At 43.8% G+C, this 132556-nt stretch overlaps 1 protein-coding gene across 1 annotated transcript; it reads left to right on the top strand.

Annotated features, from left to right (window-relative positions):
• The first annotated feature begins 18048 nt into the window (after positions 1-18048).
• Positions 18049-124574, top strand: BMERB1 (bMERB domain containing 1). Its single transcript, XM_036280128.1, has 6 exons — positions 18049-18270; positions 76870-76993; positions 112785-112858; positions 119883-119997; positions 121282-121364; positions 123860-124574. Exons 1-6 carry the CDS (start codon positions 18165-18167, stop codon positions 123970-123972), a joined length of 615 nt encoding a protein of 204 aa, XP_036136021.1. The 5' UTR covers positions 18049-18164; the 3' UTR covers positions 123973-124574.
• Positions 124575-132556: the final 7982 nt, after the last annotated feature.

Raw genomic sequence — 132556 nt, 5'->3', positions numbered from 1 at the left:
ATGATATTATACATAGAAAACCCTAAAGACTCCATCAAAAATCTACTAGATTTAATAAATGAATTTGACAAAGTAGCAGGATACAAAATTAATGTCAAGAAATCCATGGCATTCTTATACACCAATGATGAACTCACAGAAAGAGAAACTAAAAAAACAATCCCATTTACCATCATGGCAAAAAAATTAAGATACCTAGAAAAAAACTTTTTTTTTTTTTATCCTCACCCGAGGATATTTTTCCATTTTTTGTACAGATAGAGTGGGAGGGAGAGAGAGGAAGGGAGAGAGAGAGAGAAACATCGACGTGAAGGGACACATCGAGTGGCTGCCACCCGCACGACCAACCAGGGCCGGGGACAAACTGCAACCGAGGTACATGCCCTTAGCGGGAACCGAACCCGGGTCTCTCCGGACCGCAGGCCGACGCTCTAACCGCTGAGCCAAACTGGCCAGGGCTAGAAAAAAACTTAACCGAAGAAGTAAAGGACCTATTTGCAGATAACTACAGGACATTGAAAAAAAAGAAATAGAGAAAGATATAAAAAAGTGGAAGCACATACCTTGTTCTGGATTGGAAGAATTAACATAATTAAAATGTCCATATTACCCAAAGCAATCTATAAATTCAAAGCAATCCCCATAAAAATACTGAAAACATATTTCACAGAGCTAGAACAAATACTTCAAAAGTTCATATGGGACCAAAAAAGACTCTGAATAGTCATAGCAATCTTGAAAAAGAAGGAAAAAGTAGGTCGGATCACAATACTGGATATCAGGTTATACTACAAAGCTACTGTAATCAAAACAGCCTGGTACTGGCACAAGAACAGGCATATAGACCAGTGGAACAGAACAGAGAACCCAGAAATGGACGCAAGACATTATGCTCAATTAATATTTGACTAAGGAGGCAAAAGCATACAATGGAGTAAAGACAGCCTCTTTAATAAATGATGTTGGGAAAATTGGACAGCTACATAGAAAAAAATGAAACTAAACCATCAACTTACATCATACACAAAAATAAACTCAAAATGGACAAAAGACTTAACTGTGACCCGTGAATCCATAAAAATCCTAGAAGAAAATGTAGGCAGCAAAATTTTGGACATCATATGCAGCAGAATTTTCACTGATACATCATCTACGGCAACAGAAACAAAGGAAAAAAATGAACACATGGGACTACATCAAACTTAAAAAGCTTCTGCACAGCAAAAGATACAACCATCAAAATGGAAAGGCAACCCACTGTATGGGAGAGCATCATTGCCAATGATACATCAGATAAGGGGTTAATATCCAAAATATATAGAGTACTCATACAACTCAACAAAAGGAAGACAAAGAACCCAAATAAAAAATGGGGAGAGGAACTAAGTACACACCTCTCCAAAAAGGACATACAAATGGCCAAGAGACATATAAAGAAATGCTCAACATCACTAATCATCAGAGAGATGCAAATTAGAACAACAATGAGGTATCACGCCATTCTGATGGCGGTCTGAATGGCCGCCATCAACAAATCATCAAACAAGTGTTGGCAAGGGTGTGGAGAAAAGGGGACTCTAGTACACTGCTGGTGGGAATGCAGACTGGTGTAGCCACTATGGAAAACACTATGGTGTTACCTCAAAAAATTAAGAATTGAATTGCCATTTGACCCAGTGATTCCACTTCTAGGAACCTAAGAAGCCTGAAACACCAATCAGAAAGAATATATGTACCCCCCATGTTCATAGCAGCACTATTTACAATAGCTAAGATCTGGAAACGGTCCAAGTGTTCATCAGTAGAGAATGGATAAAAAAGCTGTGGTACATGTGCTATGCAGCTGTAAGAAAGAAAGATCTCTTATCCTTTGAGACGACATGGAGAGACCTGGAAAGTATTATCCTAAGTGAAATAAGCCAAGCAGAAAAAGACAAATACCACATGATCTCACTTATTTGTGGAATATAATCAACATAACATTCTGAGGAATACGGTAGACCCAGAAACATGGAAATAGGGTACAGACTGACAACCCTTGGAAGAGGGAGTGGTGGGGGGAGCGAGCAGATAAACCACAGAACTTATATGCATGTACACATAACCAATGGACATGGACAACAAAACTGGGGACGGGTGGGGGTAATGGGGAGGAGGGTGTCAATGGGGTAAAAAAGGAGAAATATCTGTAACAACAACAACAACAACAAATTCTGATGTCTCAAATAGACAACTATTGCATATATCAGAGACTCTTAACTGAAAAATAAAACTGGAGCCTAAGCAAGTTCAGTCTTCCACTGGATAGAAGAAGATACACAGAAATGACAGATAAGCCAGAAGTCTTTAATAGACGAATACAAATAAGAATGTGATGAGATTAATATACACTGCTGATATTCTGAAGTTTCCAGGCCCTTAGGGGGTTTAGAAAATAGTCATGCTAGATCTGGCATGTTTTCAGCATTTCATAGTAAACTTTTATTTATAACATGACCATACAAGCTTTGAGCTGGAGCCGTAGAAACTCAGTAATTCTTGTCTTAGTTTGATTAAAAGTAAATATTACTTAACACATGCAGCTTGGAAGACAAATCTTTCAAAATAGACCTTTTGTTGGGAGAAAAGGGCAAAAATAGTGCAAGCAGTAGGGACTCTTGGAGTAAGTAGATGCTGTTCAGATTAACTTGACATTTTTTAAGACTTCAATTTTGTTTTATTCCATATAGACCCAAGAAGCAGGTGCTATTTAGAAAGTGTTTTTCTGGCCTTGGCCAGTTTGGCTCAGCAGTTGAGCATTGGCCTGCGGACCAGGGGGTCCTGGGTTCGGTTCCTGCTAGGGGCATGTACCAGGATAAAATAAATAAATAAATAAATAAATAAATAAATAAATAAATAAATAAATAAATAATGTTTTTCTGACTTACAACAATATAGAGAGAAAAATAAATCATGTTTATTTGGTAGTGTGAAAATTAAATAAATAAATAAATAAATAAATAATAAAGTGGTTTTTTGTCCTGGCCGGTTTGGCTCAGTGCTGTTGGCCCTGGTCAGGGTTGTTTGGGAGGCAGCTAGTCAGTAAGTCTCTCTTACATCAATGTTTCTCTCTCTCTCTCAGCCCTACACACACTCTATCTGAAAATCAGTGAAAAATATCTTTGGGTGAGGATTAAAATAAATAAATAAATAAATAAATAAATAAAAAGTGTTTTTCTCTGCTATGCTAGGTGTGAGGCTATAAGCAGCGTGAGGATAAACACTTTCATAAAGCCCAATGTCGTTCTCTATGTAATTTTAGATGCTTGTGAGGATGAAGATCTCAGTATCCAGAAGAAGTCAACAGTTGCTTATTCAATAATAAACTAGTGTGATTGCTTGTTTTTTTTTTTTTTTTTTTTAATCACATCTTTTTTTTCCCCTCCACAATGGCTAAAATAAAATTTCTTTGACATTCTGGATTGGCATTTGCAAACTAATGGCCAAATCTAGCCCACAGAGTGCTTTTGAATGCACCCACAAGGTTTGAAGGTCTAGAAAGCTTCATGGTAAAAAATCTGGATTTAAACACTATGCTGTACACCTGAAACTAATACAAAAATAATATTGAATGTAAACTATAATTGAAAAAAAAATTTTTTTTAATTTAAATCTGGGTTTCTAGCATCTCTTGAAAAGGTGGATGATCTGCTCTGGCTGGTTTGGTTGAGTGGTTAGAGCATTGGTCCTTGGACTGAAGGGTTGTGTGTCAAGGGTGTGTACCTGAGTTGTTGGTTCATCCCTGACCCCGGGGTCTCATGGGAGGCAACCAGTTGATGTTTCTCTCTCACACTGATGTCTCTCTCTCTTTCTCCCTCCCTCCTTTCCATTCTTTCTAAAACATCAGTGGAAAAATATCCTCGGGTGAAGATTTACCAAAAAAAAAAAGAAAAGAAATAAAAGGTGGACGATCCGGTCACATGGTTGCTATGGTCCTCCACTAAGTCTTACAAACTGCCCAGTGTACTTATTTCCTTACCTACTTGGCCCTGTAGGCATTTGAGTTTGCAACCATTGTTTTCAATGGTATACTGTGATGGTGATATTGACCAGATGACCGCATGTTAATTATAAGCTTAGTTGATAATGAACATAATACAGTGAAGTGACATAATACTGTAACAATATTTCTTGCATTTGTCTGTTGATGTAATGATGAACCTGTTGGTTAGAGACAGTCTAATTACATCTTGCTCACTATGTAGCACATTATATTAATAGTGGTAACATTTGATGTGGTACAGTGTGATTCAGCTTTTCTATTCCACTCCTCATGGCAACAACAAATGTTTTCCTTCTGAGTCAGCATTACCTAGATGCTGGCCAAAATTAGACCATATATTTTCAACTACATAACTGTGAACAGTTAAGAATTTACTTAATATTGATTGCATATGTAGGTCATGTAATTAGCCTATGTTTTTAGTTCTGCGATCTGTGTATGGCTGCTACAGCCAGAGGGGGAAATACAACAGCATGTTCTTTGTCATGCAAGAATCATTACATTGTAATGAATAGGTAATATTATATTGAGCTGGTGAGTCATATTACAGTAATCCAATATTTCCCTGTAAAGTCTCTGAGGCTTATGCAAGGAAATCTTTTCTACTAACAAGAAGAGTGATCCTGAGGCATGTGCCTGAGCACTTCAGTTTTTATTTACTAGTTGTGTAATCCTGGGTAAGGGACTCAATTTATTCAGGATTAAATGAGATCACATATATGAGAGCTTGACAGTGCCTGGCACAATCAATGTTAGCATCTTTTTAATGAAGGTTGATTCCTTTTTAAAGACTTTTAAAGTGAGAGGAAGGTAGAGGGAGAGAGAGAGAGAAACATCAATATCAATGTGAAAGAGAAACATTGATCAGCTGCCTCCTGCATGCCTCCTACCAGGGATGGTCCCGAAACCCTGGCATGTGCCCTGACTAATTGAACTGGCAACCTTTAGGTGCCAGAGAGATGCCCAACCAACTGAGCCACAATATCCAAGGAGGAGCTGATTCTTAAATAGACTAGATCAGTGTTTCTCTTGAAATTTACTTTACCATGTAATATGGGATCACATATTGTACACATAGGGGATACTTCTTGAATGTATTTAAGGGGAAATTCTACTCTTCTACTCTGAGGCCAAGCAAAGCAGACCATAACACTTTATTTGACATTTATTTTCTGAATTGACCAAAAAGTATAGCAGATCCTTAAAATATGTCCTGGAATACATCCTAATTTTAACCCCAGTCTATAATTCGGCTATTTCCAGCTCGTTTATCTTATTAATGCTGTGAACCAGCAATAGTTTGTTTTTATATTCCCTGATGTCATGCAATCCTATTTTTCCTTGTTGAAATAATTTCTGTAACTGTATCACTTTGTATTTTTCATCCTGATCATCAACATTAAGTCAACAAATATTTTAGCTGTCTATGTCCCAGGTGCTATGTTGGCATGAGGGATGGACCCTGCTCTCAGTTTGCTTATGGTCTAGTAGACAGACCAACAGACTTATAAGCAAACTACAGCTACTCTGCATTGTGCTGCCCAGACAAGATTCTGTGCTATGCCCTCTACATAGTATGCTAATGGGCATGGTGTAGTGAATAGGTAGGTGTTAGATGAGCCTCCAGCCCGCATTCCACCTTTCTTCCCTACAGCTCTCAGTTTCTGTTTTGGGGTCCTCAGGGCAAGGATTTCACTCCTGGCTCAAGGGGAGGAGCAGGAGCATATTATTGAGGTTAAGCCAATCAGTACATTTTCTGCCCCTGGCTACAGTGATTGGTTCAGAGATGGCCATGTGACCTACATAGTAGTCCAATTAGAGAGAATCTCCTAACTTTTTGTTGGGAAAACCAGGACAAAGGCAAGGCATTCTCTCATTTTCAGTTTGGGGTGTTAATACAGATATGAGCCCCGGAACTGCTGTAACCATTTTTATTAGCTTGAAGGCACAGAAAGAGGAGGTATCACTGAAAGTCTGAAAGAAACCTTGATGACTTCATACCCTCTGGACAAGCCTGTGCCTGAAGCCTGCCTTCCCACTGGACTTTTCTGTTACTACAGCTGGTAGGTTCTCTTTATTGTTTAAACTACTGTGAATTTGGTTTCCTGTTACCTGAAGCAAAGCATCTTAAAGGATACACTTGACCTCACAGTAGCTATCACTCCCATTTTTATACCTGAGGAAACAAAAGGTACTTCTTGCCTTTTATCATCAAGCCAATACATGGCAGAGCTATGGTTTGAACCAAAAGTTCAATTTGATTCCAAAACCTATACTCTTCTATGATTGTGCTTCCGGCTCTTCCAGTGCAGTATGGTAAGAGGTATATGAAAGATATATTGCCCTGGCCGGTTTGGCTCAGCGGTTAGAGCGTCTGCCTGCGGTCCGGAGAGACCCGGGTTCGGTTCCCGCTAAGGGCATGTACCTCGGTTGCAGTTTGTCCCCGGTCCTGGTTGGTCGTGCGGGTGGCAGCCACTCGATGTGTCCCTTTCACATCGATGTTTCCCTCTCTCTCTCTTCCTCTCTCTCCCTCCCACTCTGTACAAAAAATGGAAAAATGTCCTCAGGTGAGGATAAAAAAAAAATAATAAAAAAATAAATAAATAAAGATATATTAATGACACAAAGGAAGGAGTGTGTGTGTGTGGTGTGTGGGAGTGGAGATACTTCAAGACAAGGAATAAGATGTACAGAGGCATGGAGTGGCAGGCCCATGGTATATGCCAAATAAAAGTTTTCTATTTCACTTTACTTTATGCTTCTGAAAAATTTACATTGCCACAGAATCGTGACTAGAGGCTTCCAATAACTCTCCGGGTTCTTGAACATAGGGGACTGAGAGTTACTTTCAAAAAGCTATAATTCTTTTTTATTCTGCTCTATTCCAACAGTCGTTTGCTTTGCCTTTCTTTTCTTTCTTTTTTGTTAATTGAGGTATAGTTGACATATAATATTATACTGGTTTTGATACTGGACACAACAGGTCCATTACTGCCTGTTGCTACTAAGCCAATAAGCAGAGACAAGGCTGAATCTTTTATGAGTGTTTATTTGAATTGCCGGCAGTAGGAGAGAGCAGCAGGTAAGGCACATTGAAAAACTGCTCTAATATCTCCCACGAGTTGGCTGATTATATAGGTAGAGGGAAGAAAGGCTATGTGCAGCGGGGAGGATATGGCAGGATAGGGGCTGTAGGGTATATGGTCAGCATGTCTGCTCCCAGCATCCCGAAGTCTGATAACAAGGTAGTTAATCTTTTAGTGATGTCAAACAGTTCAGCCCACTTCTGAATTGGAGAAAGGACAGCATCTCTGGGGGCAAACTCCTGGAGGGGGTCAGTGTCCAGACTCTGCAACCAGGTCAGAGTAGACCTTCTTGGATTAAAACAGACATGCCCTGACGGGTGTGGCTCAGTGGTTGGAGTCTTGGCCTGCACACCAAAAGATCACGGATTCAATTCCTGGTTAAGGGCACGTACCTGTACCTGGGTTGCAGGTTCAATCCCTGGCCCTGGTCAGGGAGCATGCTGGAGACAACCAATCATTGTGTCTCTCACATTCTCTCTCTCTCTTCCCCCCTCCTGCCCTCCCTTCCATTCTCTCTGAAAATCAGTGGGAAAAATATCTTCAGGTGAGGATTAACAACAACAACAAAAGGCAGAAAGACATGATTTATTTATCTATGAACATTGCTAGTGCCCCACCATTCCCTCCCTGCCCCTCTGTTTCAGGTGTACAACATAATGATTTGATACTTGCATATACTGTGAAATGATCACCACAATAAGTCTTGTTAATATCTATCACCACACATAGTTATTTTTTCTTGTGCGTTTTTAAGATCTATTCTTGCCCTAACCCGTTTGGCTCAGTGGTTAGAGTGTCAGCCCATGGACCAGAGAGTCCCTGGTTCGGTTCCTGCTAAGGGCATGTACCTTGGTTGCAGTTTGTCCCCGGCCCAGGTTGGGGTCATGTGGGTGGCAACCACTCCGTGTTTCTCTGTCTTTCTTCCTCCCTCTCTCCCTCTCGCTCTATCTGAAGATAAATGCAAAAATGTCCTCAGGTGAGGATAAAAAAAGAAATTTAAAAGATCTATTCTCTTAGCAACTTTTAAATATGCAATATAGTATTATTAACTATAGTCACCATTATATCCCCAGCACTTATTTTATAACTGGATGTTTGTACCTTTTGACCCTCTTTACTCATTTCCTCATCCCCTATCCCTTGCCTCTGCCAACCGCCAATCTGTTCTCTGTACCTAGGAGAAAAAGCTGTCATTCTAAAGCAGAGTTGCAGAGATTACTCCACCTTGACCATCCGCAGGAGCTATGTTGAGTCAGTGTGGCCATATTGTGCTGCATGATCAAAAGTCCTGTTTCTTTAATATCTCTTTAGTCTTTTAATATCTCTTTAGTCTGTCCCCTCCTTTTCTTTCTTTCTTCTTTTTTTAATCCTCATCCAAGGACATTTTTGCATTTATCTTCAGGTAGAGCGGGAGGGAGAGAGGAAGAGAGAGAGAGAAATATCGACGTGAGAGAGACACATTGACTGGCTGCCACCTGCACAACCCCAACCGGGGCCGGAGACAAACGGCAACCGAGGTACGTGCCCTTAGCAGGAACCAAACCCAGGACTCTCTGGTCCGCGGGCCGATGCTCTAATGGCTGAGCCAAACAGGCCAGGCCAGGGCTGTCCCCTCCTTTCGACTGCACTGTCATTGCCTGTTTCAAGCCCCCGTTTCTTATGTAAAAGCCTTGCTACTCTAAGTGTAGTCCAGGGACCAGCAGCTTTGACATCACTTGGGAACATCTAAGAATCTCAGACCCTCCCCTGAGATCATCAGGATCATGTTAACACGTTAAACTTTAAGAAACTCTTATGTATTTTACCACTAGAGTTTCCCAACGTGTGTCCCTGCCTCTAGTTTTATGTCATTTCCACCCCCTCACCCCAATTCTCTCCAGTCCTTCACATGATCTTTTCAGAAGTACCGACTGTATCTCTACTCTGCTGCAAACCAATGATTCAAGTCAATGGCTCCTTCAGTGGTTCCCTGTGGACTTCTGAATAATGTCCAAATTCCTTTGACCTAAAAGGCAACTGTGAGTCTTTTCCGCCTGGCTATTGACTTGCACCTATATTACTGCTTAATTGCAGGATAGTTCAGTGGTGAGCGCATGGACCTTAGATCCTGTAGACTTGGGTTCGATATATAGCACCAGTGTGACTTTAGGAATCTCACTTAACCTCACTGAGGTTGTGTCTTGATTTGTTTTTCTTAAGGTTCATGTGTGGGGAGGTAGCTAATAGAAGCTGTCTCATAGGTGTCTATCTAATAAGCTCTTAGCACAGAGCCGAGCATAGAGCAAACTCTCAGGGTAATAGCTGTTTTTGTTGGAATTTTTCTATTCATTAGACTCACACCTGCTGTTGTGCCTTTGCACCTGCTATTCCAGCTGCCTGGAAACCTTTTGCCCTTCACCTGATTAACTCCTATTTATCCCTCAAAACTTAGCTCAGATGTCACCTCTTCCAGGAAGCCTTATTTGTCACCCTCTTCAACTAAGTCAGTGCTCCTTAGCATTTGTTATTTTCCCCTGCCTCAGCACTCTTCACAGATACAAAGTTACATGCACATTTGATGAACAAAATGGGGAAATCATATTTTAACAAACATGGCTTGTTTTTAGACAGAATCTAGCAAAACAGGATATCCCTGGGGAAATAGAACAAATCTTTGGTTGAAAGCTTTATATTCCTTCTCATGAGAATTTTCCAGCCTGTACTTTTGTGGGGTATGGTTTTGAGAACCTAGTAGCTGTTATCTGACAAGAGGGTTCTTTGTTCAAAGAAATGTGGGAAACATAGGGTTACATAAAACTGAACGGTTCTCAGAGTGTTTAAGATGCTAATGTTCAAAATGAATTTCCAAGAGGGTGATACATTATACCATGGCCACCTGCATCAACCCATAGTTTCTGCCAGCTAATGAACATGCTTCTTCATAGCAGAACTCTGGCATCTAGCAGAGATAAACCATATTTACCTGGCACAGCACAGGTGCTAAGAAAATTCGTTGAAAGAGTAATTGTTAAATGAGTATTGCACTGTCCAGGAGAAAGATCATTTGAACCCAAATTAGTTCAATGGTAGTATAAGCAGAGAGAAAGGGATAGAATTTAGGTTAATAAATTTACATTTACCTAGGTGATATCAGCAAGATATGCAGATCAACATACAAGTTTTCTGGCTTGACTGGCTGGCTGGAACAAAAGTGTCCCTAGTATGGTAGGGAAAGCAGAGATAGGTTTTAGAGAGCAGATATTGAATTCGAGGTACTTCTGAGATATTTATTCTAATGGAGCTGTCCAACAGAGAGTTGTTTATACACATCTGGAAATACAGATCTATGAACATTCAGCACCTCTTTGCTCATTTAACTATCTAGTTTATGTTAGCCCTCTTCCAGAGAGGACCTGACCTATATAGGTAATGATGGAAAATTGAAGAGTTTAAGGTTGAGTCTGGATGTACATAGTAAATATGGATAAGATGCAAAGGGTTCGCTCCCTGGATGGAGCAGTATTGTAGAGTATCTGGAAATACCAGCCCTGGGTGCAAAGGATGCTATTAAACCAATTCCACATGAAATAGTCGGGTGATATAGATATAACATATAATAATTGTGTTATATGATTATTAAGCTAGATGCAAATTAGAGAGCCTTTAGTGGACTTCTGTTTACTCAGTTCATTAATTTATTTATTCATTTTTTCATTCATTTATTCAATAAACATTTACCTCTACCATGTGCCATTCAAAAGTGTACCGAACACATTTCTACTCCATGGGCATACTCATGTCAACATGTAAATTATAGTAAATTGTGCACACGTCTAGTGAGTATAAGTTGGCATGACATTTCTGGAGGATGGATTAATAATAGGCACCAAATGCCTTTGACAATGTGCATATCTTCTGGTTTGGCACTTCAAGAAATTTATCCTCAGGAAATAAAGGATAGCTCCAAAGATTTAACTGCAAGACTCCTCACAGTTTTGTTGATAATTTCAAGAAGTTGTGAATAATCTGATTGTCTCCAAAACCAAGGATATTACATATAGAAATTATTCTGCAGGTAGCAGGAAGCCAGTGGAGGGATTTTTTGTTTGTTTATTTGTTAGCACAAGAGTGGCATTGGATGTGTGTGTGTGTGTGTGTGTGTGTGTATGTGTGTGTGTGTATTTAAAAGGTAGCTTTAGAAGCAGTGTGGAGAATGGTTTCTAGTAGGGAGAAAAACTAGAAAAGGAGGTTTTTGCAGTAGCCTGGGACAAAGATGATGCAGAATTGAGCTAGAGCAAGGGAGTGTGAATGGAGAGGACAGTTGAGTTTGGGAGAGCTCTCTAAGGTAGATCAATAGAATTTGTTGACTGGCCTTAAGTAGGGGAGAGTGTGAAATATTGGGGGATCAGGTAGTGAGGATAAATCTGATATTTTGAATTTAGGAGAAGCAGGTCTGCGGGGAATACAAGTATGCTTTTGAGCATGTTCAGGCTGAGGTTACAAATCCTTCTCCCGGCTCCTGTTATTGTGATCCCTTGAGAAGAAAGGAAGGCTTTGAGAGGAGATGTGGATTTTGGTTAAGTGTTTGGGCTCTAGGACTGGCTGGTTGAGACTGAATGCAGGCTCTGCCACTTAGGAGCAAGAATTTACTCAACCTATAAGCCCCGATCTCATAGGATATTCTTTGGAGTAAAGCAGGGTAAGTCTTGCAAAGTGCTTGGTACATAGTAACCCCTCAATACATGTCAGCTTAAAAAAGGAAGCACCACCCGGCCATTGTGGCTCAGTGGTTGAGCATCCACCCATGCACCAAGAGGTCACCAGTTTGATTCCTGGTCAGGGCACATGCCCAGGTTGTGGGCCCAATCCCCAGTGGGGGCATGCAGGAGGTGGCCAATCAATGTTCTCTCTCATCGATGTTTCCATCTCTCTCTCCCTCTCCCTTCCTCTATCTCTCTAAAATCAGTAAAGAAAAAAAAAGAACAAAAACAACTTCTAAAAAAAAAAAAAGAACGAAAGCGTCACAATAGAGGGAGAGTCCCTACACACCTTGGGGTTGTTTCTTAGATTCTCTCTTCTCCCTATGCAGTCACGTTGCCTTGGCTCCATTCATAGTAACTTCTCCAGCACAGCCAAAACACCCAGTCCCATTCACTGAGCACTTCGTGCAGAAGTACCAGCTTCTTACCCTCTTACAGATGCAGGATTTCAGGTCCTAAGGCTTAAACATATATTTCCTTAGCTTCTTTTCTCTCCCCTAAGCCTTCTTCAAGAGCAATAAACAGTATGCTTTCTGGAACTCTCCTTAACTTTATTTTCTCTCCCAAATCCTCTTCCTTCTTTTGTCAAAATTCCCAAGGTTGGATATTCCCAAGAGGTAAGTGAAAATGCACAGGAGAGGGACTGGGGCTGGAGATGGCGCTTGCAAGCCATTGGTGTTGAGACCACAACAACAGAGGTTTCACTAGGAAGGTGTGAAGAATGAGAAGATGAGAAGGTATCAACGGAAACCATAACTGAAGTGAGTGAGCAATGGAGAGAGAGCTTGTGAAGGAGATGGAGAAGGGAGGGCTGAAACAGTAGGGGTAGAAACCAGGAGACCCAGGAATGACGAGTGTCCTGGAAGCCAGGTGGAGTGAAAGTTTAGAGTAGGGTCTGGCCCATAATGTCGCATTTTGGGGGGAGAGATTAAATAGGATGATGACAGAAAAGAAACCGTATGCCCTGGCTGGTTTTGCTCAATGGTTAGAACATTGGCCCACAGTCCAGAGAGACCCAGGTTTGGTTCCCGTTAAGGGCATGTACCTTGGCTGCGGTTTGTCCCTGGCTATGGTTGGGGTCATGCGGGAGGCAGCCACTCAATGTGTCCCTTTCACGTCGATGTTTCTCTCTCTCTCTGTCTCTCTCTCCTCCTCTCTCACTCTCCCACTCTATCTGAACAAAAATGGAAGAATGTTCTCGGGTGAGGATAAAAAAAAAAAAAAGAAAAGAAACACTAGGTAATGACAATAAATAGGCCATCAAGAATCTGAGAGCAGTTTCAGTAGAACAAAGGGGAAATGACTTGCCCAAGGTCGTGCAACTAATAAGTAGTGGAGCTAGGACCTAGGTGGTCTGTCTCCAGAGCCCATGTTCTCCATCACTCTGCTCTATAAGTAATATTTTTTGTATGCCCACTAAAATGTTAGTAATATGTCTTGTGTGTTTATGTGTGTTGGAAACTAATGATATGTTATTTCATTGTCATAGGAATGAAACACTAAAACCCAAGCTCGTACATACATGCTGAATTTCATGTTCTCTTTTCCCTAAGTCAGGAGAGGAGGTTTATTGACACGTTTGATCTGCATTTACTTCAGATGCCTAAGAAACATCCATATTTGTTTTACAAAGACTATGCCCTCCTAAGACATTGATCACAAGCTCTATAGACAAGAACAAACCAACAAAATACTCCAGTTTTGATGAGAGAAGAAAGCTATGGTAAACCCAACTGTGCAAGTTGAAATTTGTGGTTCTGCTTGGGTGTCTGTCTTGCATGTATAAATATGAGCTGCCTTGCAGAACAGTTGACATGGGGTAGGCTCCTGGACAGTGTCTGAGACATGCAACCTGGTTGAATATTTGAGTTTTCTAGTCCTTCTTTGTGAGTATCTTTCACTGCTTCCTGAAACTCCTCATCTATAAAACTACAAGATATCTGCTAACCCTCAGTCTAGGAAAGTGTGGACACCACCGGTCACCACTGAAGGAGTCCGCAAAATTAGGAATATTACTATGACAAATGTCATGACAACACCAAGTTAAATATTCTAGAGTTTGTGTAAAGATGATCTTGATATTTTGATGCTTACACTTAAGCCACCTTTTAAGTTCAAGTTATGATAATAATCATATTAATAATAAATGCTATTTATTGAATATTCTGTGCACTATGCTAAGCATGTTACATCGATAACCCCATTTGATAGGAAAGAAAACTGCTCCTTGGAGAGCTTCAGCAGTTGATTCAAGGTGCTATAGCTAACAAGCATGGAGTCAGAATCTTCACTGAGGCAACCCGGCTTCAGAGCTCTGGACTTATCCTCTAGAACTTTTCTCTTCCAAATCTTAAAATTAATATTTCTTCTCATGTAAATCATGATTTCTAGAATTCTCACTTTCTAGCAGCAACACTTCTTATATCTCTTTGAGTCACTGGAAGACGCCCCCCCCCCCCCCCCCCCCGCCCCGCATTAGGCGTTCCACTGAAACAGACAAATTCCTCTCTGGTTGCTCCACTGTTTCTATAATCACCGAGCATAACTGACAGGCTGTGATTCAGCCGGAATACAAGGCATAGCACTGCACCGAACGAGGGGTGGGGTGGCAGCCCATTTAAATGGCTAGTGACTTCTTTCCTTTATATACTTCTGAGTTTCTAAATGTTTTCCAGGAATCAAAGAGAGACAAAAGTAATAAATGATGTGTCTTCATAAAAGAACGATCTATTATGAGAAATCGGGGATGTTAGGGAAGGAGCGCATTTTGTGAGGATAAAAAGAGTTCGAGGAATATGAATGCATATCCACACCTACTTTTTTCCACCTTTCTCTGTGATTTAAAACAGACCAAAAGACACATCATGGGAACAGGAAATGATCTTTCTAATGTTTTTTCATTTGTATATTTGTACAATTTAAACTTTTATGATTACTGACAGATATAGAAGTATAAATATAGTATTGCTAACAGACAGCCTGTTTGCTAGTTGCAAAATGGCGAATTCAGTAGAACCTCCTGATAATGCTAGACTAAATACATCTTCAGTGGGAGACAGAAGGGTGGGTGGGATAGGATGTGGATGGAAGGTGTTTTCACAGCCTACTTTTTTTCTGAATTGGGCCAATGCAATGGAGTAACTAACTAGGAATTACTGTCACCGTTCTGCAAATTCCAGTCAGCTACAGGACCTCAGGTAACCCCCATGAACACACAAGCTGGGATGGACAATCGCTGTCAGGTGATGCCAGACCCCAGCCAGGACCAGGACAGGTTTGGAGTGTGTAGTCAGACCCCTGGAATTCCCTGCTGGCTGGCTGCTCAGGCTGGTCCCAGTCATTTAGTTAACCTGATGATGATGCATTGTGATTTAAATGTTTAAACCTCACTTAGTGTTTGCTTTTTTTTTTTGGTCGTACTTAGTTTTATTGAGATATAATTCACATAACACAAAAATCAACCCTATAAAGGATACATTTCAATGCCTTTTAATATATTCCTAGAGCTATTTAACTATTCTTGCAATCAATTTTAGAACATTTTCACCATCCCCAAAAGAAACCCTGAACTCTTTAGCAGAATCCTTTTCTACCACCTCCCCTCACCCCCAGCCCTGGGCAATCACTAACCTGTCTTTCTCTATAGATTTGCTATAGATATGCTTTCTCTATAGATACAGTTCTAGACATTTCATATAAATGGAATCATACCCTCTGTCATCTATTATGATAGACATCCTTCACTTACAGTATTTTCAATATTATCCGTGTTGTAGCATGTATCAGTACTTCATTACTTTTTGTTATCAAACAATATTCCTTTATAAGGATTGCCATATGTCACTTATTCATTTGTCAGTTAATGGACATATGAGTTGTTTGTACCTTTTTGGCTATTGTGAATAATGCTGCTATGAACAATCATGGACAAGTTTTTGTGTGGATGTATCTGTCATTTCTCTTGGGTATACACCCAGGAGTGGAATTGCTGGATGATGTGGGAACTATGTTACTCTTTTGAGAATCTGTCAAACTGTCTTCCAAAATGGCTGCTCCATTATACATTCCCACCAGCAATGTATGATGGGTCCTGTTTCTCTTCTCAATGTCATTTCAATAGGTTTCTGGTTTTGGTTTGGAGTCTTCAACTGGTATATTCCCAAAAAGTCAGGACTCAAAACATCAGCCAGTACAATGTAATAATAATGGTGATAATATTTTGTATACTTGTATTGAGGCCTTTTATAGGGGCATTATCTCACTTAATCGTCATGGCAGTCCTTTGGTATAGGTAGTGCCATTTGAATTTTAAAGATAAAGAAAGTGAAGCTTAGAGAGATTGTGACATGTCACACAGGGTTACACAGCTGGTAGGTGGCAGAGTCAGAACTCGAACTCAGGTCCTCCAGATTTCAAAGCCTGTATTTTTAAAAACCATGCTATTCTGATAAGCTCAGTGTCATGTATATCTGAAAGTGTCTACATGCTGGATAAAGTATCAAATTACCAAGGTGATATTGCATTATTTTCCTTTTCAATCAACCAAAATGACAGTTATAAATGTGTCTTGCACCGGCCCTGCTGCCCTGGCCCTTTGCAATCCTCCGGCATCCCTCCGAGTCCTTGGCATTCCCAGCAGAGCGAGGCACTGAGCCAGGATGAGAAGCCAGGGCTAAGAGAACCACTTACTAATTCCACACAGACAGTTGCTTCAGCCAGTTATTGAACTTGAAGCATTATTACCCTCAACTAATGCAAACAGACAGAGTTCTGGGCACTGCTGTGGCAGGGATGGTTTTGTCATCTAGGATTACAGAATTGTATTACTCATACTTATTAGAAACAAAACCTATTCATTTTTGAATGATAAAGCAACATGCACTCAGTATAGATGTTGGAAAATTCAGAAAACTAAAAAAGGAATATTTTTCTTAAATCTCAACTCTTAGAAACAACCACTGTTAATATTTTTGTGTAATTACTCCTAGTCTTTTTATTCTTTATGAGTTAAAGACATTATTGATTTTTTTCCTGATTATAAAAGTAATACATGTACCTTGTAGGAACATTGGAGAATCCAAATAAAACATTTATTATCTCAACGTTTACAGGTAGCCACTATCAACATTTTGGTGTATGTCATTTCGGTGTTTTCCTTTATTGAATATGTATACATATGTGAACATATAACAAGTTTGGGATCACTGTATTTTTTATTTAACTTTTACCATTGTTCTATGAAGTAATTAATATGAATGAGGTTACAGTGTACACTTGATTTTAACCAAAAGTGCTGACCAGGCCACTTGGTAAGTGTGGGACTTTGGGCAAATAACAATCTTTTTTACATCTCAGTTTCATCCTCTGTAAAACAAGGCCAACCACAGTGTGTTTGCAGAGTTATTGGAATGTGTTTAGCACCTAACTGTCATTTAATAAAGATTACTAATTTTTATCATCGAGCTTCTGGTTTTTACTTAGCACCTTTAATTCTGCTGCACTTTGTTAGTAAAATGAACCCCCGGGTTTCTGGGCAGTAAGGCCTATGTTCTAAACACCTTATTATACTTGTGTCTCAGATATTTTTGTTTCTCTCAAGTCCATTCAAACACATACAGAGTTACACAGGCACCCGCATGCAAGACTATCTTGTTTCATATTCAAATTATACACACAGATGCAAAAGTCAGAGATTTACACACACACACACACACACACACACACACACACACACACACACAGCCAAGCACAGAACCCACAGATTCAGGTCCACATTCATGCTTCCACACACTCCCCACAAAGATGGATCCATCGCCCACAGATAGAGATGCGCTCACAAATCCCACTCAAAACCTAGCAGCCCGCTGACATATTTCAATCTACACAAAGTGCCAGCTCCATGCAAAACATCGCCACAGGCTCCAGTATGGGCCACAGGCTCCAGTATGGGCCACAGGCTCCAGTATGGGCCACAGGCTCCAGTATGGGCAGGGGCCTTGTTCTTACTTCCTTTGGGTTGGTTCTATTTTAGTTGTTGTTTTTGTTGTTCTCCTCAGAGTTATCTCCCCCTTTTCTCTCTACCCAGCCCCCCAAACCTCCATTGCGCATGCGCTCTGCATCCCTTCCCCTCCTGGGTACCAGTCAGCGCTCCCGGGCCCTGGCGGCGGAAGAGATGGATCAGCGTCACGAGCGCCCGGCCCCTTAAAAGGCTGCTGGCTGGAGCCGCTTCCCTCCCAGCAGCCCGTGGCGGGGATGGAGTAAGGGGAGACCCATCGACCTGCCCGCGGGGGGAAAGCGATGGAGTTAAAGCAATCTTTATCTACCCACCTGGAAGCCGAGAAGCCTCTGAGGCGCTATGGGGCGGTGGAGCAGACGGCGTGGAAAGCGGAGGGACTGGGGAGAAGTGAGTACTCCCGACGAAGGAGGGTACAATTGGGGATCCGTGCGCTGTAGCCGGTGGTCACCGGACGCGGGGACCGCAGGGAGCGGGCCAAGGGATGCGCCCGCGCAGCGGGGCTTTCAGCACAGGGAGGGACGTGCAGCTCTGCGACGCCTCTCCCATGAACAAAAGGGGACTCCCTGGGCTGGGCTGCACCTGGAGGCTGGGAAATCGCAAGGCAGCTAGCGGAGAGCCTGGGGTGGACTCCGGAGTCCCGGATCCGTGAGCTCTCAGCTGGTCCTAGAAAGTAGGGTTTTTCCAGCGGCCAGAGCGGAGGGTCTGTTCTCCGTCTGGGATGGGCTAGGACACTGGGGTCGTTGGACCATCCTGGGAAGCACCCATGTCCCAGATAGGGGGGAGTGTCCGCTGGGTTTCCGGTGCGCCTTTCCCACTGCACGAGGTTCAGGGCACACCTGAAATGCCCAGCGTTTCTTCCCCACCTTCTCCTGGGTTGCGGGTGGGAAGGAAAAGGTTAGGGGAAGGTTAACCCTGTGCACGCTCTCTTCCTGGACTCAGTCAAAGTCTTTGGTTTGGGTATAATCCTAGAAGGTAGTTCTGAAACCGACCTACTGTGTTTGCTCGTTCTCTCTACGTATTTTGGGGTCAACATTTCCAAATAAACCAAGGATTTTTGTTTCTAATTAATAGGACACAATATTGAATGAAACTCCTGCCTTCAAAATATAGAGGTAGCCCCAGGGTCCCCAGGGCCACCGGCCCTCCCTGCAAACCCAGGGCGCTTCCCAATGTCCCTGCCCTTGCATTGATTGCTCTGAATGATGCCTCCTGCTGGGATGGGAAAAGCCGTCTCGTCCTTCTCAAGGACCCTCAGCTTCCTGCCTTGGCGCTGACTAACCGAGCTCAGCGCCGATCTCAGAGCTCTGTAGGACCAAACTATTGTGAATATGCTCTTTTCCTGCTTCACCTGGTAGACGTGTGTGTGTGTGTGTGTGTGTGTGTGTGTGCGTGTGCGCGCTTTCTTCATGCCCCTAATTACAAATTCAGAAAATCTTCCTAGAATGCCTCAGCTGTATTCTGGTTCTAATGGGTTCGAGTTGAAATAACAATAAACTGTCTTAGTTTTGCACCTGGTACCCATAGTGCTCCCAACCTTTCTTCCGCCCCCCCTTCCCCCCTTTTTACCATATTGGTCTTTCTTCCCTCCTGTTTCATCTTTCAAAAGTCTTTGGTTTTGGTACTTTGGCGTGGCAGCAGGGCTGAGGGTCTCTGCTTCCTACTAGCTCAAAATAATATGAACAATAGCTGTCGTTTATTGATACATTGCCATGTACCAGATCCTGTGTAAGAACTTTATTATTTAAAAAAAAATTTTTTTTCTTTACTGATTTTAGAGAGGAAGAGAGAGGGAGAGATAGAAACATCGTTAAGAGAGAACATCGATTGGCTGCTCCTGCATGCCCCCCACTGGGGATCTGGCCCACAACCTGGGCATGTGCCCTGACCGGGAATCGAATTGGCGACCTCCTGGTCAATGCTCAACCACCGAGCCACACCGGCTGGGCCTGTGTAAGAACTTTAAATGCACCGCCTCATTCTAGCTCCACAACAACCTCCCGAAGAGAAAACTGTGACTCCCTTACTTAGATGGGAAAACTAGGGTTTGCTGGGTGATATGACTTAAGTGGTAGAGACAGGATTTGAACCCCAGTTTGTTGGACCCCAGAGCCCCTTTCTGCTTTTAACATGAAGGTTTAGTACTTTCATATTTTCAGGAAGCTTTCTAAATCGTTGAGAGAGTCCCAGAACAGTCAGTCATTTTATAAGTATGTGGTAGCCCTGTTGTCTCTGGAGCTCACAGTGGCCTTGAGAGAATGTGCAGAGTAGGAGCTATATTCAAATAAGCCCTGGGTTTGAATCCTGGCTCTTTCCCTTGCTGGTTATGTGATGACTTTGGCACATTTTTAAGCCTCACTCTGCCTCCATTCTCTGAAATAGAGATAATAATAGTTACCTACCTTATGGTTTAATTGTGAATATTTAATAAGACAGTGTGTACAGAGCTCAAGGTAAGTGCTAACTACATATTGGCTGCTTCGATTATTTTATTACTGCATCTGTAGAAGGAACCTGCTTTTATACTTTGCAAGGAATTACATAAAGAAACACCTGGACTAAAATTCCAATAATCTCCCTTTTATTTTCTCCCTTTTATTTTCTCACCATTATATTAGAAAAGTTTTACAAACATATGGAAAAATTGCAGTGAACATCCAATTTATAGCATTTGAGTTCCTCAAATTTTTGTATTTCTAAGTCTTAGACTGCCAACTGTTAAAGAACCTAGTAGAAAGGCTTTCTCGTCCTCTCGGTTCCAAACCATGAAAGACTCGGACTCTTGCTTTCTATTCAAATGCAAAGTTTCTGATCTACTTTTTTTGTGGCTCCCAAAATCTGCCTTTTTTTTTTTTTCCCCTTGTTTTCTATTCAACTTGAAATCTTCTTAAAGCTCTGACCTAGAGTCCCACTTTTGAATGTTAAATCTGGGATTGTTACCTCTAGTGTGTTTTGATCTCTAAACTCTTGGCCTTTTTTTTTTTTTAATTAAAGTGGATTTATTGGAACTCCCTCTCAATTCCTGGGGGAATCCATGGATCCACCCCATAACATCTGGGGCCTCCATTTATTTATTAATGAAGTGTGAAAATTATTACTGTTGATTCTATGATGTAATAATTGTCACGTCAATGTTGCAATGCATGGATGCTGGAGGAAAGGAGGCTCATTAAAAAGAAGACAGGCTCTGTTCAACTTCTACACATATTTAAATATTTTATGTTGAACATTGAATTTATGTTACTTAAAAGGAATTGAAAAGGGAGAAATATTCTAGAACTGGTAATTTTTAGTTAAGATTGTATTAACTGCTATCTTTAATGTTAACTACAGTTTTTAGGTAGAAGAAAAGTAGAGTAACAAAGAATGATGGGAGTTTTGAAATCAGGCAAAATGGCTCCAAACCAGCTCTAACACTTGGTTGCTTTGTCACCCTGGGAAAATTGCTGAACTTCTCTGTGCTTCAGTTACCTCATCTGTAAAATAGGAATATGTTAGTTTGAAACCTTGGGAGCTTCCTGGGTGAAATCTGAAACTGGCCCCGGTATACAGAGGGCAAGGAGAAACTGAAGACAAAGGCAGATCATTCCGGATGAATAGGTGCCAGGGTTAATAAGCCAGACAACTTATCTACATGGCTTGTCTTGGGTGCCACAAGAAGATTAGATCTTCGTATCTGCCCACCAGAATCTTAAAGTTTATATAGAGGCATTAATAGGATTAACTCACATATATTGTCCAGATGGTCTCAACAATCCCTTACTCTCTGAAGGCTACATCCTTGGAATAGCTCCCACTATGGGAACCAGGGGCAGAGTGCACATTCCAAGGACAGGGGAGGGTGTGATGAGCCTCTAGTTGCCCCTGTCCAGCTGAAGGGTCTACAGGCAGTCACATCCTCTCAATGACCTCTTTCAATAGGATAATAATAAAAATGACCACTTTGGGTTGTTGGCACACTCTAAGCACTCAATGTTGAATTTTTCTTGTAACAAGACATAAATGGATGGTGCCCAATAGAATTGGGGGAGGGGGATTACTTCATGCTTGCCAGTCAGTTTTTTCTTGCATTCATTTTTTCATAAAATTCAGGCAATGATTGTGTATATACTGTCTTCCTCCTCATGGGAATGTGTGGGAAATGACCTTTGAACTCTTGAAAACCACCTGGCATTTTCTAATTTTCTCACTTGAGAAAGATTCTAAGCAATTGTTCCCATCTACCTTTGACCACATTTTTCTGCTAGCAGTGTTTTTTTTTTTTTTTTTGTTTTTACTTAGTTGGAAAATATATAGTGACATTTCAGTGTGGTTAGATATATAAAAATATTGCTTTCAACCAACTGTAATTAATTGAGGAAGACACAAAGACAAGATGCCTTTTGACAAAGCACGGAGCTTTTTAGCAGCACAGTTGGTTGGTTATGGCCATTTTTTGAATGTGCCTTAAAGGATGTTAAAGATTTTGGACAGGGGAAGTGGGAGGTAGGACATTCCATGAGAGGTTGCAGCATTGTCAAAAGCAGAGAGGTAGAAATAAACGTGTTGTGAGTAGGAGATTGGAATAAAGCGGAAAGCTCAATCTTACTATGAACCCAGGATGGATGACTGTCATTTAAAAGTCCTGTGTTGTATCCTGATTTGCAAGCAGATCATTAAATTGACCAATGTTTTGGGTTTAATAACAGCATGAATATGAATTGCTGGCAATCTATATAATAGATTCTTGGAAAAGGTTTTGTGTTACTTTCATCTGTTTTATTAAATATGCTAATTTTATTATTTCAATTTCATTTCGCTTTGGCATTATTTTCTTATTGCCAAAGTAGTACATACACTTTATACAAAAATTCAAATTCATCTGAAATTTAAAAATAAAAAGCGAAAAATGACTGTAATCTGCTCCCCAACTCCCATTTATTCATCCTGTAAATGGTGTTGAATGCTTTGTAAGTGCTAGGCAGTGTTCTAAGGGTGGAGCAAGACAGACAAGGGTCCTGTCCCCATGGAGCTTCTTCAACTCAGGGCTGGAAGTGAAGGTGTCCGTCAATACCTAAGCAAACAAATAATGTGATTTAGCTAATAAGTGTTACATGGAAATTAATAAGGGAGGAATATTACTCATCCAGTGGTCAGGAAATGCTTCTCTAAGGAGGTGACATTTTGCTAAGTTAATGTCAGGGATCCAGGCCCTTGATGTGTTAGAGGAAGGGACAGATGGCCAGGGTGGCTGGAACTGAGAGTCAGGGGAGAGAGTGGAGATGAACCAGAGAAGAGCCATACTAGGTAGTGCCTTGTAGGTTGTGATAAAAATAAAATATACATTTTATTCTCATTGCAAGAGAAGCTGCTGACAGTTGTTAACTTGAGACTAACACGAGCTGGGTTTTTTTTTTTCTTTTCTTTTCTTAAATCCTCACCCAAAGATATGTTTTTATTGATTTTAGAGAGAAGAAGGGAGAGGGAGAGAGAGAAACATCAATGTGAAAGAGGAACATTAATCAGCTGCCTCCAATAGACACCCCGACTTGGGATCAAACCCGCAACCTAGGCATGTACCCTGACTGAGAATTGAACCTGAGACCTTTAGGTGCATGGGATGAAGTTCCAACCATCTGAGCGCCTGGCCAAGGCGAGCTGTTTTTGTTTTTAAAAGGTCACATGGCTACTAAATGGAGAATACACTGTAGGGGGCAAATGGTGATTAATATACTAATCTTTCTCTGTAGTCCCTGGTTTTTACTAATCAATCCCATTTTGGATAAGTCATAGGCATTTCCTTGAGTGTGAATGCTGTGATAAGGGGTAAAGGCAGGATGGGCTGTCTTCTGGGAGACCGAGACTGGGTTAAGATTTAGGAGGTGTGTAGTCTCTCCACTATAGACAACTGACTGTGTGACTTATTATAGGAACTATAATAGCAGGGATGTAAAGATTATGAATATGGTAGAATCTAGTATGTACTTTGAACAAACCCAATCATTTACTTTTCTGTGCTCGATCACAACTTTAAGTCTCATTTTTGCAAGCATTTCCTTCTTATATGTTAATTGAAGGAAAAATCCATTGTGCCTGTTCTTGGTCTCTGATTAATCATTAAACACTTATTAATAATAATTGAAGTTAATGAGTTTCATGTATGAGTTTGAGCTTATTAAATTCTCATAACAAGTCTATCAGGTCAACGGACTTCTCATTCTCCTTTTACATTTGGGGTAAGTGAGGCCTAGGGAGGTTAAGAAACTTGGCGAAGGTCACAAAGCTGGTAAGTGGCAGTGCTGGAGCCTGACCCCAGCCCTCCCTGACTCTGAATGTTCCTAGCCGATGTCCATTATTCCTGGCACAGTGCTAGGCACTGCAGAGATTAGAGCTGAAACGAGACAGCCACCACTCTTAAGGAGCTTACAGATTTGGGGAGTGGGGGACACAGATGTAAAGAACACCATAGTTTCCAATACCAGTGAAATGAAACACACCCTAAACGAAGGTACAAGTGGGAAACAAGAAGAAGAGATTGGCTCTTTATGGTGGACTCCAGCATGCCAGCAGGAAAAGTGTTTGCACTGGTCCTGAAGGATAAGCAGGGTTTCAGTAGGTGAGGAGGGGAGAGAAGGGCATTTCAGGTAAGCTGCCAGCCCCCAGGTTGGTAGGCAAAGATCCTGAAGGCCAGGCCCCGCAGGCCAAGCCCCGCACTAGCTCCTCCCTACCCCCCCCCCCCCGTTTATTTCCCCTTAGCTTTTTGTCAGGGGACTTAGGGTCTGTCTGGATCCCTCATGTGCATCACCTATTACCTGGATGAGCCTGCAGTTTAGAAAGCAGCACAGGTGGAGGCTATTTTAGTGTTGCTTTTTAGAACGCCCTCAGAAAGCTCCCCCAAGGATGCTAACCCTGCTGTCCATTCGTTCCTTCATTATTCACTTATTTAACATGCTTGAGCCTCATGTGCTAGCCTCAGAGGTACAGAGATGAAGATTCAGACCCCACTCTTAAGGAGCCTCTGGTTGCCTGTGTTCCAATCCTTTCTGCTGCTTCCTGGCCAGTCGCCTAACATCCCTAGATCTCAGTTTCCTCATCTAAAAAATAGAAATATACTTAATACCGCTGAGCTATACACTTAGAAATGGTTAAGATGACAAACTTTATGCTATATGTCCACAATAAAAATGTTATTAAATTATTTTTTAAAAATGGAATAAAGAAGACATCTTTAATGTACAGGCATAATTCATATAGTAACACAAACCTATACTAGGTCCAGGTGGTAGTGCTGAGGGGTGGTTCCAGGGGCTGGGAGAGGAAGTGACCCTTGAAGTAGCCTGAAAAGGTGGAACATATTTCATCATCGATTGGGGGGAACAACATTCCAGGCAGAGGGAACACACCTGTGAAGACAGGTATGAAACTGCACATTTGACCTGGGAACTGCACATGGCTCAGAAATGCTTGCTAGGTTCTGAAAAAGTCAGAGAGATGATGATACCAGACAGGAGACCTGGCCCTGAGCAGGTCTGCCTAGGGCCAGTGGGTGGTGTGTGGGTTCTTGACTTGGAGCAGGCAAGATTTCACAATACGAGTCCAGGGGACATTGAGGGCACATTTATTAAAGCTGAGGACAGTGAAACAAGGAAGAGCTTAGCATAGAAGAAGCAACAGGAGAGCCAGGCTGGGCTGCTTTAGCTTATTGGGAAATAGGAAAAAAGAGGGCCTTGGAGACAGGTTCAGGGGTTCTGCCCGGGATGAGCTGCCACTGCCCATTGCTCCCCTGGTTGCAAGCCTTGAAGGGTCCCTTAGAGTTTAGGAGATGTGTGCCTGTGGGGGAAGAAGGGGAAGGGAATGTCTCAGGCATGCTCCTCAGAGCCCACGCTGGGCCCTTGGTCTTGAGGGTTGTATCTCTCTTGCAGGTGGGAATCTTAGGGGAGGTCTCAGGGGAAGGTTTCAGAAGAATATTCATCAGTTTTCTCAGTGTGCTCTTTTAGGGTCATGCTCTCCATTAATTGGTCAGTGCCAGGGCAGGGGGGTCATTAGTTCTTGCAGCTGGTCCTGGCATTGCCCACCTGGTTTTGCTGCTTTTCTGGGCCAGATACATGCCTTCTGTACCTCTGAAATATGACTGAGGCCTAGAGATTATCTCTAGGGAGGTGACTTTTTGTATCTGGCTGTAAATTGCTCAGCCAGTTTGTTCATCTGTCCCAGTTTCTCCATTCTACTTGCCAAGGAATTTTTCTACCTTCTTACTATCCTGCCTCAACAAGACCAAAGCAGGAGATGACTGTGTTTAGCAGCCCAGGGTGAGTTCATAGGAGGCTGGACATAAGAAGGCTCAACTGCTCATTTCCTGCAGGGTCCAAGAGGGGCAGCTAAGGACCAGATTCCTAGAATAGAGTCAGACTTGTTAATAATTATTTTTTAGTTAAATATCAATTTATACAGGAACTACTAAGGAGCAAAAACAACGATTCTACAGGAAGTAGAAGAGAATGAATAACATGCAGTGAGCACCTCTTTGTGCCTGTTCTGTGCATGTGTTTACATAGTCCTCTAATTTACTCCTTACAAAATACCCTGTGAGCTCTCTCCCCACTCCCTCCCTTCCATTCTCTTTAGGAATCAATGGACAAAGTATCCTTGGGTGAGGATTAACCAAAAAAAAAAAGGCAAAATCACCCTATGATGTGAGGTGCAATGGAGCTATTTCTTGCTCTATTTTATATTTTGTTAATCCTCACCCAAGGATATTTTTTCCTTTTTTTTTTTTTTTTTTTTTTTTTTTTTTTTTTAGAGAGTGAGGAAGGGGGAGAAAAAAAAAACATTGATGTGAGAGAGACACATCAACTGGTTGCCCTCTGCATGCACGCTGACTGGGGCCGGAGATCGAACCTGCAACCCAGGTACCTGCCCTTGACAGGGAATTGAACCCGTGACCCTTCAGTGCTCAGGCCGATACTCTAACCATTAAGCAACACGGGCCTGAGCTATTGCTCTATTTTACAGATGAGGAAACGGAGGCTCAGATAGAATAAGTCAATGTTACTCTGCCAATAAGTGATAGAGCCAGAACTTGAACCCAGCATAGATGACTTAATCCTTTCTTATTTTCTGGGATTCGTTGAGGCTGCCATTGATAGAGACAGGCACAGTCACTTAGACACTTTTTATGTTTCTCAGTACTGATTCTGTTCTCTGGCTCATTACTTTCCTTTTCCATTACAAACATGTCCCTTGTAAACTTGAGGACTACATCCTACAACTTCAAAGTACCTTCAGGGTGAAACTAGAAAGGAGCTTGAAGACATTCATAGAAATGCACCAGGAAGACCCTTTCTGTTTTGAAGACTTGTGGCTTCATAGAGAGAGGCTTCCCTTGGATGACCAAAAAAGACTTCATGGACAACAGAGGGGCAGAATAGTCTAGTTTTTCGAGTGGGAGCTCTGCCTGCATTTGAACCCTGGCTTTACCATGCATTAGCTGTGTTACCTTGGGCCGGTTGGTTACTTAATCTCTCTGAACTCCAGTCATCTTACTTATAGAGACAATAATAAGACCTGCTTCATAGGGTAATGATGAAGATTCAGTGAGATAATGTGTGAAAGCCCTTTCACAGAACCTGGTGTTCTCAGTAAATGCTGGTAATGGTGTTGATGGTGATGCTGATGGAACAAGACATAAAGGGGGTAGTACTGAAACACATACAGACAAGGAAAAGAGGGAAGTCCAAGTGGGTGGTCCAGCCTCAGGAGAAGAACGGAGGTGACGAGTGCTTGTGCAGGTTGCCGGAGGCATGCATGAACTTGGCTGCATTGGAGGAGTGTGCAAATATAAGGTTGGTTGTGCAGGGCCACTAGACTTGGCAGATTAAAAATGACAGGCTGTAAGGGGCCATTGCAGGACAAGGGACAGAAAATAGTATTTTTAGGACAAATTATCTGATGGTGTTTGCAAACCGGGTGGAAGGACAGGGGCCCTGGGGTAAGACCAACAACCAGGAGGGTTTCGAAATCATCTGATCATGAGTTCGCATGGGTTGGGGTCTATATCAGTGGCAGTGGGTTTGGGAGGAGAGAGCTAATCAGATATTTGGAAGGGATAAAACATTAGTAGTTGATTGCAGATAGGAAAGAAAGAGGGTCTTCTAAGTCAGGGCAATGTCCTAGGTGGGAAATAACAGTGTTGTTAGCCTGAGGCCTTAGGAATGTAAATATATCAGCATCAGTTCTGCCCATTGTCACTTTCAATAAGATTTAAAGAGGTGCAGGGAGGCCCTGGCCAGGTAGAGTGTCATCCTGATATGCCAAGGTTACTGGTTCGATCCCTGGTCAGGGCACATACAAGAAACAACCAATGAATGCAGAAATAAGTGGAACAACAAATTGATGTTTCTCTCTCTCTCTCTTTCTCCCTTTCTCTTTCTCTCCCTAAAATCAATCAATAAATTTAAAAAAAAGAGGTACAGGGATTATGGGGTTGGGAGAAGTAATAATAATGACTCTTCATGTTAGTATAGCACTCTCCAGTTTATTCTTCTCCTGTGTTTTCTAATGTACTCTTTATAAGAAAGGGCAAAAAGCAGTTGTCATGCCCCTTTGGAAGTGGGAAAACAGGTTAAGAACTCACCCCAGGGTAGGGGTAGAACTGAGAAGGACTGAGTAAGGACACTAACGTCCAGGATGCACCAGACGAGGGCTTCCAGGGGCATGTTTATATGAATAACACATGAACAACAACTGCATTACAAATGTTAACAAGTATGTCTGGATTCCCTAAAATCCAAATTGGAAAATGACCACCAGGCATGATACCAATTATTGTGTTCCTTTAAAATTCACAAACAGGTAAATCATTCATTTACTGGTCCATCCATCCATTCATTCACTCATCTTAGTCAACACATTATTTGCTGATGGGCTCTTATATGCCAGGTATTGTGCTAAGCTCTTGAGAGAACAGTAGCACTTTGAGTAAGATGTATCTAGCCGGTGCCTTCAGGTGATTTAAAGTCTACTGGTAAAAACAGAATTACCATATGATGCAGCAATCCTACTTCTAGGTATACATGCAAAGGAAATAAAGACATATCTTCTTCACTGTCCCGTTCATTGCAACATTATTCATAATAGCCAAGATACAGAAACAACCTAAGTGTCCATCAACAAATGGTGGATAAAGATGTGGTTTGTATATACAATGTAATATTATCAGCCATGAGAAAGAAGGAAATTCTGCCATTTGTCATTTGCAGCGACATAGACTTGAAGGCATTATGCTAAGTGAGATAAGTCAGAGAGTAGAAAAGTGGTTGCCAGGGTCTGGAGAATAAGGAAAATAGGGAGAGGTTAGTAAACAAACAAACAAACAAAAACCAACAGGGTACAAACTATCAGTTATAAGATGAGAAGTTCGTGAGTATATAGTAGATAATACTGCGTTTTGTAATTGAGATTTGCTAAGAGATTAGAGCTTAAATGTTCTCATACACAAAATGGTAAATATATGAGGTGACAGGTGTGTTAATTAACTAGATAGGGGAAACCTTTCACAATACATATGTCAAATCACCACAGTGTACACTTTAAATATCTTGTGATTTTATTTGTCAGTTACAATTCATTAAAGCGGTGGGGGGTGGTCTGCTGGGAACAGTTCCTATTTCCAGTGATATAAAACCAGAGGACCAAGAGAGGATGCTGTTCCTCCCAGTCCTTCAGAAACAAATTGCAGGTCAGTTTGCTGACCCTAATGCCCTGTTAGTTAAATGTTGTCCAGAGATTAATTAATTTGTTTTGTTACGTTTTTGCAGACCCTTGAGAACATGAGTCCTAATAGGGTCAAACCAAGTGTTTTGGGCTAACCCAAGTGCAGTGATTTGATTCTGTCTTTCTGTGAGTGCCGTGACTGCAGAAACCGTGTGTGTCAAATTTGCTCCTGAATGCTGGATGCACGATGTCTTCCACACTGCCCAGCACTTAGAAACCTCTCATTCAATCAATACTTGCAGAACAGGGTGGCTGTTAATCCACAAAGACTGAGGCGCAAATGATTTATTCGTGTTTTGTAAACCTTCGAAGTCATCTAACTGTAAACGAAATGTAGTTCGTTGGAGTCTTGGTCTCCATCACCTGCCCGTCTCCTGGTTTAGGTGGTTTGTTTCTAATGCTACAGTCGATTAGCATTCTTGCTTTCCTGCTTTGTGGGAAGGGATTGAGAATTTCAGATCAGATACAAATCAATACAAAGGTGCCATTGTTGCGAACTGGCAGTGCACTAAGAATGCTGTGGTAGGTGTAGGCTGGGCTAGGTGCTTTCCCTGTACCATAGCTCTTTGATTCTTAGATATCAGCAAAGGTGGGGCACACCGTTCACAGTCAGTCACAACTTTCTGGAACAACACAAACAAAAACAGCATGGCAATATAAAATGCACTTGTCCATTAAAAGGCCTTTTAATTTGTGCAGAGAACAGAGTCATCTCAGATGCTGCTGCTGGTGGAACTGCTGAGTATTCCAGCTTGTTGGGAAAGCAATTAGATAACATCTATTAAAATTTAAAATACTCATATGCTTTGTAGCAGTCTGACTCCTGGGACTCTATCCAATAGAAATAAAAGACACCAGCATACGAAGACATATGTGGGGGTGGGGGGGTGGGGGGGGAGAGAGAGAGAGAGAGAGAGAGAGAGAGAGAGAGAGAGAGAGAAAGAGAGAGAGAGAGAGAAAAGAAAAAGAAAAAAAAAAAACTAGACACAAAGTGAAGGCCTATCAGTAGAAGAATGGTTGAATAAATTACTGTTCATCCACTGTGAAGTGTATGGACTCATTAAAAAGGAATAAATTAGAATAATAACAGTTGTCTAGAGGTATTACTGAAGGGGCAGATGAGATACAGGAAAATGTAACACAATTTCATTTTTGTTAAAAAAAAAAATTCTCTCTGTCTTTCTCTAGCATGTATAATATAGATGCATCTATGTGTGTGTGTATGTGTACGTGTTCGTGCTCACATGTGTATATAAATCCAGGATCAGAAAGATGAAAATCTTGCCCTATTAATCAATAGAGAAGGGATTTGAATCTAGACTGTTTGGTTAAAAAGTCCATTTCCTTCCCTCCACAGTTATTTGTAAGCTTCCAACTATACTCTAGTCCACTGGTATTCTGTATCTTCAAAAAAATTTTATTTTTCTCTATTGATTTTAAGAGAGAGGAAGGGAGAGGGAGAGAGAGAGAAACATCAATGAGAGAGAATATTGATTGGCCCCCTCCTGCATGCCCCCCGCTGGGAATTTGGCCCACAACCTGGGCATGTGCCCGGACTGGGAATAGAACCGGTGACTTCTTGGTGCATGGGTCAACACTCACCACTGAGCCACACTGGCCGGGTAGGTATTCCATATCTTTAAAAGTGAGAGGCACCCTGGCCAGTTTGCCTAAGCAGTTAGAGCACTGGCCCATGAACCAATGAGTTGCGGGTTCGATTCTGGTCAAGGGCATGTACCTTGGTTGCAATTCATCCCCAGCCCTTGTTGGGCTGTGTGGCAGGCAGCCACTTGATGTGTCCCTTTCACAATAATGTGTTTCTTTCTCTCTCTCTCTCTCTCTCTCTCTCTCTCTCTCTCTCTCTCTGTTCCTGTCTCCCTCCCACTCTATCTGAATAAAAGTGGAAAAATGTCCTTGGGTGAAGATTTAAAAAAAAAAAAGAGAGGCATCACCAGCTGGTGTGGCTCAGTGGTGAGCATTGACCCATGCACCAAGAAGTCATTGGTTCGATTCCTCTCCCTTCCTCTCTCTCTAAAATCAATAAAGAAAAAAAAAAAAGTGAGAGGCATCTGAAATAGTTCATGGGGCCCTGTTGTAAAGATCTGAGTTGTCACAGTGCTGACCATTCTCATCTAGAGCTGCCGTCATTGTACTCCCCACCTGCCAGCTCTCTCCTGGTGGTCCCCAGGCTGAGGAATGAAACAGTTGTCTCTCAATAATCCTGGTCTCAGAGGTAAATCTGGGAAGTAGGCAATAGTGATCAGAGAAAGGAACAAATCAGTTTTTCCTTGACTCAGTGTTTTTCTGCCTGTGTTTATACCGCTTTGTCTCTGTCTGTCTTTCCTGGCTGCTATAACAGAAGAGCGCAGAAGGGGTGGCTTATAAAATAACAGGAATTTATTTCTCACAGTTCTGGAGGCTGGGAATCCAAGATTAAAGTGCCAGCAGATTCTGTGTCTGGTGAAGGCTTCCTGGCTCATGGACTGTCTTGTATCTATGTGCTCACATGATGGAAGAGGTGAGGGAGCTCTCTGGGATCTTTAATAAGGGCACTAATCCCATTGATGAGGACTCCAACCACATGACCTAATCACCTCCCAGAGGCTCCACCTCCTAGTACCATTACATTGTGGATTAGATTTTAACGTTTGAATTTGGGGATGGGGAATTAAGAGAGCTGAAAGCTGGAGATTTGCCCAGTCCCTATGCCACGGGTGAAGTGCTTTTAGCAGGTGGCTATTTATTTATTTATTTATTTATATTATTTATTTACCTATTTTTTTTATCCTTACCCAAGGACATTTTTCCTTTTTTTTTTGTTCAGAGAGAGTAGGAGGGAGAGAGAGGGAGGGGGAGAGAGAGAGAGAGAGAGAGAGAGAGAGAGAGAGAGAGAGAGAGAAGCATCGATGTGAAAGGGACACATCGAGTGGCTGCCATCCGCATGACCAAACTGCAACCGAGGTACATGCCCTTAATGGGAACCGAACCCGGGTTTCTCTGGACCACAGGTCAACGCTATAACCGCTGAGCCAAACTGGCCAGGGCCAGCAGGTGGCTCTTAAATGTGGCTATCATTTTGATAAGGAACCAAAGTGCTTAACTTATTTTCATTTTGGTTCCATTTGGTTCTTCCAAACCCAGCAGGCCAGGTGAGACCATTTCCCCCACCCTGTGTTTGCAGTGCTGTGTTAATGCCAGAGACCTGCCATCCATAGCTCCAGGATCCATCCATCTTCATCCTATTCAAATAGACACGGGGCGGGCATCCCCAGAGCACATCTTGGTGGTTACAACCAGTGCAAATGACATCCAACATCCAGAATAGCAGCCCAGCAGGGGCCCAGTGGTTCAGCTGGGTTGCAGGAGCTAAAGTCCGCTTTCCTAGGGATTGGTTCTGTTGTATAGCAGCGGTTTATTTCTCAAATGCTATCCAAAGCCAGGAGTAGGTTAGCTTTATGTTTTTCTTCTCTGCTGAGATATTTTTATTGAGGTAAAATTCAAGACCATAAAATTAACCCTTAACCATTGTAAAGTATGCAATTCAGTGGCATTCAGTAACTTCACAGTGTGCAACCATCACCTCTATCTAGTTCCATGACATTTCTTCACCCCCAAAGGAAACCCCATACCCTTTAAGCAGCTCTTCCCCATGCACCCCTTCCCCAGGTCCTGGCAGCTACTGCTTTTGTCTCGATGGATTTACCTGTTCTCAATGTTTCATATAAATGAAATCATATAATAGGTGACCTTTTGTGTCTGGCTGCTTTCACTTCGCCTAATGTTTTTGTTTTTATGTTTATTTTTTTATTGTTGAAAGCATTACAGATGTCCTCCTTTTGTGCTCGTTGACCCCCTCCTGCCTTCCCCAGCCTTGTGTCCCTGTGGATTCGTTGTGCATATATGCATGTAGGTTCTTTCATTTATCTCTTCCCTCCCCTCCCACCCCTCTTATTCCTTATCCTAATGTTTTTGAGGTTCATATACATTGTAGCAGGTATCAGTACTTCATTCCTTTTATTTATTTATTTATCCTCACCCGAGGACATTTTTTCATTTTTTTTGTTCAGATAGAGTGGGAGGGTGGGGTAGAGTGGGGGTGGGGAGAGAGAGAGAGAGAAACATTGTCGTGAAAGGGACACATCGAGTGGTTGCCACTTGCAAGACCCAACCAGGGCCGGGGACAAACTGCAACCGAGGTACGTGCACCTTAGTGGGAACCGAACCTGGGTCTCTCTGGACCGCAGGCCGATGCTCTAATTGCTAAGCCAAACCGACCAGGGCAGTACTTCATTCTTCTTAATGGCTGAAAAATATTTCCTTGATGAATAGACCACATTTTGTTTTGTTCATTCATCAGTTGATGGACATTTGGGTTGTTTCTACCTTTTGACTATTATGAATAGTGCTGCTATAAACATGGGCAAACACATATTTGTTTGAGTGCCTGTTTTCCATTCTTTTGGGTCTATACCTAGGAGTGGAATTTCCTAGGTATATTTTATGTGGTAATTTTATGTTTGACTTTTTGAGGAAGATACAGGGACCTTCGACTTTCACATTCTCTGGCAATTTCACCCAGCCCTAATCCTTCCCTTAAAGTTTATAATTTCAAGGAGACAGTTTCAGAAGGTGGTATTTTGTGGTAATTACATAAATTCTTAACTAGGGGTCAGGCTGCTTAGGTTCAAAGCTCACCTCTCCCACTCACTAACTGGTTGAGTTTAGGCTAGTTACATGATCTCTCTTCCATTCCTCTGTAGGGCATGTTGAGGAGTAAGTGTGATCAGGCATAGTAAACACATACGACTGTGTGAGCAATAGCGATTACTGCAAATAGCTGTATTAGTCTGCTCAAACAGCCACATTATAATACCATAGTCTGGGTGACTCAAGCAACAGAAGTTTATTTCTCACAGTTCTGGAGGCTGGGAGTGCAAGATCAAGGCACTGGTGAGGGTGGTTTTATTCTGAGCCTCTTCTCTTGGCTTGTAGGAGGCTGCCTTCTCTCTGTGTGCTCATGTGACCTCTTGTTCAAGAACATGATGAAAGAGAGGGAGAAAGAGAAAGGAAGGGAAGGAGGGGGAGAGAGAGAGAGAGAGAGAGAGAGAGAAGAGAGAGCCCCCTGATGTTTCTTCTTATAAGGACACTAATTCTATTTATTAGTGCCCTGTCTTTTTTTTTTATTTTTATTTTTTTATCTTCACCCGAGGACACCTTTGCATTTCTCTTCAGATAGAGTGGGAAGGAGAGAGGGAGGAAGAAAGAGAGCAAAACATCGATGTGAGAGAGACACATTTAGTGGTTGCCACCCACACGACCCCAACAGGGGCCAGGGACAAACTGCAACCAAGGCATGTGCCCTCAGCAGGAACCAAACCCGGGACTCTCTGGTTCACAGGCCAGTACTCTAACTGCTGAGCCAAACTGGCCAGGGCTTAGTGCCCTGTCTTGATGACCTCAGTTAACCTCAATTACCTCCTTATAGGTCCTGTCTCCAAGTAGAGTCACATTAAGGGTTACAGCTTTAACATATGGATTTTGGGGGACACAATTCAGTTCATAGCAACAGACTTCTTATTTGGGACTGGAAGTTTTGTTTTAGCATCTCGATGTTTTAGAGCTGGAAGGACATTGGGAGTGCACCTCAATCTTGGCATTATTGACATGGACATTTGGGGCTGAATAATTCTGATGTGGGGGCCTGTCCTTTGCCTTATAGGATGTTTAGCAGCATCTACCCACTAGATGCCAATAGCTCCACAACAACCCCTGCCCCCGCCCAGTTGTGACAACCAAAAATGTCTGCAGGCATTGCCAAATTTGCCCTAGAGGGGCAAAATTGCCCCCAGTTGAGAACCACAGATGAGGTCTAATCTTGCTTTGATACAGATACTCTAGTTTTATGATGCAGACGGGTCCAAAGAATTTTCCTATTTCATCTTTTCATTTTGGTCCCTAGGTTTCTGCCCTCTTTTTCTCCAGATCTCTCTTCACAGTTTTCTGTACACACACACACACACACACACACACACACACACACACGGCACTGTGTTGGATGTGTTCAGGATTAAGCCAAGAGAAACACCATTATGAGTTTCTTGAAGCATAAAGAAATCTCCCCATGCAAAATGGATTTGATTTTCTTCAAGGCATTCCTGCCCGGGAAGATACAAATTGAAGTGAAGAAGAAATTGTCACTTTCACTTACAACAAAGAAAATGCTTCAGGTGAATGTATAGAAATAACCTTCAAACAATAGCCCTTAGCATTTTTACCAAAATGAGAGGGATTTATGTTGGCCCAGAGAATGTTGTCTCTAAGTTTTCTCTGAAACATTATCTGTGTCCAAGAAGTAATCATTTCTTCTTTATTACTACTTCAAAGAGTATACAGACAATAATGAAAGGGACCGAGAAAGTAGAATACACCAAGTGACAGATGACATCTCAATGTTTGCAAACTGACTTGAGCTTCTTTTTTTTTTTTTTTTGTGGAGTGGGGAGAAAGAATAGGTATTTTAAAAATATTCTTAGATGAATTTTTTTAGTATAGATGTATATGTATACATCTGTCTATGTTTATGTTCATTGTATCTATAGGGCATAGGATAAAAATTATTGCTGGGGATAGTCTACTCTTGTGTAGTTCCAAACTCTGTTTGCACATTAGAATCCCTTAAATAGCTTGTAACACAATTAGCCCATTCCCCCATCTCCCTTCTGAATGAATTAGAAATCCATTGTCCTCAGGGAAATTGATTTCCCCAAGTGCTCAAGCTAGGTAGTAGCAATAACTTGAAGCCATTTACCCTGTATATTCAAAAGCAACTGAGTAAATAAGAGCTCCCTTCCTAATAAAGGACTTTCTCTATGAGACCATGATGGCCAATACCGGAAAGCTCTCAGCAGAAGAAATGATTAAATCTTCAATTATAAGCCTGTCATTGCTCTTGGGAAAACTATTCAACCCACGGGTCCTGTTGCCCTAGATCAGTCATCCATTTCTGAATACAAAAGATACTATTGCTATTATTATTAGCAACCATTATTCAAAAATTTGTCATGGATGGAAAGATGCATAACCTGTATTTGGTGGGCCAGCTGCTCCATTAATTTAGCTCCTTTTCTGAAGAAAGGAAACACAATAGACTATATTTAGATAAAATAATTATCCATTAGCTAATGCATTTTTCAAAGAAACAGCCTACTACTACTTGACAATGCATCAGTTGCTGTAGAAATTCATCCATAATTCTAATGGGGCAGAGTGAAGGAGACAAAGGGCATATTTGAGGGAATATGGGAAAAGAATTAATGTATCTTTTTATGTTGCTATTAAAAGATACTTTCAGAAAAAAAAGGCAAAATCACAAGTCACAAAGATATAACAACGAATGCGTGTTAAAGACTTTATCCTACTAAATCAATGCAGGAACTGGGTAGATGCTATAACCAATTCAAAATAATTTAAATAGACTGATTTATAGATAAGGAATACTGAAAGAAGGGGCAAATGGAAGTAAAACTGAGTTTTCCATGAAGAAGAGGGAAATCAATAGGATCTCTATTAGATGGGAGAGGATTTACATGGGTATAAGAATTATGTTTGTGTTTTCAGTTATCTACCACGAACAGAGTTGTAAAACACAATGAAAACAATGAAAGACCAGAATCCAATAACCTGGAGAGGTGACCTCTAGACTATGCAGTTTTCCACGGAGGCAGTTTCCCTGCCTACATTACCTATGAAGAGGCAGCAATGAGAATTCAAGTTCTTAATCAGCCACAGTTTTCAAACACAAAGAACACAACTGAGGTTTCAAGAGTTACAGTTAAGAAAATTATCCTTTAGAGAAGAAAATGACTTCAAATGAAATCTGGTCCTGTCTGGCCGGTGTGGCTCAGTGGTTGAGAGTCGACCCATGCGCTGAGAGGTTGCCGGTTTGATTCCCAGTCAGGACACATGCCCCGGTTGTGGGCCCAATCCCCAGTGGGGGGCATGTAGGAGGTGGCCAGTTGATGTTCTCTCATTGATGTTTCTATCTCTCCCTCTCTCTCTAAAATCAATTTAAAAAAAGAAGAAGAAATCTGGTCCTTTGAAAGGCTGAGCTTGAAAACATGGTGTCCAGAGAAGACTGAAAAATGATGAAAAATTCAGCCCATTAATTATCCAGATGTTCATCTCTTGATGTCAAATGCTGGATGGATACTTGATTGACTTTTAAAAGTATCGTCCAGATGTTGAAGTTGACAGTGGCTAAATCCAGCACTTGCTGGTTACCCATTTAGCTGCTCTGAAAACTAAAATCATATATATACACACACATATATCTCTCACATATTTATATATTGTACTTTTGTTGTACACACACACACACACACACACATATTTTTTAAGTTCAGGGTCACTACCATATTATCCTGTGGTTGATAGCTACCAACTCTGCCTGGTAAACGGATCTGCCTTTCAAAGAGGAAGCTGGTTGTTAACACCAGGAGTGGCATACACTAGGAATTCAACACACATTTGTAAATTGCATCGAGGTATTTGATTCCCAAGCAACTGAAGAAAGTTGCTTCACTTCCTGGGGAGGTAGGGATACTGAGCAAACAGCTAACAAGCTTCTAAAAATGGTCTTGAAAGAGAAATTACTTTGGCCTCTGTGGAACTGGAATCAGGTATCTTGATTTTACAGTATTTACTCAGCTGCCATTTCTATTATCTAAAAATAAAGCAAAGCAGCTTGAAGCTGACTGTAAGTCTAAACCCCTCTGTGTTTGATTACTTGCTAGCTGCTCGGTGTAAAGAAAGATCTGGTGACTCCACAAAAGAACACATCAGAGGCAGGATTTAAAGATAGAAATCCATGTAGCTATTTGCCTTTCTGCTGCATTTATAAAACCAGCCATCTGGATGCTCGTTGTCCAATAAAATGATCTCTCGTATGACTGTAGGCCTTTTCCTGAAGGCAGCATTTACTAAACCTTGTTCTGAGGAATAGCAGCTGTTAATGGGTTTTCTAAGAAAAAGGGAGGACTGTTGTAAGTTTGGAAATTGCTGGGTGAAATTTAGCGTTGTAGGTTTCTTGACCGGAGGAGTCTTGAATTGGCTGGTGTGTGCTGGGAACCTCCCAGGGTACATGCATCCTGCCTCCTGCCCTCAGTTCTGCCCCCTCTGCTGTTGACCAATGTTTGTTTTCACTCTCCCTTTCGCAAAAACTTCCCTTACCTCCAACGCCAATTACAAACTCCTCTGTTACATTATGTTGGTTGGTTGTTTTTACATTTTAATTAGAGTATAATACACTCAGTCTGGTCTTCCCCACCCTCCATAATCCATACCTTCTCTCCCTCCCAGCTAAGCCTCTCCCTAATATTGACCTCTGCAAGTGTTCTTGGGCAGTAGGCCCTCCTGGTCACAGGACAGGCTCTGAACAAAATGTTCTGAATGGTGATTGGGGGCAGCCAAAACAAGGTCAAAGCCAAACATAGACAGAATGTAGAAAGTGTATGTTGGCCCAGCCAGATCAGCACCCAACCCTTGTACTCTCCCATGGAAATACCAGAGACAGGACAATGGATGCTTGCAGAGCGAAATTCCTCTACAGATGACCATGAGGGAGTGAAAATGCTTTTCCTTTCAGTAAAAATAACTAGTGCTTTTATTCTGATAATAAGAGGGCTGGTGCTCATAATTTTTAACATTGAAGATGATAAAAGAGAGCAAATGTGATTGAAAAGAATCCTGCCGCCTTGGCCGGTTTGGCTCAACGGTTAGAGCGTCGACCTGCGGTCCAGAGAGACCCGGGTTCGGTTCCCGCTAAGGGCACGTACCTCGGTTGCAAAGTTTGTCCCTGGCCCTGGTTGGTTATGAGGGTGGCAGCCACTCGATGTGTCCCTTTCACATCGATGTTTCTCTCTCTCTCTTCCTCTCTCTCCCTCCCACTCTATCTGCACAAAAAATGGAAAAATGTCCTCAAGTGAGGATTAAAAAAAAAAAAAGAAGAATCCCACCAACCTCAGATAACCACTGAGAGCATCATTTCAGATCCTCCTCTGTCCTCCCTCTCCTCTACCCCTCGCCCCCTCTCCCGCCCCTTCTCCTCCTCTGATTCATGCTTCTAAAAGAGAGACATATCACATTTTGGAATCTGGTCCCTTTTCTCACATCTCTGCCGTTTTAGGGTATACCCCCCTCCCTATGGATTGAAGAGAGAGTTCTTTAGAGTGTGACTGGAAGAAGCTTTCAGGCAGAGCTGTCCGCGGCTCAGAGCTGGTAAGGGAAAATAATGCTTGACAAATGAGATGGAACTTGTATAATTTGGAGCTACAGTAACAAGAATAGGATGTAACAGAAATTCTAATCTGATTCAACAAACACACGTTTTGTTCATTTTGTGCCAATGGCTCTGCTAGCTGCTGAGGAAAGGGAGGAACGGAGCTGAAGAAGGCCGAGTTGTTTCCTTCAAGGAGTTGGCTGTCTGGTGGGGGACAGGGCTAACGAGATAGTAGCACACATCAGCTGTGGCAAGTGCATGAACCACGCACAATGGAGACACAGAGGAAAAAGCAATTAATATGCAATTTAATTAGTTTATTCTGATACATTGTTATTTCATAAATGAAAGGGCATGCAGTCTCTCTTATATTTCAGCCTCACCTGGGTCCTCTCCCACCTGCTTGTTTTGCTTTGCGTTCCTAGGGCGGGAAGCAGTTCTTCTCCTGGGAGCTTTTGTTGGATTTTTCTCCTTGCTCACCTGGTGAACTCCTCCTTCTCACACTTTTAGGTCTCAAATATCAGTGCCTGAAAAAGGCTTCCCCCAGGCACACTGTTTTCTTTTCCGTCACATCATCACTGTCTGTTTCCCTTCAATTCATGCCTGTTTTATTTGCCCAGCACTTGACAAGTGCTCAATTAATATCTGTTGAATGAATGACAAAATAAATAAATGTGTTCAATGAGAGAATATACTTGTTAAAAAACACAATTCAACTGAGTAAATTTTAAAACTGGCTTCATTTAACGATTCATGAATCGGGAGTCACCCAACCTAGGAGATAGAAAAAGCCCCGGATTGCTGCACAAGACAAGAGATTTTATAGGCAGAAGGGAGGGAGAACAGAAAAGTGGGTCGGTTATTGCAAGGTTACTTTCCTTATAGGGATGGCAGGCGTTTATGAGGCAGATGGACTAACTAATACTGATAAGGTGATTCCTGATGGACTGGGTTAAAGTTCTGTTTCTGGGAAAGTGGAAATCGTGATTAAGTGAAGTCTGGGCTTGGGGATGTGGAGTTTAGCATAAGTGACCCCATTCTGGGCCTGTTGTCTTGTATTTAACATACTCTAATGAGAAGAGGGGGCTGAGGCTGGTTATTCTGATTAAGATTGCATAGGTACTGACTACTTAACAAAGGGAGATGCTAACAGCCATGTGACCAGTTGAAGGTTTCCTGGAACCTATTGTGTAGAGATTGCAAGGGTAGAGATTGCAAGGGTTGAGAGGCATTGTGTAGAGATTGCAAGGGTTGAGAGATTGCCTATTGTGTAGAGATTGCAAGGGTTGAGAGGCATTTGCTACCCAGTGGTGAACAGTACAACTGGTCACCCCCCTCCTTATCCATGGCCAGGTACTCTGATGCTGAGAGTGACTACTGCCCCAGAAAAGAAAAATAGTAAGAATGAGTTGGTATATTGTATTCATGTTAACCATAGCAACAAAGCAATGCTAATGTTAACTAGATGTTAAGACAGAAAACAGCCCTGTGTTAAGGAATACACCTTTGACATGGTTTTAACCAACAAGGCATTTAACCTCTGGCCTGACTCTGCCATCATGTTCTCTGAAAGGGCTGTAGTGAATGTCTGACTATTCTTTGTAGCAATTCTAGCTAATCAAGTTGGCATTTTCCGTTCTCTTTAGGTGGCTGAGACTTAAGAGACCAAAGTAATTTAGTGACATTTATTGCATAGATGCTGTCAGTAATCTTTTAAAAAAGTCTTTATAAAGTCATACTCATTATAAATCTCAAACAATACAGAAGTGTAAAAAGTGGAAAGTAAAAGCCATTTCCCAGCCTCAAACTGCCATCAGATTCTGTGTATATCTTTCCAGTCTGTTATTGAAAATATATTAACATGTATTTTTAAAAATATTTTTTTATTGATTTTTTAGAGAGAGAGGAAGGGAGAGAGAGAGAGAAACATCAGTGTTGGAGAGAAACATCAATCAGCTGCCTCCTGCACACCTCCTACTGGGGATCGAGCCCACAACTTGGGCATGTGCCCTGACTGGGGATCAAACTGGGACCTCTCAGTTCATGGGATGATGCTCAATCCACTGAGCCACACTGGCTGGGCAACATATATTTTTTAATAAAGAGGATTATATTATGTATGCTAAACATAGCTTATTTTTTCCACTCAAATAATGTATCATCGCCATTTTCTGCCAATAATACAGAGCTATGTCATCCTTTTTGATGGTTGTATAATTTTCTAATATCTGGGTATACCCAACCAATTCCTTGTTGATGGCATTTAGGCCATTTAACATACTTGCTCTTACGAATAGTGCTACAATAATATCTTTCTTATTTTTACACATCTGTCCTATTATTTCCTCTGGTAAATTCTTAAAAGTAGAATTGCTGAGTTAAAGGCATTCAGCTAGGTTTGGAATATGAGAACCACATGGGAATTCATTTTATGGGGTTCAGTTTGAGACTAAATGAAAACTTCTTAACTTGAGACAGAAAGAGAACATCATTTGAAGACAACATGATGGAGTGGGAAAAGGAGTAGCAGATCAGGAGTCAGAATACCTTGCCCAGTCCTTGTTCATCCCTAAATTAAGTATTTGACCTCAACAATCCTCTTAACCTTCCTGATTCTTTTTTTTTTTTTTAATCCTCACCCAAGGACATTTTTCCATTTTTTGTACAGATAGAGTGGGAGGGAGAGAGAGGAAGAGAGAGAGAGAAACATCGATGTGAAAGGGACACATCGAGTGGCTGCCACCCGCACGACCATCCAGGGCCGGGGACAAACTGCAACCGAGGTACAAGCCCCTAGCGGGAACCGAACCCGGGCCTCTCTGGACCGCAGGCCGACGCTCTAACCGCTGAGCCAAACCGGCCAGGGCACTTCCTGATTCTTTATTCCAGTTGTATCTTGTCTCCTGGGTCTTCCAAATAATTGACAGAGTTATTTTCCACAGTGAAATTATGACCCCCTGCTTAAATCCATGAGGAGTTCACCATTGCCTTTAGGATGAAGCTACGTTCCTTAGGTGAACTTAGCAGCCTGTCCCTCTAGCTTCCTCTCCCTTCACATGCCCAATAGGACTTTTGACCCAGCTGTCCTCACCTCCTTGCATCAGGGCTCAGAGTTTGTCATGCCTCCAGGCTTTGGTTCAGTTTGTTCATTTTCTGGCACACTGGTTCCCACTTCTGTGACCAGCTAACTCCTACTCATTCTTCAATAAATAGCTCAGGCTTCTAGCTATCTTGGAAGCATTTCCTGACCACTACAGGTTGAACAGATATCTTTCCTGTGACTCCTGTGGACATAACATATTACCCCATGCTTCCTTTGTAATGTAGCACTAACCACACTGTATGATAACGGCCGACCTTCTTGTCTGGGCCACTTCCCTCTTCTGAGGGCAGAAGACATGACCTGTTTCTCTTTGAGTCCTCAGTCCCTACCACAGGGTCTGACACATGGAGATGTTTAAGTCTTTGTGGAACAAAACAATTGATCTGTCAAATAAGAGATTAGATTCAGTGATACAAAATTCTGCTAGTATAAATACCACGAATCTTCCCTCCTTCTTTCTCACACTCATCTATCAGAATTTATTCCCTGCCCTTTGTGTCCAAAACTTAGTGCTACGAGCCAGGAATAAAACAGGCAAGAAACAAACCCATTCATTGTCCTCATGGGGCTAATCACGAAAATAAGAATATAATTGCCATCTGCGGCAACTATTCTGAAGGAGAAGTCCAGGTAGGGTTGCAGGATAAAAATGCCCAGTTAACTTTGAATTTCAGATAAACAATAAATATTTTAAGTATAAGTATTTCCCATGCAATATTTGGGACATATACTAACATTTTTGTTTGTTTGAAATCAGAGTTAACTAGGCATTCTGCATTTTTTCCCCCTCAACTTGGCAACTGTAAGTCCAAGATGCCATGAGATCACATAGCTGGATGGCCCAGTCTGGGGTGGGGGAAGGTGGTCAGAGAAACTCTGAGGTTTATAGAACAGAAGACTTTACCTGGGAGAGGAGTCGGGGAGGAGAGTGACCCTGGAGGAGGAGGAGGAAACAGAGTGAATAGAAGCAGAAAGTAGCCTGTACAGAGCATATGAGAGAAGTCCCCAGGGATTTGAGCACAGACATTTAATTCACTGGGATATGGAGAGAGGAGAAGCAATTGGAAAATGAATAAATATAGCATGTTTTTAAGGAGGATGCTGTACAAGAAAATGTCGGGTGCAGTGACTCAGGTTATTGATTCTAAAAGATTAGTCAGGGGAGATGTGTGCTGGACTCAGTCCTTCTGTTGCCAAATGTCAAATAATTCAGCCGTGGAGGCTGGAATGCGGGCAGCACATGATTCTTAAACCATGCAGAACCATTCTGAGGCCGATTTTTGCCTGTAAACATGCAACCCCAGGGAGTTTGAAAACTGGAAAGGGTTCTGGGAGGCCAGTTTGTTTCCACTTAAACATAAAGTGCAGAATAACTGATCTGTCGGAGAGACACCATTGGGGAAATCTTACAGTGAACTATGAGGGCTTTATTTGAGACATGGGTGGAAGGGCAAAGCGAAGAAGATGTGTGAACATCCTGGACACCACCTACTGCTGAAACCAAAGGGTGTCAGGCTACCTGCACTGAAACCTCAGTGACTGTGCATCATGCCTATCTCCTGGAGCAGTGGTTCTCAACCAGAGACGATTGGGCTCCCAGGGGACATTTGGCAAGTCTGGAGACATTCTTAACTGTCACAACTGGGTTTGTGGAGTTGCTACCGACTACTAATGGATACAGGCCAGGGATGATGCTAAACTTCCTACAATATATAGGACAGCCACCCTCGTCTCCGACAAACATTTTTTGGCCCCAAGTGTCAATAGTGCTGAGGGCAAGAAATCCTGGGGTGGAGGGGAGACGTCATTCTGAATCCAGTGACAGAACTGAGGTCCTAGCTTCCAATAGTACTATGGGTGACAGGGCCTGTGAAATACCTTTGAATGCGTCCATCATGCCCCTGTTGACAGCAGAAGTGTAGCTGGGTCACAGCGGGAAGAGTGAATGAGCCTGGCAGCCTGGCAGGAGGGTGTGTGAGGTGAGGGAGGGGGCATAGAAAGGTGCCCCCTTCCACCACCGTTCCTTGCCCCATGGAACCACGGAACAGCCTGACCTTGGCTTTCACACAGCCTCCTCTCATGCGTTTCCATCGTAGCCTCAACTAAGATCATAGCAACTTCTTCTCTTAAGTAGTTCCCCAAAGATGCCGCTTCCAGAGTCTATACAGCAGACCCTCCTTATCCAAGGGTTTCACTTCTGGAGTTTCAGTTACTCCTGGCCCACTGTGGCCCGAAAATATTACACGGAAAATTCTGGAAATAAGCAGTTGGTAAGTTTTAAGTTGCAGGCTGTTCTCTGTAACATGACGAACTCCCGCGCTGTCTTGCCCCCACGTGACTCTTGTTGCCACACTGCGCATGCGGCTTCCGGACGTTGGTCACGTGGCAGCCATCTTGGTTAGGAAACCCGTCGTGGTGTCGCGGTGTGTGTGTTCAAGTCACCTTTTTTTCCATAAATTTTATTTTGTTTTGTTTTTATTTATCATCAGATAGAGTGGGATGGAGGGAGGGAGGAAGAGAGAAACATTGATGTGATAGAGCCACATAGACCGGTTGCCTCCCACACAACCCCGATGGGGTAGGGGACGAACCGCAACCAAGGCACATGCCCTTGCCCGGAACTGAACCTGTGACTCATTGGTCCATGGGCCACGCTCTAACCGCTGAGCCAAACCAGCCAGGGCATTAAGTCACTTTTATGTTACTTAATAACGGCCCAAAGCACAAGAGTAGTGATGCTGGCAATTGGTCGAAACGAAGAGAAGCTGGAAAGTGCTTCCGTTAAGTGAAAAGGTGAGTGTGGTTCAATAAGACGCTTTGAGAGAGACAGAGAGACAGACTGCATTCACATAGTTTTTTATTGCAGCATAGTGTGATAATTGTTCTATTTTATTATTAGGTATTTTGGTTAATCTCTTACTGTGCCTAATTTATAAATTAAACTTTATTATAGGTATAGGAAAAAACATAATAATCACTATGTTTTGGTACTATCCGTTGTTTCAGGCATCTACTGGGGTCTTAGAACATATCCCCTGCTGTTGGGGAGCGGTCTGCTACATGCAGGGAAAGCCAACCCCCTTACTCCCTCCCCCAACCCCACTCCAACTGCTGCTTCTAGTGATACAACTGCCTTAGCAGTGAGACTTTTTTTTCTTTATTGATTTTAGAAAGAGAGGAAGGGAGAAGGAGAGGGAGATAGAAACATTGTTGAGAGAGAACATCAATTGGCCACCTCCTGCATGCCCCGCACTGGGGATTGGGACCACAATCTGGGCATGTGCCCTGACTGGGAATCGAACTAGCAACCTCTTGATGCATGGGTCAATGCTTAGCCACTGAGCCACACCGGCTGGGTGCCAGTGAGGTTATTTCATCCTAGAGCTGAATCTTCCAAATGTGGGTTGCCCCAGCCTCATGAAGCAAACTTGTGGTTCTTCCTGTGTATGCCTTTTGTAAAAAAAAATTAAGGCATAAAGCTAGTATAGATAAAAACCTAACACTCTTGTATATACTGTCCAGATTTGGCCAGTGCTAAAGATCTTTACTTCGAATCATTAAAAAAAATAACCTTAGCCCTGGACAATTTGGCTCAGGGGTTGGAGCGTCGGCCTGCGGTCCATAGAGACCTGGGTTCGGTTCCCGCTAAGGGTGTGTACCTCAGTTGCAGTTTGTCCCCGGCCCTGGTTGGTCGTGTGGGTGGCGGCCACTTGATGTGTCCCTTTCACGTCTCCTCCTCTTCCTCTCTCTCCCTCCCACTCTATCTGAAGAAAAAATGGAAAGGTGTCCTCGGGTGAGGATTAAAAAAAAACAAAAAAAACCCTAAAGATGTAGCAAAAGATCCCTCTTTAGTCCTCTTCCTTTCCAGAAGTGACCTCTATCATGAAGTTAATATGTATCCTCCTTATCCATGTGTTTATGTGTTTTTACTGCATTATATATACATCCATAAATAATACATGATATCATGCATATACTTTTACCACTTATTTGTGCCGCTAAACATTATGTTTTCAGGGTTTATGCATGTTGATTCAGGTAGATCAATTTTTTTAACTGCTCAAAGTATTTATATGAATATACCACAAATTCTTCAAGCAATGTCCATTAATAATATGTAAGTTATTTTCAAATTTTCTCTATTACCAACCACTGCTGCCATGGTCATCTTATGTGTCTTTTTGAGCCTAGAAGCAAGAGTTTCGGCCAGTATTTATCTGGAAGTGGAAGTGGGTTGGCAGTAGGCACACCTTCGATTTTAATGAACCTGCAAAGTGGTTATGAACATGGTTTTTAGTCAGACGATCTGAATTCACATCACAGTCCCATTTTTTTTTTTTCTAACTCTGTGACCTTGGTAATTGCTTAACTTCTTACAGCCTTACTTACATCTGTAACATCACACTAAAAATAGTCAGGAACTTACAGTGTTGTTGTGCAGATTATATGAAACAGACATTAACTTTTGTTTTGAGACTGTCTACTTTGGAGAGGGCGACTGAACTATTAGCGGCTTCGGACCTGGGCGGGGTGGGCTTTGTCACCTGGGCGGGGTGGGCTTTGTCAAGCCCACACTGCACGTCACTGCTCTTTCCTCAGGTCCGTCACATAGTTGTCTCTTCTGTCTTATGTTGAAGTTCAAGGTAGTGAGTGCCTGCTCCATAAATATTCACCTCTCTGTAGAGGCCCCTCAAATGGAAGAAAAATATTAGGAAAAAGCAAACATAAAATACTTTTTTTCCAAACACACACACTGTAGTTGTTTGTTCAATCTTGAGAAGTCAGCAGACTTGAAAATACTGGACTTGGACATTTGTTTGACCTTTTGGAAAGGCACTTTGGCAATATTTAACAATATTTATTTATTTATAAATATGTTTTTATTGAATTTTTAGAGAGAGAGGAAGGGAGAGAGAAATAGAAACATTGATGTGAGTGAGAAACATTGATCGGCTGCCTCCTGCATGCCCCTTACTAGGAATCGAGGCCGCAACTTGGGCATGTGCCCTGACTGGGAATTGAACTGGGATCTCTCAGTCCATGGGATGATGTTCAATCCACTGAGCCACACCAGCCAGGCTAACAATATTTTAAATGAACCTATTCTCTGACCCAGGAATTTCACTTTTAGGACTCTGTGTTACACACATATTTGAACAAATACACGAAGATCTCTATAATGGAATTTCATTAGAGCATTGTGTCTAGTAGTGAAAAATTGGAAACAACCCAAGTGTCCATCAATAGGGAAGTGGTTAAACTATGGTAAATCCTTGGAGAGAAATACTGTGTGGCTATATGGAAAAGAATGCAGTAGGTCTATATAGATGGTCATGGAAAGGTCTTCAAGAAATGTCATTAAGTAAAAAACAAGTCACAGAATTTGTAGAGTATGTTACTATTTCTGTAAAAAAAAAAGAAACAATGCAAAAACCTATCAAAAATCCCCTGCATGTGTGCATATAAGTATGCATACCCAGCTCTTACCAGTGGTGGGCTACATCCAGGGAAGAGAGTGGGACTGAAGGAGAGGTGTCAAGGGAACTCTTTCCTTTTAATGTACTTCTACATGGTTCGAAGTTTTTACAATGAGAATTAATTAATGTGTTGCATGTGTAATTGTAAAACATCATCGGGACCCTGAACCAGACCTTCTGTGAAAGACAGAGACGTTTCCTTGCAGGACAGAACTAATCAACATTGATACTGACAAGATGCTTGCAGCTCCCCAGCCTGCCCCAAATGGCAGAGTGACCTTGAGCAAGAATCAGCCTTGAGAAAAGAGGAAAAGAGGTCCAGGTCCTCATTATGGGGACTGCCCAGAGGTGTGGGATGATGATGAGGCAGTATCTTCTCTATTTCTAAGGGGAAGAGTCTCTGCCCAGCATGTGGACGGCAGTAGGTGCCTTGATGTGAGCACCCAAATAGGAATCCATGATGTGAGCAGAGATGCTGTCCCTGCTGCCAAAGGCTGGAAGAAGGGAGTGAAAACATTGCAGTGGCCACCAGCACCATCCAGTGGGTGGCTTTGAACCTAGTTATCCTCTGTCTACTTTGTCTACTTGTTGGTGGCCTCTGGAGCAGCCCACTGAGGAGGGCTGAGCCTAGAAGAAGCTAGTTACTTTCCATGCAGAGAAGCATGGAGCCAAGTCAAGCTCATATTTCAAGGGCACTTGTGAAAGCATCCCATGACTCACAGCCACCTCCAGCTTCACACCTGGAGGAGGATATCACTGCCAGGAGCAAAGGGAGCTGATTTCCGGAGGCTGTGATGTAGGAGTCTCCTATATTAAAAACAACAACAGCTCTGGCCAGTTTGGTTCAGCTGTTAGAGTGTCAGCCCTCAGATGGAAGGGTCTTGGGTTCGATTCCCAGTCAAGGGCCCGTACCTGTGTTGCAGGTTTGATCCCCAGCCCCAGTCAGGATTGTGCGGGAGGCAATCAACTGATGTGTCTCTCTTACACTGATGTTTCTCTCTCTCTCCCTCCCTCCCACTCTATCTAAAAAAGTCAATGGAGGAATATCCTTGGGTGAGGATTAACCAAACAACAACAACTAAACACATAAAAAAGGTTCTAGAGGATTTAAAAATAGCATTTATTGTCTGTATTCCTAGTTACAAAATTAATGCATTTGCAGCCCTGGCCTGTTTGGTTCAGTGGTTAGAGCGTCGGCCCACGAACCAGAGAGTCCCTGGTTTGGTTCCTGCTAAGGGCACGCACCTCGGTTGCAGTTCATCCCTGGCCCCTGTTGGGGTCGTGTGGGTGGCAACCAGTCGATGTCTCTCTCCCTCCCTCTCTATCTGAAGATAAATGCAAAAATGTCCTCGGGTGAAGATTAATAAAAAAAATACATGTGCATAATACTAATTGTAGTTACATGTATTATTTTTTGTCTTTAAAGAATGCATTTTTTGCCTGACCAGTGTGGCTCAGTGGTTGAACATTAACCCATGCACCAAGACGTTGCCAGTTTGATTCCCAGTCAGGGCACATGCCCAGGTTGTGGACCAAATCCCAGTGGGGGGCATGCAGGAGGCAGCCAGCCAACATTCTCTCTCATCGATGTTTCTGTCTCTCTCTCTCAAATCAATAAAGGAAAAATAAGAAGAATGAATTTTTCTAAGTTTGCTGTTAACTAAGTAGTGGTATAAAGAAGCGGGGGGGGGGGGATAAACAATAGTGAGAGAGAGAAACATCAACTGGTTGCCTCCTGCATGCACCCTGATCGTGGACTTAACCCGAAACCTGGGCATGTGCCCTGACTGGGAATCCAAGCAGCGACACTTTGGTGCATGGGATAAGGCTCAACAAACTGAGCCACACCAGCTGGGACTGTAGTTACAGTTATTTTATTGATCATTTATCCTGTGTCAGGCTGTGTGCTTTAAGCTTGACATGCATGATCTCACTTGGTCTTTATAACAGTTTGATGATAGAGGTCCTATTATCTCAACTACACAGACATGAAAACTGAGGCAAAAACAAAACAAAACACACATACTCATTAAAAATATCACCTACAATGCCACCCTCCAAAGTTAACCCACATCCTGCTGCATGTTTTTCCAGGAATTTTTTCACATGCAACTAATATCCATCATTTTACTTTTCCATATTCATTCTTTTTTACTTACCACTGTAGCACAAAAATGATCTCAATGGTAGGCAAAGTAGAGACCCTTGTCCTAAGAGGAGCACGCCCCTTCCCTGGTCATGTCCTTTCAGTGGCTCCCTGTTCTCCCCACCCTGGCTGCTGCGTGAAGAACGAATCGTGGGGGTGAAACCGTGGCAGCTCTAGCAGTTGTTCAGATGATGGACCTGGAAACAGGCAATGAGATGGCATTAAGTGGAAGGATTCAGGATATGCTTTTGCAGTAGTTAACAAATCTCCTGATGAGAAAAAGAGAGGAACCTATAGCTTTGTCTCTTGCCAGTTTCTGTCTCAAATATTCCGCTGTAGCCATCTCTGGCTGTCCTCCCTGCTTCTCGCTGCTGGGCCTCTGCATGATCCCCCTCCACCTCGTCTACTCTTTTTCTCTTCTCCTTGTGTCCTTTTTTCTGTGTCTGCAATACTGAGCCCCGTGCCTGGCACATAGTAGGCACTCAATAAACAGTGTTTGTAGGAATGGTCATTGTCACATTCAGTCTGCTGATAAGTCCCCGGTATTTGGAACATGAAGCCCTGAAGGCTACGAGACAACAGTTGCACTACTCAGGGTTCTCAGGTTCAGGCAACGAAGCTGATTCAACTGGCTCTAGCTAAAAAAAGAAGTTATTGGCTTATGTCCCTGAATAGACTGACCTAACTTTAGGCATGGCTGGATCGAGGGGCTTAAATACAGATCAGTTCAGTTCTGGATCAACAGGACTCAGTTTCTCCTTCTTCTTCTTTTTAATCCTCACCCAAGGACATATTTTTGCATTTATCTTCAGATAGAGCAGGAGGGAGTGGGGTAGGAAGAGAGAGAGAGAGAGAAACATCCATACGAGAGTGACACATCGACTGGTTGCCACTCGCACGACCCCAACCGGGGCCGGAGACGAACTGCAACTGAGGTACATGCCCTTAGTGGGAACCAAACCCAGGACTCTCTGGTCCGCGGGCCGAAGCCCCAACTGCTGAGCCAAACTGGCCAGGGCTTCTCCATCTTCTTATCTGTGCTCGGCATCCAATCTTATCTGTATTTGCTTCACTCTGAGACAGGTGCTTTTTGTGTGATGACCTCAACTGCACCAAGCTTCCATTAGCCCTCAGCTAGCAATCCCAGCAGAGAGCACTCTCCTGCAAGTCTTGGGAGTGCCTCTCATTGCTCCAACTTGGGTAATTTGCCCAGACCTGAACCAGTTACTATGACAGGAGAGAAGGGAAGAGGTGGTAGTGAAATATCTTCATCGGCCAGATTCTCAATGATATGCCCAGTGTCCCAAAGGAACATGAAGAAATGGACACAGACTGGGGCAAAAGAACAGACATTATTCAAAGGTCACCGGGCTTGCGGAGCTGGACTTCGAGGCCAGAAGCCTGATCCTGACCTTGTCATCAGTTAGTAAATCTTCTAGCCACTCAGGCCTTGGCACTGCTTGCCTATAAGTGAGACCATCACACACGTTTAAATCCCAGTTACTCCCAACCCTGGGAAGTCATCGCTTGCTTTCTTTCATCCCAGTTACTTGATTTTTTCAGAGAAGCATTTGCATGGTCTCTGATTCATTTCCACCTTGAGCAGTGTGACTTATGAGGAAATTATGCAACTGCATTTTATATCCATTTTGGTCATTTTAGTAATTGTTTCTGAGACACTGTTTATCTCCCCCAATCCCATCCCAGGTATAAACTGCCATTTCTAGCTGTTTCATCAGAGAGAAATGGGAATGTTTGTTTTCTTCACATGGAAAGGAAGTAAACAAACAACAATAAAAACTGAACTGAAGCCTAACACCAATTCGATGACACCCTGATTGTCCTATGTACCATTTTAGTTATATTCAACTAGGCCTTCCCCCTGCAAACCAGTAATTCTTGGGAGCTGGCCTCGTTAGTGCACAACTAAGGGAATAATTATAAATCTGGCAAATCCATTATTTGAGAATCCCATGCTGATGATCTAGAGACTATGAAAACTGGAAGATTGTTTTGCCCTTAAGTCTACCTTTAAGGATTGTTTTGGTTGTAGATAACTGAAACCCATTTGGTTTAGCCACAAGGGGATAGTGTTTAAGGATTCTGGGGCTGTATTGGTTAGAATTCTCCAGAGAAAACCAGTGGAAAATAAATATAGTCCTGGCTGGTTTGGCTCAGCGGTTAGAGCGTTGGCCTGCAGTCCGGAGAGACCCGGGTTCGGTTCCTGCTAAGGTCATGTACCTCGGCTGCAGTTTGTCCCCGGCCCTGGTTGGGTCATGCAGGTGGCAGCCACTCGATGTGTCCCTTTCACATCGATGTTTCTCTCTCTCTCTCTCTCCCTCCCACTCTATCTGAATAAAAAATGGAAAAATGGCCCTGGCCAGTTTGGCTCAGCGGTCAGAGTGTCAGCCTGCGGTCCAGAGAGACCGGGGTTCGGTTCCTGCTAAGGGCAACGTACCTTGGTTACAGTTTGTACACGGCCCTGGTTGGGTCGTACAGGTGGCAGCCACTCAATGTGTCCCTTTCACGTTGATGTTTCTCTCTCTCTCTCTTCCTCCCACTCTATCTGAACAAAAAATGGAAAAAATGTCCTTGGGTGAGGATAAAAAAAAAAAAATCAATAAAAACGTATTTAAAAAAAAAAAAAAGAAAAGAAAAGAGATATAAAGAATATTTATTATGCCATGGCCAGTTTGGCTCAGTGGTTGGAGTGTTGGCCTGTGGACCAGAGAGTCCCGGGTTCGGTTCCTGCTAGGAGCACATACCAAAAAAAAAAAAATTTATTATGAAGGATTGGCTCATGTTATTATGGAGGCTGAGAATTCTCACGATCTGCCAGGGTAATTCAGTCTGAGTCTGGAGGAAGGCCTGAGAACCAGGGGAGCCGATGATATAAATACCAGTCTGAGGGCAGGAGAAAATGAGATGAGATGTCCCAGTTCAATAAGTGAGATAGGAAGAAAAGAGATGAAGTCCTCCTTCTTATGCCTCTTGTTCTATTCAGGCCCTCAACAGATTGGAGGCTGCCCACCCATATTGGGGAGGGTGATTACTTTACAAAGTGTCCACCCATTCAAATGCTAATCTCATCTGGAAACACCCTCACAGACACACCTAGAAACAATGTTCAATCTGTGAAACACAGAACTGACCATCACAGAGGTGTCTCACACATCCAGGGGTGGAGTTCCATCGGAATTCAGGGAGGGGTTAGAGCAAGTTGTGAGCCAAGGAGGTCCCTTCCTCTATCTCCATTTCTCTCTGTGCTTTTCAATTTCTGTCGCCTTTATTCTGGTCTCACAGAAGAGTGGCTTTCTCTGGTTGCGACTTGTGGCAAACAGCCACCAGGTTTATGTTTTAAAATAGCAGTTAGATTAAGGCTGGAATCTTAGTCTCAGTACCAAAGTCTCAGGGAAGAAGCCTATTGGTTCACTGGGGTCAGATGTCTATACCCAGTCTAATCAGATGTGAGAGACTGGAGAAGGGTGGGAGTATTGTATGAACATGACCATGTGGATGATCAGAGAAAAGACATTTCTCAGAAAAGGTGGCATTCTAAAATTTTAAAAAGTGCATGTTGCAAAAAAAAAAAAAAAGTGCATGTTGCATTGTGCTACTAATTAAATGTCAAACTACAGTGAAATCATGTTACTCTTACTTCTTTTAAATAAAGAGAGATGATCTACTCCAGAACATAGTCCAGTTCATGGGGGCAGATCACTGAGGTTTAAATCCTGGCCCCAGTATTTGCTGGCTGCATGACTTTAGGCAAATTACTTCACATGCCTCTCTGCTGGTGGTTGAGACCATTGAATGGGTTGATATTAATAAAAATGTTCAGAACTCTACCTGGCAAATAGGAAAGGGTTAGTAAATAATACCTATTATTATTCTTACTATAAAGTTCATTTCAATTATGGCTTAGATTATTTCTCAGATTCTACAAAAAAATTAAAATAAAAGATGCTTGAAAGGGAAGTTTTGTGAGTATGGGAAATAGGGCTAAATAACCACTACTAAAACTAACTATATAGTTGCTGTTTTCTTTGAGATTATTCCTTAATTTCTAGATGGCATTTTTGGTTTATAACCTTAAAAGCTTAAATAGGGCTTTCATCTAAACAAGCTTATGTAAATAATGAGCAATTCTGCTAATTACCTGGCAAGAAAAATCAATTATTTTATTAGGTGTATCAGTATAATAAGTTTAGAACTTAAAGCCCTAGTTTATAAAGGGCAAGTCACAGAATCTCTTTTCTTGGATGTCTAAAGGATCCTTAACTACAGGAGTCTGAAAACCTTTTCTTAAAGAACTAATAGTAAATATTTTTGTCCTTGAGGCCATATGGTTTCTGTCCCAACTATTCAACTCTGCTGTAGTATGAAAGCAGCCCCAGGCAATACATAGACAAATGGGCATGGCTGTGTTCCAATACAGCTTTATTTATAGACACTGAAACTGGAATTTTGTATAATTTTTACATCATGATCTATTATTTTTCTTTTGATTATTTCCCCGAACCATTTAAAAATGTAAAAACAGCCCTGGCCGGTTTAGCTCAGTGGTTAGAACGTCAGCCTGCGGTCCAGAGAGACCTGGGTTCGGTTCCCGCTAGGGGTGCGTACCTCGGTTGCGGTTTGTCCCCGGTCTTGGTTGGGTTGTGCGGGTGGCAGCCACTCGATGTGTCCCTTTCACGTAGATGTTTCTCCCTCTCCCTCCCACTCTATCTGAACAAAAAATGGAAAAATGTCCTCGGGTGAGGATAAAAAAAATGTAAAAACAATTCTTAGCTCATAGGCTATACAAAAGCAGACAGTGAGCTGGATTTTGCCCTCAGGTTGTAGGTTGAAGACCCTGCATTAGGAGGTGGTTGTGCTGGCATTCCGACTGTGCACAGGGGAGAGACAAGGGGACTGCCCTGGATCCACAGTCCTGTTTTCTTAGAGGCATTTTCACCCCTCCTTCTCCTCCTTACACATTTCTCTTAGAAGATGTAAAGTATCTGTGTGACTCTCTTGGTTGTATGTTACAGAAAACTCAAGAAGAGAATATCTGGAATATCTCACTCTAGGGGTGGTTGATTCAGGGGCTCAAAGTATCTCATCTGTTTCTCTTCATCTCTTGGCTCTTACCCCCTCCAGGAGGTTTGCTTTTAGAATTGTGATGGCAGGTTCAAGTTTAGCTGAAAACCAGGAAGTGTTTCTGTTCCCCTAAGAGTTCACACAGAAGTTGTAGACCTGACTACATGTGTTTTGTTATTGTTGGGCCTCATGCCTACCTGTTCTAGCCCCAGTGGCAAAACAGAACTCCACACGTCAGTGGGGTCAGCCCCACAAACTCCAAGACCTGGGAGTGGTGCCCAAGTTTGGTAATAGGAGTCCTGTTACCAAAGAAAGGTGAACGGATGCCAGCAGGCAGAAGCAACAAATGTCCCCTCCACATGGAGGACATCACACTACGACATTTAGAATCTAAATGCTCTGAACAGAATGAGTGGTTTGCTGCCAGGAGCAGGAAATTGTCACTCACACCCTCTCTCTGGAAGGAATTGCTTGTCTTCCCTTTGGCAAAATTCTTTTTGCAGGTTCCAGTTTCTCTTGGAGCAGACCTGAGCTTGGCAAACCTGGAGCCACAGAAAGATCTATTTTTCATTCTCTGTGCAATTGGGTGGCTTAGACTCACCGCACTCAGTCGATTCAAATTCTGTTTCGGGAAAACAGTGACTTAAATAGCTAACGGCCTGGCTCAGCCACTCACCTCCTCAGTAAAGGCCGACACAGCCCAACCTTCTAGCTGGGCTCAAAATAGCTGTTTTCTGATGTGGGCTTTCCGTGATTTCTATTGGAGTTTTCCAAGCTCAGTGGGTATTGTTGACAGTTTACCCTGCTCCTCCCTACACCACAGAGTGTTTTTCTATCTTTCCCCAAGTATAATTTATCACCTCAAATTTATCCCATGGTAGGCTTTACTCTGACCCTGTTTTGCTTTTACTCTTAGTGACCCATTTGATATTCAGTATCTTTCTCTCTCATCCTTTACCAAATCAATACTGTGGCTCTCGGTTAACTGTGCCCACCGCCTTTAGAGGTGCCAAGTAGGTGTCAGGAAGGAAAAAAGATCATTTTCTTCTACCTCCCTCCCCATAGGATCTCTGGGTAGGATCTTATAAATTGGACAAAAGATAAATTAACAAAAGAAAAACAAACAGAAGTTTATTAACATGTGCCTTGCACATATATGTGGAAGCACTCAGCAATGAGTACTTACTTTTAAAGTTAGAACTTGGGCTTACATAGCATCTTAACAGAAGAACAATACATTTATAGAGAAGTAACAAGACAAAGGAAAAGGACTTTGATTTTCTTATGGGAAGGAAAATATAAGGGAGGAACTAATGCAGGATAAGGACTAGTTGCTAAGTTTGTTGTGTAGATTCCTCTAGTGCCATCTGCAGGCCAAGAATTTATAGTTATTAAGTGATTAACTGCTTTCCCAGTATAGAGGGAGGGGGACAGATTTACAAATTTGTGTCCTGCTTTTAGGCAAATAGGGGGAGGTCAGAGAGTTTTTCTTGTATCTTTTTTTTTCCTCCCTCAACTGCTTTCAACTCAAAATAATTCTTATGCCAAAGTGGCATAATTTGGGGTGGCATATTCTGTTACCCTTGACAGGGAACCCTCAGGACTCACTCCAGGGTTAAATGAGGCCTGGGCTGGTGTTTCAGACCCCACTTTATGTGCCTTGGGCACATGTGCCCCAAATCACTGCCTCCTTGCAACTTGTCTGTCACACCTTCAGCCAGTCAGCCCTGTCTGTGGGAATAGGTTGTCCAGCAACCTCGGGGCTTCCCCGCCCTGTGCAAAGATCCATGGAGAGTGGGAGCTGCCGAGACAGTTGTGGCTGCACTGGAAGGAGTGGCCAGCGTCTGCATCACTGCAGTAGTGTGTTTATTGATTGCATTCACTTTATTGCATTTATCGATCGCTTGCTATGACCATGCCCTGGACTCATAAGCACTTTGCACACATTATCATGCATTTAATCCTTCAACAACTTTCTGAAGCACTAGCAAGAGGCTGGTCTTCCTATTTCTATGCTTGCTCCCAGTGACTTTTAAAAACACCATTGGTCTTATCACTCCCCTGCTTAAAATTTTGTTTGTCAACTACTGGGAATAAAATCCAAAAGTTTTACCACAGCTATAGTCCCGGCATCATCTGGTCCCTTCCTGTCTCTCCATCCTATAACATTCCTCCCCATTTTCAGTTTGCTCCATGCACATTGACCTTCTCTCTGTTCTTGAACAGGAAATTTGTTCCATCTCAGGGCTTCTGCATTTGCAAGTCCACCTGCCTATAGCATTCTCTTTTTCCTTCTTCCTAAGCTGGCTCCTTTTGGTCATTCGGTGTCAGCTCAAATGTCATAGTTTCAGAGAAGTCTACCCTGACACCACTTTCTGAAGGAGTCACCTGTTGATCGCTTTCTAGTCCATAACGACATTTTATTCTTTGCATAGTTCTATTAACTTAAAGGATATTGCTTATCTTTTTACCTGCTACCCACCTTCTCCACTAGGATGGACATTTCATTTCTGTATGCCCAGCTCCTAGAACACTGTCTGGAGTATGGTAATTATGTTGAATAAATGAAAAGAGCCCTGGAATGACGTATGAGGCCATGTCATTTGCCCAAGGTCCCACAGAGGAAGGACCACCCAGTGGTCAGAGCCCTGAGCTTTCAGAAGGGATGCGGAGAGAATAAAAATCAGTGCCTAGGAAAATTGTCCCTGCTAGCTGGACTTTTGCCTTGCTTTTGTGCCCAGTTTTTTGTTTTTCACCATCTTTCTTTTTTGAAGCTAGGCTGACCCTTGGACTTGAACACTCAGATTGTGCATCTCTTGCAGGATTGTTGGGGAGCTGGTCTTTGCCACAACTATAATTCTAACTGGGACACACATGTTCTGGGTTTCTGCTCCACTGGCATGTGATCCTCTTCATCTTTTAATGAGGGTTTATTTTTTCTAATTCTAAAATAATAGCATGCTCTGCCCTTACAGGAGTGCGTATAATTCCCCACCTTCTACGTGTAGGCTGTGCTTAGTGACTTGCTTCCAAAGACGACAAAGTGGGAAGGCGTAGGGGAGAGAATGACTGTGGCATGGAGAAACCTGACAAGCACTACTGAGCCAAGTGATCAGGTCAACATCAACAGTGACAAGTCATCTTCACAGTTGATGCCCTTGAGAGAAAATGATGAGAATGGCAATTTCCCTCTGTGGTCTTTCTCCCACAAACCTATAACCCCAGTCTCATCTTCAGAAAAACATCAGACAAACAATTGAGGGACATTCAATAAAATATCTGAGGAGTACTCCTCAAAACTGTCAAGGTCATCAAAAATAAGTGACAGTCTGCGAAGCTCACAGCCAAGATCAGTGGAGGAGACGTGACGACTAAATGTCATGTGGAATCCTGGATGGGATCCTGGAACAGAAAAATTATGTTAGGTAAAAACCAAGGAAATCTGAGCAAAGTATTGACTTGAGTTAATTTAAAAAAAAAAAAAAAAGCCTTAGTATTTCTAGCTCTGATACTTTTGCCTGTGTGACTGATCTCTCTGTTTAGGGCCTCATCTCCCTTCCTTCCTTCCTTCCTTCCTTCCTTCCTTCCTTCCTTCCTTCCTTCCTTCCTTCCTTCCTTCCTTCCATTTCTTTATTGATTTTAGAGAGAGAGGAAGGGAGAGGGACAGAGATTGAAACGTCGATTAGAGAAAACATTGATTGACCACCTCCTGCATGCCCCACACTGGGAATTTGGCCCACAACCTGGACATGTGCACTGACCGGGAATCGAATTGGCAACCCCTTAGTGCATGGGTTGATGCTCAACCACTGAGCCACACCGGCTGGACACATGCCACACTTTCAGTCCAGCATTTCCATCTACACATTTGCCTTCTTCTTCTGCCATGACCTGACTTTCCCTCTGGCTTCCCAGCTTGCTGTCTGTGTTGGTGAACACTGAACTTGGCCCATCCATGCATGCACGTAGCCCATACACAGGCCTCGCTGACTGGTTTCTTTGATCCTCAAGCATCCCAAGGCACATCCCAAACCACCCCATTTATCCTACACTATTCCTCAGTCTCAGACTTTCTGACTGAAAATAATGTTCTCCAAGCAGTTCATCTCCCCAGTTAAGTTTCCAGCTGGTCAGGGATAAAATGAACCACATGAGTTCCAGGCTAAGCAATTTTTAAAAACTGAAATATTACTTTAGACAGTCCCAATTTATTTTCCTTTAGATTCCAATCACTTTAGCCCCACCAAGCATGGTTTAAAGCAGCAGCAGCTGATTCTCTGTTCATCCTTGCGTGACCCAGGCCCTTTGCTTACTTCTGAATTGGTTCATAAATTGGAAGCATTAGGGAGTCTTAGTAAAGATCGTGAATAACAGCTCAGGATAGATTCATAATTGTCCATATTCATGAAGCCTGAGAGTGCAGGGCCAGAGGGTAGTTTCTAAAAAATGAAATCTGAATAATAGGATGAAACTGCAGAAGGGCCAAAAAAACATTAGTTGTTTATGCAATTTTAATTGGACAGTTATCGTATTGTTATTTCAGGGTTATCAATTTCCATAGTTTTTTCTTTCTTTCTTTTTTTAGAGAGGGAGGGAGAGAAAGAGAGAGAGAGAGAGAAACACTGATGTGACTCACATTGATTGGTTGCCTCCCACACAACTCCAACCGGGACCGGGGATCAAATTGCAACCCAGGTACGTGCCCTTGACCTGAATCGAACCCGAGACTCTTTGGTCCACGGGCCGATGCTCTAACCACTGAGCAAAACCAGCCAGGGCAATTTCCACACTTTTAATTTAGCATCTCTAACAGTTCCCTCTGAATTAGGAAGAATACTTTATTCTTTTGTATGGTCTCAAAGGACCTCAGACATATGACAGCAGTTTGGTGACTCATTGAAGGTCATTTAGAAGTGTTGGGTTGAGGATGCCAAGTAATAAAAAAATGATATTATAGATTGTTAAATAAATTGCCAGAACTCATGTGTCATCTCCTTCAAAGCCCCACCCTGGAGGTAACACACAGATTATTCTAATAAAAGCTTTCTGCAATTCCTCCTGGGAATGCAGTCTGTCTGTGTTGAAGTCTTGGGAATATCATCTATGGTGATGAACCTTTGGTGGAGAGGGAGCTTAATTTTTTTTAAACTACCAAAGGTCATTCTGAGCCAAGATGTGCACATAAAGTGGGTAATCAGATCATGTGACTATAAATGTTTTAAACTGCTTTGCCTGAGTGGCTCGTCAATGGATTTGAAAGCAGTTGTCAAAGAAGAGTTTGTTTATTAACTCCTCTCCTTATTTGAGATAGGATTTAATAGTCATATAGGAGTCTCAGAAAAGTTTTAAAAGGCTTGAGAAATGGTATTGTTAGAAGTATAAAACATTCTAAGAGGATTCCTTAAAGAATAATATTCTAGAATATTTGTTTAAAAGTTTATTTCCATGACCTTAATATACCCCCCTTCTCACCCCCTTACCCCCTCACCCCTCCCATGATGGTTTTGTGGATGATGCAGTGGGACACATGACTTTTGGTGCTTCTCATTCTCCTTAAGAAGGCTTGGTATGGGGTGGTGTATGAGGTTGGGTATTCTCAGTGAAGGGAGTTCTAGGAAGGGAGGTAAGGTTAGGGCCGGGGCTCCCAAGGGACCGAGCTCCTCTTTCCTTTTTTACCCCTAGCTCCAGCTATGGTAGAAGTCTGAGGTTGGCTGCTTTCTCGTTTGATGGTCATGATGATGATGGTTGTAATGGTGATGATGATTTTGACAACTGACTTTCACCAGAACATCATTCTGTCCTTATGATACACTTTACAAGTGAGAAAGGGGAAACTCAGAGAATTTAAATAACTTTTCCAGGGGCACAAGCCAGTAAGGGGCAGAGCCCTCATTCTGACTTGAGTCATGCTGTCAAGCCCAGTGGTGCCGTTTTGTGGCTGCTGGCACTGAGCTGGGTGGTGTGGACAACACCCAGTGAGCGGGGTGGCAGTCTCACTGCTTGGCTGTCCCACCTCCTTCAGTGAGTCCACATCCCTCCCTACAGACCACTGTTTCTATCCTTGAGGATGATAGTGCCCCCATCCTGGGACCCTCCACAGCAGGTTTCCTTCTGGCCTTCTCTATTATGTAGAGCGTAGTAGGCTGAATAAAGATGTCTGCACCCCACGTCACAGGACCTGTGGATATGTTGTTTTATATGGCCAATAAGAATTAAGGTGTTCCCAGGAGAACTACTGAAAAAGTAGGTATAACCATTAATTCTCAACCAGGGACAGTTTTTTCCCCCTGTGATACTTACAGATGTTTAAAGACGTTATGGGTTGGTGGGAGGGTGCTACCAGCATCTAGTGGGTAGAGGCCCAAAGTGCTGCTAAACATCCTGCACAGGACGACCCCACAGTGAAGAATGACCCGGCCCTGAATGTCAGTGTGCCGAGGATGAAAAACTGAGGTTGGAACAAAGTGCTCAGAGGTCACTGAACAGAGGTGAGATAAAACTCTTGCCTGAGCTTTCAGAATGAGCCTTCAGATGGTCTCACATTCTACTTCCTTACCCCCAATGTACAGATAAGGAAACCGAGGCTGGGAAAATCAAGTCATTTGCCCAAGGTCAGCAGTTAGAAAGAAGCAGAGCCAGGATTTAAACCAAGTCGGCTTGACTTCAGCACCCGTTTCTTAACCCTACTGCTGATTGTGCATTCTCTTAATTACTTTTGTGACCTTGGGCAAGTGAGATGTAGCTGAGAGAATAGAAACTTGGAGAAGCTAAAAAACACCCTCCAAGTCACATTACAGCATAATAACCACCATCAAGATTCAGAGGCAAGTCAGTTTTCTCAGTTGCAAAACCTTCCTTGCAGGGTTGATTGTGAAAATAAAGAGACATTATGTATGGGACGCACTGGGCAATGGGAGGTATGTGTGATTGCTAGCAGGACCCAGTGGCATTCTCCTTCACAAGGCAGGCCGGGGGAATGGGGCAGTCAGGAACATCTGAATTACAAGCAGTTACTTCATCTTCTTGCGAAACAGTGACTCATTAAAAGCAACCAGCATTTCCCATTATATTAATGCTATAGCAAGAAGGCAGGATGCTTGGTACATCCCATAATATGTTTGGGAGTTGAAATGAGTTTCTTCCCTACACGAATGATTGATGACAATAAAAGGCTAGGGTGTCACCAGGAGCCTTTGGAATGCATCAGGATATCCGTTTCCCAGTAATTGGGGCTCAGATATATTCCCTGGTGTTTAGACTCTGTTGGGTTGATGCCAGGAAGACGTGCCTGTGCATACAGACTCAAGGTGGTGAGCCAAAGGACTGAGTCCTTGAAAGAGGGTTGGTGAGGTTCCCTCTGGACCCTCCTTTCAGAGCAGGCATGGGTCTGTCAGAGCAGGAGGACTGCAGTCTTACCTACAGGGTCAGAGGAACGGCCCAAATGACCCGAAAGAAGTCTGTTGTTCTCCAGATCTGATGATCCTGGTTTTGTCTCACCCACCCCACCTCCACCCCCACATTAGTTTGGCTTCTTCCAGGGAAAGAAAATGTGATGGTAGTAAGTGATACTGACCACTCTGTATCATGCCCAGGGGTCTCGCTGAGCACTTGATACATTATTTCATCTCCATGGCAGCAAGTCCATGAGGTAGGAGTTATTGTCCCATTTTACAGAAGAGGAAAGTGAGACTTGGGAATATTAAGTAAGTGTCCAGATTATGCAGTTGGTGGTAGAGCCAGGACTTGAACCAGAATCTGTCCAAATCTACTGTCAGGAGTTAGTTGTTGGTGAGCCAATGACCAATACAGAGCACCGAAGAAAATTTACCCTCTGGCATGTAAGCGCTGTACTAGAAGTTCAGCTCCACAAGGGCACAGATTTTGTCTGTTTTGTTTCATTCCTGTTGCTTAGAGCAGTATCTGGCATGAAACACGTTTCCTTCCTCCCTCCCTCCCTTCCATCCTTTTACTTTTATTAGTATTTATTTTATGCTGAATTTACTCTCGGGCCATAAGTTTTTGTTTCTTCAGTTTCTTCTGGGATATCTTTTCTGTGCAACCTCCTCTTCTGGTTTAGGAACAGCTCTTTCTCAGTAGGACCATCTCAGTGAGGCCGGGAGAGCTCGGGTGTGGGTTACTCCGCCCGCGAGCTCTGAGCTCTGCCCTGCGTCTCGGGAGCTTTGGATGTGCTCAGTGACCAGAGGATTTACGTCTAAACCCTTCAGCTCAGCATCGCTCTCTGCATTTGAAGCACGTGCAGCAGAGGTTCAGTGCTCTTTTTGGGCCACCGACCCTGAGTCCAGCCCCACTGTTTGGCCTGGGCACACCTACCCACTCCTCCGTGTAACGATGGGATGGCACACATTGCTTCTGTAAAGTGACAGCCTTCAGATGCTTGGTGGCTTTACAGATATGCACACCCCTGACGGCCTGGGCAGTGTCAGGAGTGTTCTTAAAGTGAAACTGACGATTTGACCCTCTTGATTTGCGTGATTTTGTGGAGTTTTCTGGGTCAAGTGAATAGTGAATTTTCAGAGCTCACCTCTGGCCACTGAAGCAGGTTTTCAATGCATATTTATTAAGTGAATAATAAGAGTAAATATTACAGAGAGACAGAGTTATAGAGAGAACTATCTGTGTGCCTGACACTTATATAAATTACCTAAGAGATGTGTGTGATTTTCCTGCTGTTGCAATTGGAGAAACCGAGGCCAGAGTCTCAACTGATGGGGCCAAGGTCAGCATGAGAGCTGGCCCTGAGACCCCAAAGTCCATGCTTATAACTGCCCCCTTCACTTGCCCTCTTCAAGGGCTTATTTGGTTCCCACAGTGCCTGCACATAGCAACTCTTTTTCTTTTTTCTTCTCTTTTATTTTAAATCAGTGTTAAATAGGTAATGCCTACCTTGGTAACATTTCAAGCAATACAGCTGGCAGTAATGCACCAACATCAGTGTCTTGGTGATGTTAACAGTGCTGGGAACCAAGGGAAGGGTATATGAGGAAACTCTGTAGTATCTTTGCAATTTTCCTACCTAATCTAAAAACTTTCCAAAATAAAATGTTTATTTAAAAAATTCAAACAGTAGAAAAGGATGTATTAGGTAGAAGGTGATTCTCTCCAACACTGACCCCCGGATCCCCACATCCTCCAAGGCGGCCACTGTGGCCCTTCCCTCATGTGTCCTTCTGAAGATGTTTTAAGGATGCCGGACACCTAATATAAGTGTTGTGGGACTGAAATGAATAAGTCCACCTTCATTTGATCACCTCAATGATATGACCTGGTTTGAAATGACTCAGAATGGCTGATTCATCTTTGGATGAAAAACTTGACAAATGGTTGAGACTTAGCCTTCAGACCTGAGTTCTCATTTAACTTCCAGTGAGAACTCAAGAGTGTGGGCCCATTGCTGTTTGTCAAGGGACCCTAAGAACTGCATCCTGTCGTGTCATTCCACATCCTGTGCCACATGCATATGAGGCTGACCTAAGGGACCTCTAAGACCATTCCCACCCAAAGTGCTGGAATCCATTCTACAACAGATTTCCCAGGGGGTGGGAGGGGTACCTAGTGGTACTTAGACGCTTCTAGCATCAAACAACATTGAATTACATTGTGGGAAAATTACTCTCTTTTCCAATTATCAACCTTTGCAGTTACCAAAGAAAAAAGCCTCAATTTGGTGGGTTTTTGTTTTTGTTAATCCTCACTCGAGGGTATTTTTTTCCATTGATTCTTAGAGTGGAAGGGAGGTGCCAGGAGTGGGGGGGTGGGGAATGAAACATTGATGTGAGTAAGACACATCGATTGGTTGCTTTCACATGCACACCAACTGGGACTGGGTATGGAACGTGCAACCCAGGAACGTACCTTTGACTAGGAATCGAACCCGTGACCCTTTAGTATGCAGGCTGACACTCTAACCATTGAACCACACCAGCAATGGCTGGTGGTTTGTTTTTAATGCCTCTCTAGTACTTGCTAACTTTCTCATACCTGCTGATCCACCTTGTTAAGAAAGAAAAATTAGGCTTTAATCTGAGCCTCGAGCCACCTACAGTATTTAGCCAGAATTTGATAACAGCACTTTGTTTCCATTGACCTTGTTTTTATGGATATTTTCTTTTTCTTTTTCTTTTTAATCTTTATTGTTGAATGTAGAATGTATTACAGATGTTCCACATTTTTCCCCCATTGACCCCCTCCTCCCCACTCCCGCCCCCCTCCTGCCTTTTCCCACACTATTGTCTGTGTCCATTGGTTATGCATATAAGTTCTTTGGTTTATTTCTTCCCACCACCCCCAACCCCTTTCCCTTTGAGGTTTGTCAGTCTAGCAATGAATTTGTACTTCTTAATCCCTTCACCTTTTTCACCCATTCTCCCAACCCCCTTCCCATCTGGCAACCAACAAAATGTTCTCTGTATCTATGAGAATGTTTCTGATCTACCTGTTCATTTTGTTTGTAGATTCCATTGTTGATAGATATGTATTCATTGCAATTTTGTTTGTTCATATATTTTACCTTTTTCTTCAAAAAGACCCTTCATCATTTCATATAATAACGGCTTGGTGGTGATGAACTCCTTTAACTTTTTCTTGTCTGGGAAAGTCTTTATACGGCCATTGATTCTAAATGACAGCTTTGCAGGATAGAGTAATCTTGGTTGTAGGTTCCTGTTTTTCATCACTCTGAATATTTCTTGCTACTCCCTTCTGGCCTGCAAAGTTTCTTTTGAGAAATCAGCTGACAACCTTATGGGAACTCCCTTGTAGGTAACTAGCTGCCTTTCTCTTGCTGCTTTTAAGATTCTCTCTTTGTCTTGAACCTTTTGCATTTTGATGATGATGTGTCTTGGTGTGGGCCTCTTGGGGTTCATCTTGTTTGGGACTCTGTGTGCTTCCTGGACTTGTATGTCTGTTTCCTTCACCAAGTTAGCAAAGTTTTCTGCCATTATTGTTTCAAACAGTTTTCAATTTCTTGTTCTCGCTCTTCTCCTTCTGGCACCCCAAGATGCGAATGTTGGCACCCTTGAAGTTGTCCCAGAGGCTCCTTACACTCTCTTCATTTTTTTGGATTCTTTTTTCTTTTTGCTGTTCTGATTGGGCGTTTTTTGCTTCCTTATATTCCAAATCGATGGTTTGCTTCTTGGATTTACGTACTCTACTACTGAATCTGTGTAAATTATTCTTTATTTCAGTTAATGCCTCCTTTCTGACTGTGCATCCATCATTTCTGACTGGTCCTTTTTTATGCTCTTGAGGCCCTCACTAAGTTCACTGAGGTTCTCACTAAGTTCATTGAGTATCCTTATAAGCAGTATTTTGAACTCAGCATCTGTTAGGTTGCTTATCTCCATTTTGCTTAGTTCTTTTCTTGGGGTTTTGTTCCGTTCTTTCATTTGGGACCTGTTTCTTTGTGTCCTCATTTTGGCTGCCTCCCTGTGTTTGTTTCAGTGTATTTTACTTAACGAGCGGTATGGGGCTGGCTGAGACCAGATGCTGATCGTTTGAAAGAATTTAGGAAAACCTGACTCAGGATCCAAGACAGGCCAATCCTATGATTAAGCAAGTGACAACAGCTTGGGTGGGCTTGAAAGTTGGGTGGGGCGGGGCCTCAGGGAGTCACCAGGGCGGGGCTACCAGTGTCAGCCAGGTTGCTGGAGTCCCAGATATGGCGACTGTCTGCCGCCCCCAGGAAGGGCTCACCAAAGGAACAAAGGCCTCTTACAGCATGTCTGTCCCGGAGAAAGCCCCCTCTCCAGCCCTCGCTCCAGTGCCAAACAGCTCAGTTCTTCCCTGTATGTCTCTGGTGCCCCTCGAGCTGCCTCCCCTCCAAGCTTAGAGGGAGAGAGCCCGATAAGTCCGTGCGCAGGCCCTTTAAGGAGCTGCCTGGGGCTCCAGCCGCTTCAGCTTCCCTGAGCCTCAGTTCCTGCTGGTTTTTCCAGCTAGAAGTTATGGAGACTTCTCTTCCTGGCACTGGAACCCTGAGCGGGGCATCTGGTGTGGGACGGGGACCCCTCTGTCCTCAGGAAGGACCTTCCCAGCCGAGGTATCCTCCTGATTTTTATCCGCCACACGTGGGTGTGGGACCAGCCCATCCCCTCCGCCCCTCCTACCAGTCTGGATGTGGCTGCTGCTTTAATTCCGTAGTTGTAGGACTTCCATTCAGCTTGATTTCAGGCGGTTTTGAATGATGGTTGTTCTGTAGTTTAGTTGTAACTTTGATGTGGTTGTGGGAGGATGCGATAGCGTTTACCTACGCTGCCATCTTGACCGGAAGTCCTGGATATTTTCTAATTATGCCAAGTGATAGGGACTTATTATTATGGATGTGATATAAAATTCCCTTTAAGGAGTTTATTTTAATTGTTTTACAGTCAAGGTAAAGAAATACTGAGTTAAGTGATAGCATAGATAGTGTGTTAGTCTGCTTGGGGACCAAAATACAAGATTTAGGCAACTTAAGTAACAGACATTTATTTCTCAGTGTTCTGGAGGCTGGGAAGTTTAAGGTCAAGGCACTGGGAGAACCAGTGTTTGGTGAGGACCCTGTCCCTGGTTTGTAGATGGCTGCCTTGTTGTTGTGTCCTCACATGGTGAGGAGCAAAGAGAGGAAGCAAGCTCTTGTGTCTCTTCTTGATCATGGGGGCTTCACCCTCTTACCTCAAAGCCTCCACCTCCTAATACCATCACATTGGGGAATAGGATCTCAAGAATTAAATTTGAGGTGAGGGGATACACATATTCAGTCCATAACAGATGGTACATGGCTGTGATGAATTCTTTACAGTGGCGGAGGGTTTGGAAATGCTCTTCTGTAGCCCTTTGACCTACAGCATGGGCTTCGGAATTATGCAGATCTGGGTCTGAGTCCCAGCTCTGCCACCTATTGGTTGAATGATTTTGGCCAATCCCTTATGATCTCTCTGAGCCTCACCTTCTTAAACTGTAAAGGGAGGGTGATAATGATAAGACCTAGCTGCCAAGATATTTAGGAGTGTGATGAGCTAGTGCTTGGCTCACAGTAAATGCTTAATATGAGTGAGCTCTGGAGCATATTCCAGGTGCATAAAGTTATGAAGCAGAAACACAAGCAGGGGTTGTTCAGGGAACCCTGGGCTTAAATTTCTATTGTGACCCATGATTGGAAAAGACAGATCAGGCCAGACTTCTCTTTGGTCCCCAGCAGTTTTACCCATCTCAGTTATATTTAAATTTCAAGTTTCTGTGCTCTTGCCACCTATGTTAAATATTAATTGAGCATAATGTCTTGGGTCAATTTTTGGGTTCTAGGATCTGTTCTGTGGATCTATATGCCTGTTCTTGTGCCAGTAGCAGGCTGTTTTGATTATAGTGGCTTTGTAGTATAACGGAGTAAAGACAGTCTCTTTAATAAATGGTGTTGGGAAAATTGGACAGCTATGTGCAAAAAAATGAAACTAGACCACTAATTTATACCATACACAAGAAAAAACTCAAAATGGGTAAAAAGACTTAAATGTGACTCATGAATCCATAAAAATCCTAGAAGAAAATGTAGGCAACAAAATCTCAGACATCACACACACCAGAATTTTCACTGATACAATGCCCTAGGGCAAGAGAAATAAAGGAAAAAAATTAATAAATGGGATCACATCAAACTAAAAAGCTTCTGTACAGCAAAAGAAACAACCATCAAAATGGAAAGCGAACCCACTATATCGAAGAACATAATTGCCAATGATACATCAGATAAAGGGTTAATTTCTAAAATATATAGTGTACTCATACAATTCAACAAAAGGATGACAAAGAATCCAATTAAAAAATGGTCAGAGGACCTGAATAGACACCTCTCCAAAGAGGACATGCAAATGGCCAAGAGACATATGAATAAAAGCTCAACATCACTAATCATCAGAGAGATGCAAATTAAAACAACAATGAGGTATCACCTCACACCACCTGTCAGAATGGGCGCCATCAACAAATCATCAAACAAGTGTTGGCAAGGGTGTGGAGAAAAGGGGACTCTAGTACACTGCTGGTGGGAATGCAGACTGATGCAGCCACTGTGGAAAACAATATGATGTGTCCTCAAAAAATTAAGAATTGAATTGCCATTTGACCCAGTGATCTCACTTCTAGGAATATAGCCTAAGAAGCCTGAAACACCAATCAGAAAGAATATATGCACCGGTATGTTCATAGCAGCACTATTTACAATAGCTAAGATCTGGAAACAGCCCAAGTGTCCATCAGTAGATGAGTGGATAAAAAAGCTGTGGTACATATACACAATGGAATACTATGCAGTTGTAAGAAAGAAAGATCTCTTATCCTTTGAGATGACATGAAGGGACCTAGAGAGTATTATGCTAAGCAAGATAAGCCAGTCAGATAAAAACGAGTACCACATGATCTCACTTACTTGTGGAATATAATGAACAAAATAAGCTGATGAATAAAATAGACTCAAGACATAGTTGTAGGGATCAGACTGACAAACCTCAGAGGTGGGGGTGGGGGGGTGGGAAGAGATAAGCCACAGAACTTATATGCATGTATGCATAACCAATGGACATGGACAACAATACTGTGAAGAGGGGGCAGGAGCAGGGAGGAGGGTGTCTAGGAGGGAAAAAGGGAAAACATCTGTAACAAAAATAAATTTTAAAAAATTACAAGTTTCTAGGTGATTTCCAGCCCTCATTGACATTACCACCACCGCCACTCTTGTCTCCAGGTAGCTTTACATTTTCTAGATAAATGACTAATCCTGCTGGCACATCCCAGTCACGCCCGGTGCTCAGCTCTTGTTTGCTGGTTCTTCAGCAACCCATGAGGCGTGCATCTTCGTGGTGTGGCATTTGGGGATGAAAAGATGGATTTAGCTGCTGCTTCACCCAGAAGTGACTCAGCTCCTGGAAGCTCAGTGACAGCAATGCCAATGGGAGCCCTGGGGAGTTCTGTACCTTTAGTGCTTTGCTCTGTCTACACAGCAGCTGGGTGCTGCCTGGAAATAGGCGGTGGAGCCTCATAGAGACTGTCTTCTCTAGCCAGCCTAAAACACTGCCTGTCTTCTTCCTGGATTTGTCCTCCTCGTGGACACATTCATTAACAGCTGTTAAATATCGGCCTTCTAGCTGGGAAATGTTGTCGAGAAGATGTCCATCACACTAGTTTTATCACACAAATTCACACTGAAAAGAAACCCACCATGCATGACGTTCATTTATCCACGTCCTGTACCAGTGTTTCTCAGAGTCTGGTCTGAAAACCTCCTACATGGAAGTCCTTGGGAGTAGAGACAGAGAAGCTGCCTTTAAACAAGCTCCCCAGATAATCACCATGCCTGCTAATGCTTAAGAACAGTCACTCTCCATGTACCTAATGCAATAGAATATATTTGGTTTTCTCTATTGTTAAGATGATGGTAAGTGGGGAGATAGTTCTTAAATAAATATGACTGATTACAACAAGGGCTTGGGAGTGGGACAGATCTGGTGTTAAATCTCAGCCCTACCATTTACTTCTTTTCCTGAGCCTCAACTTTCTCATCTGTGAAATGGGGATGCTACCTGTATTTACCACTCAGGGCTGTTTTGAAAATAGGTAAACCTTTAAAGTGAGAAAATTATAGCATCTACCATCTAATGCAGGAGTTGGCAAACTTTTTCTGTAAAGGGCTAGGTAGTAGATACATAGATACATGAGGTTTTGTGGGCTACATAGTCTCTGTTGCAGCTACTAAATTCTGCTGTGGTAGTGCAAAAGCAAGCTTAAATAATACGTAAATGAATGAGCATGGCTAGTGTTCCAGCAAAACCTGACCTACAAAATCATACTGGGGACTGGGTTTGGCTCATGGTTGTAGCCTGCTAATCCCTGACCTCGGGTGTTGTGAAGATAAATGAGATATGGCTTATAATAAGCCTAGTATAGTACCTGGCACAGAGTGCTTATTACAAGAAAGGATTCTAATTAATTCATATCTGATTTGAGGTCTAGGTTTCACTCCTTTCTCCAGGGGAAGGAAAGCATCTGTGAGTGAGACTTTTCAATGGAGATATTAGCCTCATTCTCTGCCCAAACTTAAAGTTAAGTGTTTATCTCAGCACCTGGAGCCTGGCAGTGCCACCATCTTTATCCTCCCCTAAGGATGGAGGTAAAATGCCAACCCATGGGGTATGATTAATTCTCTTGTCACACACTTACCCCAGGATGTTTTGCCATTTTCAGCATCTGTCCCATGAAAATTGGTTTGCCCATCTGAACTGTGATGTGAGAAACCCATTTATATCTGTGGGGTCATTAAACATGTGCTTTTGTATCCACAAATACATTTAACCCTCACCTGGAGGCTATATAATGTGGTTAAGGGAAAGAGAGAGAAAGAGACAGAAGGAGAGACAGAGAGACAGGCCTAGGTTTGAATTCTGTATCTACAATGTTCTAGTTGTGTGATGTTGGTCAAGTCGCTTTCCTTCTCTAAGCTTCAGTTTCATCATTTGTAAAATAGGGATTAAATGAGATGATATATATATAAAGCCTCCAGCACAGTGTAACACACAAGAGCTATTGAACTCCATTTCTTGCAAACAAGAAAGTGATGCTAAGTGGTAAAAGAGGCTCATTGAAGGTCATATACCCAATGATTGGCCTAAGATCAAGATCTCTGACTCTGGCCCTCAGCTGGTTGTCACCATGCCCCATTACCTGGCCACTTCCTGGGACCCCTGCTGCTTCAAGCCAGGGCTGTGTTCCATGTACAGTGACTAAAGCTCTTTAAGAGTGTGACATCACTGTCAGGTGGTGTGTAAGCCTGTGACCATTCATCACTGTAGTGGGCTAAGTAGTACTCTTCCAAAACTCATATCTTCCCAGAACCTCAGACCTTATTTGGAAATAGGGTCTTTGCAGAGGCAATTAAGATAAAGGTTGGCCAGGCTGGAGTGGCTCAGTTGGTTGAACATCGTCCTGGGCACTAAAAGGTTGCTGGTTCAATTACCGGTCAGAGCACATACCTGGGTTTCGAGTTTGATCCCTGGTCCAGGCATATATGGAAGGCAACTCATTGATGTTTCTCTCTCACATTGATGTCTGTCTCCTTCTTTCTCCCCTTTTCTCTCTCTAAAAAGCAATAAAAAATATATATATTTTAAAAGTAAAGAATGAAATGAGAACTGGACTAGGGTGGGCCCTACATCCAATGAGATGGAAAAGGACAGAGAAGGATACATAGAGCTGCAGGGAAGAAGGCCACGTGAAAACAAAGACAAAAGTTGGAGCAATGCAGCCACAAGCCAAGGATTGCAGGAGCCACCAGGATCTGGAAGAGGCAAGGAAGGATCTTCTCCTAGAGCCTGTGGAGAGAGTGTGGCCTCCAGAACTGTGAAGGAAGAAATTCCTGTTGTTTTAGCCACTCAGTTTGTGGTGATTTGTTACAGCAGCCCTTGGGCTCTAAGAGGTGAATGAACAGGGGTATTGGACTTAGAGCGCCTGCATGGGCAGAGGACAGTGGTGATGAGGCAGGGGATATGCATTGTGGAGGCAGACATGGGCTTAGCTTTGAGCTTTTGTTCCCTTGTTTGTAACAGAGAACATCCCGATCCTGCTGGCTTGTGGTGAGGATAAAGAGAGGGCATGGCAGAGTGGGCCCAGTGGTGATAACAAAGGTAATTGCAACCATGCGTTGGGCATGGCATGCCTTGGTTAATTCAGTTCTCACAGCTGACCTGGGTGGTTGGGTCTCAGAGTAAGTATCCTCATATCATAAAGGAGGAAACTGAGTCACGAGAGGTTAACTAACTGCCCAAGGCCACATAACTAGTGAGGGGCAGAGCTGTGACTCAAACCCAGGCCATCTGACTTCAGAACACCCCCTCTCCCATCCCCAAGTCACCAGAATCTTATACTGCCCTGTGCCCAGAGTTGGCACTCCTTGAAGCTGGTCCTCTAGCCTAGTTGGAGCCCAGCACACAGTAATGCTCAATTAATATTAATATTTTAATCTCATTTCTTCCTCCTTTCTCAAGCCAGGACTTTTGATTGGTGGCGGGGTAGGGGGCAGGTACTTTTAGTTTATGGAATGAATGTGTTAGGGGGTTGGGGATTGAAGGGAATGGCAGTTTACCAAAAATCTGACATCTAGTGAAAAACTCGAGCTCATGAGTTTCCCACAAATTACAAAGCAGTCATGTGGGCCTTTGGAAGTGGGGCCTCTTCTGAGATCCAAGCAGGCAGAAACTGAGTTTGGGAAGTCTGCAAATCACAGAACCTGGGCAGGTGTACTGGACCAGGGTTCCAGGTTATAGAAGGGAGGCAGGTAGAGTGAAGGCAGCTTTCCCAACCACTGGCTGGGATGTAAGGCAGAAGACAAACTCAGGGTAGCAGAACTGAGGGGCCAGGTGTGGAAGGAGTTAGCAGATGTAGGAATGTGATGTTGGCCTTAGAGTAGAGTAAGAACATCCCCTCTCCTACATCTGCTTCTCTACCTGGGAAAGACCTCAACATATTGCATCCTTCACAACACAGGCCTTCCCTCTGGAAATGTGGCTTAAAGGAATCTCTTAGATGTATACAGAGATTTAGCTTTGAGAATGCTCATCACAGGGCTGTTTATAGTAGGGAAAAGTAGAAAACAATCTAACTGTTTGGGTGTTGGTGAAGTGATTCATGATACAGCCACAAATAGAAAACTACAGAGCCTTTCACACTGCTGCTGGGGAAGAACATCCAAGGACGTGCAAAAATGCTCATAGTATGTTGTTAAGTGAAAAGAGCAGGCAATAAAATGGGAGACCCTATCTTTATATAGTATGACAAAAACCAGACCTATAAAATGGTGAATTTATATGTATATAATTGTATATGTGTGTGTGTGTGTACAAATATAAACACACGCGCACTCACACACATATATGCATATATTAACATTTTTAACTACTAATATTTGGACAGGTAAATAATTGTGAGCATTTACTACTTGTTGTAAGTTTGTACCCTTAAACATCATTTTTATCCCCACTCCCCTCCCCTGGTAACCATCTCTGTTTTTTTATGAGTTTGACTTGTTTTGGATTCCACATATAAGTGAGATCATACAGTATTTGTCTTTCTCTGTCTCTCTTATCTCATTTAGCAAAATGTGCTCAAGGTCTATCCAAGTCACTGCTCATAATCACAAATGGCAGGATATCCTCCTTTCTCATGGCTGAATAATATTCTGTTGTGTATATATCACATTTTAAAATCCATTCATCCATTGATGGGCATTTAGGTTGTTTTCATATCTTGGTTATTGTGAATAATGCTGCAATAAACATGGGAGTGCATACATTTATACAATATTATATGGTAAATATATACAATTAAAAAAAATACTTGTGGCCCTGGCTGGTGTGGCTCAGTGGCTAGAGCCTTGGCCCACACACCAAAGTGTCTGGGGTTCAAGTCCAAGTCAAGAACACATACCTGGGATGCAGGTTTAATTCCCAGCCCTGGTCGGAAAGTGTAGGGGAGGCAACTGGTTGATGTTTCTCTCTCCCCCCGCCCCCACTCCCTCCTTTCCACTCTCTCTACAAATCAATGGAAAAAATACCCTTGGGTGAAGATTAACAAACAAATACTTGTGTATATTTATTTATAATGCATATAAAACACGCCCTGGCCGGTTTGGCTCAGCGGTTGGAGCGTCGGCCTGCGGTACAGAGACCCGGGTTCGGTTCCTGCTAAGGGCACGTACCTCGGTTGCAGTTTGTCCCCGGCCCTGGTTGGTCGTGCAGGTGGCAGCCACTCGATGTGTCCCTTCACATCGATGTTTCTCTCTCTCTCTCTTCCTCTCTCTCCCTCCCGCTCTATCTGAACAAAAAAAAAAATGGAAAAATGTCCTCGGGTGAAGATAAAAAAAAACCAAAAACATATATATTACTCTTCATATGTACATCACATATATATAATTATAAAAATGTATATATATTAATATATAAAATTATATGCACACACACACACATACATACACACACATTGGATGAATGTACACCAAAATGTTAATAGCAATATATGGTATAATATATATATATATATATACACACAAATATACACATATGTATATACTGTTATGGACTACATGTCTATGCCCCCCACCCCCAATTTATATATTGATTCCCTCATACCCAGTATAGCTGATTTGAGGTTGAGATCATAAGGGTGGGGCTCTGATCCTATAGGATTAGTGTTCTTATTGGAAGAAGTACCAGAGAGCTCGCTCTCTGTGCACAGAGAAGGGGCCATGTGAGCACATGGTGAGAAGTGGCTGTCTATAAGCCAGGAAGAGAGCTCTCACCAGAAACTGACCCTGCCAGACCTGATCTGGGACTGTCAGCCTCCAGAACTCTGAGAAAACAAATGGCTGTTGTTTAAGGTGCCAAGCCTTTAGGTATTTTATTACGGTAGCCCAAGAAAACGAATACATATGCATATATATGTAGTGACTTTCTGTATATGATCATGTATATGTGGTAATATATATGGTTATATATGTTTTTAAATATTTTTTATATATGGCAATCTATATAACTCTAACTATAAATATAAATATCCATCAAAATGTGGATAGTGGTCTCTCTGGGCAGCATGGTTATGGATGACTTTTTACCATGTTTTCTTTTGCCTGTCTGTATTAGCTGAAATTTTTACAACAAAATTTTCTAGTACTATTACTTATGTTACTTAGCATTTCTGCAAGATAATAATTAATAGTATTACTATAAAGTAATTATTATAAAACTTTCTGCTGCCTAAAGTTGGACTTGGTGTGGGAGGCTGGGACAGGGAAAACAGGCCACGATCCAGGGGAGCAGCGGCTCAGGAGCCGGGAACAGTCAGGGACTGTTAAGACTCCGTATACAATTCTGAGCAGGTTTTGGGGAGCCCCCCTAAGCCTCCACTTGCCATTGTAAGTAACAGGGTTCCCACTGAACATGTGTTTTCCCGTTTCCAAAGGGCTTTCTCAGAAACACACACTTGCAGTGAAAGCTGAGATCTGTGTGCCTTTGCCATGTATGAAGGTCACTGGATGGAGTCTGTGCCCTGGACTGCGGGGATTCTTGCAAACCAGTGCAGACTCGGGGCTTGACACCTGCATTTCATGTCTCCCACACAGATCAGCTGGACATCATCTCCATGGCAGAGACAACCATGATGCCGGAGGAGATCGAGCTGGAGATGGCGAAAATCCAGCGTCTCCGGGAAGTTTTGGTCCGACGGGAGTCAGAGCTCAGGTTTATGTGAGTGTCTGAGGAAGGGACTGAGAAAAGGAAGGGGGGTTCAAGGGGCAGATACCCAAGAACCTAACATCTACTGTTTATTACTGTGTGCCAGGCACTGTGATAAAGGCATTAGGTACATTATATATATTTTTAAAAATCTCATGTGATTCTCATTACTGCCTAGAGAAGTGGGTATCGGGATCCTGTGTTTTAACAAGACCCTGAAGTTGGGATTGAATTCAGGACAGTCTGACTCCAAAGCCTAAGCTCTTTCTATGGTACCATTGTGAAGACAAGTGAAAGGAGAGAGAGAGAGAGAAAGAGAGAGAGAGAGAGAGAGAGAGAGAGAGAGAGAGAGAGAGAGGACCAGAGGTTGTGCCCTGTGTTGGGGTCATTAAGAGCACACACTCTGGGTTCAGATAGGCCTGAGATTTTTTTTAAAAAAGCTGGATGAGATTGGGCAGGTTACTTAGCCTCTCTGACCTTCAGTTTCTTCCTTTGTAAATTAGAGGGAAAGAATACTTCTCTCCTGGGATCATTAGCAACTTTAGAGTCACATGATTTGAAAATCTGTTGTCTACAGAGCACACCATTCCTACAGAATTAAAGGTAGTCTGTCAAGAGAAACTGATTTAAAAAATTGAGCTCTGGCAGATAAACAGTGAAAGTTTAAAAGCAAAACAAAACAAAAACAGATGGTTTAAGAGAAAAATTTCCTATACTGCCTATCAACTCCCAACACAAAGTCCACTTGAAGAAGCAGCAACATCACACCTTCCAGGCATGTGCTAAGCACCTCTCATGCATTCTATCACTGATTTCTCTCCACTCCATGAGGCCGGTTATGGGGTTATCCCATTTTGCAGATGAGGAGACTGACACTCAGGAAAGTTAACTTGCTCAGGGCCTCCCAGCTAGTAAATAGAGGAGTTAGGATTCAGATTCAGCTCTTCCTGCTTTCAAAACCCAATTCTCACAACTACATTATATGACATTTTCTCTCACCCCATGAAATGGACTGCAGTATTAACTGCTGCCATATATGTAGCTCTCTGTTTGGGTCAGACTCTGTACTAAATGCATGTGCACAATCCCTTCTCACAGGAGCCCTTGGAACAAGGTTCTAGAACATCTCCCACTTTGCAGATAAGAAATATCCTCCCTGCCCGGCTGGTGTGGCTCAGTGGTTGAGTGTCAACCCATGCACCAAGAGGTTTCCAGTTCAATTCCTGTTCAGGGCACATGTCCAGGTTGTGGGCCAGATCCCCAGTGGGGGCGATGTAGGAGGCAGCCAGTTGATGTTCTCTCTCATTGATATTTCTCTCTCTCTCTCTCTCTAAAAATCAATAAAGAAAACAACAATAACAACAAGAAATATCCTCCCTCTCACTTGGGAATAAGATAAACCAATACATGAGAGTTTGGAAACAATCTCTCCTTCCCTATGTTTTTCTTTCCCCTAAAAGAATTTGAAGTATTGTCTGTGTGGGAGAAGTATCAACTCAGACCACATGTCCTGTTAGGTCAGGTGGTTCCAACAACTGAGGTTGCCAAGGTTAGACATGATGACTTTGAGATGCCTGGGGGTTACCCAAGTTGAGATAAGAGAAAGGAAGTCCTGTTTCTGAGAGTGAAGTGTAGGGGAAACCACTGAGGTAGAAATAGAGACTTAGGGTTCATCTGCACATTGTCAGTTACTGAGTTCAAGTAATGGGTACAGTCACCCTGCATAAAAAACAGTGACAGTCCAAGTATAGGATCTGGGGAATGCTGAAATCTCATTGCTGCTCCTCTTTCAGGATGAAGTAGGGTTAAAGGAGAAAGCCAGCTCTCAAAGTTTTGGTGGAAAATGTGGAATAACAGAGTTCAGTGGCAACAAGAAGGTTTGGGATTATCATAGTCTATAAATAATACATACCATATAAGTGAACATTAGAAGTCTTTCTCCATTCCATCTTTAATTCTAATTCATAGAAGTGACCTGAATTAATAATGTTGGTTTTTATTATTTCCTGTGGGTATTTTTAGGAATATTCTTTCATTTATTAATATGTAAACATTAGTCAGGTTACACTAACTCCCCCTTATAAAAGATGATTAAATTAGTGCCTGAGTTTTGCTTTTGCATCTTTCTATTTTTTCTGTTTCCAATTTTTACTTTTATGTTCTTAAAGAGTATAGTATATATATTCAGGTCTAAAACTATAATTATGCTACTGTTCTTATCTATAGATTGTTTCTAACATCAAAAACACATCACTGGCATTCACAATATCCTCCCTGTGTTTTATTTTTATTTATTTATTTATTTATTTATTTATTTATTTATTTATTTATTTATTTATTTCCTCACCCGAGGACATTTTTCCATTTTTTTATTCAGATAGAGCAGGAGGGAGAGAGAGGAAGAGAGAGAGGGAAACATCGACGTGAAAGAGACACATGGAGTGGCCGCCACCCGCATGACCCAACCAGAGCCAGGGACAAACTGCAACCGAAGTACATGCCCTTAGCGGGAACCGAACCTGGGTCTCTCTGGACCACAGGCCGACGCTCTAACTGCTGAGCCAAATCAGCAAGGGCCCTCCCTGTGTTTTAAAAAGAAGGAAGACAGAGAACATGAATTCTGCTTTAAGGCACAGAAACCTGCAGGTGCTCAAGCGAGGCCAGAGGTTGCTTTTGCGGCTGTAGCAACAACAGCTGTCCCTTTGCATTTACTGACCTTTGCATCATGTGCCTGTGTGTATGCATATGCTCGCGCATGCATTATTTCCAGCATCTGGTACATGCCTGGCACATAGCAAGGGCTCAATGACAACAACAGTGAACATGTAAGCTCTAGCTCTGGCCCAAGCTCTGCACTAAGCTCTTGACTTGTGACCTCACTGAATTTCCCCATCATGTCCATGAGTCTAACCACTTAGGGACAAATGTCAACAGTAGACACTTGAATAAATATAACTATCTAAAGGACACAGAAAGATAGTAGATAGTCAGTGTAGTCAGGATACAGAGCGGGGCTTGGAGACATTCTCCAGGGGAGGGACCAGCTTCCAGGCCTTTGGAGTCTCCCTAGCATCCTGCAGACAGCAGTCGATAATAATAATAGCCCCCAGCCAGGTCCAGCCTGGTTCAGAATGTAGCCTTGTCTGGAGGTACATTCACCTTATCAATCCCAGAGGTACATGATGGATTCTAGGATGGCCAGAGTAGAGATTACAGCCCACTCAGACCTGGACAAAAGCCTCATCCGTCATCCTTGGCTTCCCAGGCTAACAGGCTGTGCATGGGCTATTCTTGAATTCAGTTTCCTGGCTATTTCTCAGATCTAGCCCCTCACATACTTGTAGGTCTTTTAATGTAGATGGGTCCTGTTTTTGTTTCCATTTTAGAGAAGAGGAAATTAAAGGTTAAGAAATTTGCCTAAGGTTGCATTAGCTAATAAGTAGCCAAGTTAGGATGCAGTCTGACTCTAGAGTATTTATTAAATGAATAAATGAGGGGTGAAAGGAAGAAAGGAAGGATAGCCCTGGCCGGTTTTGCTCAGCGGTTAGAGCGTTGGCCCTTGGACCAATGAGTTGCGGGTTTGATTCCGGTCAAGGGCACATACCTCCGTTGCGGTTCGTCCCCAGCCCTGGTTGGGTGGTGGAGGAGGCAACCAGTTGATGTGTCTCTCTCACATCGATGTTTCTCTCTCTCTCTCACCCTACCTCTTTCCCACTCTGTCTGATGATAAATAGAAAAATGTCCTCAGGTGCGGATTAAAAAAAAAAAAGGAAGAAAAGAGGGAGGGAGGAAGGAAGCTCTGAATATATCTACCAAGATAATTCTTTAAAAAGCATAAGCTCCATGAGGGCAGGAATCTTATCTACCTTCCTCATTTATATCTTCCCAGCATCTTGAATGGTACCTGGCACTTATTAAGCAATTAATATTTGTTGAATGTGCAATAAATGTTTCTTTCACACTCTATTCTTATCCCCAACACCTTCCTTTTACAGACGGGCACGTGAGTGTGCACACACACAAGACCCTTGGCTTAGAGTAAGAGGGGAAATAGAATTTCAGATCGTACTAAGCATTTACTGGCTTAAGTGAGGAAGTTCTGAATGACAGGCATGGAACAGCCTTTGGCTAACACAGTCCCACTGACTAGCTATAATAACCGGGATGAGATTGGTTTTGTCACACCTGCTCTGAAGTAATCAAGTTAATATCATCAGCTCCTGTGGAGACTGCGTGAGTCAGCCCGAATTTCATGGTTGAGGGTGTCTTCTCACTTTCCTGGTCCCCTATTGGGTCTGCTCTTTTAAGAACAGGTCTACGGGGCAGGAAGGGGGGGGATCGGGAGAAGGGTGTCATTGGGGCGGGGGGAGAAACATCTGTAACAAAAATAAATAAATTTAAAAAAAAGAACAGGTCTAATGGCTGCTGTCCCAACACAGCCAACGTTTAGCATTATTCTTTCATGGGTTTCCCTTTTTTGTCTCACCCTTTCCCCTGAGACTCACAGCTTCTGATGGTTCTCCATGTCCTCTTGCCAGAACTGTGAGAAAGCAGAAGAGGGGGATTTACCCATTCCCAGGGAACTAGGGTGAACTCAGGGGTCACGTCCTTGGTCTGTGACCTTGAGCACATGACAGAGTGCTAAGAACTGCTGTTGATCAAGGGCACTGACATGCCTCACATGTGCTACATGCATTAGCTTGCTTGTTTTAGTTCATTGAATTGTCATAGAACCCCGAGGGGGTGGGCTCTGTTCCTTCTCCTGTATGGGTTCGGGAACTGAGATTAATGAAGGAAAATAGCTTGTTCGAGGTCACCGGCTAGTATGAAGCGAAATTGGGATTTGAGCCCCAGGCGTCTGTCCCAGAGGCAGAGCCCTTAACCCTAGTTTATTACCTTCATTCCCAGCACAAGGACCCCTTTTCTCTTTGTCCCGCACTTCTGGAATGTAAAAACAAGCTCCTGGTTGGATGGCTACAATCCCACAACCCCACATTGGGTTTTCTCTTATTCTGGCATCTTGAGTTAGATGGAGTGGAGATGGAGAGGGTTCTACTGAGTCTGACTTTGGGCTTTTCCATACCCTTTCTCTGAAGATAAGTGATTTATTTGGAGCCTAAAACGATGGAAAGTGAAGGTTTGCTGTAGTGTCCTATTCCTATAAGGGTTCTCAGGGACCACAGCAGTCAACATTTATTGAGCCCTTATTGCCCTTCCCACACATTATTGCATAACCTACAGAAAGTCTTACTAACAGAAGGACGAATCAGACGCACCTCCAGCATACCTGCTTGCCCTGGATAAGGCCCATGGAGTCAGGTTCGGAGAAGGGTTATGAGTGACCCTGGTGGGCACATGTCCCTGCTCTGCACACACAGTACATCTTCTCTTATGGTCTTCCATTCACTTGTCCTCTGGTTTCCAAGTTGCTAAATGGCATTTAGAGATCTCCCTCTTGAAGCGTGGCAATTTTATGAGCTTCATTTGAATGAATCAATAACCCCCTCAGTATCATGAAACCATCTCTGTAGTAGGCATCAAATTTCCAGGAAATACAGCTTGACACCTGCTTTGTTCCATCCTTGACCCTCCTGATGCCCACCTCCTGGTCCCTCCCACTCCTGCCCCATCTCTGTGCCTCTCGCCATCCTGTCCTTGGAGGCTGTCAACAACCTCAGACTCATTTTCTTACCCTAATTCCAGCGCTGAATCACACCACTGGCTTTTCATAACTCAGCTCTCTGCATCCTCTGCACATTCTGATCCTGCTGTTTATCTGGGTCTCAGATAATTAGGGATCGTCGGCCTCTGAACAGTGGTGGGAGGTGGTTATCTTAATTTTAACCCTCTTGTCAGATTTTCATAAATGGAGCGTGTGCACTGTCTCTCACCCTGCTCTGGGCACCATTGCTTTTTATCAGCGAGAGTCAGAACTGCAGCAGGCAGGGAGATGTGCATGCAAGGACAGCTTTCAGGAGTACAGCCCTTGAGTCCCAATGTTTCCAGAGCCTGGGCTGGGATCCCAGTGCATTCATTTTATTAAGAAGTACCAAGTGTGGTGAAGAGGTCAGCCCTAGGTTTAGGATGGGATGATAGAAAGTGCCTGAGTGGTAAATAGCAGCTTTTCAAATACTTGCTATTCTGGGCAGTGTTCTAAGTGTCTTACATGCAGTGATTCATTTAATACTCAGTACAACCATTGAGGCAGACAACACACCCTCATTTTATAGTTGAGGAGACTGAGGCACAGAGAGTTCAAGTAACTTGCTCAGGGTTGCACAAGTTCCATTAAATAACAGACAATGCTACAACCCAGGTATTCTGGGTCCAGAGTCCATGATCTCAACCATCATGCTATTGGGGTCTTTCAACTGGTTTTGAATCCCAGTTTTACTTCTTATTGACTATGGGTCCTGGAGCAATCTTTTGCCCTGTTCCAGCCTCTGTTTTACCCATCTGTATAATGGAACAATGACACTTACCTGGCATTGTTGTAGCAAGGAATGAAAAGAGGATACATGAAAGTGGGCGGGCTGTTTCTAGGAAGTAAGCAAATCAAATTCCCTTCCCTCTTTTAACTGTTAACGCTCTGCTTTCCCCAGGGAAATCCCAGAAAAGAAAACTCCCCTGAGAAGCTGGGGAGTGGCTCTCAACCATCAAGTCCAATTTTCTACCCTGGGGCCCTGACTTTATTATTATTAACAAAATTTTATACACCTGCATTTTTCTTTTCCCTGTAATGATCTGATAATTCTGAAGTCTGTTAGGAAAAGCTTTAAGCCAGGGGCAACATGAAGCATGTGCATTTGTGGAACTGGACACATGTCAGCCACATTTGGGGGTTCTGCATCTCACTGGTTGCACTCTGGGTTTTAAAAAGCATCTCCTAGGACCAGGTCAGCATTGCCAGAGCCACTGTACATGACAGGTGGGAAGAGATGCCTTTAATTGTAGAAAATCTAAAAAACTTATATTGGACAAAATATACAAAATATTTGAGGAGTTGGAGTGGAAAGGGAAGGAGGCCTCAAGGGAAGAGGAGAGGGATGGAGAGATTAGAAAGAAGAGAGAGGTTGGAGAATGTTCTAGGTTAGCTCTCTGAACGGAAAGACCCTCCTGAATTTCTTCTTCTTCTTTTTTTAATCCTCACCTGAGGATATATTTTTTTTAATTGATTTGAGAGAGAAACATTGATTGGCTGCTTGACTCCCGTATGGACCCTCCTGAATTTCTAAGCGTATTGGGGGTAGGGATGAAGTAGGGATCTGGGCTGATCAAATGAAGAAAGACATGTCCCCCACTGGACAAGCTTCTGCTATTCCAAGTTGCCTTTTGCAGTCAGAGTAAGCTTCAGGAAAGGAAATTCTTCTCTTTGGGAGCTTTGTCATACCATAAATGTATCTCATTCTGCTGGTTCCAAGGATTTCCTCTGAAACTCCAGGGCTCTGGTGAGCTGAGAGGGAAATCACCATGTTAACTCTATGTTATGGTTAATATTGTGTCAACTTGACGGGATGATAGGGTGCTCAGACATTAGCCAAACATTTTTCTGAGTCCATGAGGGTGTTTCTGGATAAAATTAACATTTGGATCTGAAAACAGAAAAGCGGGTTTGGGTGGGCCTCATCCAATCAGTTGAAGACCTGAATAGAACAAAATGGTTGAGTAAGAGGGAACTTTGCCAGCCTGACTGCGTGAACTGGGACATGTTTCTTTTCCTGCCTTTGCACCTGAACTGAAAAACGACTCTTCTTGGGTCTTGAGTCTGCCAGCTTTTGGACTGGACTTTATACTGTTCTCTCTCCTGCATCTCCAGCTTGCCAATTGTAGGTCTTGGGACTTCTCATTAATCCTGTGAGTCAATTCCTGATAATAAGTCTCTTTATATGTATGTATCCTCTTGGTTCTGTTTCTCTGGAGAACTCTGACTAATGCAGCCCAGTTATTCTCAGAAATTCCCATTTGAATACTTTATCTGGCTAGCAATGACCTAGGAGCTTAGAGAAAACTGATTAAGATAAAGGGAAATTGACTTACTGCTTAGTAAAAAAGTTTTGGCATTTCATTACCTAGTAAAGATGAACATGTCCTTACTCTACAACCAGCAGTTTCTCTCCTGGGTATTTCCTAGAGCTGGTTTGGGTAGGTGTGAGCCTCGTGTGGCTATTTCAATTTAAATTAAATTAAATTTAAAATGCAGTCCTTCAGTAGTCCTAGCCACATTTCAAGTGCTCATTAGTCAGTTGTGGTTAGTGGGTACCCACTGGAAAGCACACATTTCTGTAGAACATTTCCACCATCATAAAAAGTTCTTTTGGGCATCACTGCCTTGAAGAAACTTGCACACATGAACATCAGGAGGTGTATTCCAGACTGTTCATAATGGCCTTGTTTTGTAAGAGCAGAAAACTGGAAATTCAAATGTTCTTCAGCAGGAGAAATCAGTTGTGTTCTAGTCATGCCATGGAATACTATACAACAATAAAATATGAATACTCTATGGGCATTAACATGGATAAATCTCAAAACCAAGATGTTGAGCAAAAGATTTATGTAAAGGTGAAAATATGTAAAACTAACAAATATAACTGTGCAGGCATTCATATAGGGATGATTAACTTTACAAATAAAAAGCATTAGCACAAACTCAGCATGGGGCTTACCTCTGAGGGAATGAGAAAAATACAAGGGAATGGGGATTACCAGGATTTCTAAGGAGCATATACAGGTTATTACTTTATTAGGATGATGAGAACATAACTGTTTATTGTTCCATCAACTGAATATATGTATTTTAAGTCAACTTTTTAATACAGTTCACAAACACGTGGACACAAACACATATACAGGGTTGGCAAAAGTAGGTTTACAGTTTTTTGTATGGAAATAATACAATAATTTTTTTTAATTAGTTTATTCTTGTTACAGACGTTTTTCCTTTTCCCCCCACTGATTCCCCCTCCCCCTCCCCACCATGTGCCCACCTTTGTTGTCCATGTCCATTGTTCATACTAATAATAATATATAATATAAGAATAAACTTCCATGTACTCACAACTGTGAACCTACTTCACCCACCCCTGTATTTTTTTTCCCAGTGTTTTTTTGTTGTGATAAAATACATCGCACATAAAATTTACCATCGGAACCATTTTTAAGTATGCAGTTCATTGGATTAAGAACATTCATAATGTTGTGCAACTCTCACCACCATCCATGTTCAGAATTCTTTTCAACTTGCAAAACTGAAACTCTACCAATGAACATTTCCCTCTTCCCTAGTCTTGGCTATCACCATTACATCTTCTGTCTCTATAATTTTGACTACTCGAAGTACCTCATAGAATTGAAACCATATAGTATTTGTCTTTTTGGACACAAACACATTTTTAAGGGAAAAATGCTAAGAAGGGGGGGGGGTGTATGATATCTGATACGTTGGCTACATCTGGGAAATATCTCAGCTACATCAAACTCAGTATGTCCAAGCCCAAGCTCATGATCCCCCTGTACCCCTACACCCTTCCCTCCAAACTTAGCTCAGCAAATAACCCAGCACCACCATCTCTACCTGACTAAACCACAATTCCAAAATTAGAGGCCATCCTTGACTCACTCAAATTGTCACCTGGCAGATTCAATCCATCCCCAAATTGTCAGTTTTACTTCTTGAAACCATTTCCCACTGTCCACTTTCCTCCATCTCTATGGCCACCACCCAATTCCACATTTCTATCTCTGTCTTGGGTCACAAGAGCCTCCCAGACATCTATCCTGCTACCCTCCAGGCCAGGTTGGGAGGTGGGGGGGCACACGGTAATTAGGGGGAGCTTAACAAAATGCAAATCAGATTGTAGTTCCCAGCTTTAAACACATTGCAGACATAGTTAGTATGATAAAGCCTATGAGGTCCTGCAAGTTTCATTCTCATCTGTTCTCTCCTCTTCTCTTCATCCATTCTCCACCCACAGACCCCACCCCTGCTTTCCAGCTCCATGCGCCCCCACCTTCCAGGTCCTTTCTACCGAGACCTTTCTGCCCCTGCTGTTCCCTCTGCCTGTATCCCCTCTTCCCACCCACCTTCTTTGCCTGGTTAACTTTCCCTCTCCCTTCAGGATTCAGATCCAAGGTCACTTCAAAGAGAAGACTTTCCAGTCTGTCCTGTCCTATCTCCATAACCACGATCCTTTCCTTAGGAGCCTTTCCCTCTGTTTATAAATCTGTGTTCATTGGTGTATGTGTTCAACGCCTGTCTCACCTACTCGATGCTGGCCTTGATGAGGGCAGACGCTGAGCTGTGTTCACTCCCAACAATGTCGGCAGCACCCAACACATGGCCAAACTCATAGGTGGTCAGTGAATATCTATGAATATCTACCTAATAAATGAGCAACAGTTCATTTTCCTGTGCCTAAACCATTGCAACTGCTCTCCTGGAGCTGGCTGCCTGGCCCTGTGATGGTTAGGATAGTTTGTGGGTCCAGTCCATAGAATTCCTACAGAGTGACAGTGCAAAACAGTAGCTTGCATTGTAGACACTTTACTGAGAATATGAGTTTCCTGTGGCTGCTGTAATAAGCTACTACAAAGTTGGTGTCTTAAAACAACACACATGTATGCTCTTGTAGTTCTGGAGGCCAGAAGTCTGAAATTGGTTTCACTGTCATTCAGGTGTTAGCAGGACCACGCTCCCTTCTCGGGGGCTACAGGAGAGAATCCTTTTTCTTGATATTTTCAACCCCTAGAGCTGTATTTCTTGCATTCCCTGGATTGTGGTCCCCTCCTTTGTCTTCAGAGATAGCAGAATGGAATCTCCAAATCTTTCTCTCTGCTGACATCATCATGTCTCCTCTCTCCTGTGTCAAATCTCCCTCTTATGCAGACCCTTGTAATTACATGTAGGGCCCACCTGGATAATCCAGACAAATCTCCCACCTCAAGTTCCTTAATATAATCACATATTCAAAGTCACTTTTGCCATGAAAGATAACATTCACGGGTTCCAGGGATTCGGATGCAGGTATCTTTGAGAAACATGTTCAGCCGGCCACAGTGACTGCAGCAGTTCATTTAAGGGCTAAGCCCAGAGCTGGACTCCCAGTGACTGCGACAAGAGATGGTCACTGCAAGGCTGAGCAGCACACACTGTGTAGAGAACACACATTGCTTCATCTTGTGCTGAGCTGTCATCATTCTTTGAATTCTCCCAAAGAAAAAGCACAGAGATCTCTCTCTCTCTCTCTCTCTCTCTCTCTCTCTCTCTCTCTCTCTGTAATGCATGTACAGGGGCCTGACTACTTATTTCTGGAAAATTGCTGATTTGAGTGGCAGCAGAGCTTGAGAAGTGCTGGTCCCTGTCACTTGATGGTCTCAGTTGAGGGCTCAGCTTTTTGCTCTGTGCTTAGTCCGGAATCAGATCAGATAATGCTGATTGGGCCTCATTTTCACATTTTTTTTCAGATAAGAACCAGCTCTCTCTTAATATTTCCTGGACAAGGTGCTCAAAGAGAAGCGGGTATGGCAAAAGATATAAACACTTCAGCGGAGAGGCCTTGGTGGGGCATGCTGGCCCCAATCACTCGTTGAGACAATATCCTGATTGACATCTTTCACTTTATTTAATGGACTGCTCTTCAGTGAGTGATCAGTTACGTTGATCTTTTCTCCTGGAATTCTGGTCCACTCTTGGTCCCTGTCTTCAGTCCTCTAAAATCCTCAGGGGTTTCAAATTCAGTTAGGTCTATCTAAGACACTCCTGGCTCAGGGAGGTGAAGGTATTAGTCTGAGATTACATAGCCTGTAAATGGAAGGATAGCCTGTCTTCTCTCTCTCTCGCTCTCTCTCTCTCTTCCTTTTTAATTTTTGTTAATCCTCACTTGAGGATATTTTTTCCATTTTTTTTTTTTTTTTGGAGAGTAGGAGGGAGGGAGAGGGAAAGAGAGAGAGAAACATCGATGTGATAGAGACACATCGATTGGTTGCCTCCTGCATGCACCCTGACTGGGGCCTGAGATTGAACCTGCAACCCAGGCACATACCCTTGACCAGGAATCAAACCTGTGACCCATGTGTGAGTGGACCGATGTTCTAACTATTGAGCCACAGTGGCCAGGGCAGCCTGTTTTTTCATTACTAGATGTCCTGGTGTTTGACATGTTTGCTTTCTGATAAAAAGAGAAACCTGCACATTGCCCCAGATTAGATTACACTTATGTTTTAATTCTAGCTTTTCCATTTACAGGCTGTGTAATCTCAAACTAATATCTTCACCTCTCTGAGCCTCAGTTGCCTCATCTGTCAAATGGGAATGCATCTAATATCTCAAAGGGTAATTATGAGGAATAAAAGAGGTCATGTATATTAAACACCTGCCCAGTGCCTGCCACAATGTAAGTGCTCATTAAATGTTACTTTCCTTCAGAAAGACATTGAGTTTGGAAATTAACAAATGCATTGGTCAGAGCAGACCTTGGGCTCAGGCTCTTGATTTTTGGTAGTAGTTTATTTGTTTTGAAGAAGGGGTGCAAGAAAAGGGAGGAGATTGGAAGGTGGAGTGAAGATCTCTTCCATGGCATGGATGTAGGACTAGAGAGGAGAAGGCTCAAGGGGCATCTGAGAGCTCTCTTGAAATAGCTAAAGGATTGTCATATGGAAGAGGGAGTCTGTTCTTTTTATGTGGAGCTAGAACCAAGGCACAGATGTCATGGTGAATCCGATTCCTAGCAGCATGATAGAGGCCTTTCCGAATACTTGGAACTACAAAAAGTTAGAATCTTGGGATGTAATGAGTTTTCATACCTGGAAATATTCAAGCATTTATTTATTTCTTCATTTATCCAACAAGCATCTGTGGGTGAATTGCCATGCGCCAGGTCCAGGGAATGTAGCAATGAACAGTACAGATGAGGGCTGTACCTGTTGAAGTCCAGGAGAGGAGACAAAAGCTGGATGGCTCCTGTGTGATAGATGGATGCTTCAGATGGGTGATGAGGTAGGAGAGCAGCTGCTGAGATGCTATGGTCAGTTCCTAAAGTTATCATCATTATTATTTTTATCTAGCATCTCTTGAGCACTTGCATGTGCCAAGTACAAGGCTAAATTTTTATATGGATCCCCTGATTTCATTTTCATAGCAACCTGATGAGGCAGATTCTATTATGAGCCACACTTGACAGATGTGGAAATTGAATTTCACAGATATTGAGAGAGACTTACTGAGAATTAGTAGGGCTGGGATTCTAGCTCCAGCTGCTGACCCCAGGGCTTGGCTCTGCTGTGTTCATCCAGTGCCAAGCATTACCTCCCCACACACTGCCCCTCCTTAGAGGTAGGAGTTCCTACCTGTCCCATGCTCTTCCTCCAGGCCAGAGCTGATTGGTCTGGATTGGTTTAGTCTAGGCCAATCAGAGTCTATCTCCTGGGCCACAGAGAAACTGGGCCAATTAGGTGTTGGGAGATTTGCAAACCAGACTGTGGTCGAGCAGAGAAAGCTGTCTTTGGAGGGAAGTAATAGCACAACTGCATCTGAGTCTAAGACCCTCTCCAGACCCTTGGAGAAATGCCTCCCACCCATGTCACCACAGCCTGGGGAAATCCAAAATCCACTGCTGAGATGTCTTTGAATTTCCAGCGAGTTCCTTCTCAGGTCTTCTCGGCTTCTAGGCTTGGGTTCCTGGGTTCTGTACCCCGTTCCATGTGGGTGTGAAACTTATGTGCTTCACCAGTTTCCATAACAACAAAACAAAACAAAGTCCTGTGTTATTCCCACAGGTCATTTGGGGAGTCATAGAACTAAGGATCACAGAAAGGATTCGTACTGAGCTCTTCACAGAAAACAATTTTAAAATCCACATTTGACATTTATGACTAGCAAGGTTCTTTTTACCACCCTGTACCAAGGCAGGTCCTTTCTTCTTTGCCTTTTTCCACACACAAGGCTCAGTCTCACCATCTTCCTTGCTCTTCTCCTTTATGTACGTTATGCTACCTCATTCCAAGTAAGACAGATTCCTCTCCCCATCTCATGCAGAGCAGTTTCACCCTCTTCTAGAAAGCTATAGAACCAAAACATTCCTGAACTCCCAGGAACACTACCTCAGGTGTTTGCCAAGGTATGATTCTAAGCAAAAACCATTTCTTCCCCAGGATAAATGTGAGTACCAGCTGTTAAGGTAATAACATTTATCCCCAGTTTCTTACACCTTCACTAAACTATTTCTTCATTAAGTGAGCTTGAGTAGATTTTTGTTTCTTCTGGTTTGTGCTGGAATGTTCCATTAGGAACTTAGCTATGCTGAGAACTCTTTCTCAGAATCCCTTTCCCTGCCTGGTCCAGGTGAAAGGTGGGTGATCTGGGAGGCAGAAGGGAAGCAGCAGTGTTTACTCTGTGAGGGCCCCTGGTTAGACTGGAGGTAACCAGACGAGAGGGCCACAGAGGTTCCAGCTTGTCCTCACTCTCTTCCACGTCCTATCCAGCTTGTCTTCCTGACCACCAGGTCTCATAACCTATAGCCACTCAACATCTTCTAGACACTTGGCAGACTGGGCAGCAGCCTCCCACACACCCATCCACCTACTCCTCTTGCTGGCTGTGCATGCCTGACTTGTCAGAGCATCTGGCCGATGACTCCTCTGCTCCTCCCACAATTATGGAAGGTCTAATTCCTATAACACATTCCTTGCCCCATAACTCAGGGTGGTTCTCCTTGATCGAGCCCTAGCTGACAGCAGCCAGACACTGGAGGCAGTGGTGTGTGTGTGTGTGTGTGTGTGTGTGTGTGTGTGTGTTGTTAATCTTCACCAGAGGATATTTTTCTATTGATTTTTAGATAGAGTGGAAGGGAGGGAGAGAGAAAGGGAGAGAGAAAGAAAGAGAGAAACATCAATGTGAAAGAGACACATCAATTGGTTACCTCCCATACAACCCTGATAGGGACCAGGGATAGAACCTGCAGCCCAGGTACATGCCCTTCACTGGGAATTAACCCAGTAATCTTTTAGTCCAAGGTCTGGAGCTCTAACCATTGAGCAAAACTGGCCAGGGCAAGACCACTTGTTCGTTTTTCCTTTTTATTGATTTGAGAGAGAGAGGAAGGGAGAGGGAGAGAGAGAGAGAAACATCAATAAAAGAGAACATCAATGGGACACCTCCTGCATGCCCCCTCTGGGGATTTGGCCCACAACCTGGGCATGTGCCCTGACCGGGAATTGAACTGGCGACCTCTTGGTGCATGGGTCAACGCTCAACCACTGAGCCATACCGGCCCGGCAAGACCACTGGTTCTTAATTTTGACTCACCTAGAGTCAAGCAATCATGTTGGCATCACCTGGGGAGTTTTAAAAGAAAATGCTGATGCCTGGGTCTTACTCCCAGAGTCTTATTTAATTGGTCCAGGGTATGGCCCAGCCAGTAGGGGTTTTCAAAGCATTGGGGTGATCTCCCCAACTCCCATGCACAGACATTTTCTAACCTCTTCCCTGGGTGAAGTAGAAGAATCCTGATGTCCATCAGCTGCTTACAGATGATTCATCTTATTTCATTAACATATTTTTTCCTTGATGAAAATTGCTTCAGACAAAAGATACAGCATTTGCCCTATGTTGGCCAGACTCCTCGCATAGCAACAGGTACCTCTCCCTCCATTAGCTTAGAATCGTGATCAGAATCAGAATGAAATGTATGTTTGTGGTCTCCCATGAGGTATGAGAATTATGATGCCATCTGTTGTCTTCACGGTCACATCTGTCCTTGAAATCTATAGATGAAGCCTTTAGGTGAACCTAACTCTATATTTACCAATAAAATTACAATGATAAGCTTTCTGAAACCTTATAACCAGAATTGGAATTTATTTGGCAATGATCACTTTCAACTGACTCCATTTCAGTTCTCCTGTTCTTGACCTCTAAAAACCAACAACACATGGTCTCCTTTTTTATTTTTACTTTTTAATGCAATCAAGTGAAGAAGCCAAGAGTTGCAAGATACAGAATTTCTGAGCTTCTTCACTGAGGGACTTTGGGATTAGAGCATAATAATGATAAAGGTGGTTTCTGGGGCTAGGCAGTGCAGAAATGTACTCCCAGCTCTGTAACCAAATAACTGTATAAACTACAAGTGCTGTAATAACAGTTTATACTTTAGAGAGTTGGAGTGAAGATTAAATGAAATAATGCAGGAAAACAACTTAGTAGAGAGCCCAGACCTTTATAAGTACCCCTTCATATTGGCTGTGAGAATTCTTGAGTGAGTCTTTCTGCAACCTATGAAAGAGCTTTGAAGCTAGAGTTTGAGCCAAGATAAAAATTGTCTATTTGTAGAATGAGATCTAAATTTCACTTGGAAAGCAACACTTTGGAAAATGCCTGAATAAACTGACATTTTGGTTTGACATGAGGTTTCTCCAAATGAAGTTTAGTAAACTATACCTGATCATGAAAAGGGAACTCTGGTTGTGGGTTCAAGCTCCAGTCAGGGCACATACAAGAATCAACCCCAGTAGTCCGGCTGGTATGGCTCAGTGGTTGAACATCGGACCCATGCACCAAAAGGTCACTGGTTCACTTCCCGGTCAGTACATATGCCCAGGTTGTAGGCCAAACCCCCAGGAGGCGGCCAATCGATGTTCTCTCTCATGGATGTTTCTATCTCTCTCTCCCTCTCCTTTCCTCTCTCTCTAAAATCAATAAAGGAGCCCTGGCCGGTTTGGCTCAGCGGTTAGAGCGTCGGCCTGTGGTCTTGAGAGACCCGGGTTCCGTTCCCGCTAAGGGTGCGTACCTCGGTTGCAGTTTGTCCCCGGCCCTGGTCGGTCGTGTGGGTGGCAGCCACTTGATGTGTTCCTTTCATATCGATGTTTCTTTCTCTCTCTCTCTCTGTTCCTCTCTCTCCCTCCCACTCTACCTGAACAAAAATAATAATAATAATAATAATAAATAAAATAAAATAAAATAAATAAAGGGAAAAAAAAAGAATCAACCGATGAATGTATAAATAAGTGGAACAACAAGTTGATGTTTTTCTCTCTCAAATCAATCAATAACAAATAAATAAAAGAAAAAAGAAAAGGAATTCTGCACCCTCCTCCATGTCTGCAAGTTTTCACACTGTCTCTTAGGGCGGCCATGACTGGCTTTGAGCGGTTCCGGGGTGGGGGGCGGGGGGCGGGGGGGACTCCATCTGCTCCTAGAACAAATTAGAGTGAGCGGATCTGCTTCAGACTGTGCTCTGGGGATTAAATTCAGGGAGCCTTGCCCAGGGCATCATTAACTGCCTGGAGGAGTCAGCCCTCTGACCCGCTGTTGTCTGTCATCACTCTGGTTTCCCTTTGGTCACGCTGAACCATCTTGGGAAACTTGTAGTTTCTCTCTGCTTGCTGCCCTGACAGACTTGACCAGAAACACGGTCGCAGGATACACGTTGTGGTTGAAAGAGGATTAGACGTGAAGATGGGCCCTAGTTGAGATCTTGGCTGTGTGACCTTATGAGATTCAGCTGGTCCAGTTTTTCCTGAACTGAGGTACACACTGATATGATTTTAGGCAGTATTTGGGAAAACATTAATTAAGAACTTATTTTTATGTCTTGTAAGGAAAAATATTGGTTTTCCACTTGTGGTGCTGTAGAAATTTTTATTGTAAACATTTTTATATAAAAAGTGAGTCGATGTAAAGAAAAGATATTGATTAAATAATAGTGGAGAGGGCATGAGATCTAGCAGACATTTCCACGGTGATATACAAATGACCGATGATTAGGCAACAGCCACAGTGAGTAAGAGGCATGTGACTGTCCCTTCTGGTGGGTGGTGGGAGGTAGTCAGCACAGCCAGAGGCAGCATGCATAGTGATCCAGGTTCAGGGCTTTGCCTGAGTCAGAGTTGGTGCCTTGGCCGAGATGATTGCCAGCTAGGTAATCTTGGGCAAATTACTTAACTTCTCTGAAACTCTTTTGTGTGGTGTTTTCTGACACCATCATCAGTTGACAAAACTGAAACAATTTAGTAACAAGTCTGATGTCCTTTATCTCAGGGAAAACAATCCATGGACTGGGGTAGTAGTACCGTGTTTCACAAGCAGTGGAAGGCTCTTCCTCAGGGATTTTGGGCAAGAATGAGTTTTATAGAGCACTAGAAGAGGCAACATGGAAACACAGCATGATGGGCTAGAAGGCTGGGGATTTCCTTCTAAGGCTAGCAGGTCCTGTTTTCTAGGGTACGCTAAGCTAGCCAAAGCTGAGTTAGAGGACTGATTGGTATATGTTAGCTTTGCTTGACAGGTGATTGCTGTAAGTGCAGGCTGACTAAGGTTTAGATGCGTGACATGGGCCATGCCCCCATTTTGTGTGTCCCAATATACAAATGAACTTCTGACACCAAGTGCATGTTGCTTTTCCACACCAATCCTCTGATTCATCAACACCAACTGGATAGCCAACAATTCCATTCAATTCTGACACTATCGACTTGGAGTTAAGGTCTGATCTTGCAAATTTCAGGGCTCACTCCCATAAGATTGCCCTCAATTCAGATGCCAATCTCAAGTCCTGGGCCACCCATACTTCTGCCAACCCAACTACAAATTCAGGGATTCCCATAAATTTTAGATTTTGTCCAGTAGAAAAACTAGCCCCAAAGGTAATGGTTTTATTGCCCTTGAGGCTGTTAACCAGCTTTCTACCTAACCTAGCCATCTTATTCTAAGATTGCTATTAAAAAGTGCCGATGAACCCAGTTCCTTAAATGTTCAGGGGATGAGGTTGACCACCTTACTGGTTCCCTCATTTATGGCTTAAATTTTCTTTTGACAAGTGTTCATTTTCCATTTCTATGAGTCACTTTTTAAATTTTGAAAATGTGCTTCAGCATGATCATCATTGCACCGGGTCTCGGGGAGTTCCCTGTGCCCATAATTTAGTTCAGCAAGCATTCACAGGGAACTGTGTGCCAGGCACCATGCTGGGCACTGCAGAGAAGACAGAAATGGGTAGGACTTGTCCCTAGAGTCAAGGTTCTCATAATTACTTACGGGAAGTTAGGAAGTATATATAAATTAGTTCCTCCAGTGTGAGAAAGACAAAAGCAGCCCCTGGCAGCCAGGATCTAGCCCAGCACTCACAGCGAGGCCAAAGTGTTCTCCTGTTGAACGTCAACAATTTTGCCGATTGCCAACATCAGATAAGGCCATTCTGAGACTGTGATCAATCAAGACAACAAGACAACTTCATAAGTGTATCTGAAAGCAAATAAAGATGTCAACATTGTCTAAACAATAAAAATGACCAAGCATCTCTGTATCTTGGCCCATAGGAGTGACTGCTGATTATTTACTGTGTTCTTGTCCTTTCTAGGTAAAAATGATTAAGATGCCCTATCAGAGAATCATCCCACTTCCTGACAACATCCAATCCAGAGTAAATGCCCTCTTCCTTTAAACCTTTCCCCAAAACACACAACACAAGGGCAAATCTAATAATAAGTCATTTCTAACATTCTTTTACTGACTTCTTTCTGTCCAGAATTGAGTTAAGGGGTGAGTAAGGCAGGTACCAATTCATAGGTGGTAGTACAGTCTCGCTACGATGTAGAAAATCATCCCATCCGCACTTCCCTCAGAAGGAGGACTTGTGTGATTGGCAAGAGTCACTTGGGAGAGAAGTTTCTCTTGGTTAGAGTTCTTGGCTGCAAGCAACGGAAATCAATCCTGTCTGACTCAAGCGAAAAATAGGATTTACTGGAAGGCCAGTGGTGGGATAGGGGCTCCAGGAACCAAAGGGAGTCTGAAGGACCAGATTGGAAAATGGGTAGGAATCAAGAGGGCTCCAGAGGTGGGCCACAGGACCAATCTGGCCAGGACACCACTGCAAGTATCGTTAGACACCACAGATCCAACTCCACTATCCTTCCATCTCTGTGTCACTTACTCAGTGGTCAAGGTCTTGGGCAAGAGCTTCTTGTTGGCTGAGCCTGGAGAAGAGGGGTTGCTCCCTTTTCTGGCTTCTCTAATAATGACTGACAATGAATGGTTCCCCAAAACTAGAGTTTGGATACTGAGCAATGGAAAATGTCATAACAGAAGCAAGACCCACCTCCCACAAACGGTCATGTGTGAATAACCATAGGTAGTCCCTAAACAGCCTTCTAAGTAGAGTGAATCCTCCTATCTGCAGGACTTTGGTTTTTTTGAAGAAGATTATGCTGAACTGGTGTCAATGCTGAATTTCATAGAACAATAAAGGAGAGGCTCCTTGCTGCCTTACTATGGTCATTCAAGTCAGACTACTTGGAGTAGCTCCCAAGATTCACCATTTAACTAGCTGTGTGATTCTGGTTGAGCCAATTAACCTCTTTGAGCTGCAGGAACTTCATCTGTAAAAGAAAGATGATCACACAGTATCTACCTCAAAGGGTTGTTATAACCCTTATGAGGATAAACAGATAATCTGTATAAAGCACTTAATGCCTAGCATATGGTAAATTCTGAATAAATTGTAGCAAAATTAATCATCATCATCATCATCATTATATTATCATTTTAAAAAAAAATTTTATCCTCACCTGAGGACATTTTTTTTTTTTTTTTTGCATTTTTATCTTTAGATAGAGTGGGAGGGAGAGAGGGAGGAAGAGAAAAAGAGAGAAACATCAATGTGAGAGAGACACATCGACTGGCTGCCACCCACCTGACCCCAACTGGGGCCAGAGACAAACTGCAACCGAGGTACGTGCCCTCAGCGGGAACCAAACCCGGGACTCTCTGGTCTGTGGGCCGACGCTCTAACCACTGAGCCAAACCGGCCAGGGCCATCATCTTTTTTAAAAATAAGTTTTTATTGATTTCAGAAAGAAAGAGGAAGTGGGGGACACTGATGTGAGAGAGAAACACTGATCAATTGCCTCCCAGATACATGCTGAACCTGCAACCTGGGCATTTGCCCTGACCAGAAATTGAACTGGCAGCCTTATTTAAAAATTTTTAAATTTTGTATTCTCACCTGAGGACATTTTTGCATTTATCTTCATATAGAGCGGGAAGGGGAGAGGGGTGAAGAGAGAGAAACATCAGTGTGAGGGAGACACATCAACTGGTTGCCACCCACATGACCCCAACCAGGGCCGAGGACAAACTGCAACCGAGGTACGTGCCCTTAACAGGAACCGAACCTGGGACTCTGGTCCGTTGGTTGACACTCAACCGTCAGTGGCATTTTATTTAGAAAATTTCTATGTATCAACTTCCTTTTTCTCATAACACCCCCTAAAAAAATCAGAAAGATTAAAAAGAAAAAAAAAAACTTAACATATAAAATTTCTTAGTTTCTCTAAAATCTTAGGTTTAAAAAAGCTCAAGTGATACTTCTCCTTTCTGAGACAGAGAATCATAGTCTGTTCCTGTGCTCACTACAGTTTTCTACTCCTTTCTGGGGAAAAATGGTCAATGCTTCTGCTTCCTTTTAAGAAATTCGTTTCTTGATTATTACACATTATCATTCCCCACTTGACACCTTCTTGGAAACTTGATTGTTGGATGCAGTTTTTATTTGGCAGAAACCCAATGTGGCTTTGCATGGGCTGTCTTAGTGTCAGAAACAGCAGTGTTGATGTTCTGGTTTTGAGAGGGAAAATAGAGAGAGAGATGCAGACATTCCCGGGAAGAACAAATGTAGGAGACTGAAACAGGGTGTGTGCAGAGTTCAGAAGGCTGATAGATGCTGCTTGGTTTTGAATTCTGTGGCCGTCAGCCACCACACACCGCAGTGTAGGCCAGTTAGAGTCTAACTGCTGAGCCAAACCGGCCAGGGCGAACTGGCAGCCTTTTGATGCACAGGATGACGCTCCACCAACCGAACCACACCAGCCAGGGCCATATCTTCATCTTATCATCATCATATTATCACAGTTATCCTCGTATCATTATAACAACATCAGCATCATATCGTTATCATCATTATTATATCATCATCATCTTCTTCACCATCATTACCGCCACCACCACTGGAAATCTTTTTCTCACACAGCGCTCAGCTCTTCTAAAAAAATGTTGAATAAACATTTAAAGAATGTTGAAGAGTCACCCCCAAATTTGCCCACCTGTTGATTCCAACCAGTGATGTTAAATTTTCAGGAATCTTATCAGCCCTTTGTTAAATTGTTGGTAGCTTGAAAATTGCCATGGTAGGAGTATTTAAACCCTGGAATTTGGCAAATGGTACAAACCAAGGCAGCTACCCCCTCCCCCACTCCCAGACAGTAGTTAAATGTTTGCCAGAGCACCACTAATTATAACCCTACCCTGCATGGCTTTGGGGCACCCAGCAGAGAATTCTTGCTGTTTTTTAGTGGTTCACCAAGCCCTAGGATCCCTATACAAAGGAGGCCACTAATCAATGGTGCTGAGTAAACATGAGGTTGATTTAAATGTTAATTCATTTACCACCAGAAGCAGGTCTGTTTCTGAAGGTCCCCTGAGTTCAATGAGAGTTGTAGGTGGGGATTATAGATAGCTCCTGGCTCAGAAAAGGATTCCTGGTGGTCGGGACCTTGGTGGGAGCAGGGCTAAGCTCTTGGGTGGCCCAATCCATAGGCTACATAGGAGTGGGTGGGGAGAGGAGCAAGGGAGCCTTCCCTGGGTTTGGGGCATGCAGATAGTGTTTCTAAGTTGTTATTGTTGTATTTTTTTTCTTTTAGTACTTAGATGCTCAGTTGAAAGTAATGACAGCTTTAGAATTTCTGTATAGGAGGGGCTTGGAATCAGCAGTCTGGTGGGTCACAAGGAAGGATCAGGGAATTTGTCTGAACTTTGCTTGCAGTAGCAGGCCCACGATTGTTATTCGGGTTGGGTGGTATAGATCAATAAAAATAGCTTGGTTTTCTACCAAGTTTTTTACTTACACATTACACGAAATTGGGGCAAATGTCTTTTGCCCATCTCAAAAACATTTTTAAAACATCAAGATGGTTTTGAGGGCTAATGGAAAATATGAGATGGGGCTAAAGCCACCCCCCAAGAAAGCCCAACCCTCGGAACTGCCATAGTTTGAAAGCATTTTTTAGTCTCCTGACTGCAAGGATGGGGCAAAGGATGGGAGTACTGGAGCAGAAGGGGACAACTTGGTATATCTAGGTGGCATCTCTAATCAGTTTATTGTGGCAATTGTCAGGACTCTGGAGTCAGACTGTCTTCTTTCAAATCTTGCCTTCATTCCTTGCCATCAGTGTGATCTTAGGTGACTTACTTAACTTCTCTGACTGAATCTTCTATGAAGTTGAGAGTGATAATACCTGCCCTATAGACTGTGAATTAAATGAGATAGTGGTAGGCCCAGTGCTCAAATGAATGTTAGCTTTTGTTGGTATCAGCATGAGAGAGAGAGATGGATGTGGGGGCAGGGAGGGAAGGTTTGAGAGAGGAGACAGCCCACTGGCAGGAGCTCAGCAGGTATTGGAGAATGGAAGGCACAGAAGGGCCCAAATGCTAAGAGAGCTCAGAATAGCAATTGTATTGATAGCAGCATGCAAAGCAGGATCACTTGAATTACAGTGTTTAATTGGATTTCTCTGGGGATGACTCACTGCCTTTGATTGATAATACTATTGTCTAGTGGGGTCTCTATCATGGGATCTGAAAATTTTCCACATGCTCTTGTCATCTTGAGGCCTTGTTTCAATAAAAACCCAGAACGGTGTGTACTCCTCCTTGCCTGCCTGCCAGCTTGGCTTCCTTTCTTCATCACTTACTTACTGTGATGTGTCAGGCACGGGTGACGTGCTAGAACCACCGAAGGAAGAGGCAAAGTCCCCTAAAGAGTGAGAAGTCTATTTGGGGAGAAACTAGTACCTAGATGATTATCAGGGGGCTGAGCTATGGTATGACATGGGGGCTGGGGCAGCCTGAAGGAACAGGACCTGATCCAGCCTGGGAGCATCGGGAAGGCTCCAGACTGGGAGCTGAGGTTGTCTTGAAGGATGCACAGGAAGTTGTCTGAGACAGAGGTGTTCCAGGGTGGGAAAGAGAGTTGAAGGGAGCCAAGGCTTGAAGGATGCAGGCCAGGATTCACACAGGCATGCACGTAAGCTGCTAGCCCAGATGTGAGCTCTGGGGTAGAGATGAGGCTGACGAGACCAGTGGTTATTCTAAGCACCCTGACCTGCAGACGTTCCTCCCGCCTGAGCACAAAACAGTCCTCCTGGGCTAATAACTGCTTAGAAAATGAAGCTGATTTTGAAAGTCTGGCCTCCCTTGGCTTATAGGATTGCCAGAAGAAGAAACAAAACACACCCAGTTGGATCTGAATTTCAGATAAACAGTGGATCATGTTTCGGTATAAGTATGTTATAAATATTGCACGGGGAATCCTTATACTAAAAATGATTTGATATGTATCTGAAATTCACAAAGAATTAGGTACCCTGTGTCATTTGCCGAATCTGGCAACCCTATCATCTTAGTGTTTTCCTCACCCAGTCTATGTTGGTTATATTTTCTAAATTTTATTTTATTTCTACACTTCTCAATCTTCTTTTGAGAAAATATTGAAAGCTGATCAACAATAATTTTTCAGTGGTTGTTGTGTTCTTTTTATTTTATTTTTTCATAATTAATTAATTTATTTTTGTTACAGATGTTTCTCCTTTTCCCCCCACTGATTCCCCCCTCCCCCTCCCTCCCCATTCTTTCTGGTGTAGTTGGAAAATTATATATGTAACCAATGTCCTATTATTAGACATTCGTGTTGTTTCCTCTTCCCTTCTCTCCCTTCCCTTCCCTTCCCTTCCCTTCCCTTCCCTTCCCTTCCCTTCCGTCCCCCCTCCCTCCTCCTCTTCCACTTCCACCTACTCCTCCTTTTTCTTTCTCCCCCTGCCCCTCTCTTTCACCTGTTTGGAGCCTAATCTTTGTCCACATCTTTAATTCTTTGTGGTCACTCAGCCCAGGGCCTCAGGGATAGGATTAGGGAAACCCAGGGCCAGAACCTCTCTCCCCTTCATAGCTCCCTGAGCCATCCAATGGGACGACTTATATGTCTCAGTCTAGGTACTATCTTGGTAACTATTGGGGGATAAAAGTAGAAACTAAGAAATGAAATCACAAAAACTTAATATCTCCTTCAGTGAAGCGAAGGATGTGAAGGACAAATGCTGTCGCAGAAACTGCCAGATTGCATCAGCAGGTGCCAGCAGGAATCTGTTGGCCAACCTCATATGTGCTGGGCACAGCCCAGCTCCCTGCTGGAGCCAAGAGGAGAAGGGGAGCGTGGGCTCTGGACTGTCAGTCAAAGCTGCGGGACTGGTGAGAGCCCTGTTGTCTTGCAACTGGCCTTGGTAGCTGGCCTCCATTCCTGGTGTCTCTTGGAAGGGAAAATTGAGTCAGGAAGGCTGACACGTACTAGGCTCTCCATAAGTGTTTTCTGGATAATTGACTTACTGGATGAGTCAGCAAATCAATGAATCAATGATCAACATTTCCCTCTCTGGGCATCGATTTCTTCATCCTTAGAAGGTGAGAGTTCTCCTATCTCCAGCAACTTGGTTAGTCTCTGATTACTTCCCATGGTTCTTTCTGAAGGTCAGGACCCAACGAAATTTTCTACAAAGGGCCAGCTAGTAAAATGTTTAGCTTGTTTATGCCATATGGTCTCTGTCACAATTACTCGACTCTGCTGTCGTAGCGCAAAAGTAGCCAAAGATAACATGTACATGAATGGGCATGTATGGCTGTGTTCCAACAAAACATATTTATAGACACTGAACTTTGAATTTCATATCATTTTAATGTGTCCCAAAATGTCATTCCCCCCCCCCCAACCACTTAAAAATGCAAAAACCAGTCTTACCTCATGGATTATATACCAAAGCAGGCATCAGATTTGGGCCATGGGCCATAATTTATCAATCCTGCTGAAAATGCATGAGCAAACATATCTTCTAGGAAGTCCATTGAGCCCTTAAACAGAAGTTCAGAATGAGAATTCTCTTTCTTTTTGGTTCATACATAATGATTACCATGTCTGCCAAACTGGCTTTTGTAGACACATTGTTGTGCCATGCTCTCACTCTAGAAGCTAAGGTGGCTCCCATGTAAACGTAAGTCCTTCATAACCCAGACCTGTATGTCACCAATATGTCCTATTTGGGTGATCTCTTCGCTGTCATTTACCCAGGGATACTACATTTCTTTTATAGTCAGTGTTCTACTAAGGTGCCCTCTTTACTTATGTGCCTGGTACCCTTCTCCCTGACCATCCAGATTGTGCCCCTCCTGTAAGTGGCACTCAAGCTGAGAAGACTTCCTCAGACTACTCTGATCTCTATCATCCCTGAATTCCAGCCACCATATGGGAATTTCATATGATCAGTTGAGAGACTGCCGGCATTCAAGTTTTTATCACTTATTCTGTGACCTGAGCAACTTCCTAACGCCATCCAAGGGATGATCATAATAACACTCACCTCACAGGGTTGCTGTGAGAGTTAATTGAGATGATTTGTGGAAAATGCTTGGCCCAGAGCCTGGTGTGGAGAGTATAAAAACATTAATAAATGCCAGCTATGATTATACTTCTGTATTGTTTGACCTTTTTACAGGGAGGCCATACTTATATAATAGTTACATAATTTTGAAAAGACGAAAAGAACCCTTTCAGGTTTAAAACAACATAAAACACTATTTTGTTGTTAATTTTTTTCAGGTAAAAATTGTAATTGATGTGTAATATACACACAGAAAAGGGCAGAAACCCCAAGTGTTCAACGTGATGAGTTTCTCAGTAATTTTCTTTCCAGGATGAATCAAAACAGTCAGTGTTGAAAGCCCAGGCAGAGAGAAATAATCTGTGCTTCAGGGAGGTGACATGCTTTTGGGAACAGTGTCACATTCAGGAATGAGGGTCTGCTGAGAACCGAGGGAGAAGCCAGTTAATGCACAGACCGTAATGGTGCCGCAGGAAGAAACAGGCAGCGTGGTCTCTAGTGATGCATCGCAAAGGCGTCCCATTCAGAGCTGTGTCACTTGAACTCATGGTCCCCAGCATCATGCTGAGTGGTGGCTGAGCTCACCGGCTCCCTGGAGCTGTCTCATCACCTAGTCTCCCTCAGGGGGAACGTTTAAACTCATTAATCCAAGAACACTAAACAAATGCACACATTCATCATCTCAGTGCTCTTAGGTTTGAGGAAATGGAAATAGCACATGAAAGTGAGACTAATCCTTTGACGTAGGAATGTTGGCTAAGATTTTTCAGGAGTGTCTGCCAGCCGACAGTCCAGCAACTCACCTCCTTGCCCAGGCAGAGGGGTGGACGGAAGTAGGCTTTCCTATGTACCTAACTAGGTATGTAAGAAGCACAAGGCTGTCTGCTCCCCAACGTAAACTTATTTCATGTTCATACGACCCTAAAGCAAAGGTATTATTTCTTTCAACAGTGTAGGACTTGCTCAAGATGTACAGCCAACTACCAGTGGAACTGGGATCCACACTTAGGTCTGGCTGGGTGTAAAGCATTTATTTATTTATTTATTCTTATCCTCACCCAAGGATATTTTTTGTATTTATCTTCAGATAGAGTGGGAGAGAGAGAGAGGGAAGAAGAGAGAGAGAGAAACATCAGTGTGAGAGAGACACATCGAGTAGTTGCCACCCTCATGACCCTAACTGGCGCCGGGATCAAACTGCAACCGTGGTACGTGCCCTTAGCGGGAACCGAACCTGGGAATCTCTGGTCTGCGGGCCGACGCTCTAACTGCTAAGCCAAACCGGCCAGGGTGTGAGTCTAAAGCATTTTAATTCCTCTCTGTGCTAGCAGAGCAGGGCTCCAGGGATCACTGAAACCCCTCATTTTATACGTGAAGAAACAGAGGTCTGGGGAGGAGGATGGCTTCTTCAAAGTCATTGTGGTATAATAAGAAATATACTGGGTCTTTGCCCCAGTTCCTGGCAAAGGCCTCCTGAAGCTCTTGTAATTTCCTGAGTGATAAGGGTGCTAGGCACATCTTTTAGTCTACTTGTTCTCCAACTCCTGTTTCTGACACAAGAGCTTCTAAGACTCTGGGAATTTCCAGAATGGTCAGAGTATCTTTTTGTGTGCTATTGAGATGACAGGTGGATGGGGCCCCTAGACAGGTTCAGGATGGGATCTGGTCACCAGAAAGACTAAGACAGGACTAGAAGCTTGGAACTTTCAGTCTTATCCTCCATTCTCAGTGAGGGAACAGGGGCTGGATATTGAGTTAATAATCCATCATGCCTATGTGTTGTAGCCTCATAAAAATGTCTAAACTATGATGTTTGGAGAGCTTCCACGTTGGGAGACACGTGGAGGTGTTGGGAGGGTGACGCTCATGGATGCTCCACGCCCCTTCCCCATACCTGTTCATCTGTAGCCTTTGTAATATCCTTTATAATAAATTAGTCAGTGCAGGTAAATGTCTTCCTGAGTTTTGTGAGCAGTTCTAGAAACTTGTCGAACCTAAAGAGGAGCTCATGGACACCCCCAGGTCATAGTGCGTTGGTCAGAGGTACTGATGGCCTGGACTTTTGATTGGCATCTGAAGTGGGACTGAGTCCTTAACTTGTGGGGTCCACACTAACTCTGGGCAGTTAGTATGAGAATTGAGTTGGTGTCCACTGAGAACTGGAGAAATGCTTGGTGTGGGAGAAACCACACATCTGGTGTCAGGAGTGTATAGAAAGTCAGAGTTTTTCTTTTAGGCATAGAGAAGGCTGTGGTGGGACTTGGACTCAGACACAGGCTTCACAGCACAGACCAATGCTCCAACTCAAGACCAGTGTCTCTTTTTCTTCCCACCCATCCCAAGGCGTCCACCACATCCACAGAAGGATCCAAATAAATATCACTTTAAAAAGTCAATCCTGCCCTTTGTCAGCCTGCTTCAGCCTTCACATCGTGGTCTCTGCTGGTTTTCCACCAGGCTCCAGACCAGGTCATGTTCAAAGAAATGTTGTAAAACAGCAGCACTAGTCTTCTGACAAAGCCTGATCACTTCTCCCTCCCAAAACTGGTAAAATGACCAGCTTTCTTTATTGTCCCAGCGTGAAAGGCTGAGATGCAAATGACCCTTTTCCTTCCTGCATGAATCAGTTTCTCGGAGATGACATCTCTCTCTGTGGCACGAGCTGGCAGCCGGGAAGACTAACCCTGCAGAGAGTGATTAACGTGACTTATTCAAAGTTTCAACCAAGCTTCAAAGTGCTTTGCGTGAACAGTTTCAATAGTTTTTGAACAATATTATTTGATAGCATTGGAAGATTATCATGATGTGATGCTCACAATGAGCAGTAGATAGGTATGTACGTTTTGATCATTTATTAAAAACGCACATGCGCAGCCCTGGACAGTTTGGCTCAGCAGTTAGAGCATCGGCCCGTGGACCAGAGAGTCCCGGTTCGGTTCCCACAAAGGGCATGTGCCTTAGTTGCAGTTTGTCCCCAGTCCCGGTTGGAGTCATGAGGGTGGAAACCAGTCACATCGATGTTTCTCTTTCTCTTTTTCCCCTTCTCCCCCTCCCGCTCTATCTGAAGATAAATGCAAAAAATGTCCTTGGGTGAGGAAAAACAAACAAGCAAAAAAACGCACATGCACATACATGTATCAGTGAACATGTCTTCAGCTGCAAGTAACAGAACATCTGAGTAATAGTGTCTTTTTTTTTTTTTATCATCCTCACCCGAGGACATTTTTCCATTTTTTGTTCAGATAGAGCGGGAGGGGGAGAGAGGAAGAGAGAGAGAGAGAAACATCGATGTGAAAGGGACACATCGAGTGGTCGCCACCCGCACAACCAACCAGGGCCGGGGACAAACTGCAACCGAGGTACGTGCCCTTAGCGGGAACCAAACCCGGGTCCCTCCGGACCGCAGGCCGATGCTCTAACCACTGAGCAAAACCGGCCAGGGCAGTAATAATGTCTTTTAAAACTTTTTAAAATTACAGTTTATATTCAATGTTGTTATGCTTAGTTTTAGGTGTACAGCATAGTGGTTAGATAATCATATACTTTACAAAGTGACCCCCCCCCCCATATTTTTAGAGCCCATCAGAGACAATACATAGTTATTACAATATTATTGACTACATTCCCTATGCTGTACTTCACATCCCCATGACTATTCTGTAACAACCAATCTGTACTTATTAATCCCTTTACCTTGTGCATTCAGTCCCCCAACACCCCTCCCCTCTGGCAACCATCAGTCTATTCTCTGTATCTATGACTCTGTTACCGTTTTGTTTGTTTGTTTATATTGTTCTTTAGATTCCACATATAAATGAAATCATATGATATTTGTCTTTCTCTGACTGACTTATTCACTTAGCACAATATCCTCTAGGTCTACCCATGCTGTTGCAGATGGTAAGATTTCATTCTTTTTTTTTTTTTTTTTTTTTATCCTCACCCGAGGATATTTTTCCATTTTTTGTACAGATAGAGTGGGAGGGAGAGAGAGGAAGGAGAGAGAGAGAGAAACATCGACGTGAAGGGACACATCGAGTGGCTGCCACCCGCACGACCAACCAGGGCCGGGGACAAACTGCAACCGAAGTACGTGCCCTTAGCGGGAACCGAACCCGGGTCTCTCCAGACCGCAGGCCGACGCTCTAACCGCTGAGCCAAACTGGCCAGGGCAGATTTCATTCTTTTTATGGCCGAGTAATATTGCATTGTATACAGGCACCACAGCTTTTTTATCCAATCGTCTGTTGATGGCATTTAAGCTGCTTCCATATCTTGGCTGTTGTAAAAAATGTTGCAATGAATGATGAGTAGTGTCTTCAATCTTGGGTGACCAACTATTGCAGTTTGCCTGGGACTCAGGGGTTTTCCAGAACATGGGACTGTCAATGTTAAAACTGGGATAGTCCCAGGCAAACCAAGACAATTGGTCACTCTACTTAAATCATAAGGACAGCTAATGTTCACTTGAGAAGTCCAGATGCAGATGGTCCAAGGGTCAGCAGGGTGGCTCAAAGATATATATCATCAAGGGAGCAGCTCTTTCCTCAATTTCCCTATGCCATCCTCAGCGCTGGCCGCAACAGCTTCAGGACTATGAGGGGTAGCACCTAAGACTCTAATAATCTTTTCTAGAAGCCCCACCAGCAGACTTCCTCTTACATCTTGGTGGCCCAAAGTGGGTCTCCTGGCTACCTCTACCTGCAAGGGAGCCTGGAAGAGCAGGTGTCCAGCAAAGGCAAATGGGATTGCCATAAATAGTGCTATAAAATAAGTGTGCCCCCCTGCCGCCAAATTCATATGTTTAAATCCTAATCTTCAATGGGTTGGTATTAGAAAGTGAGGCCCTTTTCCCCCTTAAATCCTCACCTGAGGATATTTTTCTTTTTATCTTCAGATAGAGTGGGAGGGAGGAAGGAAGGGAGTGGAAGAGAGAGAGAGAGAGCGAGAAACATTAATGTGAGAGAGACACATCAACTGGTTGCCTCCTGCATGACCCCAACCAAGGTCGGGGACTGAACCACAACCAAGGTACGTGCCTTTGACTGGAATCAAACCTGTGACCCTGGTCCATGGGCCGACACTCCAACTGCTGAGCCAAACTGACCAGAGCTGGGGCATTTTTTTTAAATCCTCACCCGAGGATATGTTGAGAGAGAGAGAGAGAGAGAGAGAGAGAGAGCGAGAACATTGATGTGAGAAAAAACACTGATCAGTTGCCTCCCATACTCACCCTGACTGGGGTTTGAACCCACAACCTTTTGGTGTACAGGGTGATGCTCCAACCAACTGAGCTACCTGGCCAAGGCAGGAAGTGGGACCTTTGAGTGGTGATAGGTCATGAGGGTAAAGTCCTCATGAATGAGATTAGTGCCCTTATAGAAGAGACAAGAGAGATCGCATTCTCCACCATGTGAGGATGTAGCAAGAAGGTGGTTATCTGCAAATCAGGAAGAGAGTCCTCACCAGGAAAGAAATCAGCTGACACCTTGATCTTGGATTTCCCAGCCCTTCAGCTCTGAGATACCATGGGTTGCTGTTTAGCCTCCCAATCTATGGTAATTTTGTTATAGCAGCCTGAAAAAACTAAGATAACTGGCTTCCATCAAGGGCTGGAGACATTGCATCCTAAACAAGTCAGGGCTCTAAGAGGAAGGGGGAGGAGTAAGGTCAGTTTTGTGGGCAACTAACTGTGTTAGTGGCAACTCATATAGTCACATGGAAAAGAGACACCATGGGGAAGTGGTCAAGGGCACAAACGTGGGCTAAATCTCGATATCCACTTACCAGTGTGGGACTTGGGGCACATTGCTTGACTTCGATTTATTTTCTATAAAAAGGAGATAAAAAAAACAATACCTCTTTCACAGGACTTCTGCGAGGATTTAGATGCACTTATGCATGGAAAGTGCTGAGGACAGTGATTGGCACGTAGTAAATGTTCAGTAAATGTTGGCTTTTTATTTCTTAGTGGTGGAACCCATCCCTCCATCTTCCAGAAAGAGACCTGGTTTTTCATCAGGTGAATTCTCTGATAGCTTGCAGAGTGTGTGTGTGTGTGTGTGTGTGTGTGTGTGTGTGTGTGTAGGGGGTGGGGCAAGCTCCTTTCCTAGGGAAATGTTCAGGAACCACTAGGCTTTGCTTTTGCCAACTGGGGTTTGTAAGTCGAAGACCAATGCTGAATTGTTTGGGATCTGAAGACCCTCCATTGACTGTGAAGCATTTGGAAGAGGAAGAGGGAGAAAGAAAAAAGATGGGAAGCTGGTAGCAGGAGGGAAACTTGAGGAAAACCACCACGTTGTCAGCTAGGGATTTTTACGGGGGATTTTTACGGATTTTTATGGATGCAGCATGACTCCCTGTGAGAACTTCAGAACTCCACTTTCCTTGTTAACCTGTGGTGGATTTGGATGTGTTTGGGAGGACTCAAATTCACGCTGAGTACAGTTTTGAGATGGACAGAGGATGAGGACTAAGGCCACCCAAGGCAAGTCTGCCACACCTGGGTTACAGGTATGAAAAAAATTGGTGTGAAATACACCAAAACACTTTGGAGTGAACACTGAACTCTGGGTGTATGTGGGTCAAGGTTATGCATAATTTTAGGCTCCTTCTTTGTATTTATATTTTCCAAAATTTCTAAGTGATCAGGGATCTGTTTTATGATCAGATAAAACATAAAACTGTTGTAGAGAAATAGGATCAAAGTTTGTTTGTTTTTTAAGGTTGAACATGTTAGCTTCGTTTGTCAAATAAACTGCTTGTCCAGCAGCACTTTCTCTCTGTTTCTCCCTGTTTCTTTCTAACAATGAATGACAATAATAGGTACCATTTCTATCTAACAGTGAATGACAACAATAGATACCATTTACCAAGCATTTTACTATGAATGTCCCAGGCTTGAAACGCATAATAATCCTAGGAGGAAGTATTACTAAAATTCTTCTTTTAAATATGAAGAAAGAGACTCAGAGAAGTTAAAACACTGGCACCCTTTGAACTGTTTGGTGGCAGTATTCTTTTCTTTCTTTCTCTTTTTTTGTTAATCTTCACCCTAGGATATTTTTCCACCAATTTTTTTTTTTTTTAAATGATAGAGTGGGAAGGAAGGAGGGGGAGAGAGAGAGAGAGAGAGAGAAACATCAATGTGAGAGAGACACATCCATTGGTTGCCTCCAGCTGGGGATTGAACCCGCAACCCCTCGGTCTGTGGGCTGATACTCTAACTGCTGAGCCAAACCCTCCAGGGCTGGTGTCGGTACTCTTGCTTCTAACTACTACCTGTCTCTCTTTTGTTTCTTTTGCCATCTTTCCTTCTCTCATCTTTCAAAAATTATCAATTAGGACCTGTGTCAATTCCATGGTTACCACCCTAGATTTCTCAACTTTAGCATGATTGACATTTGAGATCAGATAATTCTCTATTGGGGGTGGGGGGGCTGTTCTGCACATTGTAGGGTGCTGAGCAGCATCCCTGGACTCTACCCACTAGATGCCAGTAGCAACCCTCCCCCCACATACCCAGTTTTAACAACCAAATATGTCTCTAGACATTCAGATGTCCCCAGGGACCAAATTGTCCTCATAGTCCTTGTGGAAAAGGGTCTGAGAGTTCCACACATTGCATGATTGCTGATAGGAACCCATGGGAACAGTTCGTACCCTTCTGGAAATTCCCCAAGCTCATTCGAGGCAGCTGCCACCTGCTGGGACATTCCAGGACAGGGCTTGACAAATGGTTGGAGCGCCTCTGGCAACAGGAGACACAGGCTGAAGTGAGATGTTCCTGCCTCTTGTTCTAAAAGCTGGGACACTGGGATTAAAATGGGTAACATGGGCAATTCTTGACTAGCAAAGGGAAGGGGGCCCCAAGCTGGTCTGTGGGTGACACTTTTTTAGTGGAGGCAACAGGCCAGGTTCTTGGCCAAGATGCTGCGGAAGGAGGCAGATCAGTGGACTCAGATGAGTTGATTTCTGGTCCTGGTCCCACCCTCATATGCTGTGTGGACACAGTTGAGCCCTTTGAGAATATTAATGCTTCCCTCTGTCTCTTCCTGGGACAGTGGGATGCTGTGTCCAAACTGGCCCATCCTATCCCCTGGTCTTGCTTTATTCTTCTTCATAGTATCTTACTTGATATTGTATTTGTGTTTACCTACTGTCTCCTCTGCCTAAATTTCAGCTCATGAGGGCAGGAGAGATCATTGCATCCCTGGAACCTATGACAGTGGTAGACATAGTAAATGCTTAATAAAAACATGCAGAATGACCCAGACGATGTAGCTCAGTGGTTGAGCTTCTGCTCATGGACCAAGAGGTTGCCAGTTCGATTTCTGGTTGGGGCACATGCCTAGGTTTGGGCCAAATCCCCAGTGGGGGGCATGCAGGAAGTGGCCAACTGATGGTCTCTCTCATTGATGTTTCTATCTTTCTCTCCCTCTCCCTCTAAAATCAATAAAGAAAACAAACAAACAAATATAAATGACAGTAAGACAAGTTAATATACTAGCACACACATACACATGCACACATGCACACAAAACTATATAAAGTAAAATTATATGAGCAACTGATTACTGAGATTATGGGAGTGAACATCTTTTCACACTGTTAATAGGCAATTTGAAAATTGCTATTAAAATTCACGTGTTCATGTTACTTGACCCAGCAATTACATTTCTATAAATTTATTTTTCTAGGAATTTATCCTAGACATGTTTTAGGAAATGACTCAGATGTCTATGAATATGAGAATTGTTAAATAAATCACTGTATATCAACAACGTAGAATAATATACAGCCATTACAAATGAGAAGATTTTCATATACTTATGTGGAAAGATGTCCAAGATATATCATTAAGTTTTTAAAAATTGCAAAATATTTTTGTGTAATGACAGTGATATGATATGTGATAGTAGAAGCATAAACATTAAAAAAGAATTTTAAACTGTTGAAAATTATTACCACTAAAGGATAGAAATTTTCTGTCTATGCTGTGAATTTTTGTAATGTCTACAATTTTTAACAAGCTGATAAAAGAATACACTGAACCTGCCACATGAGCCTGCTCATACAAACAAACAAAAGCCGGGCACAGGAAGACTGGGAGGGCCACTATCCAGGTGTTATTAATAGTGGCTGGTTATTTCTAAGTAGTGAGAAAATGGGCGATCTTTGTTTTTCTTCTTTTGTAAAAAACTTCTATAAAAAGCATGTGTGAGCTTTACAAAGGCCAACCCCCTCCCACAAATTTCTCTTTGTTGAAACTGGGGAGGTGCTCAGGGTATAGAATGTTTTTTGAGGTAACCTGCTGACATGCAGCGTCCTGTTTCCTCAGGATGGATGACATTCAGCTGTGCAATGACATCATGGACCTGAAGCAGGAGCTACAGAACTTGGTCGCCATCCCAGGTAAGCATCTGGGACTCCAGCTGCTCAGAGCCCCCAGCCTGGCCCCTCTGCACTCCTTAGGGCTGAAAGACAGTGTTCATCTGCTCTCCCAGCATGACCTCGTTTTTGCAACGCAATGCTCTCTGATTGTGTGACTCAAACACAACTCTGTGTCAGGGAGACCCAGGTTCAAGTCCTAATTCTAGTGACTTCCTTGACCTTGGGCAAATCACTTTATCTCTCTGAGGCTCAATTTCTCCTCTGAAAATGGGGTAGTAACAGTAATAGTAGTACCTAACTTATTGGGCATAAATCTCACTGTGATAAATGAAACAATGCAAGCCATGTGCTTAGCTTGATATTTGGTCCAAAGTGAGAGTCCAGTAAGTATTAGCAATGATCACTATTATTATCCTTGGGAATAGGTAGAGTATGGTGGTTACAAGCTGACTTTGGAATTAAACCTAGATCTGTCACTTATTAATGACATGACTGTGGGCATGTCATTAAGTTACTTCACTAAAACTCAATTTTTACATTTGTAAACTCAGTTTCTATATCTGTAAACTGGTACAATAGTGGCATCTACCTCATAGGGTAGTTGTGAAATTGATAAAGGGAAAAAACATGTAAAGTGCTTAGCATAGTTCCCATCCTATAATAAGTGCTTATCATTATTATTAACAAAACAAATTTCTACCCATCCTTTAGGTCACAGATTATTTGGCCCTAAGAAAGACTTCCCTGTTGGGTTAGGTGCTCTCCAGGGGGTTACTCTTATCCAATTATTTATCAAATAATTAATTGCCTGTTGACTCATATATGTCTCTGTAAACTCCATGCTCCTTGAGGGCAGGAAGGAGGGTCTGGTATGTGCAAAGAGGAAGGTTTATGGAAGGAACAAACACAAGTCTGCCTCAAGAACCTTGCCTTCACTTTGGCAAGGAGCAGCGCAGGCTAGATGAACAACCCCACCTTGTCATTTACGAATGTTTTTTTGCCATTTATCAGTTCAGTGAGGATGTCTCAAGAGGCTGAATTGCAGCGAGGTGCTAGGCATGCGGTGATGAACAGAAAATTACCCCCTGCTTTAAGGAGCTCGCAGGTCAGTAGGAAGAGCCGGCCTGACATCCAGTGGACACCTACAATTGAGCTAGAAGTAGTGCGCAACACTTAGAATGGGGCATTGTTCTCAATGCTTCAGCGCAGGGACGTTTGGGCCTAGATGAGTCTCTGTTGGGACAGGGGGCTGTCCTGTGTGTTGTAGAATTTAGCAGCATCCCTGGCCTCTACCAACTATATGCCAGTAGCATTCCCCTCCCGCCCAGTTGTGACAACCCAAAATGTTTCCAGATGTTACCAAATATCTCCTGGCTTGCTATAGGGGGTAAAGTGGGCAAATTACCTCCTGCCCAAGAACCACTACTTTACAGTACAGAGATCTGGGTTTGAATCCAGGAGGACGAGCTAGGTGATCTTCGTGGAGCAACTTAATTTCTCTGAGCCTTAAATTCCTTGTTTATAAAATAAAGCCAGCCCTGGCCGGTTTGGCTCAGCAGTTAGAGCATTGGCCTGTGGTCAGGAGAGACCGGGGTTCGGTTCCTGCTAAGGGCATGTACCTTGGTTGCAGTTTGTCCCGGCCCTGGTTGGGTTGTGCAGGTGGTGGCCACTTGATGTGTCCCTTTCACGTTGATGTTTCTCCCCCCCCACCTCCACCCCACTCTATCTGAACAAAAAAATGGAAAAATGTCCTCAGGTGAAGATAAAAAAATAAATAAAGCCAATAATTGCCACCCTCATGTGGTGGTTGTGACTATGCCATGACAACATGGGGTCACAAATGAAAAGCATAAGAGCACTTAACACATGCTTGTTCTGACAGTAGTGTGTGCAATCGTAGCAGAATTTTCAGATACTATTGCTTTAATGAGCATGTATGACGTGCCAGGCCCTGGGAATATATGAGTGGACAGTCCTAATTGAAAGGGGGTGACAGCTAATGCGTATAGGGTTTCTTTTGGAGGTGATTAAAAGGTTCTAAGCCCTGGCTGAATAGCACAGTTGGTTAGAGCATTGTCTTGATCGCCAAAGTTGCAGGTTCAATCCCTGGTCAGGGTACATTCGACAATTAACCAATAAGTGCATAAATAAGTTAAACAGCAAATCGATGTTTCTCTCTCTCTCTCTCAAATCAATTAAAAAAAAAAAGATCCTGTAATAACCTTACTCAAAGCAGTTGCCTTGCAAGAGGATAACTATTTTCCTTACGATAACCTCCACCACCCATCATTGCTTCCATATCCATAACTAGAGTCTACTTACATATTCCCCAGTGGGATCAAGTATAAAATCTGACCCAGGAAAAGATATCTTAAACACTAAAATAGTTGTAAGATTTCTCTAATTTATATCAGAAGACACCTGGAGAATATGGATAGGAATATATTCTAAGGGTATTAGGCCAAGAAGAATGGAGTATAGTATACTGAACCATTTTTTTTAAATGTTCTAAAATTTATTGTGGTGATGTTTGCATAACTGAATAACACTTCAAAAGGGTGAATTGTACAGTATGTGACTTATATCTCAATAAGACTCTCACCACAGAAAGTGAAATGTCAAACAAAAAGCAGTAAAATAATGGGGGCAAAATGTAGCTGAATCCAGACACTACCCACTTGAAATTCTGATTCGATTGTGTGGGGCTCTGGCAGTGGTCATTTTTGAAACCTTATCATGATTGTGATGAGCAGCCGGGGTTGAGAGCCACCAAGACAGCACAGCATTCTCATTTTATAGCCTCCCCCCAACCCCCACCGCAATAGTGCGGTTGAAAGTTACAAAACCCATCTAGGATGATGTAAGCAAAAACACAATCGGGCAATCAATGGAAGGACAGTGGAGACTCCTGGAGCCCCAGGGCATTGTATTCATTTCCTTGGGCTGCTATAACCTATTCCCACAAATTTAGTGGCTTCAAACAATAGAAATTGATTCTTTCACAGTTCTGGAGGCCAGGAGTCCTAAATTAAAGTTTTGGTCTCTAGAGGAGGATCCTTCCTTGCCTCTTCCAGCTTCTGAGGCTCCTGTCAATCCTTGGGTGCCCTGGCTTGTAGATGTCTCACTCCAACCTCTGCCTCTGTCATCGTAGTCTTCTTGTCTTTGTATGTCTCTCTGTCATCTCTTACTATAAGGACACCAGTCACTGGATTAAGGGCTCCCCCTAATGAGTATGACTTCATCTTAACTAATGACACCTGCAAAGATCCTATTTCCAAATAGGGTAGATATGAAATTTGGGGAGGTGAGGGGTAATACTGTTTATCCCAATACAGGCATGAAGCTCTGCCCAGTCTCACAGGGTCTGGAACCAGAAAAGGAAAGTTGTCGGAATGTTCTTTGGATCTCTCTCTCTCCCCCCCCCCCTCATCCCACCCCCCCTCTCATTGGGGTGCGTGTTTCATTTTCCTACTCTAGCATATGAGCCAGGCAAGTCCACTCCATCTCTTCTTCATGATCTTCTTGCACAAGAGCCCAATTCTTGGGGCCTCTTTGTCCCAAGTTTTAACTTTGCAGGAGACTCTTAAAAGGCCCAACATGGGTTGGCATCTCCCTCTTGGGAGGAAATAATTCCTGGAGCCCACTGCAGGCTAAGCAGGGCATGTAGGAGCCGCCAAGGCAAAGGAGACATGAGTATGTGGCCACTGGGTCAGCCAAGGCCACCTCAGGCACCTCCATCTGGGGCTGTGGCAGCCCCTAGAGCATGTGTGGAAATGGGTGGGAGCAGGGGTAGGGGGTGTCTTTGGTTGACACAGCCAATGGGGTGCATGACTAACCAGGACCAGGACTGTGGAGAGGAGAACAAAGCCTTCAGCTGGAGCACAACATTTTCAGTAATCGGGATAAATAATATTTTAATACAGTATCAAAATATTAAAATTCATGCAAAAAAACCCCACAATAAAGCAAACACCAAAGGTTTAAAAAAAGATGAGATCAGTACTGATACTCAGTGGGTAGAGGCCAGGGATGCTAACCCTTGCAGTGTGGGGGCAGTTCTCTAAGAAGAATGTGTTTCTCCCAAAATGCCGTGGACTGTCCTGCTGAGAAGCATAGGTCGCACTAGGTCATAGGGCCAGTTAGCAACAGAGCCCAGGTCTCCAATGCCAGTCCCATTGATTGCCCAGGAAATTGCATCGTCTAAATCACTTCTGTGTGGACATTCAGATACTAACACTTTCCTTCTTCTCCTGTATTCCTACTCACCTCTCCTCACCTTCTCCTTGTTAAGAGTCTTCTGTGAATTCCCCGGACCAGAACCAGGTTTCTGGATGGATTTAGCTGAATTTAGGGGGGGGGAAATGATGCTCCAGGCAACACATCAATACAACTATTAAGGAGAGAGAACACTGAATGGCCAAGAAAATCATGTTTACCAGCTATGGTCAACAAATAATTTACCAGCTCCTGATGGGAAAGAACACCTGGGAACCTCCCCGCCTTGAGGGCTTCTCAAGGACAAGCCAATATGTCTCACCACCACCCCACTGTCATCACCATTGCCTGAGAGCTGGTGATCCTTGGAGCTAGTAGTGGAGGCGGTGTCACCTTCCCCTTGGACACAAATGGTATCGCCCTCAGAAGGCTATTGGACGTTTCAAACTAGTGATTCTCAACCAGGAGCAATTTTGCCCTCTAGGGGACATTGGGCAATCTGCTGACATTTTTGGTTGTCACTACTAGGGGAGGAAGTGCTTCAGGTATAAGTGGGTGGAGGCCAGGGATGCTACTGAATATCCTACAATGCACAGGACAGCCCCCATAATAAAGAAGTGTCCAGCCCAGCCCAGCCCAGCCAGTGTTCTCAATGGATTGTCGTCCCATGGACTGAGAGGTCCCGGTTCGATCCCCAGTAGAGGTCATGCAGGAGGCAGCCAATTGGTGTTTCTCACATGGATGTTTCCATCTCTTTCTCCATTCCTCTCTCTAAAAAATCAATTTAAAAAACATATTAAAAAAAAAAAAGAATTGTCCGGCCAGTGTGGCTCAGTAGTTGAGTGTTGACCCATGCATCAAGAGGTCACCAGTTCAATCCCCAGTCAGGACACATGCCCAGGTTGTGGGCCCAATCCCCAGGGGCATGCAGGAGGCAGCCAATCGGTGTTCTCTCTCACTGATCTTTCTCTCTCTTCCGCTTTCATTTCCTCTCTCTCTAAAAAAAAATCAACAAAGGAAAAAAAAGGAATTATCCAGCCCAAATATCAACAGTGTCAAAGCTGAGAAACCTAAATTAAATGAAAACAAAAAGCTCATGAAAATATTGACATAATAGCTTTCAATTTATTAAGCACTTACCCTTTGCACATTTATGCTGCATGATTTGCTTGTCCTTCATTAAATATGTATTTGTTTCCTTTGTACCTGGTTCAGTAAATAGTTAACCTGGAGGGCATTTAATCATTTGTGCCCAGAGTCATGCAGCTAGGGAAGGTAGGACTGTCTGGTTCTACAGGGAGGCTCATAGTTGTGATAGGGGCTACAGGCCAGGGAGACCAGTTAGGAGGCCATAGCATGTCCAGGGAGAGGTGATGGTGGCCTGGGCTAGTGAGGTGTGCTGGTGGAGATGAAACGCCAGTTGGAGAGTGACATGGGTAAGCACATGGAGATGTTACGAGTCAACGTGTGATGCCAGTAAGCACTGGGTAAAGTTGGTAAGCTGGCAGTTCTCATTGGCAAGTAGGTGAGTGATGGTGGCAAGAAAAGGGTCACATCATCAGTCAAGTGGTAATGCCTGTAGGTAGGTGAGTGGGGCCTCTGGGCAGGTAGGTGATGCCAGTGAACAGGTGGGTGGGGCCTGGAGGCAGGTGCCCAGAAGGTGAGTGATGCCTGCAGGCAGGTAGGAGATACTGGCAGGAAACGTATGTAATACACATAAGCAGGTGAGCTACATTGGCCGGTGGCCTGGAGACTTGGGTAAGTAACTGGTTTGTCAGCTGGCACAGACCACTTTGAGTAGGAGGCTTCTCCCATGAGTTGCTGGGCGGGGTTACATGAGTGGATGGCTGCATCTGAGTCCCTGGGGGGCTGGGGATGCCTGAACCGGAAAGAGATATGAAACAGGGTGACTACCTTGGGGAGGGATGCTGTCATTTCCTTGGGGGACCTGCACGTCATTATGGATCCCCTGAGAGAGTTGAGTGAGCAGGGAATTCAGGAAGTCTGTGGGCACTGTGTTAACTTACCTGCTGAGGACTGGGAGGCACTCTGCCATGTGATGAGTGATGTGGGGAATCCGGCCCACAGGACCCACCATGGGAAGGGTGATGCCACCACTGTCAGTGTAGCGATGGCCAGGAATCCGGGGGTTGCTAAAACTTCCACCCCCTTCCTAACTTCCCCTTCTGGTTGATGGGAGAAGTCGATTTTGTCTCTCATCCAAACATGATACACTTTTGGCCTCTGATTCTACCTCTGGACCTAGAGGAAACTGTCAATGCCAGTCCTAGGCAGGTAGATGGTCCAGCCACCCCATGTTTTTTTTTTATCTTCTGAAGGGGTCTGAGCAGAGGGAGCTGAAGTGGGTTATGTTTCTGCCCTCCTGGTTTTCTCAGTCCTCATTTCCAGCCCTGGCTCTTTTGTTTTCTCTTCGGCGTTCTAGCCCTGGGTGCTTGGGACAGCACGGGAGCTTTTTACCCGGCAGATTGGCTGCTCTTGCTATGGAGTGTTTCTCTCCCAGCACCCCCACCGAGTCCTTCTCACCGCCTGCCTTCTTCAGCAGGACCCCCTTGCTGCATCATTACCATTTCCTGAGTACTCGCCGTAGCCGAGCTCTGTGCTAAGCCATTTACTAACGTCACTGGGTTTAAGCCTCACAGGGTATATTTTACAGAGCAAGAAACTGAAACTCAAAGGGGTCAAGTCACTTCCCCAGGTTCACCCAGCTGGTGAAACGGTAGAGCTAGGATTCCAACCCTGGTCCCTCAGACTCAAGTGCTTTCAACAGTTTCACTCAATTGTTTCTTTGCTGATGTTTTCTTCTTCCTAGAAAAAGAAAAAACCAAGCTGCAGAAGCAGAGAGAGGATGAGCTGATCCAGAAGATACACAGACTGGTGCAGAAGAGAGACTTCCTAGTGGACGATGCAGAGGTCGAGCGGTTAAGGTGAGTGGGCAGCTTGTCCCCAGATACCAGGCTGTTGGAGCACAGCCTTGTTTTCTTCCAACTCCATCGTCTGCTCCTGGGACTCACAGCCTTGCCTGACAGGCATGGCCTCGCCAAGCTATCCCCAAACCCTGGATCCAAATGAACCCCAGTCTTCTAGCCTGAGAACCCATTTCACATTCAAGAGAAACTCAAATCCAGCTCCAAAAAGTCTTGCAAAAGCCTGTGGGTCTTAACTGAATGTCATTCGAGGTGAGCAGGGAGGAATTACATCACATAACACACTGGGGTGCTTCTTACACATTCTTTTCACCGAACTTTCTCATCAAGGCAACTTCTAGAAACTTCTGTTGGTTTCTACAAAAAATCTGCCCCCTGTACTGACTTGCTTCCTTGCCTGCCCTGACCACTCCCCAGTGTTGTTCTGTTCTTTCCCCTCTCGTTGGTGGTTCCGATGCCCCTTTGGGGTCTCCTATGTGCAGACGCACCCACCACCTGAATCCGGAAAACCGTGGGCCCTGGAGCCATGGTGCACCTGGAGGATCTGGAGAAGGCTGGGCTCAGGAACTATGCGTGTTGATTCTTGAATATTTTTGTGCTGGAGCAAAGCCTTTGTAGCCCTTCACAAGGAGAGGGGCTCACACAGCTTCTTCAAACCCGGAAGGCAGCTGCTTCTTTATTCTCTGTGCCCTCCTGGGTCATCCAACGCCCCTGGCACACATCTTGCCTAGCTCAATCAGGCGTGGCCCACTGTCTTTGTTCCTGGTGACACTTGGAAGAACTGAGGTGACTTACCCTTTGAGATCTGCCATGTATCTTGTGGAAGCACTAGTGTCTAGGGTGACTTAAAGTTACAGGGTCAGGAGAGGTGCTGCCCAGCTCACTGAACCCCTGGCAGGGAGACTGGGTCCTATGATGTCCTTGCTTCTGCCCTGGGGTCACACCCATGCTCTGGACAGGCATTTACTCCATTGTTGATATGTGTTTGCTTCAGAGCAGGTGCATCAAACACAACATACAAATATACACATAACCCAGAAAACATACGCACACCACACACACGACACACAACACACAACTACCACCCACACATAACACACAACAGACACGTACCACCCATATATAACACACACCAACATACATGTACCATCCATACATAACACATAACAACATGCACGCACCATCCACAAGGCCTGTTACATGAGCCCACGCACTTAACCTCGTGCCTCCTTTCCCTAGTTCCTTGATGCTTTCCTTGCTTATTCTACTTTCCTGTTTTCACAGGGAGCAAGAAGAAGATAAAGAAATGGCCGATTTCCTGAGAATCAAGTTAAAACCTCTAGACAAAGTAACCAAATCTCCAGCCAGTGAGTGCACACATTATTTCTTCTCCTCCCATCCAAGAGAAAAGGAAATTTAAAAGAGGTCTGGGGTCCAGAGAAGGCCCAACAAAATACCCGTTAGAGATCAAAGTTGTGCACAGGATGATGGCAGGCAGGGGCAGCTTCCTCTAGCCCCCCGCCCAGAACGGTACTGTGATTACATCAGTGTTCAGCTGTTTTAAAATTCTTAAGAACTTTGGAACAAGGGGCCATGCCTTTTCGTTTTGCACTGGGCTCTGCAAACGACCTAGCCAGCTCTGGCAGCAGCTGCTGTCCTCTGATCGCCCAGTTTGGTGCGCTTCATAGACAGCGCTGGGTGGTCGCTGAGGCAAGAAGGTGGGAACTGAGGCGCAGGGAGCTCTGGCCTCTGTTGGAGTTGGAATTTCTAAGGCAGTGGAGCCAGAATTATGCTTCTCAGAACATTAGCCTCATAGGATACCAGGGTATAAAGAGTTTTGTATGAAATAAGTTTGAAAAATGTTACACATTTGACCCTCTCTATATGGAGGATCCTAGTGTTCATTAGCATATTAAATTGATAATGGGTCCTGCTGTCAAGAAACTGTCTTCTCTTTATTGATCCAGTGAGGTTGCTGTTAGTTATAAGAAATGGATGCCCAAGTCAAACGGTCTCTAGCTAAAAAAAAGGGTACTTGGAAGAAGAGCTACAAGAACCAGGGCGTCGGGGACTAGACACTGTTAGAACCCTTGCTTTCCTTCTATTTCTTACCTGTGCTCCTCTTTGTATGTTAGTTTCTTTTTTCTCCGACTACACAGGTCTTCTCCATGGGGTCAGAACTCCAGAACCATAACTTAGCAGCAGCAGAGGCAATACCACAAATTCTCTCTCTTGGAATCGAAATATATAAATCTTAGGGAAAGATTCTAATTGGCTTTTCTTGGATCATGTTCCCACCAATGAGGCCCATCACTGTTATCAAGAGGCTGAGGTACAGTGACTGGCCAGATCTATGTCACATGCCCACTCCTGTAGCCACAGGGACATGAATTGTTACCAGAATAAAAGGAACTAGAAATCTTGCTAGGAAGACACCCAAAAGCTGCCACGGCTGACTATGCTGTGAAACCAGTTTTCTGTGATCATCCATTAACATTCCATGAAAACACAGTTGTACAGTGTGGGGAAATAAAGAAAGAGAAGAGGCATGGTCCCTACTGCAGGCCCCTAAAATCACATGGTACACGATCCCTGGTCCCTGTGTAAACCCAGCATCCTCAATGGGCTGTCTCTTGCATAAAATGAGGATTAGAAAAACTCCATCTAACATGACGGAGAAGGAGTAAAGAAATTTGCCTTCTGAGTAGGGTTATGGGTAGAAAAAATAATTCCATCAAGAAATCAAAACACCAACCCTGTACCACATTCAAGGGGTTAAGTGTCAGGTCCAAGTTTACACTGCTTATCTAGCGCTGGAAACCCAAGTGGAAAAATTAAAACTGATCTAAAACCAGCGAAATCTCTGGGACCCCAGCAAAGCAAATGTAAAATTGCTCAATAGGGTTAACCCTAACCCTTCAGCATTCCATAATACACAGTTCACAGTAAAACCACCCCCGTGAAGATATGCTCTCAATAAAAATGTAAAACCAATGAAGAATTGAACCACTATGAGAGGAGTCCGTAAAAGCAACGAAAAGAAAAGAGAATATTTGTCCGCCCAAGAACTAGAAATAACAGACTATTTAAAGGAGGCAGTAAATATATTTAAAATTATTAAAGAAATAAGAGAAGGAATACAACACAAAATAAAAGAGCAGGATGCTATGAAAAAAGAATAGGTAGATTTGCAAACACTTAGCTTTCTAAAAAATTGTTACAGTACTGAAGGAAAAACTCAGTGGATTAAATACAAAGATACAGTTGATGGGAGGATTCATAAATTGAAACACAGAGTTGAGAAAATTACCCAGAATGCAGCACAGAGACAGAAAGATGAAAAATATGAAAGAAAAATAATGAAACATGGAAGATAGAATAAGAAGGCCCAACTTACATCTAATAGATATTCCAAAAGAAGAGATAACACAGTGAGCAGTAGAGGTATCTGAAAGGTAATGAATGAGCATTTTCCAGAATGACAAGATGTGAGCCCTCAGACTGGAGTGACTTGAACAAAACTCCCATTTATTCATTCACCAAATACTTCTTGAGTGCCAGACCCTGTGACTGGCTTGGCAGATACAATGGCAGGCAGAACTGAATAGGATAAGGTTTAAAGTTGTGACCGGAAGCTGAGGACTGAAAGCCAGTTACTCCACCGGGAAATGGGAGCAGTCAGTATGACCATATAAAATGCTTGCCAGCTCTCCACGTCACCTGACCTGTGGAGCTGAAGCAAGGCCTGGCCAGGAGCTGGGATGGGACTGGGGCTACAGATGGTTAGGGCTCTCCTTACCTCACTTCTCTCTCCCTCTCTCTTTTCTTCCCTCTCTTTCTCTGTGCTCCTACCTTGCTGCAGGCTCCCGAGCGGAGAAGAAAGCAGAGCCCCCACCTAGCAAGCCCACAGTGGCCAAGACTGGGCTGGCACTCATCAAGGATTGCTGTGGGACCACCCAGTGCAATATCATGTAGCCCTCATGTGGGGTGCCCCCGGGGCCACGGGGACTCCCCCTCCCATTCACTTGTCTTCATAGCCCCCATTTCACTGGGGCCCAAGAGCTCTCAAAGGTGGAAGGGGTTGAAGGCAAGCCTGTGACTGCCGCCAGGGGCTGTGGGCGCAGCGGGCGGGCCCGGCCGCCCTGTACAGAGTGTAGCAATAGGGAGTCCCTCACTGTCGCATGGCCCTCCCCAGAGCATGCCGAACCCAGGAGTCTGTCTCACTGTTTATTCAACCACCAGGAAAGGTCCGTCCTTGAAAAAGTGTATCTCCACTTCTATCTAGCTGTATCTAACCCACCACGCGAATGACTTGGGAGAGGGGCATGATCCCCAGGTGTGTATAGTTGTGACTTTTCAACAATCTAGCACCATGTTGGACACATCCCCCATCCACCCTCCAAGCTCTGCTGTCAGGCCTGCCCCCAGGGGCACAGTTCCTGTCCCCCCAACCCTGTCTCTCCTTTCCCAGGGGCGGTGCCCTGAAGGGCTCCACACAGCCTATATACCTTGGAGACACCGAGGGCCCGTCTGTAAAGAGTGAGCTTGTGTGTGGTGTCGTGGTCACGCCTCCTGCTTCCTCCCCTTCCATGTCTGGGCACGGGTCACACCAGGAGCGTGCCCATTTGCTCTTGGTTCTTCCTTCCCTTGCAATGGCTGCCCCAGGTATGTGGAGCAGAGGGGATGGGAGCCTGGGCTGGAGCACACCCAGTGCTTGAAAGAGGTAGCAGAGAGCTGGAGGCTCCAACACCAGGCAAGGGAGGCAAGCAGGGGACCCCAGCAGATGCTGACCCCGGCACTCTTCCCCCACCCCGGGGCCACCAGGAGGAGTGCCAGCAGGACCCCACTCACCAGCCTCACACATAGACCTCTGTAAACAACAGGGGCAGGCGGGAGAGGCGGCCTGACCCAACCGTGTCCCATCATCTGGGGGTGTATTTTAACCAGCCTAACAATTCCACCTGTGTAACTTGATGTACATATGCTACAGCCAGCTCGGCACAGCCCATGTGACCTCTCTGTACGTGTGTGTCGTGACCGGCCTAAGTAGTTAGCAGAACTCAAGGTTTGCTGATGTGCAATCATCCATCAAAGAAAATAAAAATGGAAACCACGTACACAGCATTTTAAAAGTTTTTGCTTTTTTCTCGACTGTGGAAGCAACTCATGTACACAGTAAGTCACTTTAAAAGTACAGAAAGTAGAAAGAATTCTTTTGGGTTTGGGGTTCTTTTTTGAGCTCCCGTAATTCCTCCAACTAGAGACCATTCTGACATTTCCTTTCAGTTTTTTTAATGCATTAAAAAAAAACAATTGGCATCATCTGTACCATTTTATAACCAGTTTTCTCTACTCACTTAGCATTATATCACGATCATTCTCCCACATCATTAAAAGCTCTTTGTAAACATTAAACACTCGTCATAAATATTTACAATGGCTGCTTAGTAATCTTCTGGATATACCATAATTTATTTATTTCCTCTCTATTGGACATTTAGGCTGTTTCTGGTTTTTCAGTATTATAAATAATATTATGATAAACGTCTTGGGGATAAAGCTTCATCTGAATTTCTGATTTTTCCTTAAGATAAACTCCTCAAAGTAAAGTTCTAAGGACACTAATGGGTCACATTTAAAAATATGTATTTGTAGCTCTGGCCAGTTTGGCTAAGCAGTTAGAGCGTCGGCCTGTGGTCCAGAGAGTCCCGGGTTCGGTTTCCGCTAAGGGCACGTACCTCGTTTGTAATGTGTCCCCGGCCCTGGTTGGTGTCGTGTAGGTGGCAACCACTTGATGTGTCTCTCTCACATTGATGTTTCTCCTGTCTCTTCCTCCCTCTCTCCCTCCTGCTCTGTCTGAAGATAAATGCAAAACAAAAAACAAAAAACCTCAGGCTGCAAAGGGCCCGCCACTCTCCCTTGCCTGTGGAAAATGTGGGTCTGGAAGACTTGACCTCAGACTAATTAATGAGCACTCACCAATGTAACAAGCCAAAGGAGATCAAAACCCTCATAAAAATCCTGTCTGTAGTACATCTGTGGAACCCTGGGGTAGACCTAACTTATGTTCTTGCTATTCCTATTGATTATAAAACAAAACACTCCACCATTTATTTAGGCTTTTACAGAAGAGCGGAAGAAAGTAATAATTCAAGATGCTCCCAGATCACTAGGGCTGCCTGCAAAGCTGGGGAACCTTGTAGATCTCGGACCCGCATACCCAGACTCCCTCCTTTTGGAAGCCAAGGGGTGGTGGGAGGGAGGATAATAACAGAAGTAACATTTGTTGAGAGCATATTGCTATGCTCCTCACATCAACCCAAAAGGCAGACCCTGTATATATATATATATATCTTCTTTATATCTGAGGAAGTTACAGACGGTCCCATGGGAAGTTAGTCGTGGGATTGCCATTCAGCGTCCACCCCTATAACCTCAATTATAACCTCAATAGTCCTTTCTCTTCCCATCATCATGTAAACAAATCTCTTCCATGAACCAACAAACAACCCTCCGTTCCAACCTTCTTGGCAGCCACCACTTTCTCTTCTTGATATCTGCATGGCCTTCTTGAGACGTGTTCATCATCTTACTTTCCATTTATCTCATCTCTAGCTCCTCTTCAACCTACTTTAGTCTGGTTTCTGTCACTCTCCTATCACTGACCCCTCTCACCAGGGATGCAACCATTTGGTCATATAGAGGAGGAAAAATCTTTCTCTCTACCCATCTTAGGTTTTCTAGCTGGGGCTCTGTAAATGGGACTGGCCAAAGACAAGTTTAAAGAGGTTTGTTAACTCATGCATGTGCGGGTACATGGGGGGAGCACCCAGCAAGGAATGACCCAAATTGGTGATTAGAACTTGAGCTTATGTACCATCTGAGGCGAAAACAAAGGAAAGGGGTTCTGGGGACTCTGGTGGGGGATGGGGGCAGGAGGCAAGTGACGGGAAGGTGACTGGGAAAGTATGGTAGACATGGGTTGTTTAGTAAGGTTTATTGTGCAAATTTAAGTCCTCCTTTCTCTCTTGATAAGAGTCCTCTTCCTAGTATGGGAGAGGGAGACACCTTTTACAAATAGGAATTTAAACTTCCTTTATACATGGAAACCTCCTTTATAAAAAAAAAAACAATCCCTGTATTTAGAGCTTTCCCTGCATCTGCTGGTTCTCAAGGGCCTTTAGCTCAAAATAATTCATATGCCAAAGGGGTACCTTTCGAGGTGGTGCATTCTGGCACCCCTCATTTATATCCAGTTGACGCACCCAGGCACTCCACTTTCTAGGTGTACCTCCCACCACTCAGAAAGACATTTGTCCCCATTCTTTTTCTCTCTTCCCTTCCTCAGAGCCTGGCCCTCAGCTGTCGGCTCTTCCCCTCTGCTGGTCTTAGATGGCCACCTGCACTCTGCTGCTCCTGGACCCTCTCCCTGGCCTGGCCGGTTCGCCCACACTCAGGCCGGTGTCTCTGATTGCTTCCTGAAGATCTCCATTTGGATCCAGAGTAGGCACCTCGAACGCGATGTGTCCTAAAACACGGGACAGCAAACCGGCCCCACCACTTGTGTTTGTAAATTAGGTTCTATTGGAACATGACCAAGTGCATTTCTGTTTGTATTGTCTGTGGCTGTTTTTGTGCTACAACGGAAGAGTCGAGTAGTTGTGGCAGAGACCATGTGGCTTGCAAATCCTAAAATAATCTACTCTCTGGCCCTTTAAGAAAAAGTTGGCTGACCCCTGTCCTAAGCTTCCCCTGTGTTTCTCATCTCAGGAAAATGTACCACCCAATTGCCCAAGATTATCCCTTGACTCTTGTATTCCTACTCACATCCACACAACTGCCAAGTCTTTAGCGTCTGCCTCCTAAATTTCTCTAGACTATGTCTACACCTCCACATCCTCAGTGTAGCCTCCACCTTTTGCTTGGTCAGCCACAGTAGCTTCTTAACCGGCCTCCTTAGCATTGGTTGTTCTCCACACAGCAGCCAGGTGGTTTCCTGAATTATGCAAACCCAACTGTCATTCCCTCATTAAAACCATTCCCACAGCCATTAGGATGAAATCCATGTTCTTTCGCGTGGATTCTCTCTGGCCCTCTCGAATCTGACCCCTTCTTATATCCCTCTCCTCATCCCACCTGCTCACCTGGGTCCCTTTTGTGCTGGGGCCACAGAAGGATTCTTTGGGTTCTTTGTTCTTCTTGCCATGTTCTCTGTTGGCCCCTCTCCTGGGCCTTCGCATGCAGTTCCCATGCCAAGAACTCAGATTCCCTGCTAGCTCTTTCTTTTTCTTGTTTGTTTGTTTTGTTAACTCTCACCTGAGGATATTTTTCCATTGATTTTTTTTTTAGACAGAATGGAGGGGGAAAGAGAGAGGGAGAGAGAGAAACATCGATGTGAGAGAGACACATCAACTGGTTGCCTCCTCCATGACCCTGAATGGGGCTGGGGATCAAACGTGCAACCCAGGTAAATGCCCTCGACTGAGAACTGAACCCACAACCCTTTGATGCAAGGGCCAGGGCTCTGCCAGCTCTTTCTCTCCTCTACCTGTGTGTCACTCTGAAGCCAAAATGACCTTCCTAAAGTGCGGATCTAACCAGGTGGGTTGCTTCTCAGTGCAAAACTCCCCTGTACCTTCATCTTGGGTTAAGGGAACGAAATGAGTAGAAGCCGCTGGGGAAGAAGACAAAACACTGAGCAGTGTCAAGGATGGGATGTTCTGCAGCATCCAACTTGACCCAGAGGCTATGTGACCTTAACATCTTTCTGAAAAGGGCCCACAGGACTTTGTGATAGGATGGGGTTGGGGTGAGCAGTCTCAGCAATGTGCTGGCTTGGGAGCCAGATGCCTCAGGCAGGGGAGTGGAGGGATCCTCACCCCCATCTGGCAGATAGGAAAACAGACTCAGAGAGGGAAAGTGATTAGCCCAAGGTCATACAGCATGTAAGTGTTAGAGCCAGGACAGGAGCCTGAGAGCAGGGTGAGGGCCAGACCCAGGGCGTTTATTTCTCATTTCTAATTTCCAGCAGCATACAAACCTTAACAGTCCGGGGTGGCTGGACAGGCCTGAACTGTGGGAGCTCACTAGCTCAGCTCCCCTGCAGCTGGAGAAGCAGCAGTTACAACCAGTCCAGTTCCACCAGCCAAGCCACACATGCCTGTCACCAGCAGGACAGCTGGGTGGGCAGCAGAGGCTGAGGCAAAACACTCAAGAAAGCTGGCTTGAGGAACAAACATCAGGTCGTTTTTCCATTCATTCATGAGTTAATTCCACTAGAGGCATTAGGTACTAATCATTCGGTTCAACACAGAGGTGAAGCAGACAGGGATGGTCCTCCCTTCGTGTAACTCACGTCCTAGCGAGAGACAAGACGTCAAACAGGAAGGCAAGGGAAACCCTCCTCGCCAGTGTCAGGTCTGAACACAGCCCAGGATTAGCACAGGCGAAAATAGCTGAGGAAGTGACAAGGACTGGAGCTTGGAGTCAGCCTGCCTGGGTTAGGACCCCGGCAGAATTCCTCCCTGTGTAAACCCAGGTCTATAAAAGTGAACAATGGGAGGACTACAGGAGACAAGATGCTGGAAGGGTGCAGAAGACACGAAGTCGATTATTATTGGTTAAATGTAAAAGTAGGAGACTGTGAAATCAGAAGGCGGCCTGCTTGCTGAGGGTCTTGGAGGGCCTGGGGCTGCGGGCTCGGGAGGAAAGAATGAAGAGGACCTTCCCAGGCCCTACCCTTATGAAAGTGACAGTGAGCAGGCACATGGACATGCTGTGTGACAGTGTTCTTGTGACCCCCATTCCAAATGCCTCCTCAAGATGTCTGCACCTTCCCTGGGGCTTGTGGTCCCACCGCCACACCTGACCCTGACTGCTCCCCCGCTAGTTCTCCACACCCCTCACCTCCCTTCCCACAGTCATCCCCTCCCTCAGCTCCTGCTAAGTCCCACGTGGAACTTGGCCCCTCTTCTCTGCTCACCACAGAAGCTAAGCTGCACACATTCTTGGGACACACAGCCGACCTTCCAGAATGTTTATGGAGGTGGGAGGGGGTTACGTCACAGCCACACAAACCAGTGGAGCTTGACTATTCGACTCCCCATTTCCACCAGCTCTGCCACCAGTCACCATATGGCTCACCCTGTCCCCAGGCCTCCTCACCAGCAATTCCCCTCCTGCTTTATTGGAACTAGTGGCTCCCTCCGGCCTTGGGCTAACTGACTCCAGACCGCCATCGCGGGCGAGAAGCCTCAGCTGTGCCGCTCAGGGCTCACCTCCACCCACGAAGATGTCCTTCTCCACTGAGGAGACAGCTGTGGCTCACTGCTCCTCCCAGGAAAAGCAGCTACCTCACGCTTGGGTGTCGATGAACAGTTACGGACTTGCTCCGACCCACGCGCGTGGTGGTCAGCCCAGAGGCTGCAGGCACATGGGAGGGGCAGTGAATGGAGTCTGGAGTTTGGGGACTTTCTTGAGGGAGGACACATTTCTGCAGCAAGATGCAGCAGGGAGAGGAGTCGGAGAAGGGTAGCCTGGGGGTGCGTGGAGGCACGGGGGTCACCCTGCCCTCAGTGAGGGGCTTTCAGTGCCCCCCCCACCCCCCATGCAGAGCTGGAGCTCTCTGTATTAGGATCCTCTGGGTTGTACGTAATGGTAACTCAAGCCAAACAGGCAAAAAGTAAGGGCGATTTTGTGGCTCCTGGGTTGGGGTGACCCGGGATCTAGGGTATCAAATGATGTCACCCGGACTCAGGGTTTTTCTGCCTCTCCATTCCAGCTCTCTTACGCTGGCCGCTGGCTTTATCCTCAGGCAGAGTCTCCTTGTAGGGTCATGGCAATAGCTCCCAGCTTCTGGTCTCCCCGGCCTCCCCGAGTAACACTCTGCGAATTCAACAAAAATCCTAGCATGGAATCTCCCAGGTCTGGCTTGGGTGGTGTTAAAGGTAAACTGGGGCATATTAAAATGTTTGAGGTTTTTTTTGAGCAAAAATCCACTCAAATCATGCAGCCTCCAGTGTAGCAGATAGAAAGGAGCTTGATGGGCTTTGCAGAATGAAAGACTTTTATAGGCGGAAGGAACAGGAATGAGAAAGTCATTGTACTCTGCAAAAAAGTGAGTGGCTATCGCCAGGTCACGTTCCTTACAGGGACGGCAGGCGTTTATCAGGCAGGTGACCTCCCGAGGGCTGAGCCAGTGATTTCTGGTGGACTGCTTTAAGGTTCCGTTTCTGGGAGAGGAGAAACTAGAGTTAAGTCTCGGTTTGGTGATGTGGGGCCCAGCCTGAGCAACTCCACTTTGAGCCTGTTGTCGTGTTTTAAACAGTCCCACGCCCATTCTGGAATCACCTGCTGGGCCAGAGGGTGTGGTTCTCTGCTTGGCCAAGCTGCGGTCCACAGGCTGACCCTGGGGTTGGGGAAAGGGGAGTGGGGTGTCAGTCCAGTTGTGCCAGAAGATGAAAGGATGCTGGGAAGTTAGAAACAATGGTACACTGATTTTTAGAGATTAAGAAAACATATCTTAGAGAAGGGCAGGGATTTGCCAAGGTCATCAGCAAACTCACCAGAACCGGGACAGAACTCAGACTGGAGAGAGGTTCTCCTCGCTGGCTCGATGCACTAAGCTGCCATTTCAAAGCCGCCCCTGTGGCAGGGAACTGTGCGTGGCCTCTGGGATTTGCAGGTGGCTTCTGGCCGACAGACAACAAAACCTGGGGCCCCGGGTCAGCAGGGGTCAGGCCTCGGAGCCCACGACAGGCCCTGCATCTGGGAAGGCCTTCAGGACGCTGGAGGGGAAGAGATGGTGCCAGGAGCTGCCCTGCCGCCTGGTCACCCTGACCACTGCCGTGCTCCGGGCTCGTTACTTCGCTTCCACCTGCAGTTGTTTCTCCCCCCTTTCCTCCTGTGTACCCTAGTCCTTCCTTCCCAGAGATGTGAACTCTCCCTCACCTTGCTGAAGAGACTTCTGGCCTCGACCTCTCCCTTGAGATCTCCTTGGCCCAGCCACCTGAAGAGTGAGGGGCCCTCCTCTTTCTTGCTCTTCTATAATCGGCTGAATTCGTCCCAGCGGCAACCAGGTTTCCTCACATTCCAACCTAAGCTGCTCCCCAGGGCTTCCTTACCTCCCGAGAAAGACCAGAACTCTTTCGGGAAAGAGACTTGACACTTGGCCCTGAAAGTATTAATTCAAACAAGTAAATTGGATCTGTCTCCTCTGCATCTCTCCCCAGAGTCGAGTTAGATGAGGTTGCTGCTGTAATCACATAGCAGTTGGGAGACGGGCGGACAGAAAGCAACGCGGGAGCGTACAAGGTCAAGCAAAGCAGTGGTGCGGACCATGCTGACTGATGGTCTACGGGGCAGTGAGTCAGAGTTCCTGCTCCTCCCCCAGCCCCACAGCCAACATGTGACCTGTCCCAATCTGCAGAGCAAGGGGAGGCTATGGCAGGTCACTTGGTGTGGGAGGAAGCAGGGATGCTTCTGAGCCATGACTCAGTCTCTGCCCACTGAAACAGCTAGAAACCAGACACGGCAAATTTCAGTGCACAGTGTTCCTTGT

Source organism: Molossus molossus, unplaced genomic scaffold, assembly GCF_014108415.1.
Source record: "Molossus molossus isolate mMolMol1 unplaced genomic scaffold, mMolMol1.p scaffold_m16_p_3, whole genome shotgun sequence".
NCBI lineage: Eukaryota > Metazoa > Chordata > Mammalia > Chiroptera > Molossidae > Molossus > Molossus molossus.
This window is presented reverse-complemented; position numbering and strand designations above follow the sequence as displayed.

What these genes read in the sequence shown, in the direction of transcription:
- BMERB1 (XM_036280128.1), top strand. Translation starts at nt 18,165, where the DNA reads ATGGAGTTAAAGCAATCTTTATCTACCCACCTGGAAGCCGAGAAGCCT. An exon ending in GAACTTGGTCGCCATCCCAG is followed by an intron (nt 112,859 to 119,882) that starts GTAAGCATCTGG and finishes TCTTCTTCCTAG; the next exon opens with AAAAAGAAAAAACCAAGCTG. An exon ending in AGTAACCAAATCTCCAGCCA is followed by an intron (nt 121,365 to 123,859) that starts GTGAGTGCACAC and finishes ACCTTGCTGCAG; the next exon opens with GCTCCCGAGCGGAGAAGAAA.